The 125,192-nt window shown below is 35.3% G+C and overlaps 18 protein-coding genes, 1 long non-coding RNA gene, 1 other non-coding gene and 6 pseudogenes across 47 annotated transcripts; 10 read left to right on the forward strand and 16 right to left on the reverse strand.

Moving 5' to 3' along the window:
- Positions 1-611: 611 nt before the first annotated feature.
- Positions 612-4,412, reverse strand: LOC104760846 (alpha-dioxygenase 1-like). The gene is made up of 10 exons (XM_010483820.3): positions 4,216-4,412; positions 3,643-3,906; positions 3,366-3,515; positions 3,157-3,290; positions 2,338-2,554; positions 2,037-2,182; positions 1,720-1,947; positions 1,436-1,638; positions 1,090-1,333; positions 612-986 (listed from the first exon to the last, which is right to left on the reverse strand). Exons 1-10 carry the CDS (start codon positions 4,321-4,323, stop codon positions 761-763), a joined length of 1,920 nt encoding a protein of 639 aa, XP_010482122.1. The 5' UTR covers positions 4,324-4,412; the 3' UTR covers positions 612-760.
- Positions 4,413-9,123: 4,711 nt separating this feature from the next.
- LOC147922790 (zinc finger BED domain-containing protein RICESLEEPER 2-like) lies at positions 9,124-10,800 on the reverse strand. The gene is made up of 3 exons (XM_087497785.1): positions 10,584-10,800; positions 9,902-9,997; positions 9,124-9,824 (listed from the first exon to the last, which is right to left on the reverse strand). The coding sequence occupies exons 1-3, from the start codon at positions 10,798-10,800 to the stop codon at positions 9,124-9,126; spliced, it is 1,014 nt and encodes a 337-aa protein (XP_087353911.1).
- Positions 10,801-12,923: 2,123 nt separating this feature from the next.
- On the reverse strand, positions 12,924-13,753 carry LOC104760847 (uncharacterized). The gene has a single exon (XM_010483821.3). It carries the CDS (start codon positions 13,615-13,617, stop codon positions 13,084-13,086), a length of 534 nt encoding a protein of 177 aa, XP_010482123.1. The 5' UTR covers positions 13,618-13,753; the 3' UTR covers positions 12,924-13,083.
- LOC104760848 (agamous-like MADS-box protein AGL80 pseudogene) lies at positions 12,924-15,540 on the reverse strand (annotated as a pseudogene). Its single transcript, XR_015589285.1, has 2 exons — positions 14,631-15,540; positions 12,924-14,252 (listed from the first exon to the last, which is right to left on the reverse strand). The product of XR_015589285.1 is annotated as an agamous-like MADS-box protein AGL80 pseudogene (transcript).
- A 951-nt stretch (positions 15,541-16,491) lies between these two features.
- Positions 16,492-16,563, reverse strand: TRNAK-UUU (transfer RNA lysine (anticodon UUU)). The gene has a single exon. It is a non-coding gene; the product is annotated as a tRNA-Lys (tRNA).
- Positions 16,564-18,390: 1,827 nt separating this feature from the next.
- LOC104760849 (uncharacterized) lies at positions 18,391-20,399 on the reverse strand. The gene is made up of 6 exons (XM_010483822.2): positions 19,912-20,399; positions 19,599-19,666; positions 19,241-19,479; positions 19,038-19,112; positions 18,868-18,930; positions 18,391-18,677 (listed from the first exon to the last, which is right to left on the reverse strand). The coding sequence occupies exons 1-6, from the start codon at positions 20,022-20,024 to the stop codon at positions 18,630-18,632; spliced, it is 606 nt and encodes a 201-aa protein (XP_010482124.1). The 5' UTR covers positions 20,025-20,399; the 3' UTR covers positions 18,391-18,629.
- An 826-nt stretch (positions 20,400-21,225) lies between these two features.
- LOC147922791 (uncharacterized) lies at positions 21,226-23,811 on the forward strand. Of its 3 annotated transcripts, none has more exons than XR_015589502.1 (3): positions 21,226-22,083; positions 22,419-22,534; positions 23,451-23,811. It is a non-coding gene; the product is annotated as an uncharacterized LOC147922791 (long non-coding RNA). The 3 variants fall into 3 exon arrangements; XR_015589503.1 differs by lacking the exon at positions 23,451-23,811 and adding an exon at positions 22,763-23,376; XR_015589501.1 differs by lacking the exon at positions 23,451-23,811 and having other exon boundaries at positions 22,419-23,376.
- Positions 23,812-23,858: 47 nt separating this feature from the next.
- Positions 23,859-25,148, forward strand: LOC147922792 (uncharacterized; annotated as a pseudogene).
- A 3,565-nt stretch (positions 25,149-28,713) lies between these two features.
- Positions 28,714-29,239, reverse strand: LOC104760850 (putative small ubiquitin-related modifier 4). The gene is made up of 3 exons (XM_010483823.1): positions 29,132-29,239; positions 28,897-29,049; positions 28,714-28,803 (listed from the first exon to the last, which is right to left on the reverse strand). Exons 1-3 carry the CDS (start codon positions 29,237-29,239, stop codon positions 28,714-28,716), a joined length of 351 nt encoding a protein of 116 aa, XP_010482125.1.
- Positions 29,240-30,778: 1,539 nt separating this feature from the next.
- On the reverse strand, positions 30,779-32,869 carry LOC104760851 (uncharacterized). Of its 5 annotated transcripts, none has more exons than XR_015588467.1 (10): positions 32,640-32,781; positions 32,427-32,522; positions 32,267-32,343; positions 32,102-32,184; positions 31,950-32,010; positions 31,812-31,879; positions 31,649-31,725; positions 31,474-31,560; positions 31,298-31,381; positions 30,779-31,214 (listed from the first exon to the last, which is right to left on the reverse strand). XR_015588467.1 is itself a non-coding variant. In XM_010483825.2 (10 exons), the coding sequence occupies exons 1-10, from the start codon at positions 32,653-32,655 to the stop codon at positions 30,888-30,890; spliced, it is 984 nt and encodes a 327-aa protein (XP_010482127.1). In that variant the 5' UTR covers positions 32,656-32,869; the 3' UTR covers positions 30,779-30,887. The 5 variants fall into 5 exon arrangements, 4 of the variants coding, with proteins under 4 accessions (XP_010482127.1, XP_010482129.1, XP_087354259.1 ...); XM_010483825.2 differs by having other exon boundaries at positions 31,649-31,733; positions 32,640-32,869; XM_010483827.2 differs by having other exon boundaries at positions 31,649-31,715.
- Positions 32,870-34,725: 1,856 nt separating this feature from the next.
- On the forward strand, positions 34,726-37,128 carry LOC104760852 (small ubiquitin-related modifier 1-like). Of its 2 annotated transcripts, none has more exons than XM_010483829.3 (4): positions 34,726-34,900; positions 36,296-36,480; positions 36,572-36,721; positions 36,864-37,128. In XM_010483829.3, exons 2-4 carry the CDS (start codon positions 36,334-36,336, stop codon positions 36,915-36,917), a joined length of 351 nt encoding a protein of 116 aa, XP_010482131.1. In that variant the 5' UTR covers positions 34,726-34,900; positions 36,296-36,333; the 3' UTR covers positions 36,918-37,128. The 2 variants fall into 2 exon arrangements, with proteins under 2 accessions (XP_010482131.1, XP_010482132.1); XM_010483830.3 differs by having other exon boundaries at positions 34,771-34,900; positions 36,296-36,462.
- A 5,754-nt stretch (positions 37,129-42,882) lies between these two features.
- LOC104760853 (protein XRI1) lies at positions 42,883-46,258 on the forward strand. Of its 13 annotated transcripts, none has more exons than XM_010483832.2 (11): positions 42,986-43,286; positions 43,459-43,524; positions 44,114-44,169; positions 44,252-44,374; positions 44,461-44,597; positions 44,996-45,059; positions 45,142-45,244; positions 45,335-45,372; positions 45,455-45,538; positions 45,643-45,933; positions 46,018-46,258. In XM_010483832.2, exons 2-10 carry the CDS (start codon positions 43,502-43,504, stop codon positions 45,915-45,917), a joined length of 903 nt encoding a protein of 300 aa, XP_010482134.2. In that variant the 5' UTR covers positions 42,986-43,286; positions 43,459-43,501; the 3' UTR covers positions 45,918-45,933; positions 46,018-46,258. The 13 variants fall into 13 exon arrangements, with proteins under 13 accessions (XP_087355895.1, XP_010482136.2, XP_010482134.2 ...); XM_087499767.1 differs by having other exon boundaries at positions 45,646-45,933; XM_087499768.1 differs by having other exon boundaries at positions 45,145-45,244.
- Positions 46,259-47,998: 1,740 nt separating this feature from the next.
- LOC104760855 (pentatricopeptide repeat-containing protein At5g48730, chloroplastic) lies at positions 47,999-50,269 on the forward strand. Its single transcript, XM_010483838.3, has 3 exons — positions 47,999-48,499; positions 48,750-49,156; positions 49,386-50,269. Exons 1-3 carry the CDS (start codon positions 48,086-48,088, stop codon positions 50,098-50,100), a joined length of 1,536 nt encoding a protein of 511 aa, XP_010482140.1. The 5' UTR covers positions 47,999-48,085; the 3' UTR covers positions 50,101-50,269.
- On the reverse strand, positions 50,094-54,575 carry LOC104763241 (putative LRR receptor-like serine/threonine-protein kinase At5g48740). Of its 2 annotated transcripts, XM_087500086.1 has the most exons (17): positions 54,201-54,461; positions 54,032-54,118; positions 53,578-53,877; positions 53,039-53,490; positions 52,850-52,967; positions 52,698-52,766; positions 52,543-52,611; positions 52,396-52,464; positions 52,243-52,314; positions 52,092-52,160; positions 51,782-52,011; positions 51,497-51,702; positions 51,257-51,383; positions 51,089-51,157; positions 50,811-51,000; positions 50,593-50,725; positions 50,174-50,503 (listed from the first exon to the last, which is right to left on the reverse strand). In XM_087500086.1, the coding sequence occupies exons 3-17, from the start codon at positions 53,826-53,828 to the stop codon at positions 50,285-50,287; spliced, it is 2,343 nt and encodes a 780-aa protein (XP_087356212.1). In that variant the 5' UTR covers positions 53,829-53,877; positions 54,032-54,118; positions 54,201-54,461; the 3' UTR covers positions 50,174-50,284. The 2 variants fall into 2 exon arrangements, with proteins under 2 accessions (XP_087356211.1, XP_087356212.1); XM_087500085.1 differs by having other exon boundaries at positions 50,094-50,503; positions 53,578-54,118; positions 54,201-54,575.
- A 640-nt stretch (positions 54,576-55,215) lies between these two features.
- LOC104763243 (cytochrome b561 and DOMON domain-containing protein At5g48750 pseudogene) lies at positions 55,216-56,412 on the reverse strand (annotated as a pseudogene).
- A 1,629-nt stretch (positions 56,413-58,041) lies between these two features.
- Positions 58,042-59,927, forward strand: LOC147922793 (uncharacterized; annotated as a pseudogene).
- Positions 59,928-60,104: 177 nt separating this feature from the next.
- Positions 60,105-60,748, forward strand: LOC147922794 (uncharacterized). Its single transcript, XM_087497786.1, has 2 exons — positions 60,105-60,201; positions 60,294-60,748. Exons 1-2 carry the CDS (start codon positions 60,105-60,107, stop codon positions 60,746-60,748), a joined length of 552 nt encoding a protein of 183 aa, XP_087353912.1.
- Positions 60,749-66,454: 5,706 nt separating this feature from the next.
- On the forward strand, positions 66,455-72,334 carry LOC104763244 (uncharacterized). Of its 4 annotated transcripts, none has more exons than XM_087497425.1 (4): positions 66,455-66,544; positions 66,681-67,079; positions 67,333-71,633; positions 72,281-72,334. In XM_087497425.1, exon 3 carries the CDS (start codon positions 67,467-67,469, stop codon positions 68,637-68,639), a length of 1,173 nt encoding a protein of 390 aa, XP_087353551.1. In that variant the 5' UTR covers positions 66,455-66,544; positions 66,681-67,079; positions 67,333-67,466; the 3' UTR covers positions 68,640-71,633; positions 72,281-72,334. The 4 variants fall into 4 exon arrangements, with proteins under 4 accessions (XP_087353551.1, XP_087353552.1, XP_087353549.1 ...); XM_087497426.1 differs by having other exon boundaries at positions 66,724-67,079; XM_087497423.1 differs by having other exon boundaries at positions 66,681-71,633.
- A 978-nt stretch (positions 72,335-73,312) lies between these two features.
- Positions 73,313-77,759, reverse strand: LOC104760856 (disease resistance protein RML1B-like). Of its 2 annotated transcripts, XR_763041.3 has the most exons (5): positions 77,137-77,759; positions 75,978-77,073; positions 75,574-75,870; positions 74,054-75,469; positions 73,313-73,431 (listed from the first exon to the last, which is right to left on the reverse strand). XR_763041.3 is itself a non-coding variant. In XM_010483841.3 (4 exons), exons 1-4 carry the CDS (start codon positions 77,610-77,612, stop codon positions 74,105-74,107), a joined length of 3,234 nt encoding a protein of 1,077 aa, XP_010482143.1. In that variant the 5' UTR covers positions 77,613-77,759; the 3' UTR covers positions 73,858-74,104. The 2 variants fall into 2 exon arrangements, 1 of the variants encoding a protein (XP_010482143.1); XM_010483841.3 differs by lacking the exon at positions 73,313-73,431 and having other exon boundaries at positions 73,858-75,469.
- Positions 77,760-79,787: 2,028 nt separating this feature from the next.
- LOC147922795 (uncharacterized) lies at positions 79,788-80,790 on the reverse strand. The gene is made up of 3 exons (XM_087497787.1): positions 80,768-80,790; positions 80,420-80,685; positions 79,788-80,230 (listed from the first exon to the last, which is right to left on the reverse strand). Exons 1-3 carry the CDS (start codon positions 80,788-80,790, stop codon positions 79,788-79,790), a joined length of 732 nt encoding a protein of 243 aa, XP_087353913.1.
- A 6,240-nt stretch (positions 80,791-87,030) lies between these two features.
- Positions 87,031-88,734, reverse strand: LOC104760857 (large ribosomal subunit protein uL13w). The gene is made up of 4 exons (XM_010483842.3): positions 88,322-88,734; positions 88,003-88,119; positions 87,820-87,907; positions 87,031-87,319 (listed from the first exon to the last, which is right to left on the reverse strand). Exons 1-4 carry the CDS (start codon positions 88,591-88,593, stop codon positions 87,176-87,178), a joined length of 621 nt encoding a protein of 206 aa, XP_010482144.1. The 5' UTR covers positions 88,594-88,734; the 3' UTR covers positions 87,031-87,175.
- A 126-nt stretch (positions 88,735-88,860) lies between these two features.
- Positions 88,861-91,330, reverse strand: LOC104760858 (protein LPA3). 2 transcript variants are annotated; one of them, XM_087498787.1, is made up of 9 exons: positions 91,059-91,330; positions 90,542-90,691; positions 90,183-90,230; positions 90,058-90,097; positions 89,846-89,946; positions 89,554-89,746; positions 89,370-89,468; positions 89,167-89,284; positions 88,861-89,078 (listed from the first exon to the last, which is right to left on the reverse strand). In XM_087498787.1, exons 1-9 carry the CDS (start codon positions 91,140-91,142, stop codon positions 88,958-88,960), a joined length of 954 nt encoding a protein of 317 aa, XP_087354913.1. In that variant the 5' UTR covers positions 91,143-91,330; the 3' UTR covers positions 88,861-88,957. The 2 variants fall into 2 exon arrangements, with proteins under 2 accessions (XP_087354913.1, XP_087354912.1); XM_087498786.1 differs by having other exon boundaries at positions 88,861-89,067; positions 91,059-91,323.
- Positions 91,331-103,633: 12,303 nt separating this feature from the next.
- LOC147922796 (uncharacterized) lies at positions 103,634-105,196 on the forward strand (annotated as a pseudogene).
- A 6,783-nt stretch (positions 105,197-111,979) lies between these two features.
- LOC147922797 (BTB/POZ domain-containing protein At5g48800-like) lies at positions 111,980-114,300 on the forward strand (annotated as a pseudogene). Its single transcript, XR_015588620.1, has 4 exons — positions 111,980-112,229; positions 112,377-112,443; positions 112,532-113,504; positions 113,575-114,300. The product of XR_015588620.1 is annotated as a BTB/POZ domain-containing protein At5g48800-like (transcript).
- Positions 114,240-115,457, reverse strand: LOC104760860 (cytochrome B5). The gene is made up of 3 exons (XM_010483845.2): positions 115,193-115,457; positions 114,782-114,848; positions 114,240-114,692 (listed from the first exon to the last, which is right to left on the reverse strand). The coding sequence occupies exons 1-3, from the start codon at positions 115,277-115,279 to the stop codon at positions 114,424-114,426; spliced, it is 423 nt and encodes a 140-aa protein (XP_010482147.2). The 5' UTR covers positions 115,280-115,457; the 3' UTR covers positions 114,240-114,423.
- A 1,752-nt stretch (positions 115,458-117,209) lies between these two features.
- Positions 117,210-119,228, reverse strand: LOC104760861 (cyclin-dependent kinase inhibitor 3-like). The gene is made up of 3 exons (XM_010483846.3): positions 118,688-119,228; positions 117,571-117,765; positions 117,210-117,495 (listed from the first exon to the last, which is right to left on the reverse strand). The coding sequence occupies exons 1-3, from the start codon at positions 119,089-119,091 to the stop codon at positions 117,426-117,428; spliced, it is 669 nt and encodes a 222-aa protein (XP_010482148.1). The 5' UTR covers positions 119,092-119,228; the 3' UTR covers positions 117,210-117,425.
- Between the last annotated feature and the right edge of the window lie 5,964 nt (positions 119,229-125,192).

Genomic DNA, 125,192 nt, shown 5'->3' on the forward strand with positions numbered 1-125,192 from the left:
AATTTTAATTATATATATATATATATATATATATTAAAAAGTTAAACTAATTGACTTAAATAATACCATTCCACCATCTTACTTAAATTTGATTCTGCTTGTGACCGTGAAAATCAAGATTCAAATACAGAAATTAAACCCAAAAATTGAAACTCATAAATTTAATTTAATGTTGGTATAGTTCCGAGATGAAACCAACCACAAACTAATATATGGTGGTTATAGATTCTTGTAGACTGCATGTGTTTCTGATTGAAGAAGGAAGGAAGAAAATGTTGATGGTTTGTTTTTTGGTTTTATGGGCCTGTAGTTAATTAACCAGGTCCAAACTACAAATGAGTTTAGTTAATTAGATCCAAACTAAAAAATACAGGTGTCAGAAATATAGTAAGCCAAGTGTCATCTCTTTAGCCAAAATTGAGAAAAACCTTCTTATAAGATATGGCTAAACTTCAAGCTCGAGTTTTCTGCATCGTGTTCATTGCTGAAAAAATTCGATTTTTGTTTTTATGTCAATTGGTATGATATCTAGTTATGAACGCTATAGCAAATAAATATGCCTATAAACATGACCGGCAGGGGTCCGAATCTAGTTATATAACAAAACAGGGTTACAAACAACTTATTCTTATATGAATATTTATTTATATAGTACATGATTAATATCAATAGCTTACACAATGACAGAGCTCAAACAACCAACAAATACCAATTAAAAAAAAAAAAAGAATTCAAAGTGCATAGATCACACTAAAATGATTTAAGAGGGAATTCGGAGATAGAGAGGGATTGGATTTTTGGTAACTGGTGGAGAATCCCATACTGAAAATGCGCTTTCGGAATTCATCCATTTATCGGTCATTTCGGGATAATGACGATCAAACACATCCTTGAGACTCTCTGTAGTATTCACCCATTCAAGTCCCTTCTTCGTATAAATCGTTTCATTGAATTCGCTTGTGAAAAATCTATCCGCTTCTAATCGCCTAACATGTGTTTAATAAATTAGTATTAGATTAAGCTCTACTATTCTACTACATATTTTCCTATAAATTTTTGTTTAAAATTTAAAACAACCAAATAACATACCTTGAGGCCATGATGAGGAAAATATAAAAAGCAGTCTCACTGATAGCGAAGCCTTTGATTTTCTTCTCTGCCATAAGTCCAACTAGAAGATCAAGCTCCTCTATATCACCACCATACACATCATCCAGCACTTCAATCGCTTCCACATCATCCGTTAGATCTTCCCACTTGGCTATTGGAATCATAAACATAGCCCTCCTAAAATCGTTGTACCGTGCCACATTCCTCTCCCTGTCCCGGTAGACTAATATAATCGACCAACCCAAATTATTCACGTGATAATCCACTATCAAAACCACTATGGTAAAACACACAAAAATGAACGGTTCAGATCAGATTGACTTACTCTCTAAAGCAGCTAAGTCGACATGGTCTGGACGTTCTTGGCCGTTGGGGTCTTGGGGAACAATATCTCTTAACCACGTTGGATAGTTCATCAGTTCAAGTGCTCCACTTGCTTGGTGGCCCATTGAGACCATTAGCTTAGTGAATCCAATCTGAGACATGTTTTGTTCTCCTTTACGACCAATCAAAGTTTCCATATAAATCCTGAATCCAAAAGGGAATCTTTGATTTGCAAGTTTCTAAATAGGAGAGCTATAAATATTTAAAAAAAAGGTAGAGTTATACTCTTCCATCAACGGTAGTGATTTATTAGTTCCGGGTACAACATCAATGTCACGCATCTGGAGTTGATCAGGTAAGAGAGAGTGCATTCGGTACACGCTAGTGAACTCTTCGGTTAGAGAATATGGGACACCATGATTTTGCGGTTTTTTCATACCCACGAGACCTCCCAAGATCGAACTGCCAGCATGTCCGAAAGAATCTTTAAACTTTTTTCCTAGTAGTCCGTACCTAAAAATTCACATTAATATTAAAAGTGTTAGTAGATTGCAACATGGGTAACAATGTGATTATATCGATCGAAAAAATGTGTTATGTACCAATTTGCGCGCATTCCAGCTAGTAAAGTGTCGGTTTTGAGAAGCTGGGTTGTCCAATCTATGGTGTGAATCTTGGCTATTACTGCTGAGGTTACTAGCCTCGCGTAGCGGTACAAATCTTCGTCTTCCAAATCACTATCCTCATCCTATAATATTTGAATAGAGTTTAAAATTGAATTGATTTTTATATAATCTGTTCTGAATCTCAAAATCCGTATGAAAAAAAATTGTTATAACTAATAAGTGTGAAAAAATCGTAATTTACATTTTAGAAAAGAAAAAAAAAATACAGATATTGAACCTTGAGGGCGTCGCATACGGCGTTGTGTTCTTTGATGAAGAGAGCTTGCAAGGCGGAGACGCCGACCCAGCTGTTACGAATGTCACCAGAGATGGCTAAACCGTCTTCGTCATGGAGAAGGAGACCGGTGTCCTCTGATATCTTAAGTTTACCATCTTTGTAACTTCTTACTCTCTCCATTGTTTTTGAGTTGCTTCCATAGAGGACGCTCGAATCCCTAATTTATTAATTATTCTTTGAGTTATATATATATACAATATAGTCATCATATATATAGTATTATGGGAATAATGTATGGTTTCTATGCATGGATATGTGTCTACGTCCATATATGTCTAATGTTCTATACATATCATGCTAAGGTTGCGTGTTTAATTAGTCACACGAGACGCTTAACCAGATGTGAAATAAAAAACCAAACCAATTATTTTAAGAAATAAACAGTTGGTATGTGTTTCTGAAACCAAACGAAGTCAAACAGAAAAAAAAAAAAAAAAAAAAAAAAAAAAACACTACGTACGTACTTTTATTCTGATGATTTCTTTTTATTCAAAATGAGTCAAAGTTTAGAAATTAGAACCAACCGAAACCCAAAAAAAAAGTCAATTCAATTTTATAAACCAACTAATTCCCCAAAATTAATTGAATTTTTCAATTTAAAGTCTAAACGGAGCCCAAAAAATGTCTGGGCATGTAGCAAATAAAAATGGATCGTATATGTAAATTTTAATGATTTAATTTATATGTTACATGTTTTTTTTTTTGAGAAAGGGTTTATAATTTATATAAATTGTGTTAGAAAAGTATTAGTGGTATTACCACCAAGGTGTACGGATATTTTGCGAACCGGTCTTGATTTCGAAGAAACCGGTAGGGACTTCCTTTGTCTTGAAGAACCTAAAGGACTTTAAAGGACACTGGTTCGCTACTTCTTTTGGAGCCACGAGCTCGATCTATGTTACCAATAAATAATTGTCTCGTTATATAAGTGTGTAAATAGGATCAAATTGAATAAATAATTCACGAACCTGGTGAGTATCTTCAAGATGATCGATCCAATCATGGATCATAAACTGAATCCAAGAAGCTGCAATCATATTGAATTGTTTTCCTGTATCGATATACTTTCTCCTTTCTAATAGTTTTGTCGCCACCACCATAGGATCTGGCCTCAATAACTTGAACAATAACAACAACAAAAAATCTTACAATTTACTACTAATGAAATTAATAAAATTATTATTGCGTCAAAACTATCTTTTTTTACTGTACACACATATATACATGTAAAAAGGAAAATTTTACCTTTGTTTTCTGATCGACCGGAGGACAATTTCTTCCGAAGAAGCTATTTTGACTGCCGACGCCTTCATTAAACGGATCATTGAATTTTCCGTCAGCAGTCCGGTACGGATAATTAGCAGGATCAAACCGGGTTCCAACCGGAGTTTGACCGACGTTGAGAAGATTGTATTCTTGGTGAAGATGCCTACGTATTTCAAGATAGGCTAAACCCAAGAAAACCGGAAGCTTGTGCCATGGAACCATCTTATCCACTCCATGCACGATCTGCACCATGTAAACATCGCATCAACAATTTTTCCCAATACTTCAAAACAAATACTTGTATGTAAACCATCCAAACTTAATGTGTCACTAGGAAATAATCGTGAAATTACCTTACATAAAAAACCTCGAATTACCGAAAGCAACAACAACAAAACAAAAAAAAAGAATAGTAATAATAATTTTGCGTGATAATTAAAAAAAAATTATTTATAACAATTTAAATTCATTCAATTCCATTTTTTTTTGTTTTTTTTTTTGTGTGGATGTGATTCTACGTGCAGTATATGTTAAAGTTGAGTTACAGCTTACAAGAAGTAGGAAACGATCGAGGAGGGACATTCTTGAATAAATCTCACGGAAGTCTTCGTGGATAAATTTAAACAAAATAGAAGAGATTAGAGAAATTATTACTTTCATCCTTTAAAACGTAACAAGAAAAATGTTAAATAGAGTTGTAAGAATGTAAAGCAAAACAGAAGAGATTAGAGAAGTGATTACTTTCATCCTTGGTGTTGATCAATTGTCTATTTATAAGCATAAACCATGAGACAGAAGAATATTCAAATGCATACACTAATTAAAAATCAAAATTAAGTTTATTTTTTTGTCCTACTGTATTCTTTGTCCTATCATCATTATTTTATTGTTATTATGATTTTAATAATGTGACTCATTAACTGACGTTTTTGAAATTCTCCTCATAATAGGTGCTCGAGAGAAGGGGCGAATGCAAATTGTAGAGGCCTTAATACGAAAACTCACAGCATGGACTTAATACGAATATGTGCGATATGTTGGTCACTTGATCGGTTGATCTAAAACTAACAATATCGTTCTAGTAACAGAGTCGAAATGGACTTGCAGAATCTATCAACTACATTGTTGTGAACTAGATTCAAAATATAATATAACCCGCTCCTTTAACCGTAAACAAGAATAAGCCTAGTCCCATATCACTGTTGGACCTAGCTCGACTAGGCTCGTAGCATTCTTCTTTATTTATTGTGTCGGTTCATTTTAACCCACACTGCAGGTTCTTAGTTGGGTATAGTATATTTAGCTAAACAAAATCAAAGTTTAATCAAAAGGTTGCCATTCAAAATAATGATCCATTAAAATAAATTTTATACACCCATCATGATCATGCCGGTAGGTGTTGGGATATATTATTTATTATTTTGTTTTTCGGTAGAGAAAATAGAAAAGAAAACGTCCGAATCTTTGATTCTCAGATATATAATATATAATTTTGTACACGTTTGTTTTTATAATATATATAGACGAACCAAATGTCAAAATGTCTTGAATTAAATGTTAAAACAATACCATTCCTGCTAATATCCGTGCATGCTACTCAAAATTAATAGTATAAAATGTAAACTTTATACATTTCAACGTCACAAAGATTTGTTGACAAAATAAAAAAGAATATCTTTTTTACTGTTTCGGTAGCTTAAGTTGAACGACTTAACAGGTTGAGAATTCAGAATTCCATATTTAGAAGTTTATGATTTATTGATTTCATAATAACAAAAGTCATACAAGTAAACTCTTCGATTGTGTGTGTGTTTTTCGATCAATATTTTATCGACAAGTATGGCGTCTATTTAAAAATTATATTTAAGAAAACTTCAAAATCACATGAAGGGGTGCCAAAACGAAAGGGTAGTGCTAAACTGGCCACATACCTGAAAATAATTTCTCGCATATACTTCGGTTCCAGCTCCTACATATATATGAGAGATAATGTTCAATTATGATATTTCGTTTCAAATAATAGAGTTTTTATGAATGGAAACCAAATTATACGTGGTGGATTTGATCCATTTTAAAAATAATACACGTTGTAACTGGATTTGATTCATTTAAAAAATAATATACGTTGTAACTGGAATTAATCTAATAAAAAGACAAATAATTACAATTTGTAGGAAATCTGTCTTGTATATATGAGCTGCCCTAAGTTGACATATACTCCATATAATACTACTATATATTGATTTATCTTGCATACTTTGATTTGCGACCTTACTCTATTATTTTTTCATTTTTAATGGATTACTGAAAATAAATGTAATATTTTTTGCAAGTTTTAATCGTTTTTTTTTTCAAGCAAATATAAGCTAAAAATTAGATTGTATCAGCAAACAACAATTATTTAGATGTTTGTTAATATCTTGAAGGTAACTAAGGTCTTCAAATAAAATGTCTGGTTCCCTTTTTGAGTTAAACTCGCTTCTTCAGATTAAGTTGTAATGACTTATCTATTTGAGTTCATTTGTAAGAACACACGTTGTATTTTATTTGCATGAGTAAGAAACACACGTTCGTTTCAGCTAACGCATCTTCATTCGACTAATATATGAAAATTTGTAAAAACAAAAAAATCATCCACGGGTTACGGTGCTAGGCGGGGTTACGGTGCTAGGGGGTGACTAGAAACAACATCAAGGAATGGGTGAAAGTGCTTTATGATGTGAGCGAGTGATTTCTTGTACCCATACTATTACTATAGATTCCTTTCAAAAGTTATACCTTTTCTAAATTCATAGGATAAGCACGATCAAATCAACTAGAAGAAAGAGCGCATCAGAAAAGAAGAAAAAAAAAAACAGAAAATTTCACCAAAATAAGAACGGTGGTTTGGTACATCAAGAATTCTATAAAAGGCCAAGGAGGATGCTGAACAAGCGATCCCATAAAAAGCAGAACAAGACGAGTCCTGGTAACCAACCATTCTTACACGACTTTTCCTAATCCAAATCATATTAACCTAATCATGATGTTACACTAATTCTCACACGCTTTGCCCTCATCCAAATCCTATGAACCTCTAAATCCTGATGCTACACACTTGTTTGAAATGTTAATAAGATGTTGAACATATAAAATGTAATTAAGATGTTACTTTGTTTTCAAACAAGTTATATAAATTCACCAAAGGAAAGACGTCCTATTTTCCCTTCGAAACTATCATATCGTACTGGATCCACATCGAACTTTTACCTCTTTCTAGAGCTGCCTCGAACTTAAGTGGTCCACCTATTTCTACCTGAATCCATACTTTTATTGCTATTTTTCTTTTGGAATAAAACTTCTCATCTAATTCTCCATAAATATGGTTTATTTTCCCTTTGGATTAAAACTTCTCGTCTAATTCTCCATAAATATGGTTTGTACGGTTTACAATTGTTTTAATATTTGCTTAACCAACAAATAAATCCTATTAACCGAATTAAACCTTATTTCAACCTGATTTTAAAATTAAACCCATCAAACCGGATGAAGAAAGCAGAAAATTTAATTAAAAAAACAGAAAATAAAGCTTAAAAATAATTGAGATTGGGACCTTTGCGTTATGCCTCATTAATCTCTCGTCACGCCAAGATAGTCTTATCCTTTGGATTTTGAATTGAGGGTTTCAATTGTGTGGGTTATTATTAGATAGAAGAAGATTGGGGAAAAACTTGTAGGTCTTGTGGTAATGATGTGATTTTAGCATAAAGTTTGCTGTTTAACTGTTTTGAGAAGAAGATGGGATCTGGGCGGAGCAAATCATGTCATGGCTAGTCTGTGGTGAGAGGAGATGATGATAACAACGTGGCTCAACCTCCTCCGTCATCTTCTAGTGGTGGTGAAGCGGAGAAGATCAAAGAGTCTTTTGTGGTATTCACTCTTCTTGTCTTGCTTCATCTTCTACTTTTCACGACAGTGACGATGATAATAATGATGACCAGGTCTGGTTTTTGTTTTGTTTCTAATGTAATTTCAATTGTTTTATGAAATTAGGTCAAAATCCTGAGTCTTGATTTCTTCAGGTGTGTAATGGATGGATGATGAATAGTCATGGAAGTGACTCACGGCGTAGAATGGAATCAAGGAATCAAAGAGATGATTCAGATTGCTATGAGAATGGACAGATGAGAAGAAATCTGAAAACTTGCCCAGAAAAAAAAAATCTGAAGAGGAAAGACGTGCGTAACATCCTTGTTAGATTATCCATAGATTATCAAATCTCAATTGAAATGATTTTGGTTAATTACAATTAGCCCTGGGCATTCGGGTACTCGAACCTGATCGGGTTCGGGTTTTCGGATTTACACATATAGAACCTGATCGGGTATTATATACTATCGCGTCGGATTCGGATCGGGTTCCTTCGGGTTTGGGTTTAGTTCGGGTATACTCGAAACCCGAAGAACCCAATCGGATTGTCCAAAACCCGATCAAAACCCGATCAAGCTTAAACACTTAACCTGAAATTTAAGCACTTAAATTCAATGTCAAATGTTCAAAGCAAAAGTAATAAGAAATTCAAGTCTTCCAAAATATTCAACAAACAATTGAGAAGTTCAAGTATTCGAAAATAAAGAGAAAATCAACTTGAAATCTTCCAAAACAGCTTCTTTCATTCTTTGGTTCACTTCTCTTTTGCATTTTCCCTTTTGTGATGTGAATAACTTAAGGTCCTTCTGAATCAGTTTCATACTTTGAAAAAAAAATAATTACAAGCACTGAGAGATAAGTTTATATTAACACCAAAAACTTTTAGATAGTAAGCATTAAACAAGATAAGAAACAAACCTCTTTCAAGCTCATCCTCAAACTCAAAGTCAGCAAGAATCTGTGCATTTGTAAGCATTGTATCTTCAAACTTGAGGTCTTGTTTGAGCCATTGTTCTGTACATATCAAAATCTCAACCATATAGTGTGTGAGACAACTTCTATATGGGTTGATTACCCTTCCACTAGTGCTAAAAGCACTTTCAGAAGCAACTAAAGACACCTGCATAGCAAATAAATCCCTAGCCATCTGAGATAAAATAGGATACTTGCCACTATTGAATTTCCTCCAAGAGAGTACATCATACTCAATTTCCATCATCAAATCATGATTCTCATCTTCTTCCCTGAGATAAGTATCCAATTCATTTGTGTTTCTAACTCCAATCTCTTAAGCAGTGTATCATACTTATGGTCCACTGGGTTGTAGCCATCAAACTCATCCTCCATCGAATCAAATACTCGGTCTGTTTGTCTCTCTTGTGTATTCTGAGTTGAGGACTGAGACTGAGAAAGTTCCTCATTTGTTGCTGTGTTGGATCTTGTAGAATACTCTTTATACATATCACGAACGATATTCACCACCGAATCATACAATGTCTTAGCTTTTACACTCCCTTCCCCATATAGCTCCTCAAAACACAAATTTGCATATTACATCTTCTTTCTCGGATCGAAGACACTGACAATAACTAACATCTTGTTGATGTTATGCAGGCCATCCCAATACTTGTCGAATTTGTCAAACATCTTCTCTGCATTTACTTTCACTTCACTATCAACATTATTACAAAGAAACCGAAGCTTCACAGCTATGTTAACTATCTCACCATAACACTTAAATGCATTCATAGTAGTAGAGGCGGATACAACCAATGTCGCATGATAGAAGACATTTAGAAACTTCACTAACCTTTCAACTTTACGCCAATCATTTTTCTGAGGAGGTCCAATCCTTTTCACTCCATTTTCAGTCTCTAAAAAATGATCATTATACAACTTATCTTCAAACTCCATCCTATCAAATGCTCTTTTGAACTTTATTGCCCTAGTCAACATCAAAAATGTCGAACTCCATCTAGTGCAGACATCTAATGGAAAACTTCCCTTTGAAAACCTACCAGAATCGACTCTCAACTGAAACGACTTCCTCCGATTTGGACCCGCTCTAACATATGAGATTGCATTGCGGATTGCAGCCACACTTGAATCAACTTCAGTCATACCGTCCTTCACTATCAAGTTATTGATATGCCCAGCACATCTCAAATGCATAAAGTCCCCATCAAGAACCAAAGAATCTTTACTAACTAAAGAGAAAGCAGACTGAAACTTACTCGAAGCACTAGTATTAGCTGTTGCATTATCAACAGTAATAGTAAACAACCTTTCTATTGGCGACATTTCAGCAGTGTATTGGCGATTGTTGTACCTCTGTGATCTTCAACATGCTTGAATCCTATAATTAGCTTCTTTAGACGCCAATTCTTATCAATGTAGTGTGCAGTTATAACCATATAACTTGAACCTGTGAATAAAAAAAACATTGATAAGTATCTTCACTAATTGAGTAAAAACAATGATGAGAATATTGAAATTTTGATTTAAAAAACTGTACCGGTTATAGAGGAATCCCATATATCAGTTCTCAATGAGACTCTTTGCTTGGTAGTGAGAAACCATTTTTTAAGAGTAGTTTTCCTCTCAGCAAACATCTTTACTACATCTATTCATGTTGTCCTTCTTGAATGCGGCTTGGATAGGTTTACCTAAGTAGAAAAAATCAATTAGAATCATGTATATTAAAACAAGTCGCAAAATAAAATAGAAGCATCACCTTGTTGCAAAAGTGTTTAAGTGCCATTCCTTCTACAAATGACAATGGTAACTCTCCTATTACCACCATTTCATTCAATGCTTCTCTAAAAATATGCTCAGGCACTTTTCCAGACTGGAAAATCCCATCTTTATTAATAACTTGTTGACCTTCACTAGGATTTTGACATTCTTCCCATGCTTTGTATGCCTTTCCGATTTTTTAGATGATTCCACAAAGTTTTTGTCCCTGATTTTTGTTGGACAACTCAACTCCTTTCCACAATAGTTGCAGTTACCTTTGTCACGGTTGTCCTTCAATCTTGTGAAGTGTTGCCACACATTTGATCTTGGGTTGAGAATCTTTGGAGACTTAGACTCAGGTTGCTCAGACTCGGAACCGCTGTTGCGTGTTTGTTTCTTTTTCCCCCTTCGGTTAGACTCAGGTGTTAAAAACTCTTCTTCTTCGTGTATATCTCTCTCTTCATCATCAAAAATTGGAGATGATGAGCCCATCTGCACATTCAAACCAAAACGCATCATCAATAACAATCATCATCAAGCACGGCTTGGCCAAAATCAAGCATTGCATCTTAAAAGACAAATCAAAACCAAATTGTAATCAATCAAAACCAAATTGCTTAAATAACAGTCAAGAAAACAGTTTCTCCATTTAAAAGAATAAGCGTAATAGACAAATCAAAACCAAATTATAATCAATCAAAACCGAAACTAATAGACTCAAGAGCCCCACTGTTCTTAGTAAGAACTTCTTACCATCAATATACAGAAACTAAGTTTGTAAGTTGTAACATCCGCATTTAAAAATTTTACAAAACCAAATGACAAACACTTCACCATCACGCCCTGGGCAAACAACAAGAACAGAGTAAGAAGACAAACCTTCGATTTCCTCCGTGAAGTTTCAGAAGGAGGAGAAGATGCGACAACTCGACTTGGTGTTTCTTCCAATTTGAATAATTGGGGATGATCTCTATTTTAAATAATTGGAGATGAGAAACCGAACAGACTCTTAGAAAAAAGAGGAAGAATCAAACTTAGGGATTTAGGTATATACATAATGTAATGTATGTATATATGTTCGGGTTTGGGGTTTTCTTTCGGGTATCGGGTAAAACCCGATCGGATATCCAAACCTTAAATGTATTACACTCGATCGGGTATTAGACACTACCCGAACCCTCTACTTCGGGTTCGGGTTCGGGTTTCGGGTTCAAGGTAATATGCCTAGGGCTAATTACAATGATTTTCCAATGTACTTTTGTAGTTTTGAAATCAAAATTCACAAAATATTTGTTTTTTTTAGTTTGAAGAACCGAGTGAAGAAAAATATGGTGGACATATTTTTACGGGTTGGGTCAAATTTTTAATGTTTATCTAGTTTAAAAAATTGGTTTCATACTGGATTTGTGCGTTGGTTTGTTTTGTAAACCGTTTAAACCAAAAAAAATAGAGAAATAACCATAGAAGTATTGATTCGGGTAGAAATAGGTGGCCACTTAAGTTCGAAGGAGCTCTAGAAAGAGGCCAAAGTTCGATGTGGATCCAGTACGATATTATAGTTCCAAGGGGAAAATACGACGTCTAAAAAACAAGTTATATAGATTATTTACTATTACTCTTTTCATGCCAATAGCAATATGATATCTTACTTTACATTTATTCCATTTATACAAATGTCAACCATATATATATATATATACATATATACTGTGTAGATAGATAGATGCGACAACGTCAAATCTATATAGTTCATGTGCTATATTTGTTTCATTTTAAATCAGAACTACAAGTTCAAGTGCTTTAGGTTGCCCTCGCCGTTCGGTTTACCATCACTTTATTGAAAACCCTAGATTTAGATGAATTTAAGATGGGTTAATTATTAGTATAATTTGGTGTGGGCTCACTCTCACAGACCATCACCACCACAACAATGCAGTAAAGGTTTTAAAAAAATATTATTTTAATTATATCTAAATATTTATTATCTTTAATAACAATAACTACTAAAAAATTGACAGTTGTGGAGAAACATTGAAAAACTTTACTTGAAACGATTCACTTTTTTCTCCCGTCTTTCTTATTATTAATTTATGTGAACAACTCTGGTGATTAGCATTTACAATGGGAAATGCCCTCATAGTTTTATTAGGTTTGGTCTTTTTAATTTTGTTAATTTGGTTATTGTTATTAGGTTTTGCCTTATAAATAACTTGAAAAGAAAAAAAACAAATAAACCGAATTAGAAAAATTTGGTGTACTCAAAGCATAAATTTTAGCTAAGAACCAATCCAAACAAACCAATTTCCGAACTAACCCAAACCAAATCATGCTATATTTGATAACCGAATTTCTCTAAAACTGAATAATCCGATTTAAACAACTCGATTAGTATAAATAATTTAGGTAACACAAAACGATTTAAAAAATGACAACCTCAATCTCGAGATGGGTGGGGGCTTGTAGCTCAGAGGATTAGAGTCAAAACGTCCACGACTACTAGTTTCTTGTTTTTTAAGAACAAAAACAAGAAACAACGTTCACAATATTTTCCTTGCTAATTTGTTGTAGAATTACTTAGAAAGAGGCTATTTTCTTTTAAATACACACATAGCTAATGACATTAAATATATATTTTTTTATTATTAAAAAAAAAGGTGCAAGATAGATTTTAATTTTATGTCCAACGAGTGCCCTCTCTCGTCCTTCTCTCACGCACACACGCACTTGAGTCGACCCACGTAAGACTGACTACAATAAAGTCGAGGCGCGTGACATTCACTTGCAAAACGGCGGCGCGTCCTTATCGCTATCTAAATCGATAGAGTATTTAGTAGAGACCGGCAAGGAAGGCGCGGCGAACCTCATCGAGTAATCTCGGTACGGAAACTCGTCGTCGAACTGTCCGGTTTGTTTCCCGTCATCGAAATTTAACGAGTAGCTCAAGGGATCGTACCCGAATTTACCGTGATGATTATGGTTTCCAGCGCACCCGCCACCACCACCGCTGTTTCCTCCTCCTCCTACGCCGCAGCAGCGGTTGCGTCCGAATCGGCGGATAAAAGTCTTCAACCTAGGACCAGCGACGAGCTCAGACCACTCTCTCATCTTCCGCCACCCTCGAATCCACCATCGTCGTTTGTCAGGCTCCACGGTCCTGATCCGTTGCCACCACAAAGATCCGCCGTGATTCGATGGCTTGGATGAGGCGAGGCATGGCATAAGGAAACAACAGCCTCTCTTCGCGAACAGTGCTTCATGCATATCGTCGGTGGCGCCCATTTCAGAGATCGGCGACGATTGAGGTCTCATTCTCAGTGGCTTGATTCAGATCTCTCTCTCTCTCTCTCTCTGCCTCCTCAGATCTTTGTTCCTCTTCTCATAGCCTAAACCCTAATTTTTCTCCCTCTCTCTTTCTCGGTTTCTCCAATCAACGCGTCTCTTTTGAGCTGGAACTAAAAAACAGAGCAGCAGACGCCGTAACCGCCAAATACTGGTTCTCATTTAACCGGATATAACCGGGAATTTCAGTGATACATATAACCGGAATTAAATTGGTCCGGTTCTCCCTTGCCCTAAATTGGTTCGGTTAGCAAACTTCTAATAGTATAATAGTATTCCTGGGACAGATTCATTGCATGTGAATGTTCTAACCAAATTCACCTAATCTTTTTTTTTTTTTTTTTCCTTTCTCTTCGCAGAAAATGATAATAGTAAGTAGGAGAATATCTTAACTTTAGTGGGATCGCCTACTAGGCTATTATTGACCCATGATTGTTGATAATTTTATTCACCGTTGAATTATCACCTTCAAATTCCATCGAACAATAGCAAAACGCCCAAGTTGATTGAATGGCCCAGATTAGAGCAGTACATTCTGCCTCCTCTATTGTTGCTCGGCCTTGATATGTGCCCATTCCTCCATCAAGGAAGTGCTGTTAGAGTTCCTGATTAGCAAAACTAAACATTAAAATTTAATAGAAACCTTAATTTTAATAAACACCAAAAATTTACTAGACAATTTATATAAAAACACATATATGGCAAAAAAAAAACACACATAACAAACAAAGAAATGACACAATAAAATAAGAATATCAAAATTCTTTAACATCCAAAGACTTAACATATCATTGTGAAAAAAAAAATTAAGAACATATATTGTAGTGCAATTTATAACAATAAGAAAAAAAAAACTAAATATAGTTTTGCTTATAAAAAATTTAAAATTCTTATTCTTGAAATTATCGTAGTACTAGATTCAACAAAATCCTAATGAAACCATAGATTAATGGTATTATTTGGATAAGTAATAGGGATTGTACTGCTTGAGTTGGCGGCAACGAGAGCGGTGGACAACTTGCCATTGATTTGATGTTAGTTCTCTTCTTGATGGTGGTGGATGTGGTTGTGGTTATGGCAGTTGTCATCCATGAATGGAAACTTCATGGGTTCTGATGGATACCTCATTTGCTCATGGTTCATTGTTTCCGTAAACCATTGTTGTTGGTTTTGATTGTTATTATGATCAAATTTAAATTCAGATTTTGAAGGGGCTGATAAACTCCAATTTGTGGAGCTGTTGGGCGAAAAAATTGTTGCTGCTGAATAGGATTTATCAAAGTTGTGATTGCCGCGGACGAAGAACCCACCTCATAAGTTGTAGCAGTTGGAGTGTTTGTAGCCACCGAATCCACCATCAGTCTACTCTCTTCAGAAGTAACCGCCACAGTAGAAGAAGATTCGCCAATTTCCATACCCGAATTTTGCAAAATTTCGACCCTGCGATTAACATCTTTAAGATATTGCTCAATTAAATAACCCAAATCATTAAGATCTAGAATATTTAGATGAAACATTCCCATGTTTCCAATCAAACATTGGAACATAACTTCAGTCATCTCGAGCTCCCTATTGTCTTTTTGTTGTCTCCTCAAATTCTCGATTGCTTTTGCTATCTTTTGCTTGAGAAAAGCCTCTTGATCTACCATCTTCTTTTGCTGGTCCATCTCTGGGAGTGTCCTAAATTCAGAAATTATCCTTTGCACACCAGAATTTGATGGCCACACTTCAGGAGTGGTATCGTATGGACTAAAGAAGATCGCACATGCAGTGATGCCACAAAAAGTGGAGAGTTCGTTTACTTTCTTCATCAAACCTTTTTTTTTTTTTTTAAATTGTTTTTCTCGAAAAATCATTTAAAAAATAAGCAAGTTTCACTTTCTTTCTCGTCATTATAAAGTATTTTTCTCTCTTTGTTTTTCTTTTCTTTCTTGTTTGTGTGTTTGCTTTGAGGTTGTTAATGTGTAGACTGTAGTATTATATAGTAATGAAGAGGTATAAAATTTTTCTTTTAATACGAAACAATTAATTTTAGATTATAGGTAGACAAAAAAAAATCTACTTGTAATAAAGTTGTGTTACATAGGATATCTTTCTTTTATTAGAAAAAAAAATGAACGTCCAAATCAGCCTTAATGCATGAACATTATCAAAAAAAAAAAAACTTTAATGTATTCAAGATACATGTGAAAATTGTTTTCCATTTATACGTGAACTACCACCTAATGGTTTGACAGGTGAAAAAGTATAGTCCAAAAACTGTTAGAAGATGATTATTATATTAAACATATGTGAGAATTATAATATCAAAACGATAAAATATGATAAACAATTTAAGCTAACAAATTTAGTTTTTTTTAAATATATATATATATATTAACAAACTAAGTTTGTAACCACAAAAACCATGAAATCTCAAAATCCAGTAATGTAATTAAACCAAGATCATATTGATACAATTACTTAAAACATATAATCAAATCTATGTGATAATTACTAAGATTTGGTATATGATAAGCAAGTCAAAGATTTGAACAAAAAAAAGTAATTCAAAGATTCGTTTTTGTGATTATTTTCTTCTTCGATAGATTTTTGTAATTAGTTTCTTTATTAGACAATGAATATGGTTTATTGACTTGTGAATTAATCATGCATGAACTAAGAGATAATTCTGGAAAAAAATGTTTCATATATATAATAATTATGTTAAAATTTACAATAATCATTGTGAAGACATTTACAATATATTTATTTCATAAACTAACATTTTGAGTGTTAGGACGATGTTAAAACGAATGAGTAACAACAGCCAGCAATTATTAGTCTGAAGCATAAAAAGAAAATCGCCGTCTGTGGGGATCGAACCCACGGCCACGTGGTTAAAAGCCACGCGCTCTACCACTGAGCTAAGACGGCTGATGTTCGTTACTGTTAATAATAATTATATAATGAAGTTTTATTTTATTCATACTTCACACAATCTTAATACTATTAAAAAAGAAGTACAAAATAGAAAATATCCAAAATATTGTTAGTATTTACGAAATTTGCCACTCAATTTTGACAAAAGGAATCATTTAATTGAAATCGAGAAGGTTAGTGTAGGAATATCAAATTTTCAATTAAATCAACCAGATAATCATAATTAGATCCGCATGTTTTTGTGTTGGGTCTTTAATTGGATCTATGGTTATTCGGTTTGGTTTGTAACATCATTCGGTTTAACTCAATTTGGTGGTGAAAGATTTGATCAATATATAACTGGAACCAGTGTTCAAATATTTGGCCAAATCCATAGCGCTAATTCAATCTATAATTGGAACCAATGATCTTTTTGGTCAGTTGCGTGCTAATTCGGTGTTACCCAACTGGATTATACCATTTATTAGATACAATAATCGTTTGAATGATGATAAATAAAAAGAGAAAAATGAAATTGCAGAAAATTGAGAGAGGGTCGGGAGGAAGAGAAAGATATAAAGGGGAGAGAAAAAAAAATTATTATAATTAATAAAAAAAAAATATTTACCAGCTGTTGTGATGGAGAATATTAGAAAATTTTAAAAAGGGAAATCGAAAGCGGGTTAGTTAAATAATAGTTGCCAAGTGACACAGTTAGCTAAATCGCCTAACGAAATTAAAGAACCAAATTGAAATAAAGGAGACCTACCCAAGTAGAAATTAGAAATGAACAATTGTATAATTACAAAAAAATAAATTATTTTGTTTGTATAATATTTTTAGGTTTATTTACAAATAGAATACAGAGATAAATATACTTTTTGTCTTGCAAAATTATTTCAACTCATTCTTTAAATTAGTTTCAAAAAATAGATTTCAAATAAATCTAAAATAAATTATAGTCCCATAATTAAAAATCTCAAAAAAATTAAAGTAATTTAAAATATTGGGGGGGGGGGGGGCATGTAATAGAGTAGGTTATAAATATTGGGGGGGATTCATGAAATAAATCCTGAAGTTCACACTTATTTACATGCATGCAATTGGCAATAAATATTTTTAATTTTAATTTATTAAATGAAATTTAAAACCAAGATTTTGTGCAAAAAAAATTCCTAAAATATCTCCTTAATCAATCAACGACTAATTACAATATCTCGTTAAATATTGTTTTGTACAATTCTTAAGTATTTCCTAAAATATCTCTTTAATTCATTACAATATTAAATGCTAACAATAAAAATGTATGTGCAATCCCAAATTAATCTTTACGTCAATACATATTTGTCCATTATATCTGCAAAAAAAAGAAAGAAATAAAAAAGAATTGTAATATTTAATAACTTATTTCTGAATCATATGTAAACAATTCTAAAATAAGATATTTTGAAGATAATGTATACTTGATTAGCAAGATTTTTAGTACTATTTTTTTTTGCATTTTTGTTATTTAGATTTTGAAAAACGTGCATGTTGTACATTAGTCATATATATAGTTAATCTATTAAAAACTATTTTTTTATTTTACTTTCAAAAATATAATTTTGCGGTTGGTTAAAACCTACTTAAGAATTAAGACATGTTTAGTTGCTTGCTACGAAATCTGTCCTGAAAAGCCTTCAATGTAAATTGGTAGATTCAATCATTCTCTTTGAAAATTGAGGATCTACGAAATCTGTTCTACCAAATTCACTTTCAGATTACGTCTATCATTCGTGATTTTAGCAAAATTTGGTTTATGATCTGTGTTTGTGTCTAGCTTCCAGTCACTTCCCAGGGTGATTTATCAAATGAAAATAACAAATTTTGTTGTCTCCTTTGCTTCTACAAGGTTCATCAAGAGAATCAAGATTGTTCTTCTTGTCTCACTCTCTATGTTAAAAGGTTACAACCGTTTAATCTCAAAACTCTCAACTACTTTTTGTCTCTCGAGATACAGATGAGAAAAAAAAGAGTCAAATGCAGCATCTTTCTGACACCATCCCAGATGTATCATCATGCACCTAAAGCTCGAAGCTGGACTATCCACGTTTAGATCCCAAAGCAAGAAGTATCTTCTTCCTAGGTCCCTGAAAAAGAACACACCATTGTAAAGACTAAAGATTACAGAGAAGATGAATCGAATCATGTTGATGACTAATGATAGATGCATTATCTTATTATGACTGGAACTAAACTGAGGCAATGATTATTCTATGGTATACAGTTAACAAGCCATGATAAAGATAAATCATGTGGAAGCTTATCAAGGATTTTTACCATTGGTATGAGCAGAGCTTTGAGGTCATCATCTGTCATATGCATTAGAGCATCCATATCAACCTGGAATAAGATGGAAATCAATAAGACTCCTTGTAATACATCTATAGATGGCATCAATAAGAGAACTCACAAATTAATCTAAACAGTAAGTAAATACATTCACATACTTCTTCCACTTGAAATGAGGTGGAATATTTCTCGAGACCCAATGATTCCAGGAAGCTATCAACCGATGCATCATTCTGAACCAAAAACATAACAAACTGAGAGCTAGTTCTTGAAAAACATCCCTTAAGTCGCAAAGCAAAGCTATACGGTATAATAATACTTTTAAGGAACTAAATTTGGAGAGGATGAAGTATTATATAACCTGCTGTGATTTCTTCTTGGTTGCTCCGTTCGGAGCCGTTCTAGTCTCAGATTTGGTTGCACCTGAAACCTTACTTATGACAGGTCTAGCAGCCTGCCTTCTAGATTGTGGATTCACAGTCCCAGAGAGCTTATTCCGTAGATCCCCAACGCTCAAACTAAAAGCTCGTCCACCACTTTGCAAGCCATGATGTTTCTTTCGAAGCTTCAAACGGAGATCTTTAGGGTCAATTCTGCGATCTTAGCAAGATCAATGCAACAGAGTCAACAAACAACCAAAACAGATATAATATATCAATGATCAAAAAAAAACTTTAACTTTAAGCAAGCAAAGACAAGTGAGCAGCTTAACAACATACTTGAAAGCTGAGGCTCGTCGTAGCCTTCGAAAAGATCATGCTCCCACTTATCATCATCCGCCCTTCCTCTGAAACAAACAACATTCATCAGACTTTGTTTCCAACTAATACAGAAGGAGACATCATCATCCCAATTCCCAAATCACCTAAACATACAGAGCTAAAATCTATGAACCGTTTGAATTTGTTTAAGGATTAGCAACGCAACTTGACTTAATGAGCAAAATCAAAGAACCAAAACCCAAAGAGGAGATTCAAAAGAAGCAAGTTAAGATTTTTACTAAAGGGAGAGTGAGAGATTAATAGAACGAACCTCTTCCTCGTGACTTGTGTGACGCGAGAAGAGATGTGAGCGGAACCGCCATTGAGACGGTTCTTTAACGTTTTGCTGATTCCAGTATCAGCTTCCACTCGATCACAGTACATATCGAACAGGAGGAAAAAAAAAAAAAAAAAAAACAATGGATTCCAACCTAAACCCTAAATCAGGAAAATCAAAGTGAATCAAGAGTGAGAAGAACGAAATAGAACTTCAGCATCAAGTTACAAAACCCTAATTCTGAATCCGGAAATTACAAGACACAAGAGGTGAAATCTCGAACTCGAACGGACCAAAAAAAAAAAAAAAAAACGATGTGTGTTGTTTAGTTCGACGCAGGGTTTCACAATTTGCAGTGTATCAGACACAACCGGGGCGATTCGGGTCTACCCATTAAATACAATCTGGTCAAATCGGGTGAGTCCCGGGTCAGATAGTTAATAATAATTTTTTTTTCCACAATTTTTTTTATAATAGTTTGCATTTTCTTAAATACTCACTCTATCTCTTAAAAATCAATGTAGAGGGCTTTTTAACACAAATTAAGAATCAATGATTATTAACTTTAATACATTATTATTTTTTTCTAAAAAAGTATTGTGTAATTATAAACCAATGGCAATTCAGTTTTTAAATTTTCTTAATGATTATTTCTTAAAGTTTACAAAAATTTAATATTAATTAATTAAAAGTTGTAGAAAATCAATCTTTGTAGAATATGAAAAAAATCACAAAACATCAATTTTTAAGGAACATAATGAGTAGTACGTATTAGATTAATCACCAAAAATAATATTAAGAATATCGAAAATAAAATAAAACAAGATAATAAAGAGCAAAATGTTAAATTCAGATCGACTTAAGAAATGCACAAAAGCGTCATTTTGACACATTTCACACAAATTAAGAAAATAATGAATTATACATGTTTGCCCCTATTTAATAATTGTTTAATAAATTAAATTCAATAAGATGAGCTTTGGGTTTAGGGGTAAATTAAGAAATTTAGCATAAAATACATTAAAATGCATTAAAAGTTTCTCTAAAATGATACTCTTTGTTAAACAGAAACAGTATGAAACTTGAAAAGCTTACCTTGTGTTCACCAATATATAATTATTTACCAAATATCATAAAATTTATTGTTTATATAAAACTTTCTCTTAACTATTTCTCTAAAGTTATACATACAAATGGTTATAACAATAAAAACTTCAGAGAATTACATTTAATGATTTTGTAAATATTTTTTTTATGAAAACTGTTGATGGCTCTAATGAGAAGTAAAGTTATAAATACAATGTCATTAGTGGTTTTTAGGAAGTTTAATTGGGATAAATACAATGTCATATTTCCCCCTCAATTGTTTCTGTGTAATATCTTCTTCTTCTCTTCATGAGTTTAATTCGATGATGCATCTCTCTGCTCTGCTCTTGATACTAAGAGCAATCCCATTGCACAATCTCTTGGGATGTCTCTGATTTTTTTAGTAATAGAAACAAAAAAAAAAAGAAAAGTTTTAATTCTAATTTTTGAGAGATTTGTGTCTCTGCAGTGATCCTTTGAGAGTAGCAGAGACCCGACATGTGTATAATTTGTATTGGTTGAGTTTTGTTTTTTTGTTTTTTATTATTCAGTTTTATCTTCTCTTCGTTTTCTTTCTTTCTCTCGACAATATCGAAACGAGAGAAACACAAAAGAACATCACGACAATAGCTCTCGCATCGTCCTCTTCTTCTTCCGATCGATTCGATCTCGCCTCGTCGTCCTCTAAACCGATCTCGCCTCGTCGCCTTTAGAAGACGAAACCCTCGAAGAAATCGAAGAGACACGCGGCCGAAGAGGAGGAGGAGGAGCAGTCTCCTAAGAAAGCGAAGGAGAGCAAGAAGAAGAAACACAAGAGATCGATATCATCAGATGAATCCGAAGAAGAGGAGGAGCAATCATCTCCTAAGAAATCGAAGGAGAGCAAGAAGAAGAAACACAAGAGATTGATATCATTTGATGAATCCGAAGAAGAAGAAGAAGAAGAGCCAGAGACTACTCATCAAATCGTCGATACGAAGCCTGTTGTTACAACAAAGAAGGAGTCGGATTCGGATTTTTAGAAGGTTTTGAGCTCCCCTCTGCTTCCAGATCTGCTTCTGCAGTCTCTCTCTCTCTCAGGTTCCATTTCCTCCTCTTCTCTTCTTCTCCCGTATAGTATACAAAAGGGTCTTTTCTATTAGAATCTAACTGTTTTGTCTTTTGGGGTTTTATCAAAGCACTTAGCTTTAAAAAAGCGAAATGGTCAAAAATTGATGTCATCAAAATCAATTCTTTTCTGAGTAGGATTAGATTAGCCATACAAGCGAAATGGTTCCAACTTTGTTAATCTGTTCTCTATTCACTATGCTTTATACTCTTGATCCAGGTTTAGCTTGATTAGAACTTGTGAATGCTATAGCCACTCATGAATGTGAGCAACTGTAACCTTGGCTTCTATGGTTTCTCCAATGTAGGCAAGAAGTGGAACGACAGCAATCAGTCCAAGGCACAAGTGGAAGCGGGTATGCTGCACAAGCACGAGGCAACGATGAGAAGGGAAAGAGCATTAGCTTATGCATTCACACATCAGGTTTGATCATAACCGACTCATATATTGGATTTGGTTTAATGCTTATGACCATAGTCTTGTTTTTTTAAAGTAGAATCCGATTGATTTATTGCTTGGTAGTTAAGCATTTAGTAAATGTTTGGTAGTTGTAACACTTAAACACTAAAAACATTTGTAGAAATAAAAAAGGTAGTCTTTTAGAATAAAAACAGTTGTAACACTTAAACTAGAAGGGAGTCTTGTTTGTAGAATTAAAAGGTCTCTCTAGAGCATGCTTGGAGGCTTCTTCGTCATGAGCAGAAGTGGTGTTCTTCGAATGCTTTGAGAGGACCTGAAAACACCAAACGAACAAAGGTTGATGTTAGTGGCACATATTCCTCCAGTTCAAATACAACTTCTCGTCTCGAGGAAGAAGCTATTGAACGCCCTCCAGGTGTTAAGGCATCCAAAAGGAAAACAAAAAACAATGGTGGTGGTATAGAAACTGAGGGTAATTCTCTACAAAAGTTAGAGAAGGCGTGGGAGATCAGAGAGAGAGAAATAGCTGCGAGAGAACGAATTTCCAAGCAACGACTTCTAGCGAGTCTAGTCAACAAAACTGATCTGTCCGAGGCTGAAATCAATCTGAGAAAGAAGCTAATTGATGAGATGTTAGGATAGTTTGAGTCTTGTATCAATGTTAAGTGGTTATGTTCTGTTATCAATGCTAAGTTGTTCTGTTCTTGTTTCGTTTTGACGGGATGTCTAGTGGTTCCGTTCTTGTTTTGTTTTAATCAATGTTAAGTGGTTATGTTCTGTTATCAATGCTAAGTTGTTCTGTTCTTGTTTCGTTTTAATCAATGTTAAGTGGTTATGTTCTGTTATCAATGCTAAGTTGTTCTGTTCTTGTTTCGTTCTAACCAATGTTAAGTGGTTATGTTCTGTTGTTTGTTGATAGGTTCTTATCTCATGTGTTGGTTCTGATCTCACGTCGGCACAAGAGAACAACAAGTTTCTGGTCTTGGTTCTGATCTTCCCGTGACTTTCTCCTTGTGATCTCAAGTCGGCACAAGAGAACAAAAAGTCTCTGGTCTTGGTTTTTTGTGTTTTTCTTTCACCACAACAAGAGAACAACGCACGTGAACAACAAGAGAACAACGCCCGTGAACAACAAGAGAACAACACCCGTGAACTTTTTTGTGTTTTTCTTTCCCCACTTGATGTTCAGAAAACTTGTATATATAGCAAACTTGTATATCGGCTACTTCCCAACTCTCTTGTAAACTCATATTCCTTGTGTTTTATTCACTCTTAAAAAATCTCTCATCCCAACTTTCTCTTAAAAAATCTCTCATTTCTTATTATCATGTCTTCCCCAGATTTAGATGATGAATATGATGAATTTTTTGATGAACATTTTGGCAATCTATTCCAAGATTGCCTAGATGATTATGGCAATGATCAACAACCAACTACTTCAAGGCGGCCAAGAGTTTATATTGATAGACAACACGAAGAAGGGCATATTCAATTATGGAATGATTATTTCAGCAAAAATGCTACGTTCTCTGCTGGTAGTTTCCGTCGTCGTTTTCGAATGAACAAATCATTGTTCATTCGTATTGTTGAAGCACTATCCAATGAAGTATCATATTTCCAACAAAGAAGAGATGCTACGGGAAGGTTGGGTCTGTCTGGATTACAAAAGTGTACAGCAGCCATTCGTATTTTGGCATATGGGTGTGCATCTGATGCGGTTGACGAGTACCTCCGCCTCGCAGATAGAACCGCAATGCAATGCTTGGAAAATTTTGTGGAGGGAATTATATATTTGTTTCAAGATACGTACCTAAGAAGACCTACATCAGAGGATCTCCAACGATTACTCAATTTAGGAGAGGACCGCGGATTTCCCGGGATGATCGGAAGCATTGATTGTATGCATTGAGAATGGAAGAATTGTCCAACAGCTTGGAAAGGACAGTATTCTCGTGGATCTGGAAAACCTACAATCGTTTTAGAGGCTGTGGCATCGCAAGATCTCTGGATTTGGCATGCATTTTTTGGTCCTCCAGGTACTTTAAATGATATCAATGTTCTTGACCGTTCACTAGTTTTTTATGACATCTTAGAAAGTCGAGCTCCGAGAGTAGATTACTATGTCAACGGACGACATTACAATATGGCTTACTACCTCACTGATGGTATATATCCGAGATGGGCAACATTCATCCAATCAATTTCACTTTCACAAGACCCGAAAGCATCATTATTTGCAAGGTGTCAAGAAGCTGCCCGAAAAGATGTCGAACGTGCTTTTGGAATCTTGCAAGCTCGTTTTGCGATTGTTAAAAATCCTGCACTTTTTTTGGATAAGGCAAAAATAGGAAAGATAATGCGAGCATGTATCATATTGCACAATATGATAGTAGAAGATGAACGAGATGGATACAGCCTGTACAATACAGCAGAATTCCATCAACGAGAAGGAAGCCGGACTTCACGTGTCGATTTAACATATTCTACAGATAGGATTAACAACCTCGACGAAGTGATTGGTGCTTGGAATCAAGTTCGTGATACAACGCAACATCGACGGCTTAAAGCTGATTTGGTTGAACATATCTGGCAAAAATTTGGCACAACTCGATATTAGACCGATGCTAATTATGTTATTCATAATGCTTTCATATGTTTCTATCATTATATGTTTTTTTTTAAATTGTATTCAGTTTTAAATTTGTGGTTTTTTTAGAATTGTAATATATGTTTTAAAGTTTTTAATGTAATATATTTGTTTTTTTTAGTAAATGTATTCTACTACTAGTTTTTATTTTCTTAATATTGCATAAATTATATAACTAACATGACATTATAAAATATACTTTAAACATTTTTTTAATAAAAAAAGTTAGACACCCAAAGATGACTAATGGGAGGACAAAAGTTAAAAGGAAGGATGTGAAGAAATTTGTATTATCTTTAGTATTATTAAAAGATATAGACACTCAAATGAGTATGTGTATTGGGTTTGGTCTAACAACGGTTTTCATCAGGATTAAATTGGAACAACCTTTACCCTGTTCATGGACCTATAGAATATGATTGAGCCAGCCGCTCATCCATCTCCACCTGCTCAAGCCACTCATCCGGATAATTCAAAACCGGTAAGACTTGGGACCAATTAGTATTCCGTGCTGATTAATGATATTTCTTGTTGATTAACTCTTTTATAGACTAAACTAGAAATTAGTTAGTAAACTGAGTTGTTAACAAATGGCCTTGTTTTTTTTTACTAGCTTTAAAGTTGGTTTTGGTTTTTGTTTGGGGAAAATTGGTTAGTAAACTGAGTTGTGAATGAAATTTAACTCGGTTTAGCTATTTTGTCATGTACATGTCTGTTAAGTCGTATGTTTGATTCTACCAATCTTTAAAAGACAATGTTTTATTTGACATCAATTTAATATATCATGTATTTTTGTTCCAATCAAAAAGGTATTGGGTATTAAACGTCCAAATAAAAATAAGTTAGAGTTTTTTTTGGAAATTTTCCCTTTTTGTTTGTTTGGGTTAAAAAAAATTATCATTCAAGACTTTAAATTTTTTGATTCTTTAGAATTTAAGAAAACTAAATTTGATTGATTTTTCTCCAAGTTTCAAATAGAATTTAACATAAAAATATGGATTATGTTCGAATGAGATCATAAAAGGTAGGAATTACTTCTTCAAGTTTTTTTTTAATTTTCGATTAAATTCCTTACAAAATGACATTATTATCAAAACCATATAATATTAAATAACACTGTCATTTTAATAAAATTTAAAAATCAGTCAATTGAATAATACTGTAATTTATTAGAATCTTCAAAATACAAAATTGTATAACACTAGATTTGTATATTTTTTTGATTTTTTCATATTCTATTAGATTCTTCCGTTCAATTTTTTTTTTGTCAAAATACTTGATTTCATTCACTTAATTTCAAATACCAAGAAGGGATACAGAGATCCAAAGTACACAACATAAGCAAACAGAGGCATTCCCCAATGCCAAACAAAGATAAATAAACATAGATTACATCGACCATTAATCCAAGAGAGCTTTGAGTCACCTGCTAGGAAGCAAATAGCACATGAGAGATCAAGTATGTCGATAACTTTTCCAAGAGGAGCTCATTGGAAGGTGAAGTGGTCCCTGTCAAACAATGACTAGGAGACGTTGAAATTGTCGTCATGGCTAAGCGTCTCACCAGCGTGAGGGGAGCTACTTGAGGTTGTACAAGGGCCATAACAGGGAACTTCATATGTTTGGGAGAAAAAGAACTCATCAAAGAAGCTATTAGAGGGATGCGCCAAGGATAAGTGACAGACCGTAACATAACATGTGGAGTCTCTCTCACATAAGAGCCATGGCTATGGAGATTAAGGCTTCCACACAAAGTTTGTAGCCGGAAAGACACAGACAATTGATATATCAAATATAATGGCGAATGGTGAGAGTTGGTTGCTAAAGGTAATAGGAGGACAAAGCAAATAAGATTGATGACATTTGGGTGATGGCTGAAGTCGCAAGCTAGTATTGACAAAGGGTGACTATTAGCTAAGGATCTACCAGAGATATAGTCAAGCTGTTGACAATAGGATTTCAGAACTGAATCGCTACATAACTTCATAGCCAAGGGAGCAAATATTATTACCACATACATAGCAGAGGGGTCTGACTAACTGATTGAACAAACCTAGCAGTCTAAACGGTGTATTCCTCGAGAGGAGTCTTCGGCCTAAGAGGATACACTCGGGATACAGACCTTGATACGATACAGATTCTTCCGTTCAATAAACCCCTAAAAACAACGAGTTTGATGTTTTAGTGGAATGCCTTTATTTTCAACGAAATAATACTTAACTTTTTCTTTTTTTTTTTGCTTTTTTTTTTTAATTTTATTTTAGACACTATAAAACCAAAACTCTAAAAACTAACAACCAGTTAAAAATCTGGTCATTCATAGCCTTAGTTATTGGTGCTATTTTGCATTTGACTACAAGATACTTGAACTGTATTTCAAAAAAAAAAACATTTATATATTTGAGTTTAACCTTTCTACATACAATTATTTGTCACAGTTTTCTTGAGATTGGAAAACTCTTTGATTTAAGTAGATTATGATTGAGACGACCAAAAAAAAAAAGTAGATTACGATTTACGACTGATCACAGCAAAAACATAATCTTTGAAAACAGTTTTATTGATGAACCTTACTAGAAGAAAAATAAGGTCCTTGTTCTTGTTTGATAGTTAACCTTACAAAAACTAAGTTTGTTAGTTCCCAATGTAATGAAGAGTATTTTACAAATTTGTTTCTCGAAATCTTAAATACTCTTTGGAGGTGCAAGAAAATTTAAGCATTGAGCTAATTTTATTACTAAGAAGAAAATAGATCTTGTCGATTCAGTTCGGCTTTGGCCATCTTTGTTCAAGTCCTAGGACCCTTCTCTCTTCCTTGTAATTCATTCTGTTTTCAGCCAAGTCACGGCTCGTTTATTAAAAGAGATTCTTCGTATTAGCCTTAAAGACCACCCTCAACTTATTTGCTACATTCATACATCAACACTTGTGGTTTCGTTTTAATGATCTTAAACATTCTCTCATCTCCTCTGCTTTTGAGACTAGGCTTGACCTCAACATTGATATCTACTGTTAGAATATTCTTCAAGGGAAATATCCACGCTGCAGGGCCATCGTGAATCCCTTATCTTGGACTTCGAGCTCTTTCGCAATCCACGATTAACCTCAACTACTTCAGTTTCTTTACAAAGATGGTCCCACAAAACAACAGAACATTGATCTGATCTGATATAATATTAAAACAGAGAAGGAACTAAACTATCAACAGTTGCTGCTGCCATATTCTAAAGATCTCAAGTATTTCTTGAACTCCCAGTGATGAAAGAAGACACAAATGGTTTTAATGGTCATTGTGTAGTATGTTGCAGCATTTAAAATTGATTAGATTCTTTATCTACTACTGTAACACATACAACATCTTTCTATTGTTACTTCCGTTTCCCCAATGTTTGCAACACTTTTATTCTATTCAAAACTTGTAACTGAAGCAACAGCGTTTTTATTTCTTTCTTGCATGTAACAATGAACCATTTATTGATATATATATATATATGTGGATTTAGAAATCTGAATCTGGGTATTATTACATAAATACTCAAACTCTAAATATTATAGAAGACGATGGACCAAAACCACTTTCTTGATACAACATTGCGTCAATTTCATCTCCATCCTTAAGCTCCAGCTAACCAAAAAAAAACACAGTGAAAAAAACGAATCAATTACAACTGACATACGGATCTTATATATTATAAGAAACTCAAATGATAATACATACGTCATCCGGAGTATGGTACTCCCGAATTCTCGAGCCATCCAATAGAAAGCGAAATGTGTTCCACTCGACACCTCTCATATCGCTGTAATATTGCATCAACTTAATCAACTTAGTCTTCCTTCTCACCTTGAACACTCTAACCTCTTCCTCGTCCTATATCCAAACATGCTATTAGTTAGGTTAATGTAGAAGTAGAATATGTATAGCAACAATCAAATCTTACATGAAATCTTACCTGACCCTTCACGTTCAAAGTAACATGAGCTGACTCCGATGCAACATTACGCTTTGCCCCTTCCTTCTTCACCTTCCTCCTTTCATAAACTTTGGTCGTCGTTGACATTTTCTCTAATCAAATCTTTCAATTTCTCAAGAAGTGAAAACATAAAAATGAACCATTGTATATATATAATTTTTTTTTTTACAAGAACCATTGTATATATATACATGAAGTTTTGGTAAAAAAATGATCATGGAAAATGAACATTGGGAATAGCAATATTATGAATTAGTCATACATTGTTTACCGATGAGTGTATTTCTATCATTAAATGAATTATGGAATAGTGTCTCTTCTCTTTTCATCTTCCATTCAAAAAAAAAAAATGAAAATAAGAGACACTACTCCACAATTCAATTAATTGTGGAAATATATTCATCAGAGACACTACTCCACAATTCAATTAATTGTAGAAATATATTCATCAGTAAAAAAAGGTATGACTGATTCATAACATTGTTATTTCCAATGTTAATTTTCGACTATATCATTCTTTTAACCAAAACTTCATTAACTAACTATTTAGGATGAATGCCCAAATTAATACCTTCAAAGCACATTGAGTGATTATAAATAGGGAGTAGAGATGTTAAGTGTTAACAAGTAAAACCTCCTCCCTATTTATACCTACCCCATTTATGTGTAAATTCATTAACCCCATTTAAGGTCTTTGACCCATTTAATATTTCCTTTTGTTATAAACTGTAGATTATGTAGTATCATATAAGTTATAACCAATAAATATTTATTTGATTATCTAATATGTATTGAGTATTAGTAAATTTTTAATAAACTTAACTGACATATTTTTAATAAATTTTTAATAATTTTTAATATGTATTGAGTATTAGTAAATTTCCTTTTCCTGTGTTTTGTCCTCACTTGCACAGTTCCGACAATCACTTCCCGAAAGGTCACCCATCCTGAGACTACTACAGCTCAAGCACGCTTAACTCTGGAGTTCTTTCAAGACTCTTGACCGAAAAGATAAGTGCACTTTGGTGACATAGGTGACCAAATCAATTCTTTTTAAACCTCTCCGCATGTCCCTGAAACCGAGATGTCACAATTCACCCCACTAACAGAATCGCAACGTCCTCGTTACGCACCAAGACCGTCACCCCTGACAGTGTGAGCGCACTCGACTCCACACTCGTCTGGGTTTGGCTCTAATACCACTTGTAACGGCCCGACCGTCACCTCTCAGTGGTCCCCATGTCCAATCCTAGTCCATGGGCCTCATGTCCTCTCACTAGGCCCGTGAGCCCATCAATATCCGACGGCCGATTTGCCGGGAGGTTTGAAAGACTTGTTACTGTCCCTACATAATCACCACATGATCTTTCCCTGTGTTTTGTCATCACTCGTACAGTTCCGACAATCACTTCCCGGAAGGTCACCCATCCTGAGATTACTCCAACTCAATCACGCTTAGGTTTGGAGTTCTCTCATGACCCTTGACCAAAAAGATAAGTGCATTTTGGTGACATAGGTGTCCAAATCAATTCTTTAAACTTCTCCGCATGTCTGTGAAACCGGTGAGGTTTTTTTGGCGTTGTTCATTTTTGGCTATATTGATCTGGATACACTTTTTGTCCTTAATAGTAGCCAACATAACACTTTTTGAGATTTAACTTGCAAAATATACACTTTGATATTTGTCTTATATTATGTGTTATAGATGGAACATAAGAATTCATGAAGATAAACTTTATTGTTCACGGTCTTCAGCTTCCGTGGAGAGAAGACCGAAGAAGGGATTGGTAATTGCAGCGTTCAGTTGAAATGCTGCGTCTCGAAGCCGGTTGATGTCTACATCACGATACGGTAGAGAAAAGAACTCAGATCCATCCTGTCTCTTGAATCCACAAAGCTCCAAGAACTCAATACCTTCGCTATATCTCCCAACTCTCTCATGGAACAAGTTGTTCGTGAGACGGATTCTTCTATATTTTTCTTCACCTGGCTTATTAGCTGCGTTCCTCACAACTGTCATAAGCGTTTCAAATGTCTTCCTCGTGATTCTTGGATCTTCATCCTATGACAACAAACAAACAAGATTTCATTAGCTTCCTAGTTTTTTTTTTTTTTTTTTTTTTTTTTAAAAAAAACGTTTCTTACTTTGTGGTTTCGTCTTAATGACCTTAAGCATTCCCTCATCTCCTCTGCTTTCGAGGCTGGGCTTGGCGGCGACATTACTACCCTCTGTAGTTGTAATGTTGTTGTAAAAGTTACGGCCCATTAATTCTTCGTAGTTTTAAGGGTAACAAAAAATAATAGATGATGAAGCTTTGTACCTTAGTATTAAGTGGAGAAACATGAGTTGATGATGTCGAAGCAGATTCTGTTTCAGTTGGTAATCCAAGCCTCCGCTTTCTCTTCAGCTATACACAAACATTTAGTCCCAAAATATTTTGGTAGAGATCATCAGTTTTCAATTTGAGTGTACAATAAGATATCAAGATTCATCACCTTGTCTTCATTAACTTTAACCATAATTTTCTCCCTTGCTTTTTTCTCCTCATCTTTCTCAGCTTTCCTGATCAAAGCTATATTCCTGTTTTTTTTAAAATTTCCAACATTGTTTTATTTAATTCAAAGGGACAATGTGAGAAACAAACTCTCTTCCTCATACCGTCTTCTTTCGTTTTCTTCCGCAATTCTCTTTGTTTCCATCATCTCTTTCCCTGCTCTTATCCTTTCCTGGAGGAGAGTTAGAGCTATAAGTCTTCTTCATGAGGATAGTGTATGATGCAAGCTAATTCCTTCATACCTTTTCTCTTTCTCTTTCACGTTTAGTGTCTTCTTCTTCTCTTAGTTTATGAGCTTGTTCCCTAAGAATATATAAACAATGAAGTCATTTGTCCTTATAAAGAATAAAGTTAAAGAAATATGCATATATGTTCAAATGAGAGACTTACTTACATTAGTTCTTTAGCTCTTGCCTGAGAAGTTTCTGTAGTATCATCATATGGATTTGGTGACTCAATCTCAATGTTAAATTCCATCTACAAGAATGTACACCTTTTTCAAAAGTTTCGTATGGAATCTATGAAAAAAAGAAAAGAAGATGAATATAATTATACATACCAAAGGCATTTTTTCAAACTGTGAATCATTCTCATGGTCTATGATCCAGTTCACAGCTTCTTCAAGACTAGAGTTACCTAAAGATGAATAGAGAGACAAAATATGGGTGATCCATGACATGATTCTAGGAATGTTTTGAAGAGGTTTTTACAACATATACCAGAGTGATGCAGAGCCCAGGCTGCTCGAGCCATCGAGAATCCCATATCTTCCAGCTCCTTCAGCAATCCACGATTAACCTCAACTGCATCAGTTTCTGTTTTACCAACAAGAACATCAAGAACAGCTTACAAAAACAAAGATGGTCCAACAAAAAAAACAGAACAATGATCGATCTTATATTATTGAAACAAAGAAGATACTATATTATCACCAATATGTGATGCCATATTTCAAAGATATCAAGTATTTCTTGATGTGAAAGCAGACGATGCAAGAATGGTTTTAATGGTGTGTTGCAATATTGAAAATTGGTTAGATTCTTTAACTAATTATGTGACTCTTTTGTTACTTCCGTTTTCTCAAAGTTTGCAACTCTTTTATTCTATTCAAAACTTGTAAAAGAAGCAACAAAGCTTTTGTTCCTTTCTTGCATGTAACATTGAACCATATACTGTGTATATGTGAATTTAAAAATCTAAATATGTGTATTATTACATTCACACCATACACACTCAACCTCTAAACAAACAACAATGAAAAAAGTAAAAGATAATTTTTGACTGACTTATCTTAACATATTGTAAGGATCTTTAAGTTTGAATGATAAATGTATTTAACTCATCAGGTGTATGATACTCTCGAATGTAGAACTGCAGTTGACCGCTTCTTTGATATAAAAATCATTTCCACGTGAGTTCTAACTCTCTTATTAGTTATTATACAGTTTTAATTATTATATTAGAAGTAAAAAGAAGAACTAAATTACTTCAATGTTTAAATTTGAAAATTATTTATTTCTTTTGTTATTATTCTGAAGATGAGGTGAGGTGACTAAGGAATCCTCCTTATTCAGATGGTGAGATGTTCCAGCTGCACTAGGAATTCCTCCTTATGTTCCTAGTGTTCCTCAGTTTCCCCCACCTTCTCCAACAAAGGTTCCTCCCATGGAATAAATATCCAGATATGGTGGATATATGGATCCGTCTAAGGGCTACCATGGAGGATTTGTTGCAGTCGATGAACCAAATGTTTGTTCAAAATGCGGCGTTCCAGCAAACTGATCAAAGGTCAATTAAAACGTAATGTGTTCTCTACGACAATCAAATGATATATCGTTGTAACACTTTAGGATTGTACCCACATATACTAAGCAATCCATTATGAGATAATGAAGAATAAGTAAAGCTAATACAAAGAGACGTTGTAAATTATTGTGACTAACAAAGACCGTAAATGGATGCAAGTAATTGTATTTAGTAAGTAAAAGACATTAGGAACCAGGAATTGTCAGTGAATTATGATAACAAATGCATACATTAGCAGAGAATGTGTTAAACATCGTTCTCGAACTCAAATCATGAATGTAAAGCTAATTAATTCTTGCAGCGTTAACAATCTACGTAATGGATATTTCTAGACCCTAAACTGATCTCGTTTGAATTCAGCAAATTAACTAAGCATTAACAAGTTCAAGTTTGATTTTTTCAAAAAGAGCCTTACCTTAAAGTCTTGGTTGTTAAGGATCATGTTACTCACCTATGTTCATTTCAAGAAACTCAACAACATTGTTGATGTCTAGATTAATCAATTTAAGTTTTTTTTTTCAAACTGACATTTCTGGTTCGAAACACCAAAAGAAAACCCGAAATTGACAATTTAATTTCCGCATTAGTTACGAGTTAATTGCCTAGTTTCCTTTCATATCACATGTAAAAGATATAAAATTAATTAATTTAAATTTCACAAGTTATACCTTAAAGTACAAGAATCTTGCATCCACCCAAAGGCTGATCTAGAAACTAATTTTAGCTCAAGCAAAAATATTGAACTATAGCAAAATATTAAATAGTTATAAAATAAAATTCCCCGACCAAAAATGTTAGAAAACATATCATGAAATATGAACTTCCACTGAAACCAAAATAAAATAAAAGTGAAAAGAATTTTTTCCATATTTTTATCAATTTATAGCTCATCAGGATGATAAAAGAAAAAAAAAAATCAAAAATATGAAACATCTTACTTACATAAAAAAAATAAAAGAAAGAGAAATTTTAAAAAATTAATGTATTTTCAATTTTTTTTTATCTATATTTTTAAAATTAGAATTGGTGAACTAAAGTTTATATTCATATTATATCCTTAGTTTTGTGATTGGGGACATTTTTCTAAAATAGAACTCATATTTCGAATTAAAAACTATGGGTTTGAAGTCAAAACCCTCTAATCTTGAAAGAGACTTTCTTTAGGTTTATTCCCAAATCATATAAATACACTCTTTCTTCCTCGTATTCTCCGTCATGATAAAATCTTCTTCTTTTATATCTACAAGCGGAGGTATTCTTCTACCTCGTTTCCTCCGACGGAATAGTTCTTATTAGTCGTTAATTTCCTTCTTCACTACCTAAACAATTGATTCTTCTTTCTTTTTCTTTTTCACTTTGTTATTATCCTCATCTTCTCACTGTTAAGGTACTAGCTCACTCTCTCTAATTCCCTATTGTGGATAATATATTTACATTAATAATAATGCTATAAGTGATTATTCATTGAAACTTTGTGATGTGAGTATTCGCAATTCATCTTCTTAGTTAATTATTCTAAAACATCTTTTGTAAACTCTTTTTCTCTGGATTGAGCTACCAATCTTGGAGTTATTTTCTAATTAATGTTCGGTTAACAATCAAAAATTAACCAAGATATCTTCTTCGCTAATTTATTTCGACTAAAAGTGAGTTAGATTTCTTCTTTAATATACTTGTTTGCGTTGTGCACTTATATTAGTTTGGGTTAAAACTCTCTATTTCGCTGATTTAATTTTGATGATTTGGATTTTGAGTTGTATTACACGATTGGAGACTTGGAGTTAAAAATATGATTAATTTTGTATGTAAGATGCAATATTGACCCTGCTTGGAGACTTGTTATGTTACGTTCGTTTGACAATTTTTTTTTTGATTTAGAATTTATTAACTTATCAAATTATATGGATCTACACTATCATTTTTAAGAAATGAATTAACAGAATTTAAAAAATAATAAATTACTTAATAATTTACTTATTTTTCTATCAAAATGAATAGTTTAGATACATTTACAAAAAACTAAACTCGTTATGAACAGAGAACCATAAATTGGTTGAAGTATTTAATCTTAAAATTACCTAATCTTTGAAACAATGTTTTGAAACTCGGATCGGACCGGCCGGTCGAACCGGTTTAACCGTGAACCGGAAGGTATTCCGGTCCGGATTACACTTCAAACCCAGACAATAAATTAACCGGAGAAAACCGGGAAAACTCAGCTAACTGGTGGTTGACCCGGCGGTTGGCACATTGTTTGAGTTAAAACCAATGACTAATTGGTAATTCTTAATCTTTGACTAATGACTAATCCAGCTCTCGGTTTGAGTTATATAGTGAAGCAATCACGTACTTCTTCCACAATACAATTGATGTGGGACAAAATGAATGTAGTTTTTTTTCTATTTCTTCCGTCACCATTTTTTTAATTTGTTCATTTAACATTTTTTATTATTAGGAATTTAAGATCATAAGGTTTAGAAATTTATAATTAATATTCAAAGATTAATTTACTATGATAAGATATGAAAACTTTTGTTTTGATATTCATAAAACCAAGATATAATACATATATATATATTTTTATATATGATTACATATAATGAAATTGAGTGAATTATTGACCCGCGGTTGGACCGGGTCGACCCGATGACCCGGTGATCCAGAAGGTGTTCCGGTTTATTTTCCGGGTCGGGTTTAAAAACATTGCTTTAAAATAAAGGGTAACATAACTCTAATGAAGAATAACATGCAAAACCAACCTCACATTAATTCCTTTTATAAGGTAGAGGAGAATCTGGAGAAAGTGAATTCTCGGTTTAGATGATCGATTTTCTTATTGGTTTAGACCGGTATGTCGGGGTGCCAATTCCCGCACCAACAGACGGCAACTGCAGCAACAACAATGAAGGAGGAGTACCCGATCACGAAGAGAACAAAATCGTACTCCAAGTAAGATTTAATTGTCAGGTTAGCAAAATAAGAAACTGTTTTAGTGTTGTTTATTTTCAAGGGTACAAGAATTTTTGATATTATGAGACTGAAAGTAGTAAAATCTCAGGATGATAGTGTGAGACACTTCAAGATGAAAAGAACCATGAGGTTTAAAAAACTCATGAAAAGCTACTGTGAGCTTCAAAATCTTGATTTCTACAACATCGTCTTCTTCTGCTATGCTCGTCGTCTCAATCCTGAACAAACACCTGATGAGGTAATTTGATGTGAATGTTGTTTTCATGTTTCTTGGTCTAAAGATAAAATCATGATTTTTTTTTTTTTTTTATTTTGTCGTCTAGATAAAATCATGATTTGTGACCTATAATGTGATCTAATCGTTTGATATACTGATGCAGCTTGATATGGAAGATGGAGATGAAATCGAAGCATTTATTGGTTGGCCGATGTAGCGAGGACTTGATTCGTAACATTATTGTTACCATCATATGTGAATGTGTTTTATTTCTATTACTAGTTTTGTATGGATCGTTGGTGGTTGAACTCATAATTGATCATGTGTTTTTTGTGTCAGTTGATCATTGACATAGTGGTATCTGTGGAGTTTGGGAAGAGAATTTAGACGAAGATTATTGTCTTTCCAAGAGATCTTTTTGATGATCATAAGGTTGTTATGTAGTATGTTATGCATGATCTAATCTAAGCGCACTTATCTTAGCAAGACTGAATATTATACATGATAATAACATAATTCTTTTCAGTTTGATGTGTGTAAAATATAATTGATATTTGCATACACAAGAAAAAACTCAGCATATTGGTACTTTCAAAGAATCTATATGTTAGAAAATTTGAAACCCTTAAATTGCAAGAATCTTGCCTCCACTAGTCGGAAGCCTCTCTACCTATATATTATTTGTTTTCCATTTTAAAAAGTCTTCGTTGTTTGGAAGCGTCAGTCAGCTACACTAGAATTGTTGTCAAAATTGTATCCCTAGCACTTGTAAAAATTTGGGTCCATATATTCCCTAGATCGGCTTAAAGACTATATGCGCCTAATATAAAAATACACATAGGATTTGAATGGTAGATTGGAAAGGAAAAATAAAGGTTGATTGGTAGAATGGAATTAAGGTGCAACTGGTACAGCTCCTGCAACTAGGAAGTACAACTAGGGGATATCTGGTACAATTAGGAGGCTGGTAGGTACAACTAGATGTTTAATTTTCTTTTAAAAATTGTTATAGGCGTATTTTCATCCTTTCATTAAAGAAGGGGTAATGCAGAAATGAATTTTTGGTATAGGGGCACTAGAGAATTAAATCCATTTTTTTATGTCCAGATTTATTATTTATTAAAATTACGAGAAGTGTTACATAGACAATTTTACCATGAGCAATTCTTTTTAACCCTGTTAGAGTCACCAAAAACAATAGTTTCTTCTCCATATTCTTTTTAGACACCTTGAATAATCCATGATCGACGACACTTTCGTTTGTACGTATAATCATGAAGAACAACTCTAATTGTACATCATTGGAGATTTCATGTAAACTTGACTTCATTAATCTGCATAATTGTTAATATATTGCATTTTTTCGGACTTGAATCCCTAGAAGCATCAATTAACTTTTAGTTAACCATTGGCCAAGGGGTTCCACAAATTTGATATTTGTTTATACAAGATACTAGGATCGGACCCGCGCTACAGTGCGGAGAAATATTTATCGATATGGTATAATTTAATATAAAGATGTCGGAGTATTGAAAACAAAACAAAAAATTAAAAAAACTGCAATTCCTAAAAATTATACATTTACAGTGTGTGTTTCGACAGACCTACTTGCAAAAAAATACATTTGTTGAAATATCAAATCTAACCTTCTCTAACATATGATTGTGAATTTGACAAACCACATAACTCTGACAAAAATCATGACAGCAGACTGAGTAATACCAAGAGGAATATTTATTGACATATAGTGGGTACTTACATATATTCTAACATTGTTTGGAGTTAAGTATGAAAATATATAATACAGACAAACAAAGAAAAATACGATCCATCGCACATACATATTTTTTTCATGTATAGTATTGGTACATTAACTTTGACATTGGGGTTAATTGTTTTTTTTTGTCTTCGTATACTATATATTTTAGAAAGGATTAAACATAATGAATATTATATTCAAAAATTCTAACTAACCAATTCAGATTAAACAAAATGAATGAGAAAATGTCATTTCTATATTACTAACATATTAGAAAGTGAGAATTAGAGCTTACATATGATTCGGTCAAAACCACCAACTTTGTAATTTGTCACTCTTGTATAAGTAGAGTATTGCTTCCAACAATGAACGATTTTCACCTGAATTTTCTAGGTTTGTTTGAAAGGTTTGATAGCATTGAGGCTTGTGAAACCATCATTACCATCCATATTTTTGTTACAATTTTGCAAATAAAGTTTAGTGGGAAAATGAGAATGATATGAGAGTGGCACAACCGACTGTAAGTTTAGGGTTTTGAAGATTACACACGTTTGTTAAAATCACATTTAGTTAGTATCTCTTTTGTGTATATATAGGTATTACCCAAATTAAAATGATTTAAACAACATTCCAAATTTAAATAGAATAATATATAAATAACAAATTAACAACACTCCCATAAATTTTGTAAACTACTGATTTTTCATAAAATATAAAATATTCAAGATCCCTATGATTATGTAATACTTGGATTTTTATGGTTTGACATTTCCACAATTCATTACATTGGATAAACTTCTCTGATTTTTTTCCAAACTGAATTTGAAAATACAACAAACCAAAAAAACAGTATATATGAGCCTATATTCCTTTTTTATTAATTTTCTTTATAAAGATATGATATTGATTAGGAATTTTTGGTTGGAATGTTTATTTTTTATGGCAACTAATTAAGTTACGGTTTCTGCACATAAATGGTATTTCTATAATTAAAATTTCCGAAATAATTTGTTTGCTATTATAATTAAAATCCTCCATGAGTGTTAACTCTAATATAACACTAATTTTGTTAGTTTCCTAAGTTACATGCACCAAAAATATTTTGGCAGTTACTATTGTTTTGTTTTGGAAAATTTGTTTAAGTTTCATTTAATATTTAGTACATACGATTTAATAAATATATGACCGAATAACCCATTTATAATTTTCGGATATTTCGCACCCGAATCCAAATACCTTGATTTCGGGTTTGTTTTTTTACTTGACCCGACCCGATAATAGTTTTGTACTTCTCTTTTACTAATATGGAGATGTCACATAAATATTAACATAATTAAAAAAAAATCAATTGAGGATAGTAGACTTTTAAAGTTTTTAAAAAATACTAGGTAACAACTCGCACTATGTGCGGAATAAAGCGATTTTAAAAAAATTATTATAAGTAAAATCATTATTCTAGAACCAATATTTGTTTGTGTTAAACAATATGTAACTAAAGTTTTTTATTTATTTATTCAAAGCTGCGTTTCTCGTGTAAAAAATATGTTTCACCCGTGAAATCTTTAAAGGTGTAAGAGAAAATATTGATAAAATGTTACTATTTATTGCAACATTTCTTTTGTGTGGTTTAAAAATCAAATTCATATCTTTTATGTTTTATTTTATAATCATAACAATTTTGCATGTTTCTTATGTAACCATAACAACATATACTAAATTACTCGGTAGTTTAATTATTTAATTTTATTATATGTTAGTAACAATCGGATTCTAAACTAAATTTTCTGAATATAATATAATTTATTGATTTACTATTTTTGATTAGGCTATTTAAATATTTTGAGTTAGTCGGTTTGTTAATATTTTCTATAAATAACGGATTATTACCAAAAAAAACCATTATGAAAAAATTAATGAAATTTCAAAATCAACGTATTCATGTAAGAATACATTTCACCCGTGAATTATGTGAACATGGTAAAGAAAATATTTATAAAATGTTACAATTTATGGAAATATATATATTTTTTGTGTGCTTTAAAAATCAAATTTTTATATTTATGGTTAATCGAATAACTATAACAATTTTTCATAATCTAAAAATCATTCATTTTAAATATATTATGACTTTTTTTGGATACTAAGTTTATTTATAATGATAAGGGTTATTGTCTCATTCCTTTTTAATAGCACATAGATTAATGTACAATTAAAACATATATTCCTATTCAATTATCAATATTTCTATTTTTTAATGAATAATCACACTAAATGTTGAGATTAATTAGTTTACATAGTTAGATATATATAAATAATCACACATCATGATATCCCCTAATTTGTTGTCATTTTTATATTTATTTATGAATATATATAAATCTATATTTATTGGGAATTAAGTTTCCTTTAATGAGTTGAAGATAATTCAGGGGTAATAGATTTCTTTTTATAATCAATTATAATAACTATTGAAAGCTTGTTATTTAAATTATTATGGTTATAATACTAACAAAAGTTATATATGATTTTGTTAATAAGTTATATATTCTTTATTTTTTTTAACTTTATATGTTTTTATAGCCTTTTTAGAATATTTTACTTATATAAAATATTGATTTCTTAAAAATAATATAACTTTGACTTGTATATTTGTAAGTAAATTTTAGTGAAATTTTGACTTAAAATAGTATGTAATATTTAATTAGTTTTAATATGTGATATTTAAATTTGTGTGAGAATTGATGACAAATCTTATTATTATTCATTTAATTGTTTTTAATATATATATATATATATAATGGCATGTTAATGTAATTAAGTAGAAAATTTAAGGGTTTTTTGCTAAATGTGTCTCGAGCTCTCTGGCGGTGACACATCAACTTTTTCAAGAAAGTGCTTCTCTATTAATATATAGGGGATATTTATAATATAAAAAATAGATACATTGAAAAATCCGTAAATGAACTTAAAACATGAGTCTATTGATTTTTTTATTTGAAAAATAAAATAGACGTTATATTTTGTTTTTTTTTCTCTACTTAACATTATGAATTTTAACAATTTTATTTATTGTTCATCAAAAGGAAATAGACGTTATATTTTTTTTAACTATGTTTTTATGTTTGTTATATTGTGGTAAGTGAGATTTTTCTAAGTAATGGCGGTTAGATGAAAATTTTCAACAAAGTATTGGTGGATAAATGATTTTAGCTTCCCGCTTGGTGATTTTTTTTGTTAGCGTTTTAGTGCTATGATATAGTAACCAAAATAAAAATTTATCTTTCATAGCATTTACGAAAACTGCTATCAATATCCATATTTCTTTTAGTGATAATTGTTAATAATTCATATTATGTGGGATTTGAATCCCAGACCTTTAGTGTATAAGCATTACTTAATCCTTGGTTAACCATTGAGCTAAAAGGGTGGACTTCCACAAATTAAGTATTTGTTTATAGAAAAGATTTGTCACATAAGCAATAAATTAAATCGAAATTACTTTTTTTTTTCTTAACTTAGTTTATAACACATTGGATACTATTCAAACAATTAAGGTTTTCAGATTTTAGTTAAATAAATTGATATAGTGGGAAATAATCCAAGGACATGGAACTGATTAAAAACACATAATATTTTTTAAAAGAGAGAAAAAGAGTTATATTTCTACCAACTATATAATAAAGAAGAATCACTATATTTAGTGATAACATAATAAATAAATAAAATCAAACTGAGGATAGTAGACTTTTAACGTTTAAAATATATAATTATAATGTAAAATATTTACATTGAAAAATCCGCAAATGAACTTAAAACGTGAGTCTATTGACTTTTATATTTAAAAGATAAAATAGACATTATATTTTGTTTTTTTTTCTCGAATTAAAACATTATGAAATTTTAACGTTTTTAGTTATTGTTCATCAAAATTTATTATTTTATTTATTGCGCTTTTAATATTTTTGTTAACGTATAAATTATTTAAAAACTAATTCTATCACAATTATATCAAGAACAAAAATAAAATTGTTTTAAAAAGAAAAAGAAACAACCTTTTTCCTGTTTATTCCACTATCTGTTTTAAAAAAAAGTTGAATATTAATTTTTTAGCTAACTTTGTTTTTTTTTTACTAATATACACATTTGAAGAATAACATAAAGTTGGAAATGAATCATAACACATTTTCCCCCATTTATATGTGCCTTAAGTGACTAACAACTGACTCAGAAAAATCAGAATTGATCTAACCTAACTATACATATATTTATGATGTGTTATCAAAACGAAGCAGTAAATACAGAGTCAAATTAAAAAAAAAAAAAAACAGTAATTAAGTGAAATTAAAATCTAAAAAGTGAATATTGAAATATCCAAAAAAAAAAAAAGAGATTCATATACACAATGAAGAAAAATAAAGTTGATGATGATGATGATTACTTGATTAGTAGTAGTAAGTAAAGTAAGTAGTTAATAATAATAATAATTGCAAAAAACAAATTAAGTAAAGAAAAATCGCGAGAAAAGAGGAAAGCACGACGACGACATTGAAACTAGAAACCAGAAAGCGTGCTTCGCAATGGTCTCTTCTTTTTCTTCTCTCAAACAGATTATTAATAACCCAAAAAAAAATAAAAAAAAGCTTCCCTTGCAATTCTCTCTCCTCATAAATAGAGAGACGCAGAGAGAAAGAGAGAGAGACTAGTACTATAAATATTGACCAGCGTGTCCTAGAGAGAGAAACTCGCCGCTATTAAGAATACTTTTTTATTTTTTTTTTTGCTTCTGGGTTCTAAGCACTAAGCACATATCTCGAGTCGAGCACACAGGTCAGTGATTAAAAAAAAAAAACTGCTTTTTTTTTTTTATATATATATAAAAATGGTTCTGGGTCTTTGGAGCGTGCATGTTTTTTTTTTTTTTTTTTTTTTTTTGTTCGTAGTGTTGATTTTTTTTTTTTTTTTTTTTTTGTGTGCTTTCATTTTTCTGGGCAACGGCTAGTTACTACTTCGGAGAAGTTGCAAGGAGTTGAAGAAGAAGATCGATGGATTACGGAGACGACGATCGGTAGATTTCATCTCGATTTGTTTTTTTTTTTTTTTTGATTTTGATGTGTTTTTTTTTTATTTTTTTGTTCTCGTTTAGTTTTGTGTTTGTGTGATTTGGTTGGTTTCGCATTCTTCGATTTTTTGTGTTTTGTTAGTCTGATTCGAGTGTTCGCTTATGTGGGTTTTGACTGCAATCGCTTAGATTTGGTTCTGATTTGTTGGGTTTGATTTGATTTCTGGGTTTAATGCGGATGATGAAATGTTGGATTTTTTTTCATCTTAATTGTGAGTTAAGAAATGTTTTTTTTTGTTTTGTGGAGTTTTCTTAATGAAAATATTGGGGTCATTTATTAATCGTTTCATCAATCATTTCGGATTTGTTACTCTTTAAGATGACTCAAATCATAAGCCCCTTTTCTTTTGGGGTCAGAAATGGTGTTTTATGTTTGGTTCTTGAGTCAGGATTCAGGTTGGGATGTTGTGATTGAGCTTGATGTTTGCAATGTACTACTCTATTTGCATAGTTTGAGTTGATTGAAAGATATTTCCAGCTTCCAAGTTGATTAGATTGATTAGTAAACAGTTGTCTCTAAACATGTAATTTGCAGTAGCACCTCATGGAATTGGCAAGAGAACTATAATCACCAACCACAGTCTCATTTCTGTAAGTTTTTTTCCTTACATCAAGTAACTCTTTACAGCACTGTGACAAGTATGATTGAGTTGTTCTCTTTTTTTAACTACAGCTGATGTGCCTGATTGCACGATGACTGAAGTCACATTAAACCAAGAAGATCACTCGTACATGTTTGATGATGAAACCACTCCTGTGAAGGCGTGTAGCGACTTGGGTTATCATGTCACAACAGGTTGTGCTTACTTTTTTTTCATGTCATCAGTTAGATTTCTGATGTCTAGTTAATGACGGTTTCTAACAAAATGTGTCTGGCTTCAGATGAAACCAACAGGAAACTGGAAGTGCATAGTGAGACACGTTCTGCTCTAAAGCGGCGTCGGATGTTACAATTTGAAGACCAACCTGAAACATCCCTTTTCAGCAGTGAGAGTTTCTCTGCAATCTTAAAATCAAGCGTGAGTACACAAACCCCATATCTCTTCTTTAGCTATGCACCAAATGCCCACAGTCCAGAGATGCATTGCAGATATGTTCTTGATATCCAAACTCATTGCTCACTTGTTAGGATGCAGACCTAGGATTGAAAGATCATTGTTTTTCACACTGCATACATGCTGCAATGTGGATGCATGTTCATTTCATACGTTTGCAAATGATATCTCTTTGGTTTCATAGAATTTTTTCTTTTGCTCCTAGAACAAATTCAAGCTTCTTGGTATCTGACTGCCTTATTCAATTGTTATGTACCTACTGTGGCAAGTTATTTTAGAAACAGTGGATAGCTTAGGAGGTTGTATGAGGTTCTGATACTTTCTTTAATGTTCTGATCGATGTCTCTCCTATGCATGTTCAGGCTAGAGATGATACATTTGATGAGCTTTTACCCGAAGGGTCTCAGCTTATAGAAGGGTTTTCAGGTTGGGATCTCTTATAATTTCCCCAAGTTAATCTGGCCAATGCATTTATCATTCAAACAATAATTCATTGTCTCTTTTTCAGAAGACGCCTCTGCCTCAAGCTTCGAGGGAATTGATCTGTATGCTGAAGAGTGGTACGCTGAATGCTTAAATGATGCTGAGACTCCAACCCTACCTGATGGCTTGTATGTTTCGACCTTCTTTTTTTTTGCTTATGTTATGTTTAGTAGCACCATTTGCTTAATTAATTGATAACAATTTTTGTTCTATCTCAGAAACTTTGGTTCACCTGATGTCCAAGTAGATATTTCAGGTCAAATTTCTTTGCTTTGGTCTGTCCCATAGCTGGCTTTAGCTCTGGCTTTTCTTGCTAACATCCCTGTGTTTTGTTGCAGAGTATCTAAATGTGCCACCAGAAACAGAAACCCGGGAAGTTCAGCGGCCTGTTACTCGTTCTTCTCCAAATGTTATCTTTAAAGGTAAAATATACAATGATTTAGTCATAAATTGGTCTCATAGTTACACACTAAGTTCGCGACAAAATGAGGAAACAAAACATAATTAAAATGTTAATTGGTAATAGCAGGTAGGAAATCTTTTTCAAGGCCGGTTTCAAAGCTACCATCTTCTATCATCTATCCATTTGCATTCATCAAACCATGTGGGGTTCACGGTGGTATGACTCTCAAGGACATCAACCAGAAAATCCGAAATCCACCATCAAAACCAAAGGAAGACAAAGAAGAGCCTGTAGTGATCCAAACTTCTGCATTCTCTGGGAAACCTGTTGTAGGGAAGACTAAAATCCGCACCGAAGGAGGAAAAGGAAGCATCACGATAATGAGGACGAGAGGCTAAGCTAAGCTGAGCCAAAGTAAGTAGTAATAAGCTGATAGGAAGTATTTTAAGGTTTGAAATTCACTGCTGAAAACTTTTAAACTTTTTGCCTTATTCTCAGAGGCCCTTAAATCCTTTTTGTCGGATATAGTTCCAGTCAAGGGCCTTTATCGGTACAGCGGCTAAATACTCTTCAAGATCTTATTATGAATCATGTTCTATTTTCTTTTGGTATCTGTGTAGTAAGAAAGAGAACTTAAAATCTGTTAGCCATGTGGTAGGATAATTTTTGTTTGTATAAAGTCTCTGGATCTTATTGTTACCTGAACTGAAAATGAAAGCCAAAAACCTCTGTTATGTCTCTGGTTGGACTGCTATATAGGACAAGTAAAAGAAGCAAATCTTTTTATCCATTAGTTTGTTCTGATTTGCCGTGAGGTCGATCTCGTAGAAGGGAAGTTGTTTCCATTCGTCTGGCTTTGGTTGACTAGGGAACTTCTCTCCTAGATCTCAGGTCGCTTCCTCCTATTCCAGTAGGCATTAGTATTAAAAAAGTATTCAATATTTGGATGCAACCTCCAAGTAATACAAATATTAATATCAGATGCGAAAAAGACTGGAATTTGGAAGACAATATGGGGGAAACTAATAATAATTGGAAGACAATATTATCAATGCAAATAATGAAATATTATTATTAACCGTTGATGTATTTCCTAAGCATAATAAGGATCATAAGGTATATACTTAAAACTTTCTATAAGTTGATCTGGTGATGATTACAGTTTTTCTTTTTCATTTTAGGGTTCAATTAGTATTCTCGTTTCAGCAATTGCAAAGCAGTTAACGGGCCTTTTTAATGGTTGTAAAATATATAGTTAACAAGAGGTTAAATAATATTTGGCGAAAGAGATGCATCAGTTGATTTAAAACGAGCGGTTAAATAATATTTATGAATGGTAAAAATATTCTTTTTATAAATAACACATGATTTTAATATTCTTTGTAATTCAAGATTGAATAATAACAAAGTTTTCAAAACTTATAAACTCTTTAAAAATCACAAAACTAAGGCTGTGAATAGTACGCTCCGGACCGGACTAAAGTCGGACTATTCCACAGTTAATTGACCATTCACCATTCCATACTAGTATGCACTTTTCCAGTAAAACTCTATACTAGTCCGCAATTGAAAAATAAACTGCATAATGTGTGAATTGTACTATTGGTCCGATTTTTTCAGTTTACTCCTTAAAACCTTCATACCAACAATAAAATTTGGGTAAAAACGTGCTCTAAACTAGTTGAATCCAAATATTTTCATCTCATTGGTTGAACTTGTGTTTCTTTGTACTTTACAAAAATGTGTATATATATACATTCACAAATTTTAAAATTCACAGCAAAAAATCATATTCCCAAAAACAAAAAATAAATCTATAGAGAACTCTCTTATCTTATCATTGAAGCTCTTCAATCTTAGAAAACTATTTTGAATCAACCATTTATCTCATCTCAAATTCATAAGTTTTATTTTCTCACCTCATTTTCTTTTTAGTTTAGTTTATAGTAGATACTTGAGAATTTTACTAGTTTATAGTTTTAGTAGTTTTAAATCATGTGCATTATTTAAATAAATATACACATAACTCAAATATACATCTACCTTTATTTGAAAATATGGCTGAACAAGATGAGGTCGAGAGAGAAGATAGACCATATATGGCAAACATAAGAGAAAATATTGCTAATATGTTATGGGATAATCGAAATAATAGATTTTGATTTGTAATTTTTAAAAATATTTTGTAACAATTATTAGTTAATTATGATTAAAATATTATTAAAATTGTTTTTAATCTTTTGTACACACCACTCTGTACTATAGTCTGATTTTTACCATTCATAATCGTATGGTGTTATGCATACTATTGTATGGTGTTGTGTATACTAATTTTTACTTCATACTACAGTTCATTTTATTCCATACTAAAATGTTAGTACGCACTATGTAGTATGGAGTGTATGGAGTGAAAGCCTAAATAACACCCTCTTAATTTTTCTTATATCGCAAAGGATCTCCTTTTAGTTACTTTGGGCCTGGCCCAACAAAATTTAATAAACCTTTCCATTTTTCTTTATCTCTCAGTAAATGTCTGATCCTTAAAATTTCTGAGGATAGTTTTCAAATGGTTTCGCTCTCTACCTCCACTCCACACGCGCCACCACTCCCGACGGCGTTTAACTGCCGACCGACGGAGAGAATGATCATAGTACGATGCATCTCCATCTCCCCACGCGAGCCGAATCATACAATTTCTTCAGATAATAGCAACAATAGTTCCTCCTCGTCGCTTAGAGATACGAGGCAAAGCAAATGGCTGATGAATACGGAGGACGCGAATGAGAGAGATTCTAAGCAGAGTAAAGAGGATACAAACACGAAGATGGCTTCGAGGAAGGCTATATCGATTATACTACGAAGAGAAGCTACAAAGGCTGTAATGGAGAAGAAGAAAGGATCTAAGAAGCTTCTTCCAAGGACTGTTCTTGAGTCTCTTCACGAAAGAATCACAGCTCTCCGATGGGAATCTGCTCTTCAGGTTTGATTTCTTCTTCTCCGAAACTATCTCGTCCTTTAATTTTGGTATTGATAGTGAATCTGATGGACTAATTGAGTAATTTGGCTATGTTTGGTTATAGATTTTGTTGATAAGCTGATAATTTCAGATTATGGTTATAGTAGCTTCAGATTGTATATTGATTAGCTGTTAAGGATGATTACTTAATGGTTTTAGATTGAGTGTTGAGTTTGTGTGCGTTAATCATAAGATAATGTTGGTGTATATGTAGGTGTTTGAACTACTGCGTGAACAGCTATGGTACAAACCAAACGTTGGCATATATGTAAAGCTGATTGTGATGCTTGGAAAATGCAAACAGCCGGAGAAGGCTCATGAACTATTTCAGGCAATGATTAATGAAGGTTGTGTGGTGAATCATGAAGTGTATACTGCACTTTTATCTGCGTATAGTAGGAGTGGACGATTTGATGCTGCGTTTACTCTTCTGGAACGTATGAAAAGTAGTCATAACTGTCAGCCGGATGTGCACACGTATTCCATCCTTATTAAGTCGTTTCTTCAGGTTTTTGCGTTTGATAAGGTTCAGGATTTGATTTCTGATATGAGAAGACAGGGTATTAGACCCAATACAATCACATATAATACCCTCATCGATGCATATGGGAAAGCAAAAATGTACGTAGCACCCTTTCCTTTCGAATTTTCATTAGTTTATATCAATTTGTACTCACTCCATCTCATCTGATGTTTCATGGTTGCAAACATTTTGACTTATGCGAAAAAAGGAGTGTTTAAACATGTTGGGATGGAGTGAATACTTGAATTTAACCATTATATGGTTTCAGTTATCATGTTTTAGTTCAAAGCATCCATGAACTGAGATATTTTCTTTTGTTTTTGGAAGGTTTGTGGAGATGGAATCAACACTTATCCAAATGCTTGGGGAGGAAGATTGCAAGCCTGATTCTTGGACCATGAACTCAACTCTTAGAGCCTTTGGGGGAAATGGACAAATAGAAATGATGGAGAACTGTTATGAGAAGTTTCAGAGATCTGGGATTGAACCCAACATCAGAACCTTCAATATACTCCTTGATTCGTATGGAAAATCAGGAAATTATAAGAAGATGAGTGCTGTGATGGAATACATGCAGAAGTATCAGTATTCATGGACCATAGTCACCTACAATGTGGTCATTGATGCGTTTGGGAGGGCAGGAGACTTAAAACAAATGGAGTACTTATTTAGACTAATGCAATCGGAGAGAATTAAACCAAGCTGTGTTACACTATGTTCTCTTGTTCGTGCCTATGGACGAGCTGGTAAAGCTGATAAAATTGGGGGAGTCTTGCGTTTCATTGAGAACTCAGACATAAGGTTAGACCTCGTGTTCTTTAACTGTCTGGTAGATGCCTATGGGAGGCTGGAAAAGTTAGCAGAGATGAAAGGAGTTCTCGAACTCATGGAGAAGAAGGGATTTAAACCTGATAAAGTTACATACAGGACAATGGTTAAGGCGTATAGAATTAGTGGCATGACTACCCATGTAAAAGAGCTTCATGGTGTTGTTGACTCTGTTGGTGAAGCCCAAGTTGTGTTGAAGAAGCCGGATTTCTAGCGAGGAATAGAGCTCAATTTTCTGGTATATATATGTCTAGTATCCATATCCTTGTTCTAGTGATAGAGGGTAGTTAGTATGAGAGTAAATCCATTTTGAGTTGGCTTACAAAACTTTGTAACACAAACAACAAACAAAAATTTGTAACAAGTATGTTTTTTTTACTCTTGTTTGTGGTGCGTTATCAGTATGTATGTGCTGAAGCAGCTAGATACGAGAGTTGAAGACTGTACGCTTCTTTCAGTTTTGTCAAAACTTCTGCAATAGACGGTCTGCCAGATGCATCTCTCTCCACACATCTTATAGCAATCGAAGCAGCTTTTCTCATGCTCGCTGGATCAAATGTATCCTTCAAGATATCATCCACAATCTCAAATGCTCCTGCTTGTAAGTTTGGCCTAGCCTGCATTTTTCAGTGTTTTGATCTTATAACTACACTGCGTTCTTAAAAACTGGGAGATGAGAAAACAAAGACAATCATGTTTCTCTCACCCATAAGACCAAGTTAAAAGAATCTGGTGATCCTGAGTGACTTAAGGGTTCTCTTCCACAGATGAGCTCCAACAGGACCACACCAAAGCTGTATACATCACTTTTCTCTGTCAGCTGCAGGGTGGAGTAATATCTGGAATGACAAAGTGTGATTACTGATAAGCTAATTAAGCTGTTAATACATTAAGAATGCGGAGAGAAGTTGCAGTAGATTTTACTCAGGGTCAAGGTAGCCTGCAGTGCCTTTAACAACAGTAGTAACATGAGATGCATCTGCTTTTGTAAATTGTTTTGACAGGCCAAAGTCTGAAACTTTTGCGTTCATATCCTTGTCCAGAAGTATGTTACTGCTCTTTACATCCCGATGTATAATTCTCGGCTCACTTCCATTGTGCAGGTAATCCAATCCTTCATGAAGAAGACAAAGATGTTACTATCCGCCAGGAGGAATTGTGTTCTAGTATGATGATACCAATTACAGATGTTGAAGATGTACCTTTTGCAGCATCAACTGCAACTTTTAGTCTTGAAACCCAGTTCATTGACAGCCTTTTGCTACGTGGACCTGCTGAACCAAGATAGCACAAAAAGCTATATGTTTGTGAGTAAGATGACGTTGATAAAGGACAATGAGTTTTTGCTAGATACTTGAGGATTTTCATACCGTATAGATGATCAGCTAATGATCCACCAGACAGATACTCATACACCAGTATCTGCCTTTTTGGTTCGTAGCAGAAGCCCTCAAAGGATACTAGATTTTGGTGGCGGATCTGTGACAAAAGATGCACCTAGAAGGTTGACAATACAAAGGGAGACTTTTAGATATCAGCACTCTTATCACTTGATTAATGCATCATTAAGATATGGCCAGTAATTAATGAGGACATTGTGGGCGCTTAACCTCATTGATGAAAGAATCAGCTCCAAGTTGAGTTCTATCAAATCGCACTTTGACCGCTACTTGTTTTCCATCTGGTAGTTTTCCACGGTATACAGCTCCAAAACTTCCACGACCAATTACTTCCTTGAAGTTCCTAGTAGCTGACTTGATCTCTTTGTGAGAAAAGATTCTTGAAGTGTTCCAGTTCTGCATCTTCAGTTGTGCTCCTGATACAGATTTTGGTATACTGTAAGAATCATAAAGCGAAAACCTTGTGGGGGCAAAGAGAAAGCATTCTTCACATACTGGTTATCTCTCTTTCTTTGTTTCTCTGTCTCCTCGTGCAGATCGACATCAAAACAAAGACGAGGAAGGTGGCAAACAAAGCTCCACCAGAAACTCCAAGCAAGATCGCTATACGGTTCTGCTTCCTGTGTTTCTTATTGGTAGGGATAGTGACTTGTGGTGTGTCAATTGTTGAAGACACATTGTTGCATGATAGTGAAGAGAACGAAAGGCATGGATTTCCCGTTGTCCTGATAAAACAGAATTTCAGTCATGCCATGAACACTTGAGCAGAATATTGTTAGCAAATGCCGAGACAGAAACTGTATACCTGACTTCCAGACCCGTCCGGTTAAGAGACTGTGGCAAGGGGCCTACTAAGTTGTTGTTTTCTAAATTCCTGAGAAGAAGTAACAAAAAGATTATTCTTTGTGTGAAAATGGTTATGTACAAGCTACTTCTTGATCTTAATGTTTACTTACAGGAGACGAAGTTTCTCCAGCTTTCCTAATGTTTCAGGAACTGATCCTTGTAAGCTGTTGTTTTGCAGGTCCCTTCAAGAAATGGAGAAATACTTTAAAATTTCCAAAAAGAAACAACGTATATCCAGAAAATCTCAGTATAATATCACTTACAAAACTTCAAGGTTGGCCAGATCTTCCAGTTCAGAGCCAAAAGATTTCAACTGATTGAAGCTCAAATTCCTAGTTATACCGTCAGAAGCTTTTTAATACTACAGGAGACCTAAAAAAATACGTTAATGTTATATGGATGAGTATTACAGTTTCTGGAGATGCTGGAGGCTGCCTACATTCTGTATTGCTCCAGTAAGTGATGTATTATGCAAGTCGCTGCAGGAGAGAAGTGGAGCACACTCAAGATAACACACATGTATACATGAGAAGCTAAAAAAGTGGTTGAGGAATTGCTAACTTACAGTGTCTTGAGATCGAGCAAGTCTCCAAATGTGGGACTAATGGACCTCAGGTTGATTTGTGAAAGAAACCTGGACAGCCAGAATAAGAAAAATATGAGCTGAGATCAAGAAATGTTGAAAGCTATAGGTATGACAAGAATCTTTTGTTTTACAATGATGTAACGAGGTTTCCTTCACATTCTATGTGGTTCCAAGGAAGCGGAGTACATGGGTCATCTTGCCATTCAAGGTCTTGCCCGGTAAATTGCTCTATGACTTTAAGTGCTGAAACTGCAAAGATAACTTAAAACATGAACTTTAGCTCTGGTGGAGTTTGCTCTATCCAGGAAAAATCAACAGACCTGTGGTAGAAGAAGCTTCAGGAGGGATTTGGAGTATTTGATACACCTCAAGAGCGTTCACCTGAGGATTGAACTTTATTTTGCCGAGGGTGATGTTTAACGTACTGATTTTGTATTGCGTAAAGTACAAAGTACCAGCTTCCGAACTGGTCACTGTGTAATCAGATTGTTTGACTTCACCATTGATCATTACACTAAAAGAAGGGGAGAGTGAAAGTATCCCAGAAAAGTAGAGGATAATGTAGTAGTCCCCTGGTGTACGTAGAGAAAGCATATACGAGAGACTGTCTTTGCGAGCAAGAATTCTTGCAGTCTGAAGAACAGAAGCTGGCGGATTCTCAGTAATGTTGAAGGAAGTCTGTTTTGTGAGTCTACTGAAACTCGAAGAGGCGTGAGACGGTGCAAAACTTTGATCTGGATCCCATATTCGATCAAACGGATCTAAAGGGTACCTGCCATTCAACAAAATTCACAAAGAAAGTTCAACAAACCACACCAAAGAAGGAAAGTGATCAAGTTCAGAGGCTGAGAATTCATACCGGATAGTCCCATTTGTGTATCCGCTATTGATTCGGTAACTCCTCCTGAGAATTACATTGGGTGAACCTTCCAGGCTGTTTCTGTAAGCACCAAAAGAAAGTGGCCGTACTTCTAGAGAAGAGATAACCGGAATGCCTCTCCCTTTAATCGCAAGCAAACAAAGCAAAAGAGAATCATTGTTGACCGGCCAAACCAACTCTTCAATCCAAGGATCATTGGTTCTAAGATCAACAGTAGTAGTGATTCTCATTCCAAGAGAGACATGAAATGCTGGAGGACTGTTCTGGCTATCATAGTTTCTGTAGACGAATATAGCCCGAATCAGAACCGAGGACAAGTCCTTTTTTGTCACAGGTACCTTATAACATTGGCGATCATGAGTATCCGGGAAGAGTCTAATGGGAACACTGAAAGTAGAATTCTTGTCGATGTACGTAACCATGCTAGTGTTACCCGTTTGAATATAGTCGTTGTCTGAAACCCAGGAGATGTTATAAGCCGCAGTGTAACTTGAGCCGCCGCAGGACAAACTTAAGAAACCTGTTTCATTACAAAGATTCAATCAAACAGTTGAAAGCAAAGGAATAAAAAGAGTGTGAGAAAAAGTCTAGGATCTGCATACCATCTGGATTGGAGAAACCAAACACCCAAAAGCCACTGAACAAGATCAAATCGACCCAAAAGAGCATCATCTAGTTCCCTGATTGAAATCTGAAGAACATATGTTAATTAATTGTTCTTTCGTTTTCTTGTATGGTGTATGAATTAACTCTTTAAATACATGAAGATGCGAATGGTGATGACTCGTAGGTACTTTACTCAGTGGTCATAATTTTACTAACAGTCTGTGTCGACTTAATAATCTAATTAACAATTTAACTACAGTGAATGTTGTTTTAGACTTTAGTCTTCCTTACATACAATAGAATGAGATAGTGTCAAATATGTTGACTGATATTTTGGTTGCTCAATTATAAAGAATGATCATGAGAATTATGCTTCAGAGAGAATCTTCAAATGCAATGATATAACATAACGTTTTGCTTGGCTTCAACACTAATCCTCAATGCATCCTCCTTAAGCTTTCTTTCTCATAAAGCAAAACCATTTTGGACAAAATAAAATAAAATAGAAAACCTTTTTGGACAAATTGTTTATATACTAAAGTCTCCCAGAATTTGGAAACATATAAATACTAGCAAATTAATTAATGCCTTAGAAAGCATAACAATTTTCATTACGTCAAAGTCATTTGAAAATCATCTCTAATTGATTTCTGTTGGACTTTATCGTCTTAATTAAGGTTTGAACCCTCTCCTACAGGCTACGACATACTAACACATTTTATATGCTCAGTTTGGCCTATTTACAAAACTTCGAATTCTTCTATCGAAAGTTTTTAGTATATTTTTTTTAGAAAAAAACTCCGAAGTCTTTTACAACTAAACGCAAAGAATGATGACACAAAAGTCATAGCAATGTAAAATCCCATTAACAATATTTAAAAAAAAAAAAAATCATTTTTGTTTATTTAACAAAAGAACTGTCATTCTGAAATAAATCTTCTACAAGTAAAAATGGAAAATAGTCATAACAATGTAAAGACAGAGCATACGAATGCTTGAAAACCTTAAAAACTAGACATCAATGGATGGAGTTTGAATAGCTTCTAGGTCTTCGGATTTCTTGCACCACAAATCACCCCATCTAGTTTTAAATTGCAGAATCTCCATCACGACCGCAAACAATCCAATGACACCAATGATGATACTGTAGGCAATCTTCCATGAGCTTCCAGGTTGCAAGAGGGCTAATCCCTTGTAGATGTTATAGATGCTTAAAATAATCACTATATAACCCATAGTGTGATGATACCAATTCCAGTATTTCCTATATTTATGATCCTTGTCCGGTCTTGCTTTGAGCGCAAGTATCTGAAGAAATCATAGAGCAAACAGAAGTATCCCTATCATTGTATGTGGCGTAGATCTCATTCCAGTGTGCTTGGCCATATAGATTGCAGTTCCTAATCCTCCCAATAAACCGACGACATAACCTGTAGTTTGGAAAATGATGTGAACGTAAAACCACATGGGATCGAGTCCTTTGTAGGTCCTCATGTACCTTGCAGCCATTGCTCCAATAGGCATAAAAATCCCCCAACAGACCGCGTTCACCAGTCCATGGATTCTTTTGACAAGAAACATGTTTCCATTCACTGATTTTGTGGCTGTGACTCGTCCGGACAGCAAATCCAAAGTAGCCATGGATTTGAGATGATTTCCACTCATGGCGTGCATCCCAAGTCTATCACCTTCCTTCAGCGGGCCGTCTTGCCATAGATGATTATCGACGGTTGTGTTAGAAGGCAACACCATAGTGGCGAATATAGTCATCTCTCCATTGAGAAACTCAGCGGCTAGTTGTGTAACACGGAAGCTGAGAGGACCTTCTTGAAGCATAGTTGAATAGTCCTTGATTGAGGAAGTATAAGCGCGCATAAAACCAGACGTGGAGTTACGGTAAGCCAAGAGAGTTTGAGCACCTAACATGCCTTTTCTCGTAGGGTTTATCCCCCAAGCAATCCAACTGGAACTCTCGATGTTGGTGTGACGATATGCAACTTCAAGCACTCCGGTTTTTGGAACATAACTGAAGTGTAGAAACGAATCTAACACCGGAAGGTCAATGCAAGAACGGAAGTGTTTTCCGTTTTTAAAGATGTGAGAGTCACATCTAGCCTGAACTCCATCGGTTGTTGCTCTAGTGAAGTATGGAGCGAGCACGAACAGAAAGCACAAAACCACAAATATGGTTCTTGAAGACAAAGACATGATGATGATTGCGTTTTTATTCGGAGATCGCACACGTAGATTAAATCTTCCTGAGTCAAGAGTCTAGTTTTGCTTTCGAAGAAAGATTTATGAATTCCTCGAGTTGCATGAGTTGTCTATTTATATAGCCTTTTCGTACAATTCCAACTCCAACTGTAGTTGGGAATCGTTTTTTTTTCCTTCGGCAACATAATTTCATATTTGTGGCCGACATATTTTCCAATTATTCTGCGAAGTTATATAGTAGGTTAACTAGAATTTATTAGGATTCTTTTAAATTTATAAAGATTTACTCTTAATATATATAATTAATTTGGATACTATAAAAATTTAGAAAGAGTTTTTAAATCTGTAATAGATATTTCGCATTATATCGTATGATTATTTATTTTTTCAAAGTTACGTACAGGATCCGATGATTATTATTTTAACATTTTTTCAAAGCACACCAAAACATATCTCTTTAGCTACATGATTGTAAAACCTTTTCATCTAGAACTCCAATTTTGATAGTTTTTTTTTTTTTTGCACTTACAATGTCTTTTTAGTTTTTTTTGATATTATTTTTCCAAATTTTTGTATTTTTTATCATTTACTGTAATTACGAGTTATTGGCTTAAAAGCCAAAAGAAAACTCAAAACCAAGTAATTCCAAATTAAACCAAGTCATATATGTAGATATGAGCCTACTTTGTTAAATAAATCTCTTTTACTGAATAACCTGACGGATTTGAAATGAATCCAGTCCAAAACTTAGATGAGAAATTAGTTTTACTTTTAATATTATATACAGTGTTACAAAATAATTACTTTTAAAAGAAAAAAAGACCATATAAATTTAACAAAATATATAAATTTAACAAAATATTTCCGTTCAGATTACTATCTAGTATCAAATATAATTCCTTACCAGATTTCATAATTTAAACTCTGAAGATCTGGATGGAGAGGATTCACTCTTCAGCGTCAAGTTCTGTGGGATGATCACATATTGAAATCTCAAAAACTTTATAATTTCTCCAAAGAAGATATAAGATCGATTATTAAGGCCCTAACAGAACTGATTAAGTCTCTCTACTGATTGATTTGGTCCATCCCTCTTTCTGTATCGGACTACGTAGTTGGGCTAAGTAATTCAGGCAAGTTAATATTTTTCTTCTTGCAATTTCAATATAACCAAACGATTACATATATATATATATATATATATATAAACTAGAAATACTATAATTAGTGCCTATCTGGTAAAATGCGAGGCCCAATACAGAAAAAAAATAAGGATTTTTTTAAAAAAATAATAAGATACTAAAAGCTGATATTTGTTTTGCTAACTATATGGGCTGTCAAAATATTTTATATATTAACTTCTAAAATTTTGGGATATTTTTGCTAATTATGGAGACCTTTTTCTAATTTTAAAACCTATTTTATTAATTATGGGATATTTTTTCAAAATATGGGACCTTTTAAATAATTTTGGACTTTTTGGGAGCCTCTTATTGGACATTTTTCAAATTAGGAAGCATTTTTACTAATTTTGGGAGTTTTGAAGCCTTATTAGTTTTAAAAAAAACCTTCAAAATGGGATTCAAAATTTTGAGGCCCAATACGAATGTTTCATTAGAATTGATGAAGGGTTGGGTCTGACTATAATTAATCACAATTAACGAACAAAAAATACACAATTAAGTGAAAAGAAATTATAAAAAGGCAAAAACGTATATTGATCTCATATATTCCCAACTAAATAAAATCAAATTAAATGGATATATTGGACACCCGCCACAATCATTTTAGCTAGTAACGTTGACAATTAATTTTCATAGTAATTATAATTCTATTAATTGTAATTCTTTTCATTTTAAGATTAGGGTTTCGCCACACTCTTCGTTTCTCACAGTAAATGGAGGGCGATTTTAGGGTTTCGCACACAGAGGACCAGGATGCTACTATGGCGGATGTTGGGGGAGGGGGAAGCCTCCGGGTGACCCTCCGGACAAGTTTATGTCGTGGGTGCAGAAGGTAAAAGGTAGTGGTGGCGGTGGGATCCTTTCCCCGGATGAAGTGTTGGATGATGACTTTGTTACGGAGAGGGTGAGTTTGTCGTTCCCACATGGGGAGGATGGGGAACCGGTGGTAACAATTGAGGAGGAAGTGTTAACGACCATGAACGGCTTATGGCAAAGGTGTATGATCGTGAAGGTGCTTGGTCGCAACGTCTCGGTTTCAATGTTGAGTAGGAGGCTAAGGGAGTTGTGGAAGCCGGTCGGAGTGATGTCAGTGATGGATCTGCCTCGCCAGTTCTTTCTGATTCGTTTTGAATCGGAGGAGGAGTCCATGGTGGCTTTGACTGGCGGCCCATGGAAGGTGTTTCGCAGCTATCTTATGGTGCAAGGATGGACTCCATCTTTTGATCCTATACGTGATGAGATTGTTACGACTCCGGTTTGGATTTGATTGTCAAATATTCCAGTCAACTTTTATCATAAGTATATCCTAATGGCCATCGCAAAAGGGTTGGGGAAACCGATTAAGGCGGATGTGACGACCCTGAACTGTGAGCGGGGTTGTTTTGCGAGGGTGTGTGTAGAAGTAAACCTGAAGAAACCCCTAAAGGGGACAGTGATGATTAATGGGGAAAGGTATTTTGTTATGTATGAAGGCCTAACCAATATCTGTTCTCGTTGTGGTCTATACGGCCATCTGGTGCACTCGTGTCCTCAAAATAAACCTGCTCAAGTGGAGGTAACTCAACCACTGCAGGTCCCTGTGGGGACGGAACCGGCTCGTACTGCTGTTGCTGATGAGGGTTTTACGGTGGTACAGTCGAGGAGACGGAGAGCGGTGTCTCCGGTGGCGCCAATGGTGTTTGCGGTGGGTGGTTCTGGTAGTGAGCAAGGGATTAATCGCGGTGGACCAGTTAAGGAAACAAGATCTCGGATTATTTCGTTGGCTAATAGTTTTGGAAGGTTAGAGGCGGATTTGGTATCCCGTGAGTTAAGGGATTCTGATATGAATGATGTTAATAAGGAAAATAGAGTTCCTCAAAATCTAGTTCCTCAAAATCTAGAGATGCGGGAGAAGAGTCTTGCACAAGGTAAGACCGTATCGCAGGCTCGAGTGGTGGTAAAGCCTAAAAATGGGAACAAGGAGGGCCTTAAGGAGAGAAGAGTTGGGGGTTCGAAGGCCCATGAAAATAATATGATTAGGCTTAAACAAACAAAGGTAACTAAGCCCACCCCGGTTTGATTTTCGGCCCAATTCGTGTGGAATTGTAATTGTCCTCGAATGGCAAGAGACTCAGAGTCGAGAAGGAGAGCTGGGGGAGATCGGGTGGTGCCGTCGCAATGGGGTGTGAGATTGGTCCGGACGGCGGTGGTATGGATCCGTGGAATACGATGATCCCTGAAGTTTTGGACTCTGGGCAACCTAGTGTAGGTGGTCAACCTGATGATCGGCGAGTCATGGCTGATGACCCAGGTGGGAGTTTGTGTCCGGTTGACGAGACCCAATGAGGTTCTCCCCCGTTTGTTCTGATTTTTGTTAAATCAAGATCAATGATTAATCTACTGCTACGGAATTGCCGGGGGGCGAATAAACCTAATTTCCGGAGATCGATTAGATACATTGTAAAGAAGTGGAGCACTGATGTTCTGGCGATTTTTAAGACACATGCCGGCGGTGATAGGGCGATGCAGATTTGTCGAGGACTGGGGTTCGAGTTCTCGTTTCGGGTGGACGTGGTTGGTCAAAGTGGAGGGCTGTGGTTACTTTGGCAAGCTGGGATTGGTGAGATGGAGGTATTGGAAGCTTCTGACCAATTCATTTTGCGAAGCTAGTGAATGAGGGAGAGCCCTTAAACTTTATTGTGGTGTATGCAGTACCCACAGTTAGTCAGCGTAGTGGGTTGTGGGATCGGCTGACTGAGGTTTTGTCGGGTGTGGTTGGTCCTCCTGTTGTGGGTGGGGACTACAATACCATTTTCCGTCTGGATGAGAGAGCTGGAGGTAACGGTCGTCTCTCTTCTGATTCTCTTGCTTTCGGGGATTGGATAAATGACTCCTCTTTAATTGATATGGGATTCCGGGGTAACAAATTTACCAGGCAAAGAGGACGAGTTGAGAGTACTTTGGTTGCGAAACGTTTGGATAGGGTCCTCTGTTGTGCTCAAACGAGGTTACAGTGGCAAGATGCTAGGGTGACTCACCTTCCTTTCTTATCTTCAGATCATGCCCCTATATATGTGCAGTTTGCTCCTGAGATTAGCATGGATCCTAAGCGGAGGCCTTTTAGGTTTGAGGCTGCATGGACTAAACATGAGGCTAAAGGTTTTTGACTTAGTTCTGGAGCAAGAGGAGATGCTCTGGTTTCAAAAATCAAGAGAGAAGTGGATCAATTTTGGGGATAGAAATACTTCCTATTTTCACACTTCTACAGTTATACGTAGATGAAGGAACCGGATAGAGATGTTGAAAAACGAAGAAGGAGGATGGATTACGGATACTCAGGAGTTGGAGTCTTTGGCGGTGAATTATTATACACGGTTATATTCTCTGCAAGATGTTGATGCGGTGGTAGAGAAACTTCCTAGTAGTGGTTTCATGTCGCTATCGGAAGCTGATCATGCTCTATTGAATAGGCCATTCTTGCCTGCAGACATCGAAGGGGCGATTCGAGGTATGGGGAGCTTTAAAGCTCCAGGACCAGATGGCTATCAGCCAATCTTTTATAAGCATGGTTGGGATGTGGTGGGTGAATCAGTAGTCAGATTTGTGCTGGATTTTTTTTGCTTTAGGGACTCTTCCTCAAGAGACAAATGATGCATTGCTGGTTTTAATAGCAAAGGTTGCCAAACCTGAAATGATCACACAATTTCGACCTATCAGTTTGGGTAATGTGTTATTCAAGACTATTACTAAAACAATGTGGAGCGGTTGAAGGGGGTTATGTCAAAATTGGTGGGTCCTGCGCAGGTCAGTTTTATTCCTGGGAGACTAAGCACGGATAATATTGTTGTGGTTCAAGAAGCAGTGCACTCAATGAAGCAGAAGAAGGGGAGAAAGGGGTGGATGCTTCTAAAACTAGACCTGGAAAAAGCTTATGATAGGATCCGTTGGGACTTCTTGGATGATACTCTTGTCGCTGCGGGTTTGTCTGAGGTTTGGATTCGCTGGATCATGACTTGTGTTTCGGGTCCAACAATGAATCTTCTCTGGAATGGAGAGAAGACAGAACCATTTAAACCTCTGCGGGGTATGAGAAAGGGAGACCCACTGTCACCCTTTCTGTTTGTCCTATGCATGGAAAGATTATGTCATCTGATTGATAGGGCGGTGGTGAACAAACGATGGAAACCAATTTCCCTTTCACGAGGAGGCCCTCAGCTTTCATACATATGTTTCGCTGACGACTTGATTCTATTTGCTGAAGCGTCAGTAGCTCAAATCTGGGTTCTACGAAGTGTTTTGGAACAGTTTTGTGGTGCCTCTGGACAAAAAGTTAGTTTGGAGAAGTCAAAAATTTTCTTTCTAACAATGTGTCAAGAGAGTTGGGGAAGCTGATTAGTGAAGAGAGTGAGATTAAGAGCACTAAAGACTTGGGGAAGTATTTGGGAATGCTTGTCCTACAGAAGCGGTTGAATAAGGAGACCTTTGGAGAAGTTTTAGAGAGGGTCTCGTCGAGGTTGGGAGGGTGGAAAAGCCATACTCTAAGCTTGGCTGGGTGTTTGACACTCACGAAAGCGGTGCTTTCTTCCATTCTGGTTCATTCAATGAGTACGATTATGCTTCCTAAAGCCACTTTGGCTAGTCTGGATAAAATATCTCGCACTTTCCTATGGGGTGGTACGGGAGGACGAAGGAGACAACATTTGGTTTCTTGGAAGAAAGTTTGTATGCCTAAAGGGGATGGGGGTTTAGGTATTAGGGCTTCGAAGGACATGAATAAAGCTCTATTCGCTAAAGTGGGGTGGAGGCTTCTACATGATAAACAGAGTCTCTGGGGGAGAGTTTTAAGAAGTAAGTATAAGGTCGGGGAGGTGAATAATCCTGACTGGCTGAAGGTGAAGTCAAACTGGTCCTCTACATGGAGAAGCATTGGTACAGGCCTACAGGAAGTGGTGTGTAAAGGTCAAAGTTAGGTGTTGGGAGATGGTCAACGAGTCAAGTTCTGGACTGACAGATGGTTTTCACATTCACCTCTAGTGGAGTTGGCGACAAGGGATGTACCCGCGGAGGCGGTTCATGAGAAAGCTTGTGACTTGTGGAAAGTTGGTGTAGGATGGGACCTTGATAAGATATTACCTTATGTTTCTTCAGATACGAGGTTGGAGTTGGCAGCTTTTGTTCATGTTAATGATACATATAATGAGGATCAGATTTCGTGGGGTGAAAAAATGGATGGGAGGTTCTCGGTTAAATCCGCATATGCTTTGTTAACCAGAAATATGTCTCCAAGCCCAAATATGGCAGAGTTCTTTAGCAGGATTTGGGGTGTGAAAGTGCCAGAAATAATAAGAGTTTTCCTCTGGCTTGTTGGGAATCAAGCTATTATGACGAATGTGGAAAGGCATAGGAGACACTTGTGTGAGTCAGCTATTTGTACTGTTTGTAAGGGTGGGATGGAGACTTGTTTACACATTCTCCGCGATTCTGACAATGTCGGGTGTATGGGAAAGGTTGGTCCCGGTGCGTATGCGCCAAGTTTTCTTTCAAGGGCATCTTCTGGATTGGGTCTATGCTAATCTCTCAGACGATGTCATACTTGATGCAGTCCCTTGGTCTACACTGTTTGCAGTTGCAGTTTGGTGGGGGTGGAAATGGAGATGTGGAAACGTCTTTGGGGTGAGATGTAAATGCAGGGATCGAGTGAAGTTCATCAAGGACTTAGCTACGGAACTGACAGTTTTGAATGCTAACAGAGAGGACATGGTCATTCCACGACCTCGAGTAGAACGTATGATTGGCTGGAGAAGCCCGAGTTCTGGCTGGATGAAGCTCAATACGGATGGTGCGTCAAGAGGGAATCCTGGTCTGGCCACGGCTGGGGGTGTGTTGAGAGATGGTGGTGGTCAATGGTGTGGAGGTTTTGTTTTGAATATAGGTCGATGTTCGGCATCTATGGCGGAGCTATAAGGTGTATATTACGGCTTATACATTGCCTGGGAGAAACAGGTTTCTTGTCTCGAGGTGGAGGTAGACTCAGAGTTGGTGGTGGGTTTTCTTAACAAGGGGGTCGGTGACACTCATCCCTTGTCATTGCTGGTATGCTTGTGTCATGGCTTTATGCAGAAGGACTGGTCAGTCCGTGTTACTCATATTTACCGGGAAGCTAATCGTCTCGCCGATGGTTTGGCTAACCATGCTTTTTCATTACCTTTGGGTTTTCTTTTTTTGGAGTCTGTTCCATCTGAGGTTCAGTCGATTTTTAGGGAGGATGAGCTGGGTTTCCGCTATCCATGCCAAGTTCTTGTATAATTTTTAAGTTTGAATAATATTCTGGGAGGTTTCCTCCCAGTCCCCTACCAAAAAAAAAAATCCTATATTATTATTTTATATACCCTTTCAAATAAAAATAGTAATCCTTTAATTTTAGAATTATAATAATTTATCAAACAATTTTCTTTTTATTCATCTATTTTATATATTTTCAAAAAAAAAAATACAGTCCTTTTATGTTCAGGACTTAATTATATCTAAACAAAATTAATCTAAGCTATAAATAAAATATCAATTTCATACTGAACGCTCTTTAAAATATAAACATATATGTGAGTAAAATACCATAAATCCAAATCGAAGTAAAAAATATACTAAAACCATCAATAAGAAATTAGATTTTAATTTGGATAACAATATTTATAAACCAAAAATCTGAGAAAAACTGAAATATAAAAGAGATGTTATTATAAATACTCTTTTGTATATAACCTTTTCAAAAATATATATTTTCAAGCTATTTTCAATTTGCCTTCTTTTATTTTAGTGACTATTTTACCCCTATTTGAAAAATATTAAAGTCAACAAAATGAATATTTGAATTTTTCACGCCAAGAAAAATTCTAGTTAAAACAATTTTGACAAAATTCCCCCCCCCCCAAAAAAAATTCCGACAAAAATTTTCCCACCAAATTTTTTTTATGCAAATCGTGATCCTGAAATTTAAAAAAATTACAAGCTTTTTTAAAAAGGTTTTATGAATAATTTACAAGGGATTTTAAAAGATTTACAAGAATTTCTAAAGGTTATCAAAAGGATTTACTATGAGTTTTAAATATTTCCAAGGACTTTTAAAGAATTTAACAAATATTTTAAAATGATTTCAAAGAATGTTTAAAGGATTTATAAGAGGTTTTAAAGGTTTTACAAGGATTTACAAGGGTTATAAAGGGTTTACAAGAGTTTTTAAAGGGTTTTAAAATGATTTACAATGATTTTAAGAGATTTACAATAGTTTTTAAAGGTTTTACAAAGTTTTTAAGAGATTCTTAAAGGATTTACAAAGGATTTTTAAAGCTTCACAAAGATTTTTAAGGACTTGCGGAAAACTTTGTCAGAAATTGTTTTTGGCAGGAAAATATTTGCGGAAAAATATTTGGCTGGAATTTTTACTTTTATATGATGGACTCTCTGACAGTAAGCCACTCAGTGGAGCTCAAGATTCACGTTTTATACATATAAGAGAGTATATTTGAAAATGAGCAACAAAAGAGAAGATATTTTTGCAAAAAAATACACTTAAAAAGGGTATTTTTGTAAATGGTCTAATATTAAAACAAAACCAGACATAGTTTTGTGATTTTTTAATATGGTGAGAACTGAGAAGTCCGGAATGAAACTGAACTGAACCTACAGATTCCGGAATGACCTTAAATGGAACTAAAGAAATAAAAATCAGAACAAAGTCCTATACAACACCTAAGTAAATTTGTGCAATAAACCATATATTGAGATTTATTTGAGTTCAGTAATAATTTAATTTATTATGAACGATGTCAAATATATATATAAACTGATTCAGGTATATGTTTACAAAATTGAGTATGATTTACTTGTTTGTTTAAAATATTTAAATTATGTTTACTTTGCTAGCTTTTCATGATCTTTAAAATTGTATAACACTATAATCAACATGGTTGCAGTTCCTTTATGTGAAAGGGTTAAAAAAGAAAGGTATTCTTTTGGGTATAATATGGCAATTTAAGTCGATCGCAAGTAGGAACATTAATACTATCATATAGATGGTACTACCACTCCGGTAGATGTTTGCTTTACATAATAAGAAAATATATATATATCAATTAATGAAAACAAGAAGAAAAGAGATCATTATGTCGTCAAGATGTAGCCACCAAGCCATGAATCCATGACCACTGACCTAATATGTCGGATCAAACGCTAATCACCATGGCAGACTCTAGAGAAGTTGATAATGATCTCTCATCTTTGTTCTTCTTCTCCGTCTCTTTCTCATGCAAATCAGCAGACAAAAACAACCAATCTACTCTGTATGGAGCATCATCATCGTCGTCCTTTGACTTCAGTAACCCGTTAACCACGCTACTTAGTTCACTGTCATTATTCGGCTCTAGGTATGACGAAACCTCCTCCCCGTCGTCGTCTTCATCAATGAAGAAGATTGCATCAGTAGAAGGTACTGATCGCAAAGACTTGAATGCCTTCTTATAGTGACTTGAACAATGCTCGGAGATCAAGGCGAGTCCAATCTGAGACTCATGAGTCGTCATGTTCCTCTACCAATTAATGATTCAAGGATGAACGGATGAGACGAGAGACTCTGTCTTGTTGATATAGTATTTGGGAGACTATGCGCACGTGATTAAAGGATAAGATGTAGAGTGTGTGTGGCGCGTGAAAAAGGAATAAAAAGTGTATGTTGGCGGCTTGTGCAGATGACGGTTTAAGGATGTCAACATCACAGAAAGCAATAAGAGGGCGTTAACGGTGTTTGTCGGGCGTTTGTCTGGGTTGTTAGCCGACGTTAGCATCCTATATGAGCACTTGTTAGCTCCTCATTTATTTTTATGCAAAGATAAACTTGTTGAATTTTCTAGAGCTTTCTAGGTTATCGCTTCCTCATCGTTTGCTGGAGATATCTCTCGAGACTCTTGTAGGTAGGATGATGATGCTGCGTTTCTAAGAGAACATTGTTTCATTTGTTATTTTCCGATTTCTATCAATAAAGTACTTTGTTCATTTACTCCGTTTTCCATTTCTCACTTCTCTGTTTTACGTTAACATTGGTATCAGAGCTAAGCTTTCCTTTGAAATGATGGTTGGAACTCGATCTCAGAAAAATAGAGAGGAGGACGGTTCATCGGAGGAAGTTTCTGAAGCAGTGATGGTGGACAAAGCTCCGATGGTGCAGATCCTTAACCGTACAGAAGCGTTGGAGCTGACATGTTCGACATGATTAAGATGATTCCGAAACAAACCGTGTACAACAACGAGCACAAGAATAACGGGAAGGGACTGATGGCTGTGTCAGCAACGCCAGGCTCATTTGCGGGGTTCTCTGAACAACAATGTGGTGGATCTGCAGGTTATGTTGAGCAACATCGAAGATGTGGATCCGGGGGTAGTGAGCAACATCGAAGTGGTGGATCCGGGGGAAATGGTCACTATCATGGTGTCACAAGGCTTGGTAAGGTAGACTTTCCTCGCTTTGATGGTGAACGAGTTACGGAATGGTTGGGTAAGGTAGAAGATTTTTTCTTGTTAGATGGAACCCCTTGTGAGTCTAAGGCTAGGATGGCTTCTATGCATTTTGATAGCCATGCCCCTACTTGGCATCACTCTGTGGTTCAAAAACCTTTTGGTAGGAGCGTTTTGAATGATTGGGGCTCTTATAAGCTCCTGTTAAAAGAACGTTTTGAAGATGTGATGGATGATCCGATTGCAGATCTTAAGAAGTTGCAGGAAACGGATGGAATAGTAGATTACCATCAGAAGTTTGAGTTGATCAAGACTAGAGTTTCACTCTCTGAAGAATACTTGGTGAGTGCTTACTAGGCAGGACTCAGATTGGACACTCAAATGCACATACGCATGTTTCAACCTCAGTCGGTGAGACAGTGTTTGGTGTTGGGCCGCTTGTACGAGAAGGCTCATCCACATTACAAGGGAAGTACTGGAGGAGGGTACCAGTCAAAGACATCCTACAACGGTTCAACCTCGAGGAATCAGGCAGTCACCAGGAAAGAGAGCGTATCTGAAACACCTAAGCAAGGATTTCAAGCTCCGGCTAACAGAAAGTTTTTATCTCAGGAGGAAATGAGTGAAAGAAGGGCTAAGGGGTTGTGTTTCATCTGTGATGAGAAATACACACCTGATCATTATTTGAAACATAAGAAGTCGCAGGTATTCATGATTGAGGTAGAGGATGATGAGGAGGAAGGAAGTGAGGACAACAGTCAAGCTGTTGTGGAGGAGGAAAAGGACACTCCTCGAGTGTCAATCAGTGCAGTGTCAAGGGTATCGGACTATAGAACTATGAAGGTCAAAGGATTTCATAAGAAACAGGTGCTATTTATTCTTTTGGATTCAGGCTCGACTCACAATTTTATGGATCCTAGTACTGCAAAAATGTTAGGAGTTAATGTGCAATCTGCTGGAGTTACTCGAGTGTCTGTTGCGGATGGAAGCAAACTAGGTGTGCAAGGTCGTGTTCAGCAGTTTCAGTGGTCATTCCAAGGTACTCCGTTTCAAGATGACTTTATGTTGATTCCTTTGGGGGGTTGTGACATGGTTCTCGGAGTACAATGGTTGGCACTGTTAGGAGACATTACATGGAATTTACAAAAGCTGGAGATGGGGTTCTGGTGGAAGAGTCAGAAGATACTATTACATGGAATCAAACAAGGAGCAGTTCGCACAATGAAGGCAACAAAATTCAACAAACACCAGGAAGACACGGTACAAATTTCAATGATTTGTGCTCAACAAGTGGTGCAGCAGGAAGACGCCATGTTGTGTGCTGTGGAGCTGAGCCAGCGAGTAAATGCAGAGAACTCTGCAATACTGCAGTTACAAAAAGACTACTCATATATTTTTGAGGAACCTACCACACTCCCTCCTTTCCGAAACGGGCACAATCACAAAATCACACTCAAAGCAAGTGCTGATCCCGTGAACCAGCGTCCATACCGATATGCTACTTATCAGAAGGATGAGATAGAAAAGATAGTAAAGGAGTTGCTAACTACATGAACAATCAGGGTTAGCTCAAGTCCATTCTCATCTCCGGTGGTCTTAGTCAAGAAGAAAGACGGTAGCTGGCGGTTGTGTGTAGACTACAGAGGCTTAAATGGACTCACCATCAAAAAACGGTTCCCAACTCCTTTGATAGAAGATTTGCTTGATGAGTTAGGAGGATCAACGATCTTCTCCAAGATAGACTTACGAGCTGGCTATCATCAAGTGAGGATGGAACCAGAAGATATACACCTTCAAGACCCACAGTGGGCATTTCGAGTACTTGGTAATGCCATTCGGCTTAACCAACGCTCCAGCAACATTTCAAAGCTTGATGAACGCAGTGTTCAATGAGTTCTTACGCAAGTTTGTGCTTGTCTTCTTTGATGATATTTTGGTGTATAGTTCCACCATCGATGATCACATAAGTCATCTCCAACTTGTCTTCCAAACAATGCGACAACACAAGCTGTTTGCTAAAGGAAGCAAGTGTGATTTTGCAACAGATCGATTTGAGTATTTGGGGCATTATATTGCTGCTGGTGGGGTATCTACAGACCCTGCCAAGGTCAACGCTGTTGCAGACTGGCCAACTCCTTCCAATGTGAAGCAGTTGCGCGGGTTTTTGGGTTTAGCTGGGTACTATCGGCGTTTCGTCAAGAACTTTGGTACTATTGCAAGACCCTTAACCATTCTTACCAAGAAGGATTCTTTTCTTTGGTCTGAAGAGGCTACAGAAGCTTTTGCCAACTTAAAAAGTGCATTGTGCCAAGCTCCGGTATTAGCTTTTCCAATGTTTGACAAGTCCTTTGTGGTGGAAACAGACGCATGTACCACTTGAATAGGGGCTGTTCTAATGCAGGACGGTCACCCACTAGCGTTTATTAGTCGCTATTTGAAAGGAAGACAACTGAACTTATCCATTTATGAGAAAGAATTACTTGCTGTGGTATTTGCATTGCAGAAATGGCGCCATTACCTGTTGCCTAACCACTTTGTGATAAAGACCGATCAACGCAGCTTGAAGTACTTGTTGGAACAACGCTTGAACACGCCTATTCAGCAACAGTGGTTGCCTAAGCTCCTTGAGTTTGACTACGAAATTCAATATAGACAGGGAAAAGATAATGTGGCTGCAGATGCGTTGTCTCGCGTAGAGGGAGCAGAAGTATTGCATTTAGCAATGTCTGTGTTGGAATGTGATCTCCTTAAAGACATACAGGCGAGTTACAATCACGATACCGAGTTGAGCAAGCTAATTGCAGAGTTGCAGGTTAAACCTACGGCGAAGAAACATTACTCTTGGGTACAGTCGGTGTTACGGAGGAAAGACAAGATTGTGGTACCAAAAGTCGTGGCTCTGCGTAATACAATCTTACAATGGATACACTGTTCAGGGGCAGGAGGACATTCGGGATGTGATGCTACTTACAAAAAAGTGAAGGGGTTATTCTTTTGGAAGGGAATGTCAGTGGATATTCAAGCATATATACGAAGTTGCGCAGTTTGTCAGCAGTGTAAGTACGACACCTCTGCCTATCCAGGGTTGCTTCAACCTTTGCCAATTCCAGACACTATATGGACTGACCTCTCCATGGACTTCGACGGACTACCTGTTTCCAATGGCAAGACAGTTATCTTTGTGGTGGTCGACAGGCTGACTAAAGCAGCTCACTTTATGGCACTAGCTCATCCCTACACAGCAATGACAGTGGCACAGGCATTTATGGACAATGTTTTCAAGCTTCATGGTTGTCCCAAGTTCATTGTAAGTGACAGAGACACAGTTTTCCTTAGCACATTCTGGCAAGAATTGTTCTCTTTACAGGGAACAGAGTTGAAGTTCTCAAGCGCTTACCACCCACAAACCGATGGACAGACTGAAGTGATCAATCGCTGCTTGGAGACATATTTTCGGTGATGTGCAGTGATTGGCCCAATTTATGGGCTAATTGGCTTCCTTTGGCTGAATTTTGGTATAATACGAGTTTTCACACTGCAACTCAGCTTAGTCCTTATGAAGCGGTATACGGACAAGCTCCACCAGTTCATTTACCATACCTCCCAGGAGAGTCTAAGGTGGCCGTGGTTGCACGCAGCTTACAGGAAATGGAAGATATGCTACTAGTCTTGAAGTTCCATCTCTTACGTGCTCAACACCGAATGAAGCAGTATGCAGATATGCATCGTTCTGAACGAAACTTCGAGATTGGTGACTCTGTGTTTGTCAAGCTCCAACCATATCGTCAAGGATCAGTGGTCGTGCGGTCTAACCAGAAGCTGGCACCTAAGTACTATGGACCGTACAAGATTGTAGAACGTTGTGGTCCAGTTGCTTACAAGCTTCTTTTACCTGACAGTTCACTCATCCACCCAGTTTTTCATGTGTCCCAACTCAAGGCAGTAGTAGGTAACGTTCTCACAACTTCACAACTTCCTTCTGTGGTGTCTGATGTACTTGTCAAGGAACCAGTGAAAGTGTTGGCTCGTCAAATGGTCAAGCGTCAAGGAAGAGCTGCTACCAAGGTACTGGTTCAATGGACTAACGAGACAGAGGAGGAGGCTACATGGGAGTTCCTCTATGATTTGCAGCGTAAGTTCCCAACCTTTGAACCTTGTGGGCAAGGTTCTTCGATGGGGGAGCTTTGATATAGTATTTGGGAGACTATGCGCACGTGATTAAAGGATAAGATGTAGAGTGTGTGTGGCGCGTGAAAAAGGAATAAAAAGTGTACGTTGGCGGCTTGTGCAGATGACGGTTTAAGGATGTCAACATCACAGAAAGCAATAAGAGGGCGTTAACGGTGTTTGTCGGGCGTTTGTCTGGGTTGTTAGCCGACGTTAGCATCCTATATGAGCACTTGTTAGCTCCTCATTTATTTTTATGCAAAGATAAACTTGTTGAATTTTCTAGAGCTTTCTAGGTTATCGCTTCCTCATCGTTTGCTGGAGATATCTCTCGAGACTCTTGTAGGTAGGATGATGATGCTGCGTTTCTAAGAGAACATTGTTTCATTTAGGGCTGGGCAAAATAACCGATAACCAAATAACTGACCGAAACCGAACCGAAAAAAACCAAACCGAACCGAACCGAAATTCTTCAAATACCCGAATGGTTAGTAAAAATCTATATCCAAACTAACTGAAACCGAACCGAACCGAACCGACAATTAAATGGTTAACCGAAATATCCGAAAACCTAGAAGATATCAAATATTATATACTTAATATTATGCAAAACTATAAAATAAACTTAAAATATAAATTATTTCTAGATTCAAAACAATTAAATATTTTAAATAATCAATATATGTAAATGTTATTATTTTGAATTTACAAAGTTAAATACTATTTTGTAAAATTGAATCCATATTTTTCCCTTTTTTGTATTTTTGTTATTGTATATTTGGTTAATTTTGGTTATATTCGGTTAGTTTTGGTTATATTTGGTTTATTTGGTTAATGTTAATATAATTTATGTTAGTTATGGTTATTTATTTAAATAACCAAACCGAAACCGAACCGAAAGAAACCGAACCGAACCGAACCGAAATTTCAAAAATATCCAAATGGTTACTATATTACTATATCCAAAATAACCGAAACCGAATACAACCGAACCGAAACCGAATGGTTAACCGAATGCCCATGCCTAGTTTCATTTGTTATTTTCCGATTTCTATCAATAAAGTACTCTGTTTATTTACTCTGTTTTCCATTTCTCACTTCTCTGTTTTACGTTAACACTTGTTAATTTTGGCTTTGGTAGTGTAGTATATATAGACTAGAGCGACAAGGGTTTCACTTTTCAGTTTTCATATATAAAAAAAAGAAAAAAGGAAAAAAAAAATTGTTTTTCTCATATAAGGAAAAAAGGGAACTACGTATAAAAATGGTAAATAATAAAATATATGTACATGTACTTACGAATAACAATTATTGAGACTATAGTATGACTTTAAAATTAAATCTAGCATGTAGTTATATATATTTTGACTACTTATCAGCGTTTATTCTTATTTAACACTAATAAAGTTTTTTTTAAAAATACTGATAAATTTAATACTAAAAGGAATAGGAAAAACCTAATTTTGAGTTGAGGTTTTTTTGTATCATAAAGTATGATATATATAAGACTTTTAAACTCTGGAAACTTCATCATCATGCCTTCGTCGTCTTCGAGAACTGTTTTTGTGATTTTGTGTTTACTCTATCTGCTGGCTCCGTGCTTTACTAGATCAACAAGCGATGGAGTTCACCTAGATGCAACTCTCACAACTTTAACAACGACAAAAACTTCCGTTCTTGTATTGACCTTCCAGTGTTAGACTCGTTGTTAATTACACTTATGTTATGGATCGCTTGGGCGATAAATCAAACAAGCAAAGGCATGTTAGGTGCTCAAACTCTCTTGGCTTACCGTAACTCTACAGCCGGTTTTATGTGCCCCTACACTTCCTCAGTCACGGGCTACTCAAGGGCTGCAGAATTTTAATGAAACAGTTGGTAATCAAGACCTGGATTTTTCACGTGGGCAAACCTTTGCTGGACCAGATTAGTGAAGGTTAGATCAAGAAGCTCTCGCCGAGCAATTATAGTGTCCCTAATGTTCCTTTTAATTTGACTGAAGGCGTTTAGAAACCATCGATGAGACGTTGTTACAGATAGAATCATAGAAGTATGAGAAATATCAAATAATGTTTGTTATATTTACTCATAGTTCATATTTACACACAGAATTCACGCACATGAGTAAATATCATGGATATGCTCAGAACCACCAAAGCCAGGCCTGATGCGCTGCTACCTGCAGAATCAAAAGATTCAACCCTTCAGACACCACCCTAAGTAATAGATTACATGTACGCAGTTGTGTGAAGGCAACAACCGGAATCAGAGAACATAATGGCTGACGTTGATGAAATTTTTAAAATTTGCAATATGCAAGAAAGTAACAGAAATGTCAAAATATGAAACCAAACTCATGTAAATCAGATGTGTAGAGAATAATAAACAGATGTACGGATAATATTTAGTAAGTTACGAGCAGATCAGTTAAATGAAAACTAGGTGCTCAATTAGATTTTCACAGATTTAAAGTTCAGCTAAAGTGAAATAAAACACACAAAAAAAAAATCATCAGATAGTAATCAAACCAAAGTGGCTATAGCTGAAGTACTTTTTAGCATACAAAAAGTTAGTGAGTAAACAGACTGAATCTCCTAAGACGGCGTTTGTTCTTGCTAACTCTGTAGTCAGGCATATCAAGATTCGAACAAGGAAACAAATACTGTGTAAGTAATGGAACAGTACCAAGTGACTCTTAATACATCCAGATACGTAAATATAGATACCGAATGATATTTGTTGTTCTCTGTTCTAATTAATTGGAAACAAACATATCCAATGAGACGGAGGAAGAAATCTACCATAATATCAAAGAGATGGATGGTGCTTCCTTGCTCCTAGCATGTATTCTACTATCTTCCTGAGACAAATCTTCTGATGGTTCTCACAATACTAGAAAGATCGCAGCAAAGCATGAGTAGACTCCAACAATTTATGTACTTTCTGCGTTTAATATTCACAGAGTTCGAGTCGCACACATATCTACGACTACGAGGAGCAGGGACATGGACATCACTCTCATCTTCAGATGAATCACTGGATTCAATCTCATGAGTGACACTATGAAGACGATATCCAACCACTTGGTTATTTAATCTTGATTTATTGCTCCCTTCAGTGCTTTGCTTGGTCCAAATCTGAGCACCACATTCAATAACGTCAAAGTCATGGAATATGCTGCTGAATTCGAACACTATCTCTCTGCAGAATCCAGGGTACTTAATATGATCTTCAAGGAAGTCAGAGTAAAATATAAACAGGTGTTCCGTTCGAAATCCAGGAAAAGCGTAAACATAGACCTCATGAATGGGAAGGAATAAGTCCCCTTCGCCTGTGGTACGACACAATAGTTTGGAAATGCTACTTTCTTTTGTCTGATGGTTAGGTGAAACAACGAGGCAGATTTTAAATCTTGAGAAAGCAGAAAGAAGATTGATAACATCAGGAAGAATGGTCAAAGAACTTCCTTTAGCTCGGTAATGGAACGCTGCTGGGACTTCACTCCCAAGTAAGAGAGCCGACCCATGAAGAGATGATTGTTGGATTTTTTTTGTTTCCGGTTGTTGGCCCAATTTGAAGCAGTTGTCGAAACTGAGCAGCGCATTTGGAGTGTATAAAGGACAAAATACTGTCTCCAGTGATTCACAATCCTCTGCACGTAGGAATGTGTGTGAACCAGGGAGCTTTGGCATTGATTCAAGTGATCTACAGCTTTGATGAATAAGGTGCTGTAACCCATGAAGAGCTTTGATGGAATCTGGAATCCTTGCAATATCAGTATATTTCAGGGCTAGTTCGGTTACACTCGTGTGGTGATGTGTAATTTCCTTGAGCATTCCACTTTTCTTAGTAGAAGAAGACCTTAGACCAGACCACAGCGTAACTGATGCAGGTACATCTTCTAACTCTGTGTTTGATACATCTACTTTTTTTATGTGCGTTGAGATAACTAGAATGTTTCTCAATTTTGAGAATCCTCTCATGAAGACGTATTCAAGGGATGCCAAGCTCAAGTGAGCTGGAATGACTTTTTGGTTGCAGGTACTCAACCAGAACTTCTGTACTTTATGAAGTTGTGAACATGAGGATGGAATCTCTACCAAACTCACGCAAATACCCAGCTTCAATGTCTCAAGATTTATAGCTTTTGAAAGATCTGGGAGAACTTTTAGATGGTAGGACGCTGACAAATCCAGCTTCTTGAGACTTGTAAGAGGCTAATATATAGAACAACAAAGCAGACAAGACAATATCATATAACATGCAGAGAAAAGTACTTGGTCATAGATTCAATGTAAAAAATAGAAATAGAGAAACCAACCTGGGTTCCATCCCAGAGCTTCTCGACCTGGCTATACTTCATATCCAGTTCAACAAGATATTCTGGATGAAATGTTGGAGGAAGACACTTGCTTGGGTATGCCTCCCAGTGTAGTAACCTTAAGCGATGGGGAAACTCCATCGCCACTGGTATATGCATTCTATCATTCCCATCATATCTTCTTTTGTAAACTTTGAGGAAACGAAGATTAGGCATTCTTGTAAGCGCTCTCTTGCTTATAAACACTTCTTTGGTATTTGACGTATCAAACCATATGCCAGAGACAACTCCCGTACCCTAAACCAAATTTCCAATAAGAGGATTTATTTCTCTTTGCCTACTAACTTTATCAATGTGTTATATCTAACGAATATAACACATAGAAAGAAAGAAAAAGAACTTACTGTATCATTTTCAAGGACATGACAAATCTCATGAGCATCAATTAAGATTTGTCTTTCCCAAGGCTTTTGTCTCTGAATGGCTTTACGACCCACTTGTTGTAGTAGTCTGTGCATCACTATCTCCCCATTTCCAGTAATACTTATTAAGGATCTATTGACTAGGATCTTCAAACCGGTTTTTACATCCACATTACTGTCAACGAACATGTCTTTCACCAATTCACCATCGTTATAGTTGAAGAAAACTGCAATATGGAGAAATAATATTTGCTCATTCTCATCTAAGCTATCATATCCGATCTTAAGTACTCTCTCGATATCTCGATCAAGGCTAATTTCTAGCCTATGCAGTATAACTTCCCATTCATCTTCATCCTTTCCGCGTAAAGATGAACTCATGACACGGAGACCTAATGGAAGGTAGCTGCAAAGCTCTGTTACTCTTTTTGCAAGCTTTTCAAAACCATCAGATGGAGTGCTCTGTCTAAAAGTATATCTACTAAATATATTAAGAGCTTCTTCTCTAGATGGAAACCCCACATGGTATGTAATGTCGATACCATGCTGGACCAAAATTTCTTGATCTTCCGTGGTTACAACAACCCTGCTTCCAGGACCAAACCAGTTAGTTTCATCAGCCAAAGCCTCCAACTGCTTAAGATCGTCCACATCATCAAGAACGATAAGGACTTTCATATCGCATAGCCTGTCCTGTATAACACCTAAATGACCTATCCTCATTTCATTGTGGTTCAAAATCTTTGAAAGAAGGTGTTCCTGTAAACGCAACTTCAAACCATAATCATCAAGACCACTATGATAGCTTCCCCTAAGATTCTCCACAAAGCAAGTAAGTTGAAACCTATTGGAGATCAGACTTTGCAAAGCTCTAGCAATTGTAGTCTTACCAATACCTGCAGGACCATAGATTCCAACAATCTTAACTCCATCATTATCCAAATCTAGCAAAGACTTCATTTCCAACAAATGAGGTTCAAGTCCAACCATGCCATCGAAATCATTAGACGGTGTAGTAGCAACTAGTTTGTCTGATACATCTCTCGCAATCTTCTCAATCATCTTCGCTTCGTTTTCCCTGACAAAAGAGAAAAGATTCAAATAGTTTCCATCAAAAATAGCAAATTATAGCAAATGTTACCATTTAAGCAAGTGTTCCCCAGCTATGTTTCCCACAACTTTCAAAGCTTGGCTCCATCTTCGTCTCTCTTCCTCTGTTCTACGAGCACAAGTTTGATTGAACATGCTCCCAAATTCTCCGGTTTGGTTCCGAACATGAGACGGATCAACGCCGTAAAAGACCGTCATCACTATTTGTCCTATATCTTCTTTGCATTTCAAAATCTCCAACAATTCATCCAAGCACCATGCCGAAGAAGCGTAATTCTTGGAGAGCACGACTATAGAGATCCTTGATTCTCTAATCGCTTTTGTTAGAGAAGGAGCTATGGTTTGGCTTCTCTCGATTTCTTGATCGTTGAACATGGAAATGCCATTGTAGCTAAACTGTTTACTTAAATGACTGAGGAATAGTTTACGCACGTCTGGTCCGTGGAAGCTCGTGAAAACTCGGTATCTCCAGTTTTGAGGCGACGAAGAAGGAGAAGAAGAAGCCATGAGAGTGAATTTGTGACTTGAGAGTTGTTCAAAAGTCCTCTGGTTTCAGATTTGTTGTGGTTGGGAGAAGTCATAATAATAGTGGTTCGTACTCGTCTTCTCTCACTCTTGAGCTTGTTGACTTTTTAAATTCTTTTAACTCAAAAACTAATTAAAGAAAGTGAAAACAACATGTGGTTCATTTACTCTGGCAAACAAAAATATAAAGAACTTGATTAGTTTACTCTTCTTCTTTAGAATAGCTAGACCCTACTCCGTGCGGATTTAAACATATTATATGCTAGCGACTGGGCAAAAAATAAAATGCCTCTTAATCTATTAAAAAACTTACTGATTTTATTTTTGAGTCTCTTTCGTTTATATAATTTTTTTGTTGTATCATTTCTAGCTTACAAATTTATTTTTGTCTCTTTAACTTATAAATTTTGTTTTAGTGCCTACTTTTTTTTTTAATATATATATCCATTTAATATATGTATCCGGGGCGGTCACTGTCCACCCCTAGTTAAGTCGACACTGCCCTACTACTACTGCAAAACTTAAATAATAGTTAGGTTTTTTTATCATACAGAATATAAGATTTGTGTGTGTTTACAGCTGTCAAATATTGCGTAATACTAAAAATGGATTAGTAGTGAAAGTCTTTTTTTAATTAGTTTCCTATAAATTACCTGTTCATCCCAATAAAAAAAAATCATTTGAAAATGATTTAAAACCATCCTACAATGCAGCCATGTTTCCTCTTATAACCCCCAATATTTGAAATGGGTTAGAAACCTTTTTTATTATTGAATACAGTTGCAAATTATTATTATTTTTTTTTTGAATAAAATGTAAAATTTATTCGAAAAAACTGTTTACATCTCATAATGCACCAAGTGTTTTAAATGTTTTAAGTGTGTGATCTTAACATTGCTAAACTATAAGGCAAAAAAAAAATTTGGCTAAAACTGTATAAACAGGAGCTTTTTATCTTGAGCCTAGCCAGAGAGCCATACATCCTTGGTAGCGACCGCCGGATGGAATTGAGAGGAGCCTGTTTCGAATTTGTCTGTCAAGGTGCTTGGTGAGCAAAGTCGGCATATCATGAACCAAACTAAGATGTTATGAACACAAAATTTAGAACTAATCTTATTCATAAAAAAGTTGAAATATCATGAACCAAACTAAGATGTTATGAACACAAAATTTAGATTACAAACTTGAATTTATATAAAAAAAAAATTCTATATTCGAAATTGAAACCTCAATCTTTCAAACATAAATTAATTAGGATTGTAATTATGCAATTACAATTTTTTTTGTGTGTCTCGTGCTATACTATCTTTGACTAAGTAATTAGGATTATGATTACAGAGAACTACAATAACAAAAGTTAACTCTAAAGTGTAAGAATACATAGAGAGAATCGAGAATTCGAGAATCGAGACACATTGGGAGGATTATTGGGAGGTTAACAAAAGTTAACTATAAAGTGTCATGTAGGTTGTCCTAGTTATAAGCATTCGTGTGGTTTTACGTTCACATCATTTTCCAAACTACAGGTTATGTCGTCGGTTTATTGGGAGGATTAGGAACTACAATCTATATGGCCAAGCACACTGGAATGAGATCTACGCCACATACAGTGATAGGGATACTTCTGTTTGCTCTAGGATTTCTTCATCAAAGCAAGACCGGACAAGGATCATAAATATAGGAAATACTGGAATTGGTATCATCACACTATGGGTTATATAGTGATTATTTTAAGCATCTATAACACCTACAAGGGATTAGCCATCTTGCAACCTGGAAGCTCATGGAAGATTGCCTACAGTACCATCATTGGTGTCATTGGATTGTTTGCAGTTGTGATGGAGATTCTGCAATTTAAAACTAGATGGGGTGATTTGTGGTGCAAAAAATTCGAAGACCTAGACGCTGATCAAAGTGCTTCCATTGATGTCTAGTCATGTAGGTTGTCCTTGTTATAAGCATTTGTGTATTTTGTCCTTACATTGCTAAGACTAGCTAGTTTGTCATTCTTTTTTTTTTTTTTGAATGAATGCTAAATTTTATTCAAATAAAAAAAGGACCTTTGTACAATAGTTGCGTCCGTGTGTTTGAGAAGATTCAAAGAATTGAAAGAAGCATCAGAATAAATAAAGAATCAGGCTCTAAACGATAGAAAATCTAAGGACGTGTCTGGAACCAAAGGTGCAGTCCATCCGTGAGTTTGTCAGGGCGGAGGCGACATATGGAAAGAATCTTGTTGCGGATCAAACGGTCCAGAGTCTTAACAAGGTGAGTCCCTGCATTAGGGGGATCGCCATGGTGACGCTTGTTCCGTTCACACCAGATAGCATGAACTGTAGCTTGAAAAACCAACCGAAGAATGTAGCAGGGGGTCCCAGTGAAAGTGGAACTGGATAGAAGGGAGAGGATCTGTGGAAATGAAGTCGTGTAATGGTGGCGAAGAAGTTTCCTTGTTAAAACTGCCCATACCCGAGAAGAATAAGGACAAGAGAAGAAAAGATGCTCCACCGTTTCAACTGGTGCTTGGCAAAAAACACAAGAGAAGGATATGCCTCTGCCCCACACAGCCATGCGATCGCCTGTTGTGAGCCTTTTCCGCACTGCAAGCCAAAGAATGAAAGAAAATTTAGGAACAGCATCAGAAAACCAGATGGCCTTGGCCCAGGGCACCGGAGGTTGAGATTGGCGGAGCTGCAACCAAGTTTATGATGTAGAAAAACAAGGGAGGAAGTTGCCATTGGAGTGCCTCCAAAAAGCCACATCTCCCTCTATGGAAGTGCCTCTATTACGGAGGGTGCCAATTTCTTCTTCTATGGCATTCAAAACAGCTGCCCTGTGTTGACGACGACGGCGGTGAGAAGCAAGGACGGAGGCAACATTAGCCGAGGAGGGAATCCCAAGGGCAATAAAACCACAGTTACCAACGACATCAAATAACTGACCCATGGTACACCAATGATCATACCAGAAGGAAGTTTGAAGTCCACTCTTAACCTCAATGGATAGGAAACCTTTGGCCTGGGATCGATATTTCAGCAATTTCTTCCACATCCAACTACCAAGAGTACGAACTATCAAACAGTAGTTTTTAACTGAATAATCCAATTAGAATTGTTCGACAATCGGCTAAATTTTACATTGCTAAGAATAGTTTTGTCATTGTTTTCGATAGGCCTGGGCATTCGGGTATCCGATCGGATTCGGGTTCGGATATTCGGGTTTTCAGATTTTCGGATGTAGAGATATAAAACCCGATCAAGTATTTTCTAATATCGGGTCGGATTCAGATCGGATGTCTTCGTGTTCGGGTAATTTCGGGTTACCCGAAGTCATAAAAAAAAATAATAATAATAATTCCGTCTTGAAAAAAAAAAAAAATACTTTCTATCTTCCTCTTCTTGTCTCTTTCTTCTTCTTCATCTCTCTTTTTCAACAAAAAAACCCTAGATTTGTTTATCCATGGCCAATACTTCAAAAATTAAATCCTTCAAATTCTCTACCAAATCTAATATTTATAGCAAATTATATGATATGATTCATATTTATCTTCCAACCTCATTCACTCTTCAAACCCCACAAACTTTTTTTTTTTTTTGTAGATTTACATGTTTCTACTAAAATTGATCTGGGTAATAAAAACAATAAAACAATTATGGGTTCTGTTGATTAAGAAAGAAAAAAATAAATCAATTTTAGATTACATAATTATATATATATATATATATATATATATATATATATATATATATATATATAAATAATTAACGTTTTCATACTATGACATAAAACTAAGGTGGCAAAATAGTTTTTGATAAACTTGTAAATGCCTAAGGTATTGGGTTTAAACCTGGAACTTGGTAATTCACCTTGTGTTGTATTGTGTTGATTCAATAGTATATATACAAGTGTATTAGGTTTACATAGGGACATAATTGGAATATTACAGTATTCATATTCTATCACTCCCCCGCAGTCGAAGCCGGATTGTTCATGACGCCGAGACTGGACTTGAACTCCATGAATAGAGGTGTGTGAAGACCCTTTGTGAAGATGTCTGCATATTGGCTTGACGAAGGTATGTGTAGAACACGGATGTGACCGAGAGCTATCCGCTCACGTACAAAGTGGATATCGATCTCCACATGCTTCATACGTTGATGTTGCACCGGGTTGGAGGAGAGGTAGACAGCGCTGACATTGTCGCCGTAGACAAGTGTGGCAGTGGTGAGGGGACAATGAAGCTCAAGGAGTAAGTTGCATAGCCACACCGTTTCAGCAACCACATTGGCCACACCTCTATACTCTGCTTCGGCACTTGATCTTGAAACTGTGTGTTGCCGTTTGGAAGACCATGAGATGAGATTGTCACCATGAAAAATGCAGTAGCCAGAGGTGGAGCGTCGCGTCGAGGGACAACCCGCCCAGTCAGCATCGGTGTAAGCCGTTAACGAGGAGGTTTTCGTTGACGTGAGCTGCAAGCCATGCTGAAGTGTGCCTTTAACATACCGAATGATGCGTTTGAGTGCAGTAAAGTGTGAGTCTCGTGGATCATGCATATACAAGCACACCTGCTGAACAGCATATGCAATGTCTAGGCGAGTGAAAGTGAGGTATTGAAGAGCACCTGCTAAGCTGCGATAGAGTGTAGGATCAGAGAAGGCAGGACTGTCAGCAGAGGAGAGTTTTGTGCGAGGATCTGCCGGTGTTGTACATGGGTTGCACTTGTCCATGTTGGCCCGTAAGATTATATCCGATGCAAATTGTCGTTGGTCAAGGAAGAGACCCGCAGAGTTCCGCTTGATGGAAATACCAAGGAAATACTTTGCCAGACCAAGGTCGGTCATGGTGAACTCACTGTGGAGAGAAGCAATGATGGCATCGCGGAGAGCGGTGGACGACGCGGTGAGCAAGATATCATCAACATATAGAAGGAGATACGCCCTGCCTTGGGAGGTGTTGTAAGTGAAAAGAGAGGAATCACATTTGCTCTGCTTGAAACCAACTCGACAAGCATATGATGCAAACCGTTGATTCCACATTCGCGGTGCTTGTTTGAGTCCATAAATGGATTTGTGAAGCAGGCAAACGTGGTCTGGCTTGGACGAATCTCGAAACCCCGGTGGTTGGTGCATGTACACAGTTTCATCAAGTTCACCATTTAAGAAGGCATTTTTGACGTCCAATTGATGAATGGACCAATTGCGGGAGAGAGCAAGGTCGAGGACCATGCGGATCATTGCTGATTTTACTACCGGACTAAACGTTTCATCACAGTCAATACCAACCTCTTGAGACTTACCATTAGCCACCAAACGTGCCTTGTAGCGAGTGAGGTTTCCATCTTCATCATGTTTGTGTGTAAATACCCACATAGAACGAACAATATTAACTAATTTGGGACGGGGAACCAAAGACCAAGTTCGATTTTTAATTTGAGCACCATATTCCTCATCCATTGCACCATGCCAGTTAGGATCTTCTAGAGCTTTGAGGTGAGAAGAAGGTATAGGAGAGATTTTTTGAGTGAGAAGCGATAGAGGCTGGCGTGGTTTGGTAATACCACTTTTGCTACGGGTTACCATTTTATGGGCAGGAGGTGGAACCACAACAGGAACTGGTGGCGGAGGGTCAGTGTTTGTTGGTTGCAGCACCGGTGTCGGAGCCGGAGGTTGTGATGGTGTTTGACGGAGTAAGGGAGAGACAGGAGGTAGTGGATCAATATTGGTAAGAGGTAGTGGAGGTGGAGCGAGAGTGTGAAACGGGAAAGTGGATTCGTCAAATGTGACATGACGAGAGATGATGATTTTTCTAGTGGTAAGAGACAGCGATACCCACGGTGCGAGGAAGGAAAACCCAGAAAGACACATGCGATTGATCTCGCCGCTAGTTTGTGTGGGGTGGTAGCTAAGAGGTTTGGATAGCACAAACATCCGAAAACACGAAGATGGTCGTAAGAGACTGGTTGTTGGTAGAGTTTTGTAAATGGTATCTCATTATGAATGGCTTGAGATGGAAGAATGTTGAAGAGATGAGTGGCCATGTTCAAAGCTTCTACCCAATAAGATGTGGGCATGTGTGCTTGAAACAGGAGAGAACGTACAAAATTGTTTAAAGTACGTAGAGTGCGTTCGGCTTTCCCATTTTGCTGTGATGTGTGGGGACAAGAGAAACGTGAGGTGATGCCGTGTGAGGCAAGGTGAGCAAGAAAAAGCCGATTGTTGTACTCCCCACCATTATCACATTGGAGGGCCTTTATTGTACGACCAAATTGATTATTGACATAGGCCGAGAAGTGTAAGAAAGAGGAAAACACTTCAGATTTTCGTTTAAGAGGATATACCCAAACAAAATGACTATAATGATCTAGAAAAACAACATAGTATTTGATCCCACTGATGCTGGAAACTGGAGAGGTCCAGACATCAGAATGAATTACTTGAAATGGTTCAGAAATAATTGAAATAGAATTATCAAATGGAAGTCTTAACGTGTTTCCCAAGTTGACAAGCATGACAAAGAGAAGAATCTGGTTTTGAGCAATTTATTAAACCATTAGAAATAAGAGAATTGAAAACGGAGTTTCCCGGGTGGCCGAGACGACGGTGCCACACGGTGGAGTTGATAGAGGAAGACAAGAACGTTTGAGGAGAGGAAAGAGGTGGAGTGGACGAGTTGTTGATGGAGTATATGGAGCCCGAGCTGTCACATCGGAGAAGAGGAGTCCGTGTGCTCAAGTCCTTAACAAGAAAACCAAAGGGATCAAATTCAATGGAAACCCAATTATCGGTGGTAAACTGACGAACAGAGACAAGGTTTTTAATGATAGAGGGGCAAACAAGGACATTGTTAAGGTGGAGATGTCTAGTCTTAGAAGGAAGATAAAGGTAGCCTATGAAGGTGGTGGGAAGAGAAGATCCATTACCAACAGTGACCGAGGGAATGGTACTCGAATTAAAAACTGAACGTAAAGTACCTGGTTCCGACGTGATGTGTGCTGTGGCGCCGGTATCCATATACCAATTGGAATCCTGCGGGTTCTGCAGCGTCATGGTGCCGAAGGCTTGAGCAATGTTTGGTGGAATTGCAGTTGGCATCAGAGGTCCAGTTGGCACCGAGGAAGGATACGCCCCGAGAATACCATTGTTGTGAGGCAGAGTAGTGGAAACATGATACGCCATTGGAGATGGACGCCACTGTTGTGGAGGCCACGGTTGCTGGTGGGGTGGAGCTGGCCAGTACGATGGTTGTTACGGCATCCATGAGTTGTTAATGTTGTGGTGATTGTTGTGTCGACCACGTCCACGGTAACCATTGTTGCGACCACGACCACGACCACGTCCTCTGTTTTGATGTCCATGGTTGGTTTGAGGAGGAAAGTGTTGCGGAGATGAATTGCGATTGTTGGTCGCATGAGATGACGGAGGCGTTGATGGACCTGCGTCGGTGTACAGCAGATGAGGTGTAGAGGTACCAAGAGGAGCAGAAGTTACCTGTTTGGAGGGTTTGTTGAGACGCTCTTCCTCCAGAAGCAGCATAGATCGAGCAGCACCAAACGAGGGGAATGGTGACTTGTGTTTGATGACATTGAATGTTATCAAATTTGTCAGAAAGCCCATTCAGCATATGTATCACCAACGAGCGCTCAGTGATAGGAGAGTCGACATTAGCAAGCAAATCAGATATTGACTTGAGTTTTTGACAATAGTCATGAACAGAGAGATCACCAATCGTGAAGGATCGCAGCTCGTTCTCTAGTTGAATTGCTCGGTCCTCCTTATTATCACGGAACAGGTTTTCGATAGTGACCCAAAGCTCACGAGCAGTGCAACGCGATTTGAGGACCGTGTCGAGAAGAGAAGGAGAGATCGTTCCATAGATCCACATTTTGACCAGACCGTCACGCTCTTTCCAGGCCGTGTCTTGAGGAGTTGCAGGCACCGAGGTTCCATCGAGATGACCAGAAACACTGAAGCTGAGACAGTGAGTCTCAAATAGTTCACGCCACGCATCATAGTTCATCTTCTGCATATCAAGGACCAAGGGAATGTAAGACTTGATGTGTGTCACACCAAAAGCTTTCTCTGCCGGTTGAGCCATTGATAAGGTGAACAAGAAACAAGAGGAGAGTGACGAGAATTGAAGAAGAGACAAAGACGAGAAACAGAGCGTAGGAGCAGAGGAAAGGAGGGAGGCGGCAGTTTAAAAAATAGGGTTTTGTTTTTTAGGGTGGCTCTGATACCATGTAACTTGGTAATTCACCTTGTGTTGTATTGTATTGATTCAAGAGTATATATACAAGTGTATTAGGTTTACATAGGGACATAATTGGAATATTACAGTATTCATATTCTATCAAAACCTACTTAGATGCATTTTTGTATTTATTTGGGGTTAGTTCGGATATCCGAATTTCAAAGGAACTAAATCCGATTGGGTATTTAGTACTATCAGAATCCGAACCAAACTGCCTATTTCAGTTCGGATTCGGTTAAAATGCCTAGGCCTAGTTTTCGAATTACGTCTCAATAAAAAGTTTTCAACATAAAACTTATAGCGAAGAAAATTAAAGGATTTTCCATAGACCAAAGGGATGGGCATTCGGGTAACCCGTTTGGGTTCGGGTATTATCCATTCGGATTCGGTTAAACGGGTTTAGAAAAATAGAATCCATTGGGTATTTTTAGATATATGGGTTCGGTTTGGTTTGGGTACTATCGGGTACAGGTCGGTTTGGGTTACAAATTTTAGAACCCGATTAGTACCTGAACTACCGGGTACCCGAAAAAATATAATTAAATTTAAATAAATTTAGTTAAATTTTGACTTATATAACAAAATATTTTAGATATTTTGATTATTTTTGATATTTAGGTATAAAACTAAATGAAATATTCAAAATTATGATTATAATTTTGGGATAATTGCATTATATTAATGATAAATATTATAAATATGTTTATATGTTCGGGTTTAATGGGTACCCAAACAGGTATCGGGTATTACTCGACCCTAACCCGAACCCACGGGTATTAGAAAATAGAATCTAATAGGGTTTTATAGGTAAACCCGTACCCAACCCGAACCCGGTTTTTCGGGTCGGGTTCTGGGTTGGGTATTCGGGTACGGTTTTTATCCCCAGGCCTAGACCAAACTGAGCTACCATATAACAATGGATTTATGTCAAGCCCAATAAAACTAGTTTAAGGACTTTTGTCGAAGAGATAAAAAGATTAAAGACTTGAGAATCTAGATAAGTTTTATGTCGGAGGCAAGTATTTTTATTTTTCAAATTCTGGGAGAGAATTTGTTAGAAATCATGCGTACGTAGGAGAGATAATCAGAAGAATGGGTCTTGATTTTGTAGTTTCTATAAGAAAGACTTCATGTTGTAACTTAGGGATTTTGCCACGCGATATATAGATAAATAGAACCCAAGAACGAAAATGTTTAGGAGTACAAATTCCGATACAAGAGACCTAAGTAAAATAGTAAAAAAGTAATTGGGTCGGCTCAAAACATGCAAACACAAACTACTACTGATAAGCTCAGTACTTAACTGGTGCAAGAACATCGAGCTGAGCTCCAAGCTTCTCTTCGGCAACTTTCTCAGCTTTGACTCTAAGTTTGTTAAGTTGCTTCTTTCGCTCGTAAACAGCTTGAGACCTCTCCTTCCTCTTCGTCTCCAGCTCCTGTTTATCAGAGATATCAAAACACCATTAATTACACACAAAACCTCATAGCTAAACATCTTTCCTTCTTTCTACTTGAACAAGACTAGACACATTCTAGTAGCTAAATATATTTCTTTCCATCATTACAAAACCTCACATCAACCAGTACAAGCGATCAAAGTGGTCAAGGAGCAATCGAGACAAGAAGGCTAAAGAACTTCTATCTACCACTTCTTTATGAACAAGAACTAGACGCATTTTCTTTCTCTCTCTGATTACGAAAGCTCACACCAACAAGAACAAGGGATTGAAGTGGTTCAAGAGCAATAGAGACGAGAATCTATTGATCTTTCTCTCCATCTAATCACTTCTTTCTCTGAACAAAACTAGAAACGCACATTATAGTAGCTAAAACTATCTTTCTTCTCATCATTACGAATGCTCAAATAAACTAGTGGCCATTCGAAGTGGGTTATGAAGCAATGGAGACAAGAAGACAACAACAGTAAACCACATACCTTGATGGTGTCGTAATGATTCCACCCAACTTCAGAAGAAAGACGACCCAATAGACAGTAGTTGTGACCAGCTTGAAGCCTCAAGACCCTGAAGAAGAACAAGTACAATGCTTACAACGTCAGAAGTATTAACTTAAGAAACCGAAAGAGGAAAACAAAAAGGGTAAGGTAAAAGGAACAAACTTGAGAGCATCAGGGATGACCATCCTCTTGACCTTGTCATAAGGAGTAGGAACGCCTTCAAATACCTTCAAACGTGCAAGTGCAGCAGCTCCACGCTTCGTTTTGTGTGGAATCATACTACAAAATCACATAACACATAACAACTATAAATCATCACTTCAAATGTATTGAAACTGAATCACAAAAAAAATCATTTGATTCTAAAATAGCCACTTAATCAACACCAGAGAGATTTCAATTAAGAGGCAAAGAGAGTGTGAACTCAAAATCTAATTGAAGAGAGAGAGAGAGAGAGAGAGAGAGAGATTGATGAACGAACCCGCGAACGGTACGCCAGAAGATTTTGGAAGGAGCACGGAAGTGAATAGGACCATGGGAAGGTTTAGTGTTCATACGTTTGCGAAGAAACCTCATGTACTTCATTTTCTGGCGAACGAGTCCACCGGAGAGACAAATCTCTTCGCACCGGACAATGACGACCTTCTGTCCATTGAGAAGCTCTTTGGCGGTGATCGAAGCCAAACGGCCAAGCATGTGGTGGCGCGCGTCGACAACAACGCGCTTCGCACATATCCCTGATCCTGACACCATTTTCGTCTATGTTGTTGAGAGCTTGAGCGGCTGGGTGAGAGGAAAAAAAAAGTAGAGATAGAGTTTTTTCCTCTCACGAAATTATATTCGACGAGAGTTTTTTTACTAACTAGGGCTTTTAGGGGCATTGTCGTCAATTACCTAAGTTGTTCATTTTTTAAAATGGGCCTTATCAAATAGATGCTGTTTAGCCCAGTGTATAATAGGCCCATATATGTTACCACAAATGGTTGGTCATCTGATTTTTTTAGCTTCAGAGATAGGAAATTGCTTATAATTTCTTCTTTCTTTTTTTCTTCTTGTTCATAAATTTTTTAACATGTAGCTACAAGTGAATAAATGAAGAAGTTTCATTACAAGAATCTCAAGCAGAGGTAAGAATGTCGAGGGCAACTTCCTTGAGAGACGGCATGGATTCTTGTTGATGAACACATACGTATTTGTTCCTTGTTCTCCTCAGTACTTGCCATGGACCTGGATAACATCTAACCGATTCAAAACACAAAACGGGTTCAGCTAAAGATCAAGAAACATGAGAAGATTAATTTGCAGGGTTCTTTTTAAAACAGACACCTGAAAAGAACACCTCCTTTCTGTCCCTTGAAGTTGTGGATGTAGTACACTGTTTCCATCTTTGGAAGGAGTGTTTGGGTAAGTGCAGCCAGTTTCGGGTAAAAGAACTTTGGATAGTCTTTTGTTTTGTCATTTTTTTTTAAGGGAAACAAGAGTCTATCTCTACTTTGTTTCATTGATGAGAGGAAAAAAAAAAAGGATACATCCCGATCTTATGCGGTCGAGTTCTCCATTGAAGATGATTAGTTTTCGGTCAGTGTTCACAACAGCTTCCTTGTAGAGCTCTTCCACTACGAGCATCTCTGAGTGGAAAACAAAGGAGTGAGTCAGAATGTGGATATTGTTAACAGGATGATGATGATGATAAAGGGGTTTTCAGGGAGTTACCGTTGACGTTAAAATATGGGTATCCAACAAGGAACAGTTGGTCTTCTGACTTCACTCGATCCACCATTTTTACTCTCTCAAAGAAACCAAAGTCCTCAAAAAGAGAGGGTTTTGTTAGATAGTCCAACTTAAAGTAAGTTCCTCCAAAGACAGTCTTTTGAGCAAATTTGACTTCGTTTGCTTCCGGGAAGAACTGAAGTCAAATCATGTCAAGCAAGCTATTTTAAAAAAGACTTTGATAGACGTTAAAGCTATCATTATTTTGGATAACAAAAAAAAGTGTATTACATACAATTCTAGTGGTTCGAGCCTTCTCAGGAGGTAATAGGCGGTCACAAAACTCGCGTATCATATTTATACTTTCTGTCATTTCTGTAGCTCCTTCACCATCACCTAACACACACAATTGAAACAGAACATTAAACAATGTTGCTAAGATAACAAAAGCCAAAAAAAGAAAGTCTTCACTGAATTAAATTACATAAGGTGAAAAAGGATTATAACCTGGCACAGATGCTAGACCAGATGTTGGGAACTCAATTTCCTGTAAAAGGGTTCCCTTTGGATCACGACAAATAACTGTGTTTCGTAGCCTAGATCCATTTTAAAACAACCATTGCAAAACTCACCATTAACTGTTTCTCATCCTTCATAGCCAATTCAACTGCTTCTTTAGCCTATATTTTTTAAAGCAAAATCATCACCCAATTATAGTTTTGCTTTACTACCAATGTTGCATAAGAAACCTGAAATCTATAATCCTCTCTACCACAACACTAATGACTTCAGAAGGGAAACTATACAATGAAGTTACACATCAGTTTAAAGTAGTAATACGTTAACTCAATATTGCTCTAATGACTTCAGAAGGGAAACTATACAATGAAGTTGAACATCAGTCTCTAATGATACATAACTCAATACTGCTAGCTGGTTTAAGACCCATAAAGATTAGAAAAAAATCGGTAAAGCAAAATGAAAAGCTTACTTGGTTAATGAGCTCGACGTAATCACGAGGAAAAGGTACATTCTCCACAGATGTGTTATACCCTCCAGAAACAGAACAAACTCTAAACTTGAGATTCCTATTCGTCTTGGTGGCATCATTGTTCTTCCAATGTAGACTACACAAAACATTCTACAAAACCCAAAGGGGAAACACAGTCAACTGATTTAAAAAAAGAACACATCATAGTGAATGGGTCAATTCTGTTGCTGTAAAAACAAGAAATGCATGATTATAACAACAGATACAACACTAATCAAAAAAACATAAAACTTCACTGGTTTAGATAATTATTACAAGTCTAAACAATCTAGAGACCGAACCAAAGCAAATGGAGCATTATAATCAAAGGCTCAAAGCTAATTAGGATTTTATGGGACTAAAGATAGCCTAAACAGAGAACCGGAGAGAGGTAAGTAGTTGAAGACTGATTCAATCAATACTGATTAGTGATTACTGAAGATAAGAAATTATGAGGAAGGAACCTTAACTGATGTACCTTTGAGTTAGAGACCAGAGTTCCGGTTAGATAAGCCGGTGAGACTGTGGTTGCGATGGAGAAGGACGGTGACATTAGGACCATAGAAATTAAACTATTTTTTTTTTTTTTTTTTTTTTTTGTAATGGTTCAGAATTTTGTGGAGTTGGGAGTATTATTTTTAGCCAAAATATTTGTGGAAGGCAAAATCTTTGTAATGTATAATATTAATTGAGAATATTCAGAAAATAACTAAAGAAAATTGTTAAATTATATAGAGTGAATTATGAGACATTTTTTTATTATGAATCAGAGTTATTCTTCTATGTATTTTAAATTTACATATGTATATCAAATTAATAATATTCAAACATATCTTACACTTACCTTTTTTGTGCAACCAAAAAATAAAAACAGTTTACAAATCTATTTTAATATAAGATGCCTTGAGATTAAAAATAATTGCTTTTAGACAATGAATCAATTGAAAATATTTTATTTTATGGTTGAAAATTGGTAATGATGCCTTCGGTTAGATTAAAGACTTGATACTTTTGGGTTTTAACTTAGTCTGAAAGACAATTCATAATTTTATTAATGTATTATCTTTAACTTTTTTTGTCAAAAATGTATTATCTTTAACTATTATTTTCTAATGATATCAAGTAATATATCTTGATAAATGTTTTATTAAAAACGAAATTATCCTTTTAGTAGTGTAATAGATTTCTAGAAGCCAAAACCTAAAAATACTAGCTCATAAATTTTTTTGCACTATATATATATACTAGATGAGGGCCGCGTTATTACGCGGATAAAAATTTGAAAAAAATATTAAGAATAAATAAGTAGTAATGTAAATGTATTTAGATTTTATCATGTAACATTTTAATATTGAATATAAAAACCTCTCATATTTCATTTTAATACTCTCTCAGTTCTATTATATAAGAGTTTTTAAGGCTTTTTTTGCTCTATTTTATAATATTTTCTCAAATTTATATGTATAATTTTTAGTAATATAACAATTTATGACTATTTGAACTATGCAGTATATTTTTCTGTTGGTTGAAGTTTTATAAATGACATAATATTTGTGCTTTTACCCAAAAACTCTTATAGGACAAGGAGTACCATTTAAATATCTATACCATCATAATAAACCATATTTTAAGTTTAATTACATATTTCATCTTAATGCATAGAACTAAATATTTTATATCAAACATAATTAATACATCAAATAAAATCTATATCTAGTAAGAATGGATAATACAAATAAAAATTAACAAAATGTAAATCGCAAAAAAAACTGAATCAACATTTTTAAGATATATTTGTTATGTTGTTATCTCATAAGTACTAATTTTACCTCATGTCTTAATCAATTTTACATGAGTAAAATTTATAAAATAAAAACATATATAAAGATATAAAGACATTCTCATCAAATAACTGAAGATTCATTCCTATAAATTATAATTTATTTTGAATTATCTTATGTTTTGACATATGCCTTACAAAAATACATGTGTTGAAATTATAAAATCAAACATTAGAAACTTACTAATATTCTTAAATTATTTTTTAAAAAATGAATACATATTAATATTTGAAATTTTTTTATTCTAAAATAAATTTCATTGTTAGAGATTCAGTTTAGTAATCATATTTAACTATCTATTTCATTGTAAAACCATAATTCACTTCTTCATGAATTAGAGTAAAATTTTTAATAACAAAAATAATATGCGCATCATATGAGATAATATGTATATTAGTTAGTATTTTAACTTTAACAATAAAATTAATCAAAAAAAATCAGTTAACATCCACAAAATTTTTGGAATCCAAAAATATCCTAAATATTGTTATTCTATATGTCATAATTTCTTAAGTAATATTTTGTCAATTTTCATCAATTAACCAAAAATTCATTCCTAAAACTCATTTTTCTATTTTTTCCATGTTTCTCATATTACTACATGCATTAAAATCTTTAAAATAAAACATGCAAAACTATACTAATACACATCATGTATTGAATTTTTTTTTAAATTCATTATTCTTTCAAGGTTTTGTGTACTTACTTACAATAAAAAATTACATATTATCTCATAAGATTTATATTATCTCATACAATAAAAATTTATATTACAACGATAAATACAATTTATATCTGACTAAAATTATGTTAAATAACTTATGTTATTCTTTTTAACATTGTTATTCATTATTTATTGATTAATATACATGCTTAATAAATTAAGTTTTGCTTAGACATGACAAATTTTATTGAGAACACACATCTTATTATATAAAGCTTGATGTCAAAGGTATTCATTAACAAGATCGTGACATCAAGCTTTATATAATATATATATATATATATATATATATATATATATATATATATATATATATTTCCAATTTTCAAAAATCTGTTCTGCTTAAAGAAAATAATTCGAACTTGTCGACTTTAATTGGACTAGACCAGTCCACCTGAGAGCTTGGGAAAATGAGACCGGTCCACCTGAGAGCTTCATAGGATTAAAATTTCAATATTCATGTGTTTGCATTGCCACATTGGATGCTTGTTTGGTATGTATGTTCAACACAAACACACACACAAGAAGAAAAGGACTTCTATAGGAAAAGGAGACCAAAGCAATTAATGATGACAATCAAAGAGTTAAATGCACGAAGCAATCACGTCGCGTGCAACCATGCATATTATGAATGCCTTCATAAAGGATCTCCTTTCGTTTCATGTTTATTGTCTCTCTTTTTTTTTTCATGTATTTTTTTTGTTAAAGTTTGGTATTGACAAGATATTTGAATATACGAACTTTCTAATCGTGAAATAACCATCCGGATCCATTGTACACATGAAGATATCTAGATAATGGATCTCGAAAAGAAAAAAAGATAAAACAATGTAATTCAAAAAACAAAAACAAAACATAAGTGTTGTATAAACTTTTATTTTTAAAAAATTTAATATTAAATTACATTCAAAAAGAAAATAAACTTTTTTACATTGCCAAAGAAAAACGCTTCTTAAATAATTGTATCACCATTTCGAAAAAAGAAACGATTTAATAAAATCTGGTGGGAAACCAAATTTGAATGGTATCATCATCTCCATTCCCGATTGTGCTGAGCCGCCGGCTATGAACATCTTTGTCGATAAATTTGACAACCTTCTCCACCGTAGAAGGTTGCTTTCCATGACGCATGCCATTCTTCTCCCTCCAAATAGAATGTAATGTATTCTGAAAAGTACAGCTAATGAGAAACCTTGTTGCCTTGTCGAACTCATTACCTCCAAGCAATGCAACAATCTCTCGCTAGTCACAGTGTATTTGTTCAAGAGAAGCCCCCTTGCTAGCTCCCACACCTTACGTGAAAAACATTGAAAGAACAGATGTTCACTAGTTTCCATGGGATGGTTACAAAAAGTGCAGCTCGGGTTAACATTTGAAGTCCATTTTTGCATCTTGTTTCCTTTTGAAAGTCTGTTTTTAACCACCAACCAAGTGATAAAAGTAAATTTCCGAGTAGCATAGGGGAACCAGATCGCTTTGTAATCATCCATGAATGGTTTAGCAACCTGAATGAGTGACCAAGTATCCTTAAGACCATCTCCAATGAATTTTCCTATTTTTATCTCTAAAATAGAGAAACTCTATAATAGAGTTGAGTTTTACTCCAACTCACCTCTATTCTCACCTATAAAATAGAGATTGCTATTTTTTCCTCTATATATAGAGAAACTCTATTTTTTTTCCTCTATATTAGCAATCTCTATTTTAGAAGTGCGAATAGAGGTGTGTAGGAACAAATTTGCCTCTAAAATAAATATTGTTATATTTTTCTCTATATATAGAGGCAAATAAAGAGAGAGGTTGGAGATGCTCTTAGTCGTAAACCTTCTGCAATAGGCATTATTCCTCTCTTTTCATAGGACAACATCTCGCTCCCATGCAATCCTCAACATCTTGTACTTTTGTATCTCCTCCTCCATTTGAAGTTGTTTTAACAACTATTTATTTTTTTTGTTGTCTTAAAAAGTTTTTCTATTGGAACATATTTATCAAAATCATACTATCATAGCATATATACATGAGCTTTGGGTTAATGATAAATTATGAAATTTAATTATTACACGTTAAAAATGTAGAATGATATTTTTTTGTTAAACAATAAAAATTTCTAGAATACCACTCGTTTTAAAACAAAAGGAGTATTTTTTTTTCAAAAATACCAAAACATATTTGGAAAATTTTAATATATGTATATCTATGTTTAAAAAAAATTATATGTTAAATTGGATTTGCGTCTGTTTCAGATATCTAACTTTTTAATTTCAAGCAAACACGCTAAAAACCTAATAACCTAATAATCACCCATACTCTAAAAACCCTAGATCTACAGCCGCCACCGCCTGAGATCTGTTTGCCTCTCCGCCGCCCGAGGCTTTTGCCGGCGGTGTGAGAGGGCTCTGCTATTCTTCTTTTGCTTTGTTTTCCAGTTGTAGTAGTAGGGTGACTCGCTCTCTTTTCCTCTCCGGCCGTGCTGAGGAGTAGCCCAACTGTTGCATCGAGGCGGTGCGGCGGATGACGCTACGGAGAGAGATCTTGGCTTCCTTTCCTCTTCGGGAGAATGGTGGTAGTTCGAAGCTGCTCCGGACGGCCTTCTATGCAGCTTCAGGGGGTCGGATCTGGGTATTTGGGTCTCGCCCTCCTGCTACCCCTATCCTTTCTGCCGGAGATCCTAGCTGATCTGGGGTTTACGGTTGACTTGGGTCTTAGAGTCTACCGGTTGTTGGGGAGGTTTCTGTGTGTGTCGGTGGCCGAGATTTGAGGACATCCTCAAAGCCGGCGTTCTTGAGAGCTTGGTCAATCTTATGGTTTCATTCCAGCTAAGAAGCGAGGCAACAAGGCAGATGCGATGTGGCCAATCCGGAAATGCACCGTGAGGTGAATGATAACATCATTATTTTACCCATTTTACCTATAGTTTTAGTATGATTTCAAGGCTTTAATGTCTATTATCAAGTATTTTAGGTTTCAAGAAGGGTTTACAAGTTTTATAGGAAAAAGGACTAAAAGACAAGGAAAATACGTTTCAGGACAGATTCAGAGCTTTACAGTACGGGAAACTTTTGAAGAACTTTCAGAACTCATATTTTGATGTACTTGGTTTCTGTGGAAATCTGGAAGAGTCATCTTTCTTCTCGAAGTGGAATCAAGTCAATCCGTTCACGCATCAGGAAGTTAGGCCTGATTTACCGAGACGTGTTATAAACCAACGAGAAGATAAGTTTGAAGCCAAGTGGACTTTAATGACGGCCCAATTAGCAACCTTCACGGCGACTCGGCCCGGAGGATTCACGACGGTCCAGAACCTTCTTCAGCCGCCCCTTGTCCTGCACTCAAGAAGAAAAGACGTTTATACCCTTACAAAACCCTAAACCTAGACAAAACCCTATAAATACTTTTCTAAGCCCAAGGGTTTAGTGTGTGCATTCACCTGCCTCCAAAGAGCCGACGACCAGAAGAACAGCCACGAACAGCAGCCCTCTCTCGTCCATCTCTTGAAGCTTTGAAGTTCACCAAACTCTTTCTCTTTTTCTTGTTCGTTTGATACAGTAGTTTTCATAAGGAAAAGTCTTTACATCTTGTACTTGATTCTAAGAAGTAATCTCTAAAACATTTTTCTCGATTTATTCTTTTATGTTTATGAATTAACTAAACCTTGCTTTGATGATTCCATGCTAGAGTAGTTTTCTAGTTGGCTTTAAAGGGATAATCAAAGGGGAGGGGGGGAGATAATCTTAGTTTAGGTGGCAATTTTTAGGATTTGTTAGATTTATATTCTAGTTTATTTTATTCTTTAATTCTAAGTCTTTGCTTAATGCTTTAAGTTAGCCTCATGAACTAACTATGATCTATAGTGTGTGTGCTTTGCCAAAAGCTTGCATGTGTGCTTTACCTAGCTTAGATGTGTGAGGAGTCATAGGAAGCACATACCCCTTACCTATGGAATCTCATGGATTAGAATCGAACCTGTTTTAAATGCTTTGATCTATGCGTTGTTGCCTGACACAGTTGAGTAACAGAGTATAGTGATCTTAGACGGTTAGCTTGTGAACTATAAGTTAACGGTTCATTCGTGTTTCGTAGTCCAAGTTTTAGATAAACAAACTAATCCTAAACTTTTCTAGATAGATAAATCATCAAACCCTTGCGATTTGCCTTGATGCCCAACGCTTGTTTTATTATTTTTACTTGCTTTTTATTTACGTTTATTGCTTACTTACGACCGTGACAACCAAAACCCCCATTTTATTGAGTCTTAGCCTTACATCTCTTCTGACGGATTCTCTAAACAACAACTCTCTCTCTGTGGGATCGATCCTTAAATACTACTACCGATTAGTTGTACACTTGCAGCAGTTGTGTGGTCTTTTAAGGTAAAAGATTTTGAAGCAAAATTTCACACGCATCAATGAAGATATGATAATTTGTGTTCCAATCTCTTATCTTTAGGCGATTAGCATTTTGTTTACTGCGTGGTTAGTTCGGAGAAGCCTCTGTTCATGCTGGTTTTGCTTCGCGTCTCTTGGTCTGGTCAGTCGGATGTATTGTCCGTTTTAGGCTTAGGACCGGAACAATGAAAGTCGGAGAAACCAAGCTTCTGATGTTGCGCCTCTGGGTGTTGATGCTATTGGGACAAGTTCTACACGCCGATCATGAGGTTCTAATAGCTTAGAATTACTTTGTTCATCAGTATAGGATTTGGTCTTCTCTGAGTTAGTAGTTGTTTTCGTGTCATAGGGTCAATTTAGGTGGTTTAAGAGATGATTTTACTCCGAGTCGTGGTGTGTTATCTATCTCGTTGTGGTTAAAAAATGCAATGTTTCTCGGTTAGGTAGCGTTGGATCTGCCTTGTGATTCAGGGTGATACTAAATCGACCCATTGCATTTGGTCCAAGTATATGGAGGTGAATGTTATGTACCTTTCATTTGGTTGTATTGCTTTAGATAATGAATAGTTCACGTTCACCCAAAAAAAAAACTTTTTAATTTCAAACTTTACCTGAATTGAAACTCCGAATACCCAATATCCAAATCAAACCAAATCAAAATGCAGATGTTGGATGTCCTTTGCTTATATTGTTTGATAATTATCTTTCATTAGTTGACCTTTGCATTTCCCCTTTTGTTTTCTTTGCAAGACATTCTTTGTATTTATCTTTTCTGTTTCTTCTTCTTTTCTTTTTTTTCTTTTTTTTTTTGAGCAAAATGTCTATGGGAAACTTGGACTTACATCATGATTCCGAAATTAGAAGGTAAATCTATGAAGAAAAAGTTACACCATTCCGTTTCAATATCTAAACCAAAGAACATCACACATCCACATACCTACCTACCAGTGGTCCACTCATGTTGCTTATGGCCTTATGATAATCATTTTCTTTCACATTTCCATCATCTCCAGGAGGAAACAAGAATTCCCACAATTTCGGTTGTTGATATATCTTGAACAGATTTTATACTTTTAAAGTTTTAACTTATATGAAAACGTTGAAACATGACTTTCAACTTTATAATATAAACCTAAAAAATCATGAAAAAGTAACTTAATTCCATAACACATTTAAATTCATGAGAATGGTAACAGAAGTAAAAAAATACGGGACTGTATTTTGCTGAAGTAAAACCCACACGGACTGTTACCAACTTATCATTAAGTTAATTTTTCTTTATGTTCTAACGAACTCTTAAAAACAATATTTTTTTAGAAGAAGGCTTCGATTGTTTGTTTACATTTACAAATTACAATGTGTTTTTGTACGGGAGGAGAAAGAGTTTTGGACCCGGTCAGTGTAAGTGATTTATGCTCAATTTTGATGTTTAGCTAATTAGAAGCAATCATAGAAGGGATTCAAAAATAACACACATAGAACAAAACACAACATTGGATATTGGTAGTGCCGACTTGCCAAAATAAAAAATAAACGAGTGAGTGGACTGAAGAAAGATCTGACTTGGTCGACTAGCCCATTTTATTGTGTTAAAGATAGATACTAAAAAAAAGACGATGCTTTTGTTTGTACCTAAAAGCCCTAATCAAAATTGAAAGGTAATAATGGAGGTGGAGAAGACATAATTTCACATAATCATCTCCACATCCTCAGCTTTTGATATTATTAATTACATTTTTTATAATTAATCTTCTTTAGACCCACCCATCATCCAATATATTTTATTTTAAAAATTCATTAAGTTTTGCTTTTGTTTTTGTTTTTCTGAGAAGTGAATTCTCTATTTCCTTGTTTCTATTGTAACTTTCAAGTTTCAACATTACCATAAGAAAACTTGTGATTTATTCAAAAGAAATTTATAAGATTGGTAGCCCACAAACTGAAGGAGAAGAGTTTGACTTTTTTTCCAACTTATTAATCTATTTTTACACTAAAACAAATATTTCAAATATTTTTTTAATTATAAGTTTTTATAGTGACCCTCTATTTATTAAAATTACAAATTTAACCCAAATATAATATTTAAGGTATAAATAATAATTTATCATATTATTTTTAGGGGCATTTTTTAAAATACCTATTCATGTTGTCTATTTTCAAAAATACTCCTTTATAATATATAAAATGACTAAATTCTAAATCCTAAACTCCAAATACTAAATTTTATCTCCTTAAAACTATATCCTAAATGTAAAACAAAGAACCTGAACCTTAAAAAAAAATTAATTTAACATATTATAGTTGTGTAAAAGAGGACAAAAATGAAAAATGTTCAAAAAATGTATTTTTGAAAAATGATATCTCAAAAGGGGCATTCTAACAAATTATCTTAGTTTTATTTCAATTTTCTTATACAACAAAATTACAAACACAATATTCATTAATTGGGCTATTGTCAAAATAGACATTTATTTGGTAAAAAATTCAAAATAGGCATTTCTTTCCATGCTTTTATTTTTAGGCTTTTTTTAACATACAAAGACAAAACTATCCTTCAATCTATCTCTTATTTGCTTTCTTTACTCCCGACCAAAAGCAGGAAACGATCTCCGGCAACGTCTCTGGCACCACCATTGCGTTGCTTCGATGAACTCAATGATTTTAATTAATTTCGTTTGAATAAAAATAACTAAACCCTAGGGATATAATGTTTAGTGAACCCAAGGATTTGAATAATAAACTTAGTCGAATCAAAAAACATTCATATCTAAACCAAATTTGAAAATTACATATTTGCAAATTGACAAATTTTGGAGAAATTGTGAAAGGAACTGTCGGCATTCGGTCCAAACGAAGCTATTAAAGCGTTTAAGGGCAATCTACCATCATCGTCGTTCATTAAGGCGAAGTTCACCATCGTCGTTGCCACTGTTCATTAGGACGTTGCTCACCGTTTGTCGTTGCCACCGTTCATTAAGGCGGAGTTCAGCACTATCATTGCCGCTGTTCATTAGGACAGAGCTCACCATTGTAGTTGTCGCGGTTCATAAATCAAGACTTGAGATTTAATCATTGTTAATCTTAAGTACTATCCTCTTTTTGTATTTCTCACCACCACACAACCATCATCATCACTGGATCTCATCACCATCATCATCTCATTTACAGTAATGTCAAACTAGTCGAATTTAATAGAATTTAGAGATGAAAGTGGAGCGGAGTTTGAGATAATCTAGTCGAATTAATTTATTAATAAAATTTATTAGTAAATTAATTTATTAGTAAACTAGATAGAATTTAGAGATGAAAGTGGAATGGAGTTTGATATAATCTAGTCGAATTAATTTATTAATAAAATTTGTTATTATTAGAGCATCTCCATTGGTAAATATTAAGTGAGCTTCTCAAAATATTATATTTTAATCATCTTTATATAGAATTATTATTTATTTAAATAATAAATCAGAAAAAAAAAATATAACCAGTTAGAATTAGCCATGTGTCTAGAACAGTTTTTCAAGGTTTTTCAAATGAGAATTTTTAAAAATCTTCTCACTTACTTTTTTGTTACTTTTTATTTTTTAATTGGTGAAAATTTACACTACAAGAAAACAGTCGATTTGCAACTACTTTGCGAGTAATTTGCTAGACACACGAGGGTACATGCAATTCCCTCGCAAAATTTGCGACAGCAAAATCCCTCGCAAATTTGCGAGGGAGTTAATACAGTTTTGCGAGTCCGCGAATATTCCTTGCAAAAACCTTGCAACTCCTTCGCAACATTGCGACGGATTAGCGATGACGTATTCCGTAGCAAATTTGCGAGGGATTTTAAGGGACGATGATGTCGGCAACCACGTTTTCCTCGAGTGTAACTGTATTGTCGGCAAAACAGTAAAAGCTTCCCAAATCCCTTGCAAGAAAATAAAATTTTTATATATCCCTCGCAAATCCCTTGCAAATTTCCCTAGCAAATCCATAGCAGGTATTTTTAGTAAGCCTATAAATAGCAAGTTCATGATCCATTGAAACCACAACACAAAACACTTCCAACAAAAACACTTACTACCCAAAATAATCTTGTGAAAGAAAAAAAGGCTACACAAAAAAAAAGCCTAAAAACTTTTAAATTCCATAATAATGTTTGGAAAGGGGTAGCATGAGATATACACATTGCGACGGTGGATGTGCAATCACAGAGATCCGAAGACCGGTGATGTGATGAAAGAGTTTTGTGATGGGTTGCGCGCTTTCATGTACCAGGCGACAAACCAAGAATTTGCTCGTACAAACGGTACGATATTTTGTCCTTGTCCTAAGTGCTTCAACGATAATTATTTGAAATTTAATCTAGTGAAGAAGAATCTTTATAATAGAGGATTTATGCCAAATTACTATGTATGGTTTCGTCATGGAGAGGGTTGTAGCAGTAATGTTGGAAGTAGTAGTATGAATTATGATGTTGATCAACCTAGTAATTATGGGCATCAAGAATCTGATCAATTTGGTTTCTATGGGTATAATGAGGAAAATAGATTTCATGATATGGTTAATGATGCATTTCATGAAACTACTGCTGCATTTCTTGAGAATAATACAGAAGAACCCAACGTAGATGCACAACGTTTTTATGCTATGTTAGATGATGCAAATCAACCTATCTACGATGGATGTAGAGAAGAGCATTCTAAGTTATCATTGGCATCTAGGATGATGACAACTAAAGCTGATAATAACTTAAGTGAGAATTGCATGGATTCTTGGGCTGAACTCATTAAAGAGTATTTGCCAGCTGATAATGTCTCGGCTGAGAACTACTATGAAATACAAAAGTTGGTTGTGAGTCTTGGATTACCATCTGAAATGATTGATGTGTGCGTTGACTATTGCATGATTTTTTGGAAAGATGATGCTAAGTTGCAGGAATGTCGGTTTTGCGGGAAGCCGAGATATCAGCCTACTCAAGGAAGGACGCGAGTACCATATAAACGTATGTGGTACTTGCCTGTTGCTGATAGATTGAAACGTCTATACCAATCAAAACGGACTGCAACGGAAATGAGATGGCATGCAGAACATTCTACTCAAGAAAGAGAAATTACACACCCATCTGATGCAAAGGCGTGGAAACATTTTCAATCGGTATATCCTGACTTTGCTCAAGAGTGTAGGAATGTTTATCTTGGGTTGTGTACAGATGGTTTTAGTCCATTTGGTATGTCAGGGAGACAGTTATATTTATGGCCTGTTATACTGACGCCATACAATCTTCCTCCAGATATGTGTATGCAAAGCGAATTTCTGTTCTTGAGTATTTTGGTAAAAGGTCTAGATATCTTCTTGCAACCTCTAATTCATGAGCTGAAGCAATTGTGGTATGAAGGTATTCAGACGTTCGATTCGTTCCGAAAACAGAATTTCAATATGCGGGTAGTGCTAATGTGGACGATTAGTGACTTCCTTGTACGGAATGTTATCTGGGTGGACAACACACGGAAGATTATCATGTCCTTATTGTATGGATCGTCCCGATTGTCATCGTCGGTTTCTTCCCTCGCATCATATGTACCGGAAGAACAAGAAGTTGTTTAGAAAGAACAAGGTTGTGCGTGTTCCTCCACCAACTTATGTCTCTGGAAACGATTTGTTTGAGCAGATTGATTACTATGGCGCTCAAGAAACATGTAAACGTGGGGGTAACTATCACACACCAGCAAATATGCCAGATGGATATGGAAGCGCTCACAATTGGCACAAGCAGAGTATTTTTTGGGAGCTTCCATATTGGAAAGATCTTCTATTGCGGCACAACCTTGACATGATGCACATCGAGAAAAAAAATTTCGATAATTTCATCATTACACTTCTGAATGTATAGGGTAAAACAAAAGATAGCAGGAGATCTTGGTTGGATTTTGCGGAAATATGCAGAAGGATCGATTTACATCTAACAAGAGATGGGAAATTACCATTACCCCAATTTTGATTGTCAGCAGAGGCTAAGAAGGTGTTGTTCGAGTGGGTTAAATCTGAAGTGAAGTTTCCAGATGGATTTGTCTCAAAATTTTCAAGATGTGTAGAGCAAGGCCAAAAAATTTCACGTATGAAGAGCCACGATTGTCATGTCTTCATGCAACGGCTACTACCTTTTGTATTTCTTGAGCTCTTGCCAACACACGTTCATGAAGCTATTGCAGGTATATAAGTATATAATGATATATATATATATATATATATATATATATATATATATATATATATATATATATATATATATATATATTTATTTATTTATATATTGATATATATATATATATATATTTATTTATTTATATATTGATATATATATATATATATATATATATTTATTTATTTATATATTGATATATATACTTATTATATTAATTCACCCATGAATTGGTTTGTAGGTATAGGAGTTTTTTCCGGGACTTATGCACTAGAACATTGACCAGTGATGGCATAGAGCAGTTACGAGATAATATTCCATTGTTAATTTGTAACGTGGAGAAAATCTTTCCCCCTGTTTTTTTTGACGTGATGGAACATCTTCCAATCCATCTACCACATGAAGCTGATCTTGGTGGGCCAGTGCAATTTCGCTGGATGTATCATTTTGAGCGGTTTATGAAATCTCTTAAAGGAAAGGCCAAAAATCTTGCTAGAGTTGAGGGGTCGATAGTCGCCGGGAGTTTAACCGAGAAAACGTCTCACTTCACATCATACTATTTTAGCCCCACCTTGAGAACAAAGAAAACACGTACTCGACGATATGATGACGGAGGCGTTGCACCTACATATAATGTTCCTGATGTTCCAGATATCTTTGCTCAGATAGGAAGATTTGCTGGAAAGTTAAAGGAAGTTTGGTGGGAAATCATAGCTATTGTCGAGCAACTCACAATTACATCTTGAGGAATTTAGATTATGTTCAACCTTTTGAAAGATATTCTTTTTTATAGACTAAAATTAATTCTATTTTCTAAGATAGCGAACTAATAAATCTCTATCTTTTTAGACTTTTTGATATGCAGATTCGTGAAGCATATCCTAATTTAGAAGAATTTGACTATGAGACTTACAAAGAGCGGGATTTCGATTATGAGACTTACAAGCTGGTGATAGCGATTTCTACGGCGTTTTGCAACAAATATTAGAAGTTGATTATCCAAGCCTTTTGAACCTGAGATGCATACTTTTCAGGTGTCACTGGTACGATCCATCTGCCCGAGGCGTACGAGTAAATAATTGGGAAGTTGTCGATGTGAATGCAAACAGATCATACCCCAAATTTGATCCTTTCATCCTAGCATCACAAGCACAACAAGTGAACTTTCTGCCCTATCCTCGTTTAAGGTCAAGACGTGAAATGTGGTTATCAGTCATTAAAGTTAATCCTCGAGGCCGTATAATCGGGTTAGTTGATAATCAAGTCGTGTTGCAACAAGAAAGAGTCGGTGAAATTTCCATTCCAAACATGTCAACAGAAGATGTTATCCACATTGATCCACAAAACAGGCAAATTGAAGATGTTGATGATGTTTCTGAAGAAGAGGGTGAATTAGACGAATTCGAAGAGTCTGATGATGAAGAAGATTCTAATGATGATAATGTAATTTCTAGTAGTTCAGAAAATGAATCTGATTGACCAATTGTAGTTTTTGTTGTTTAAAAAAAAAATAGATATTTGCGAGGGATTTGCGTTGGAATTGCGAGGGATGCTTTCATGGTCTCGCATGGTGGTCGTAAGTCCCTCACAAAAAGCCTATACCCTAAACATTATTTGCAAGGGATTTACGACTTTATCCTAACCCTAAACATTTAAATATTGTGAGGGATTTACGAGTGCTTTGCTAGGTCTTCGTGAGTGACTTGCGAGGGAATAACTGCTAGTTCTCAAAAATACGTCATTACTCCCTCGCAAAGCTTATACCCTAAACTTGGATGACATCTTCTATTGATATGTTTGCAATAGAAATTTGATGCTCAAACCCTAAGATTTTGCACTAGATGCTTAAACCCTAAGCTTACACCCTAAACCCTAAAGTATGTTGATGATGTATTTGAAAAAGAGCTTGAATAGAAGAATTTGAAGTGTCTGATGATGGAGGAGAATTTAATGATAATAAAGTAATTTCTAATAGTTAAGAAGATGAATCTGACTGCGCAATTGTGGTTTTTCTTGTTTTTTCAAAAAGGATTTATCAATTTGCGAGGGATTTGCATTCGAATAGCGAGGGAATGCTTGAAATGTCTCGCAAAGTCATGGTTAAGCCCTCGCAAAACCTATACATTAAATGTACTTTGCGAGGGACTAACGACCACAACCTAAACCCCCAAACATTTAAATATTGCAAGGGATTTGCGAGAAATCCTAGTTAATCCCTCGCAAAGTCGAAAACCCTAAAACTAAAAGGACGACTCGATAATGCGAGGGATTTGCGAGGAACCCTAGGTAATCCCTCACAAAATTGTAAACCCTACACACAACTAGACTCTAGCTTATCCCTCACAATATTTAATATGTTGCGAGGGATTTGCGAGTTGTCCTAGTTAATTCCTCGCAAATCATAAACCCTAAACACCAGTAGTCTAGCTAATCCCTCGCAATATTTAATAAGTGCGACAGATTTGCGAGGGTTCATAGGTAATTCCTCGCAAATTTTGCGAGAGATTTGCGAGGTTACAAAATGTTTATATATACAAACGCAATCGATTTTGAGCGAAGCTCAAACCATCCGCCAAAAAAACCTAATCTTCTTCTTCCTTCTCTAACCAAACCATCTTCTCCCTCTTCCGATCTGGTTCTTTCTTCTCCGACCAAACCATTTTCTCCCTCTTCCGATATGGTTCTTCCTCCTCCGACCAAACCATCTTCTTCCTCTTCCGATCTGGTTCTTTCTCCTCCGATCAAACCATCTTCTTCCTCTTTCGATCTAGTTCTTCCTCCGATCAAACACTAGTCTTCTTCCTCTTCCGATCTGCTTTTCTCTTCTTCCGATCTTATTCAATCGCATTTTGAAAGGTATAAACCCTAATCTCGTTTTGTTTTCGTTGTTGATTTCGTTTTTTATAAAACCTAATCTCGTTTTGTTTTCGTTTCGTATTTGATTTTGATTTCGTTTTGTATAAACCCTAATCTCCTTTTAATTGGGTTTTGATTTCGTTTTGTATAAACCCTAATTTAATTTTTGTTTTTATTTGATTTTGATTTTGTTATGTATAAACCCTAATTTGGTTTTAATTTCGATTTTGATTCCGATTTTGATCTATGCATGTTACTAATTACTAATTGGGATTTTGATTTTCTTTTCTTATAGATGTTTGGAGGCAACGATTACACAAGATTTCTGTCGGATCAAGGTTTAGCCTCTCCCAGTGCTTCTAATCGTCGCGGTCCCTCCGGTTCTCACAATAATCGTCGTGCAACCTCGCAACCCCTGCCTGTGACGCCTCCTTCTAATAATATGCCTTCACCATCTCTTTCGTATGGTGGCACTGAGCCGAATCCTGACATTCCTGCATCTCAACCTGCGCATTCCTCCTCTACAGTCATGTTCCAACGTCTCAACTAAACTAGATCCTGGATGATCTGGTTTAACTAAACTAGATCCTCGCCGACCTTTTGGAACTTTGTGGTAAATTTTTTAATGTTTTTAATTTGTAATATAATTAAAAATTTGTATTTCCTTGGATTCTAAAATATGTATTTCTTTTGAAGGTTTGACCAAGACTCCTGTGTTGCGGCTACTGTTTGAAGCATATTTGAAAGAGATTTCACAGAGCCCCATGCCAATTGGACACAGACGCCGAATGCAGTAGTAGACCGGTTGTATGAAACGTTTGCGGTAAGTTCAGTCTCTTTGTTTGCTATTTACAATATGTTTTCTATGCCGTTATTAAATATAGAGTAATCCTTTCTTTTTTGCAAGTAAATATACAACTGGGACCGTAGCATAAACGATAGAGTGAGGCAAGAGTTTGAGGGCAAGTTGAAGGACAGGATGTGTGATCAAGTGTCACGGTGGAAGTCAAAGTGGAAGTTTAAAGGTGATGAGGCAAAGCCACGATGGATTGATCCTCAAGTATGGGCTGGTCTTGTTCGGTAATGGCTTGATCCAAAATCAGAAATCAAGAGCAACAACAGTCGGAATGCTCGCTATCATGATCCGGAGGGCACCGGAATATACAAGCACCGTTCAGGCCAAACGTCGTTTAAAGCCCGTGCTCGAAAGCATGTAAGTTCTTTAAGTTTTTTTTTTTCTTTTCTTATAATTATGCCTTCTGAACTCTTTTATTTGGTAACTAATCAATGTTTTTTTTTTTTCAAGTCTCAGATCACTGGTGAGCTAATTCCGGATTTCCTACGAATCCTATAAGACACTCATCGAAAACCGGATGGCTCATTTACTGATTGAATCTGAGATATGTACAGGGGATAATGGAGAGAGTTCTGCTTCTAGTGGGGTGCCCATTCATATCAAAACCAAATTTACACTGAGGTAAGTTACAAATTTGTAGTTTTGTTGGTTTTAAATACTAGATGGTTGAACTGTGTTGTTAAGTTTACTAATGATTGTATTTCTAATGATTTTGTGATATCTTGCGATTGTTTTGTTTGAAATGTTGAACTGTTATCATTGTTTTGACTGTTGGTTGAACTGTTGCCATTGTTTTGGTTGTGATAATTTGTGAATCTTGTGTATGTGATATCTTTGATGGTTTTGTATGTTATAACTTGTGATTCTTTTGTATGTCATTCCCCCACCAATTGTTTTGTGTTATCTTGTTTTCTGATATCTTCTATTGTTTTGAATGTGATAACTTGCGATTTTGTTTGTTGTTATGTTGTTAGGTTGCTCCGAAGAAGAAAAACAGGATTTTTGGAGTTGATTCTCTACAGTTTGAAGCGTCCTCTTCCAGTAGCGGTCCACCACATCTGTCTGCAGCCAATGATCCGGTTATATTGTCTCAGAAACTTGTTGCAGCTGAGGAGTGTATCCAAACCCAGGCAATTCAAATCCAAGAAAGTTCTCAAAGAATGCATAGCTATGATGCATACTTCGACTACCTCGCGGAAAAAGATCCTGAGTTTGCTGCCAAGTTCCGGAACCCGACCAATGAACAAGCGACAAACCCAGCTTCCACCAACCCGAAGGGCACCAACCCAGATGGCAACACCGGTGAAATGGTAGCAGCTGGTAGCCAAACTGGGACCAGAAACGTGACATCTCTCTCTCAATCCTTTTAAAACCTTTTTGATCTATGTTCTGATATCCCCTGTGCGGGACAAACTAAAACACAACATCTTTTTGTCATATTTATGTTTTATATTATTTAGAATTTTATTTCTCGATTTCAATTCTGTTTTTTTTTTTTTAGAATTTTATTTCTCGATTTTAAATTCACACCAAAATATCAAACAATGATTTATATTGAATATCAATTCTGATAGTTTATTTAATTTATTTACAACAATTTGCGAGGGATGAACTATGACAAAATTGCAACGTATTTGCTAGAGACAGAATCCCTCGCAAATTGTGTGACGTTTGCGAAAAAAGTAATCTCTCGCAATCTGCGTTACATCCGTGAGGAAGGTAGACCCTCGCAAATTGCGTGTCGTTTGCGAGGAAACATTTCCCTCGTAATGTGCGTGAGATTTGCGAGGAAGAATATTCTTCGCAAAATTTGTGAGGGAATTGCAATGTTCACCAATTTGCGAGACGCGATTTGCGAGGAACTGGTGTGTCTCGCAAATCCCTTGCTAATGTCTATTTGCGAGGGAGTTGCAATGTATTTTTCCATCGCAAATCGACTATTTTCTTGTAGTGTTAGTCGAGAAATCCTCGATGCACATCACCTTATGTTTTGGTCAAACTAAACAAACTACTACACTATTTATATACATTTTTCAATGGAAAAATCTATCTTTAGAAGTTTCCATTACGTCGGTATATGTATGGACAATTGGACATACATCGACTTATTAAGTACGTGAACGTGAATGAAGTAACGTTGAACGTGATTCGGGCCCTACTTGGTTCAAGCAAATAACAACTAATCGACATCACACGCAAAACGCAACACAACCCCCAGCTAACAAACTCTACAATTTGTCTGATCTCAAATAAATATATCGTTACTATTTTAGATGGCCGAGTGTAACTTTAATAGTAAGGCATTTTTCATAAAATTAAATTAATGAATCTGTCCAACTTATTTGTACGTAGCCTAATGGTAGTTGGAGCCTAAGGGGCTAAGGGACTATTCGAATTTTATATACAAACTAAAATCATATGTATTTTGAAAAGTATAAGCTGTGTGTGACTGTATGTATTGTCGGGTGGTTGTATTGTAATTTGTAAAGTCCTTGCAAAGTAAGTCGAATAAGATCTCTCTATTCGGATAACTTTAAAATACAATAGAATAAGTTTTCTCTGTCATTTCTGGAATTAGTAGAAACTCGGACGGCTTAAGTTGGTTGACGTACGTTGAGCCAAACTCTAGTTATGTATCTTTCGCTCAATGCTGATCCAGATCATTCAAGGTTATCAAAAGAAATATTTCTTTACGATTTATGATCATTTAAGAAGAGTTTTATGACTTTAACTTTATGTTGATATAAATAAATAAGGGGTGATTCATTATTTGTATCCACCATCTTGACCATTCCTATCTTTTAGAAAGGGGGCACCATGACATAACCAGAAAAAAGTCATATCGACTCGACTAACCAAGAATTTTTTTTTGGGTTCGCTCTCCAATGCCCGAATGCCGAATCCATCCATCACAAGTTCCCTGAGTTCACAACCGTCGAAAAAATTCCAACCGTATAATAGAATTCTAAAACCCATCCCCAACATATATATACCATAAACAAATGTAAAATGATAAAGTAGAACTAGTGTGTGTTTGGAAAGGGGATTCTATGCTTTCTACCCCTAAGAGCTAAGACAAAAAAATACAAAGATTATAAAAAATGATGACAAAGAGACAAAAGCAAACCAAAAAAGAAGATTTAGGATTGTAATAAAATTTCCAAAATCAACGCTCCTTTTTGTTCCCGCTTTAACTTTTCCCACTCTCAAATCATTTTACCTTTGGATTCAAGCCTCTTCACCTTTTTACTTTTTTCTTTTGTTCTCTATTTTGTTTTTTTGGTCATCTCTTATTAAATATACTAGATTTTTACACTCGGTGTGTATATAATTTTTATTATTATTTATATTTATATTTTATTTATTCGTTAAATATTGAATATTTTTCAAATAGAGAAATAACTAAATTTCTCGTTCGTTTGTGCGGATAAAATTTTACATTAATTCTTTAACCCGCAATATACTTCATGACCATTTGCTAGTTATATTTATTTTGTTTTACTTAGTGTTTGAGATTCTATTTTGATTTTTAATTATTATAATAAAAAATAAGGGATCTAAATACATAGTAAGTCATTTATACGCTATGACTAAATCACATTTTTCCTAATAATTTAATTATTTTACACAATTTAGTTAATTCAACTTAATTTTTATATGTCAAATATTCTAATATTAATAGTGTTGACAAATAATAAAATAAAGATTTAACCCGTGTTAGCACAAATTTAATAATATTTTATTAATTCTAACAAGTCCTCTTTATAATACATCTACTATATAACCATATTATATACTATTTTAAAATATTTTAATTTTACATATTCATAATATTTTAAAATTTTATTAAGTTTATATATATTAATTATAATATTTAAATAAATGTGAATCGAAGTTTTTCTTACGTTAAAAATCAAAGCTCACACGTTTTGGAAAACAAAATAAGAATCAAATTGTTGTTTTCTTTGTTTGTAAAAGATTCAGAGATAGAATATCTCCAATACACAATAGAAGGTGAGTTAAGTATATCACAGTTTCTGTGTCCATATTGATTATGCTGTATTTTTTTAGTTCATATGCTATGCAAAATATTTAGGAAACAAAATCTGAAGTATTGTTATTTTTGGAAATGTTTTAGGGTTTAAGTTTGTAAATAAATTTCTAAATAAATACAAATAAATGGATAGAAGCAAAAATGTACTTCAAAAATGTATATATAGATTAAACTTGTCCGTTTACCTTCACTAGCTAGTAATTAGTAATTACTAATTACCATTGTTAACTTCTTTAAATCTTTGATTCATTATTTTCTCCTCCCAACTTTGTAGAGAATCTTTTGTTTATCCCAAAGGAAACGGTGGCTAAATTCACGTTTGACAATGTTGATTGAAAAAGGTTTGATCTTGAAATTTCAAAAGAGGGAAAAAAGTAAAGGAGAAATATTTGGAGAGACACAAGAAGTGAGTCAAGGGTCCCAACAACACAAAGACAAAAACTTTGGATTTTGCCAAATACTATGATTAATGCTCATTCAACACTCCCATTACCATTTCCATCATCATCATCACCCTCTCTCTCTCTCTTTGGTTTTGGAAAATTGCCTGAGAAAGAAAACAAGCACTTAACTACCATCACCAAACTAATCCATCTCCATCTTCTTCTTTCTCTGGTTTCTTGAACATAATTCTCCTTCATGGACAAGCATCATCATCAGCATCTTCTGCTACAGCATCATCAACATCTCCATCATCACCAGAAACTCTCTCTTGCTAAATCTTCCCGACAAAGCTGTAGTGAATGGTATGTTCTGTCCTCTTTGTTCTTTTGATGAGTTCTGTAACTAATTGAAACACTTTTTAAGTTTCTCTGAACAAGACAACTAGTGTCTTAATTTTCTATGGCTCTGTCTCAATCTTGCTAATGATGTTCTTTCCTGTAACTTCTCAGGATCTTTCGAGACGTTCCAAGTGATATAACTATAGAAGTCAATGGAGGAAACTTTCCTCTGCATAAGGTATATTCATACTTAGAAGAACACAACCTTTGTTTCTTTCTTAAGTAAACCGTTATTGAGCCAATGTTTTGATTCTCCATTTCTCCAGTTCCCTTTAGTCTCTAGAAGTGGAAGGATCCGGAGAATAGTTGCAGAACATAGAGATTCAGATATCTCCAAAGTGGAGCTTCTTAATCTCCCAGGAGGAGCAGAGACGTTCGAACTAGCAGCCAAATTCTGTTATGGGATCAACTTCGAGATCACTTCTTCGAACGTTGCTCAGCTCTTTTGCGTCTCTGATTACCTCGAGATGACGGAAGAGTATTCCAAAGACAACTTGGCTTCAAGAACAGAGGAGTATCTTGATAGCATTGTATGCAAGAACCTTGAGATGTGTGTTCAAGTTCTAAAACAATCCGAGAATCTTCTCCCTCTTGCAGACGAACTCAATATCATAGGTAGATGCATTGATGCCATTGCCTCGAAGTGTCGTGGCGTGCGTCCAGAGAGTATAGGAGCTTCCAGAGAGTATAGGAGCTTCTTTGGTTAGTTACGCTGAGAGAGAACTGACAAAAAGATCTGAACATGAACAAACCATTGTTGAGACAATTGTGACGCTTTTGCCTGTCGAAAACCTTGTGGTTCCAATCAGTTTCCTCTTTGGGTTACTCAGAAGAGCAGTGATTCTTGATACTTCAGTTTCTTGCAGGCTTGACCTAGAGAGAAGGATCGGTTCTCAGCTCGATATGGCAACTTTAGACGATCTCTTGATCCCGTCTTTTCGTCACGCAGGAGACACTTTGTTCGACATAGACACGGTTCACAGAATCTTGGTAAATTTCTCACAGCAAGGAGGAGATGATAGTGAGGATGAAGAGTCTGTCTTTGAATGCGATAGTCCACATTCGCCTTCACAAACGGCTATGTTTAAAGTTGCAAAGCTTGTAGACAGCTATCTTGCTGAGATTGCTCCCGATGCTAACCTTGACCTTTCTAAGTTCTTGCTCATCGCGGAAGCCTTACCCCCTCATGCTCGTACTCTTCATGATGGCTTATACCGCGCCATTGATCTCTATCTTAAGGTAACTTTCTATAAGAAATATTCACTTTTCTTGTTTGTACAATATAATTATGTTAGTTTTATGCTCTCAGGCACATCAAGGGTTATCAGATTCAGACAAGAAGAAGCTGTCGAAACTTATCGACTTCCAGAAGCTCTCACAAGAGGCTGGAGCACATGCAGCACAAAACGAGCGGCTTCCACTGCAGTCCATAGTTCAAGTTCTCTATTTTGAGCAACTGAAGCTTCGAGGCTCCTTGTGCTCGTCTTACTCAGACGAAGAGCCAAAGCCAAAACAGCAGCAACAACAGTCATGGAGAATCAATAGTGGAGCTCTTAGTGCAGCAATGTCGCCCAAAGACAACTATGCCTCTCTGAGGAGAGAAAACCGGGAGCTGAAGCTCGAGTTAACAAGGTTGAGAATGAGACTCAACGACCTAGAGAAAGAACATATCTGCATGAAGAGAGATATGCAGAGGTCGCATTCACGCAAATTCATGAGCAGTTTCTCAAAGAAAATGGGAAAACTTAGCTTCTTTGGGCATAGTTCTTCAAGAGGATCAAGCTCTCCATCAAAGCAGTCTTTCAGAACAGATTCAAAGGTGATGGAGCGAACTTGCGCAAGCACAGATTAGCTCAGCTTTTATCATTTTCTCTTACCTGTTGCTGCTTTTTTTAAGTGATTGCAAAGACAACAAGACTTTGAGATCAGTGTGTGAATGAGTGAGTGAGATTTTCAATTATTGAGTTCAAGACCTTGTAAATGGATTTGATGATATTGATATAAGACAACAAAGGTAGACGACTTAAAAATCAAAGGACTCTCAGTTGATTGCGAAAGAGAATATAATGATGTCTTACAAGACAGACAGACAGAGATAGATAGACAAAGAGAGTTTTAACCCGAAGGAAGTAATCACTTATGCCCCAATTCAAATTCTTCAAGAAGAAGGAGTCTTGGTCTTAGTGTAATACCGGATGCCAAAAGCCAAGCCTAAGATAAGAAGAGGAACAAGGAACTGAAGGAGCTTAATGAAAAAATCGGAGCTCTTATCCTGAGTAGACTCAGCATTCTTGGAAGTAGGAGCAACAAACTTAGCTTTAACAGGGACAGTAGCAGTGTCAATATCACCCACATAGAACTCATCTAGCATAGCTTTTGCAGTAGAACTGTGTCCGACATCCTCAAAATCATCGGTGGCGTCTTTCCCTACCAACAACAACACATTTCTTGTAAAACATAAAAACTATCTATCAGGCTATGAGCAAAAACATGCAAGATCTGTAATGTATTGTTACCTGTAGAAGTCAAGATAACCTCATCACCACCAGGATGATCATCCAAGAACTTTGTCACATCATAAACCTATACAACCATCAAAAAACGAAACACACCCAACAAAAAAAAAAAAAAATGTAAACTTTGTGATCATAGTCACCTAATTCAACACAATCAAAGACATAAATTCAAATGGGGTTTTTCAAATTTTCCCACTTGGCTTAACCACAGATACAAGATCAAACAGAGACATGAAAGTGAGCACTAACTAGTAAACTATCACAAATTCAAATACGAATCTCGCAAAATAAGATCAGATCTAGTGATCTAAATCCAAGTTTACATATCTTTCAGAAACTCGGATCCAACGAACAAAAAGATGCAAAATCATCGGATCAGAAAAAGGATGGAGTAGAAGAAGGAAGAGAGACCTTGCCGTCGATGACGATCCAACAGTCTTTGGAGCTACTGTGCTCAGAAACCTCCGACAAGGTGAAAACTTTGCCGTCTCCGCCCATTCTCCGATGATTTGAAGAAGGTTCACAGAGAGGTGAATGATGACCTTTTTTTTTTTTTTTTTTTATTTATTTATTTTGGAATCTGATTTTGGGATCTTTCTTTCACCAACCGTCTTAAGGTAAAAAAGAGTGTTGTCATCTCATCTCATCTTAGATGGGGTCGCCAATAAATCAAACCAATGGACAATAATTAGCATTTAATTAAATAATCCGTTTTTCGCGTGTCATATATTAAAAAATTGTTACTTTGTTAGTTGTATTAAAACTATATAATGCTAAAAAAAAAAAAAAAAAAAATTAGTACGTATGTTATAGTTGCTGATGTTGGAACTCTCCAAGAGTTAGATACAAAGTGAGAGAACGTACTATTCAGTATATTTAATGGTAGGGAAATCCTTCAGTAAAAATCCCGGAATTAGATCTCAAATTGACGGGTTAGTGTGAGTTTATTATCAATGCGGTAAATAAAAATGAGATCAACAGAGTTCTTTTTTGTTGTTATTATCTGACTTTCACTTGATGTATCTTTGGTAAGAAGCGTGTGCTTTGCTTGATGGAGGTAGACTATGGAAGCTGAGCCCAAAATTAAGCTCCTACCTATGATCCATTTCGTGCAAGTTGTCAAAACGGTGTCCACGTGATATGGTTGGAATTACATGTAATGGCAGCAGAAAATTACTACACTGTATATATACGCCCCAGCAACAACTTGTAACATGTGATGTTTAATGCTTTATATCCAATAAACTAGGGGGTGGGACATTTGAACCTAACAAACCAACCAGCCTAGCCCAAACCGATTAAACATAAATTCATGCATAAACCCATGTCAAACCTATTTGTTTTAAATAATGGAGTGTCAAAAAGTATATTATGGATTGAAACCATATACATTTGTAAAACCATATTTTCAAGGGTCGAAATTCGTGGTGCTTTGTCAAATAAAACCTGTTATTCTGCGGGTTGAAATTCATATACTTTCAATGCATGCTTTGGTGGCTCACATTGCGAGGCCTATGGGTAGTGTTCAACAAGAGAAGAAGACAACTAAACATAACAAACTAAAGACATTGGTTTTGAAAGATGAAGCCACAAGTTAGAGAAGAAGAAACGAAAAGACAAAAAGGCTTTCGTAATCAGTGCTCCTGATCCTTTTTGGCTTTTTTTCAACCAAAATAGTTAAAAGAGTCAAACAAAACATTGAACAAGCTGAATTCAGATACCCCGGCCCAAGTGGTGCCATTGGTCACAGAGGTGATGATGTAAGCGAATCTATGTGTCCCAAAACATTATTTGTATAGTCAGCGAGCCCGTGATCAAACAAGAACCCGTGTACATATATATGTATGTATGTATGTATAAATAATGTTATGTATTGTAACGTTTCATGTATTCACTTTTTCACTTCAAGAGATTAAAGAAAACAAAGAACAATGATTGGTTTCTAGATAAGATGTCACAGTTTCCAATTTTTCATCCCATTGGTTTTGCCAATTTCCAAGAGACGTTAAAAAGTTAAAACAACAGAGATATTCTCAATGAACACTGTGTAACATATACATTTTTTTTGGGTCAGTTTCTGTTTAAAACTCTCTTGTACTATAATTTGGACTTTGATTTTACATTACATTACACAATATATAATGTGTACCTCAAATATTTACACACACATTCACGTGCGTCATAATTATGGTAAAGAGAAGAAAAGGGACCAATCTGGTGTAGTTGAACGAAAAGGATATGATTCAGATTTTGCACCTACCAAAATACACACGTGAACCTCCCAATTGGGTCTTACTTCTTCTGCATCTGAATCATTTTTTCTTCACTATATGCCAAGCTTTACCATTTTCACACACATCCCCATCAATCATCATTACATATAGTTTTGAATAAACATGAGAGAGACAGAGAAAGAAAAAAAGAAACATTTGAAAGAAAACAGATGAGAAAAATTCACTAGGCATCTGAGATTAGTAGTACAAATGGTGTGAGGTTTCAGGTCGGTCCCTAAGCTACTTTCAAACTTGTTCTCTAACCACATTATTACTTAAGATTACATGATTTTTCGATGTTCGGTTAGTCTGTTAATTCCATCACATTCTTACTTCACACCATATCTTTTGGAGCTGCTTCCTCTTCAACTTCATGGAATGACTTGTACCCATTCGTAGCGTCCGCTGAGGGGGACATCATTCACAATGTCGAAGTTATACCTAAACATTTTTCGAAAACACATGAGTGTTCATTCTCTTCGTAATGACACACAACAAACTAGAGAACAAACTTACTTCTCAATGAATAGCCTCTGTTGCTGCTGCTCTGCAAAGGCAAAGAACTCCTCCAGTTCACTAGTGGTTGGTATCGTGCTATCCCGGTCCCTTGTGTACTCTTTGGTTGGTGTGCGCATCGACCTTGTGCTAGACCCTGGTGTAACCATGATCTCATGATCATCAACAAAGTTACAAGGCGTGCTCTCCCTTGTGCTGCAGAAAAAAAAGAATCAGATAAGTAACTTCAATAACATTATCACCACAAAAGACACACAATCGAATCAAGAGTTGAACCAAAGCCAAACATTCAGAAGATAAAAAGAGGCTTGATTTAAGAAAACAACAAAAAAAGCTAGAGACTTTATGAGTAATATGGTCCCATCAGATATTGCTACTGCAATAAATAACAAAGATAAGGCAAAAAAAAAAAAAAAACCATTGTCAACTAGCGAGGGACAATAGCCCCAAAAAAAACAGAGTATCCTACAAAAGTATTCCCCAAGTATGTAAAAACCAATAGGCCCCATGAACATGACACCACAGTAGTTGAATTACACTTATGAGGAAAGTCTCAATTCTCATATGATCTTACATATTAAAAGCTTCTGACCCTTTATACAACAACCCACTTTTTGTAAAGAAACGAAAACCATGTTTTAAACAAAGAACTAAATCTCAGAATCATATAACTTCCAATGCCATTAGCCCATTAACAAAAGGTCTATTAACCTAATGAAATGCAAAATAACAGGGAATGTTATAAAGACGATAAATTGATAACCTCTGCAATGAGGTACAACATGGGACAGACAACAATAACTCTAAAATGTCTAACCAACCACCAAAAGAGACTCATACGGGTGAAGCAGTAATAGCAAATATCCAGTACATCACAAGAGAGTAACCAAAACCAAACCAATTAGGGTAATGTAACATAAAAGACCTATTTTTTTCCGTTGTACTAAGCAAAACCATTGATTTGAAGCAAACAACAAAAGCTTCAGAGAAACCCTTTCACATTTGAGCAAAAGTCCTATGTAAGACTTAAACTAACATTAAGACAGAACACACAAAATCGAATTGGTAAGAAGATAAAAATTAGGGCACCAAAAAAAAAGAGAGAAGACGAACGAACCTGTGTCTAGATTCAAAATCGAGGCTGTTCTCTCCACAAGAGACTTGGGCACTCACGGAATTATCAAAACATTCATCTCCGTTACAGCTCTGAGCTACAGGAACCGAGTCAACCGAGTTAACCGAGTCAACGCGAGGCTCTTTGATTCCCGATTTCTGAGCTCTCGGTCTCGGAGGCTGTTGTCTCGCTTCATTCAGCGAAGAGGGTTTCTCGAGACGGCGGCTACGGAGCTGAAGGTAACAAGAAGAGTCGTCAGGTAGAGCTGAATCGGAAGCGGAGGAGTTAAGCCGCTTCAAAGCTAGGGTTTTGGCGGCCCTGGTGCGAACACCCATAGAAGTAGGCTCGGTGACCTCCATGACGCCAATTTTGCCGGTAGTTTTGGATTTTTTCATGTATTTCCCCATTTTTGGAGTGGGAAAGCTTGAAAGCGGAAAGAGAAAATTGGGAGGGAAAAGCTTTGAGGAAGGAGAAGAAGAGGGAAAGTGAGAAAAAATGGGGAAAAAAAAGCTTTTCGAGTTTTTTTTTTTGTGTTGTGTTGTGTTGTGTTGTGTGGGGTTAAAAATATAAATAAAAGCAAAAGAGAATAAAAAATTATTATTTTTTAAATAACCCCTCAAATTAATCATTATTACTCTAATAGCGCCTCATTGTCCCGGAAAGATATAGTACACACACGACATAGCATTTGTTGGTTGTTATTTGCTGGATACTAAATTAGTAAAAGTTCTCTTGTGTAATTTGTATTTCTTGTTAAGTAATTTGCTAGATAACATTTTTATGGTGTTGCTTCTTTTTTTTTTTGGTTTCTCAAATAACACGTTCATATTATTTTTTTAAACATAACGTTATGGATTTTTGGGTTGTTTTAGTTTTGAGTTGACATAAATGCCATCACAATTTGTATGAACTGATAATTGTGATGTCAAAAAGATTTTTTTTTTTGTATGAACCGAATTTTAATTGAAACTAAACATATTGATTGAATGTTCATTCTGAGTAGAAATATTTAAAATAATAAATCTAAAATTAGTTTTGAGTTAACTTTAAAATCTTAACTAATGAAAAAATGCAGAAAGAAAAAACAACAAAAAATGAACCTATTTTCACAAAAATCGTCAAAAAGTTTAAGAAACCATTTTTAAGGGAAGGACAATTTTTGAGTTCACCCTCCCTTCTTATTCACCTCCTCTTAGTTAAGAAAACAAATTATTGATTAAGAAAACAAATTTTGTATATCACTTAATTTTAAAATTATTAATTCTAAACATTATATTATAGTTTTAAATTATAACTTCTAAACCCAAATCACTCTTTTTATAAACTGACATTAAAATATAATTTTCTTTAATTGTAAAATCTAAACCCTAGCCACTATTTTATAAACCCAAACCGACATATAATTTTGTTTAATTTTAAAATCTAAACCCTAACTACTCTTTTGTAAACCCAAACCGACATATAATTTCGTTTAATTGTAAAATCTAAACCCTAAACTCTAACCACTCTTTTGTAAACCCAAACGGACATATAATTTCTTTTAATTGTAAAATCTAAACCCTAAACTCTAACCACTCTTTTGTAAACCCAACCCGACATATAATTTTGTTTAATTGTAAGAACTATACCCTAACCATTTTTTTGTAAACCCAAACCGACATATGATTTCGTTTAATTGCAAAATCTAAACTCTAATCACTATTTTATAAATCTAAACCAACATAATTTCCTTAATTAAAAATCTATAGAATTGGTTTCCTTAACTTGTTTTGTCTTTTTATTTTAATTTTGATTTATTTTATAAATATGATATGACATAACAGTTTGTTGTATTTTGATTGGTTCATTAAGAGGGGATAAATAAGAGTAGTTCACCCCTAGGGGTGAACCCAAGAATTTTTCTTAAGGAAATATAATGTTTGATTATTTATCATTCTTAATTTTAGATTGGAATGGTTAGAGCAGTTGGAGCACAAAAATCCGTTTGTGTACAAACCTCTTACAAATATATCATGTTCAAATATATAAGTTTTATATTAATGTAACAAATGCGAACCAAAAATGAGGTTTTTGGTAGGGGTTTCGGTCGACACCATTCGCGGTTGGTCAAATCGGTTCGATTTTATTTCTCCGGTTCGCGTGATTGATTTGCCCTAGACTCGAGTTTATAAGGAGAACTCGACGTCTTCCACTTCTTTTAGCTGCTTTTTAACATCTCAGAGAGAAAGAAGAGAGAACAAAGTCTTTGTGAGAGTTCTTGAGGTTTTGGTGGATTCTCTGTTTCTATAAGGTGAGTTTTCTTCTCGAGAGTGTGGATCCAAGGCTAGGAACGGTGGGAAGCTTGTGGTGGTGCGGTTTCGTCGTTTGTTTGTGAGATCTCATTGTTTTGGCTAAGGTAAGGGCATGACCATGTCTTATCTAAGCTAAGATCTCTGTTCTTGTGATTTTGTATGTTGTGTGGTTGTTTCTTTTAGTTGTTTGTGAGTTTTTCATAGCTCCTGAGGCTTGGATTCGTTCATGGGATCGTGTGGGACAAAAAGGAGAAACTTGGAGGCGAGATTCAGAGGTTCTGCTCGAAGGAAATTGCTGCTCGGCATCGGTGTCGGTCGACACCGTTAGGGTTTCGAGAGAGTCGAGCAGGTAATTTCTGTGTCGGTCGACACCAGATGACCAGTGTCGGTCAACACCCTTCTACAGTGACCGGTTTATGTCGTGTTGCTTTGTGCATGTTCCTGGTTTGTTTTATTGTTGTTGTTTGTGGTATGAAAAATATTATTGTTTGTGTGTATAACCCAGTAGATGGAATAATTGTCTCACTAAGTTTATCTGGTAATACTTACATTTCTCTTTTGTGTTGTGGCGCAGGTAAAAGTAAAGTGTGATTGTGGGATCAATGCGATGAAGAGGAAGATGTTCAGAGGCTCGATTGTTTGCTATGTGTCTTTGTTAGAATGCTAGAGTGGAACTTAGTGGTCTAGAATGAATGTTAGGAATGTTGGTTTCATTATTGGTTATGTTCTGGATTATTGTTGGAATTGATGTTATGTTATTTCTTTGATGGTTATTGATTATTGGAGTTGAATTATTTGTTATCTGTTGTTGTTCATAATTGGGGGTATGTTGCTAGTGAATATGAGATCAATAGATATTAGGTTATTAAAAAAAAACAGATCGGGTTGTTTCAATTAATATAATGGAATACACTAATATGAACAAAAAAGAGATTTGTATAGACCAACTACGTAGTGGTTCATCCCAAAAATAGACTTGCTCTGTGAGAAATTATTGTCCATCCTAAAAAGTAAAGTGGTTCAATTCATATTAATCCGCTTTACCCGCAATATTAATTCAAAACTTGTTTTATTAATTTTCTTAATTTTATTAGATAAAAAAATCATAAAACATATTGAAAAAACCATATAAAGTTATTCACAAATATTTTTAAAACTATATCAATATACCTAGTCAAATCCATTCACATATAAGAAAAAATATTTACGTAAACAGAAAATTGTTATTAACCACAACAAAAAATATTAAATCTACGTATTTGACCATGATATGTTTTATTTTCTTTTCAAATTGACATAAATTTTATAAATATCCGAGTCAACTAACATTCACCAAAATTTGCCTTTTTTTACAATTCATTTTATATCATTATTCTTTATTTCTCTATTTAACAAAAAATTCTACCACTACTTTAACGTAATTAGATTAACATTGAACGAGCAAATATTACACACAACTTTTGAAAAAATCAGTTCTCATTTATTCATAAAAACTATTTAAAATTACAAAAACCAGAAAACTAATAGCACATAATATTTAACTGCATATCAAGAAATCACTAATTAAATGAATTCACATAAAAGAAAAAAAATAATTTTTTTGAAAAAGAAAGAATAAATATAAAACTATATATTTGAACATGATATATTTGTAAGAAAATGGTATGCATATATTTTTTAAATTTGTGTAAACTAAAATTTCAGTAAAGCCAAATTTTAGAATGTTCATATTGAATAGAAATGATATTATTTTACAAAATGAATTCTCATTTATTAATTTATAAAACATATTAATCATAAAAAAAGTATAGGAAAAAATATTGAAACCATATAAAGTTAGTAAAAGATACTTTTTAAATATATATAATGTCGTATATATATACTAGATTAGGACCAGCCCGATGTGCGGGTTTATAATTTTTAAAATAAAATTAAATTGATTAAAGAATATAACGTAAATATTTTTAGTAAGTAAATAGATACATCGAGGTGTACCCAATGTGATATTTGATGTAAAAGATGTGACTGTACGGTTGAAACTATTAATCACGTTTTATTTTGAATGTCTTCGTTCGTGTGAAGTTTGGGATTTATCTCTAACTCCGGTCTTGTCAGAGGGTTTACCATATAAGTTGGTGTACTCGAATTTGGATTTTGTTTTCTGGAGGGACGCCTTTCAACAGGGTGATCCTGATCAACTTCTTAAATTATCATGGATTTTATAGGCAATCTGGAAGGCCATAAAAAAATATCAAGGTTAAGACATAGAGGCGAATGATATAATCACTCAGACTTTGGGCGATAATTTATCTTGGAAATAGGCGCTCTCTTTTACGGCAGTCATGTCAGCTCCATCTTCGTATTCAGATGTCCAGGTGTCTTCACCTCGTTGTCAGATTGATATTTCTTGGAAAACAACCAATGTGCATTCATGATTGGGCTGGTGGTGTTGCGTTGGTGAGGAGCGAACCTTGTTGTTGGGGGTCAAGTGTCTAAAACAGAGCCCCTCCCCCTGCATTCGGAGTTAAAAACGTTGTTGTGGGCCATTGAGTGGATAGATGTTGAAGGGATCGCTTGTCAACGTTTTGAGACTGATTGTGCTGAGTTACTCACTATGGTGCAGTCTTCTGAATATTGGCCGTCCTTCTCCAACCTGCTTGATGAGTTTAACTAACTGGAGTCTTTCCCACTATTCTCCATTTCTTGGCGGATTGTCTTGCCCGTGCTTCATGTTCTCTTATCTCTGAAGTTTCATTTGTAAATCATTTCCCTCCAGTTTGGGCAGCTAACCGAGAAATTTCCTTTTAATTGTTTGATTGAAAAAAAAAACAGTAAATAGATACGTATTTAGTTAAAGAAAATAGATGTAGATGAGTTCAAAGTTATTAAAATTAAATTAAATTTAATAAAGAATATATATTTAGTTCTTTTTGTAAGTAAAAACAATATATAAAAGTAAAGAGATAAACTTTTAATTATAGAAAATAGTTTTTTTTTTTTGCTATAATACACTAATGTATATCCATTTACAAATCTACTATCTACATCACCACAAAAAATGTATCTTTACACACAAATATATTTTACTGTTAAAATATACTCTTTAGTCTTTACTACTACCAACAAATTGTCTTTATGAACACATTAAAGAATAGATTATATGTCTTTTTACTTTAACATTTGTGTACTTACAAAATCGCATATGTTAATCTTACAGACTCCTATCTTATATATTAATATAGCAGTCTTTTTGAATAAATTATTTGATTGGTGAAAAAAATATGAGACAAACTATTTTTTTTAATGTTTTTTTCAACAATATTTTTCTTTGTGTAAAAGTGAGTATTTACATTTTTTAAGAAACAGTCATTAATTGTATAATTTTCACAATCATTTTTTTTCTTATAAAAACATAATATTTTTTCTTGTAAAATTAGCAACTTAAAATTAAAATAAGTAAACAATATTATAATTTCGAATTTTATGATATATATACATATATATAGATATAATTTTTTTATAATGATTTTTCTAATTTTTAAAACTGTTTAAATATTTTAAATGAAATTAGGTTTTCTTTTCTCTATTTTACTTTTATATAAAACCTTTTTATGATAGGTTTTGAATTTTTACATTTTTATTTTTTATAATTTTAATAAATTTCAAATTAATATGTGTCAACATCTGAATGATACAATTGACACATGTCACGATATTGTTAATTAGTAATTTTGACATCAAACTTTATATAATAAGATATATCAGTTCACCAATAGTTATATACATTCACATGCAAGAGAAAAACATTTATGTGAAGAAGAAATTATTATTATAGTGTGCCCAATAATAATATTCAACTTACTTGTTTAAACATGGACTTTTGTAAAAATAATATTGAAATGCACTTTTTTCTTTCGAGTCAACTGCAATTTCACCATAAACTGCATTTAAGATTTTGGTGCATCATTGTCTTCGATTCGACAAAAGAAATATACAACCATTATTCCATATTTAAAAGTATCAATTAGATAAACGAGAGTTTTTCTTTTTCACAAAACAAGAACATCCAATAAAGCCGCTTAAAGTTTTACTCAATATAAACAACAGAGTTGTGTTTTAAAGCTCCCCCAAAAACCTACAACCAAAACTTGAAATATTAAAGAAAGCTCCCCAAAAAACCTATAACCGAAGCTTCCAGTGAAAAAGACAAACTCCCC

The sequence above is a fragment of the Camelina sativa genome, chromosome 18, assembly GCF_030686135.1.
Source record: "Camelina sativa cultivar CO46 ecotype springtype chromosome 18, ASM3068613v1".
Taxonomy (NCBI): Eukaryota; Viridiplantae; Streptophyta; class Magnoliopsida; order Brassicales; family Brassicaceae; genus Camelina; species Camelina sativa.

Coding starts and splice junctions, on each gene's coding strand:
- LOC104760846 (XM_010483820.3), bottom strand. CDS start 4,323: ATGAAAGTAATAATTTCTCTAATCTCTTCTATTTTGTTTAAATTTATC. Junction 1,948..2,036: donor GCTGGAATGCGCGCAAATTG/GTACATAACACA, acceptor GTGAATTTTTAG/GTACGGACTACTAGGAAAAA. Junction 987..1,089: donor TTCCTCATCATGGCCTCAAG/GTATGTTATTTG, acceptor AACACATGTTAG/GCGATTAGAAGCGGATAGAT.
- LOC147922790 (XM_087497785.1), bottom strand. CDS start 10,800: ATGGGCTCATCATCTCCAATTTTTGATGATGAAGAGAGAGATATACAC. Junction 9,998..10,583: donor GAAGGACAACCGTGACAAAG/GTAACTGCAACT, acceptor TTTTATTCACAG/GTTCAAGTTATATGGTTATA. Junction 9,825..9,901: donor GCATGTTGAAGATCACAGAG/GTACAACAATCG, acceptor ATAATGCAACAG/CTAATACTAGTGCTTCGAGT.
- LOC104760847 (XM_010483821.3), bottom strand. CDS start 13,617: ATGAGACCTCAATCGTCGCCGATCTCTGAAATGGGCGCCACCGACGAT.
- LOC104760849 (XM_010483822.2), bottom strand. CDS start 20,024: ATGTACTGTGATCGAGTGGAAGCTGATACTGGAATCAGCAAAACGTTA. Junction 19,113..19,240: donor CCAAGAAGAAATCACAGCAG/GTTATATAATAC, acceptor TTTTTGGTTCAG/AATGATGCATCGGTTGATAG. Junction 18,931..19,037: donor CCTCATTTCAAGTGGAAGAA/GTATGTGAATGT, acceptor ATCTTATTCCAG/GTTGATATGGATGCTCTAAT.
- LOC104760850 (XM_010483823.1), bottom strand. CDS start 29,239: ATGTCAACGACGACCAAAGTTTATGAAAGGAGGAAGGTGAAGAAGGAA. Junction 29,050..29,131: donor CTTTGAACGTGAAGGGTCAG/GTAAGATTTCAT, acceptor GTTTGGATATAG/GACGAGGAAGAGGTTAGAGT. Junction 28,804..28,896: donor AGTACCATACTCCGGATGAC/GTATGTATTATC, acceptor TTTTTTGGTTAG/CTGGAGCTTAAGGATGGAGA.
- LOC104760851 (XM_010483825.2), bottom strand. Junction 31,880..31,949: donor GTGAAAGAGAAAGAGAAAAG/GTATGAAGGAAT, acceptor ACTCTCCTCCAG/GAAAGGATAAGAGCAGGGAA. Junction 31,561..31,648: donor TTAAAGTTAATGAAGACAAG/GTGATGAATCTT, acceptor GTTTGTGTATAG/CTGAAGAGAAAGCGGAGGCT.
- LOC104760852 (XM_010483829.3), top strand. CDS start 36,334: ATGATCGATTTTCTTATTGGTTTAGACCGGTATGTCGGGGTGCCAATT. Junction 36,481..36,571: donor AAGTAAGATTTAATTGTCAG/GTTAGCAAAATA, acceptor GTAAAATCTCAG/GATGATAGTGTGAGACACTT. Junction 36,722..36,863: donor CTGAACAAACACCTGATGAG/GTAATTTGATGT, acceptor ATACTGATGCAG/CTTGATATGGAAGATGGAGA.
- LOC104760853 (XM_087499766.1), top strand. CDS start 43,502: ATGGATTACGGAGACGACGATCG. Junction 43,525..44,113: donor GATTACGGAGACGACGATCG/GTAGATTTCATC, acceptor TGTAATTTGCAG/TAGCACCTCATGGAATTGGC. Junction 45,539..45,642: donor TCCAAATGTTATCTTTAAAG/GTAAAATATACA, acceptor AATTGGTAATAG/CAGGTAGGAAATCTTTTTCA.
- LOC104760855 (XM_010483838.3), top strand. CDS start 48,086: ATGGTTTCGCTCTCTACCTCCACTCCACACGCGCCACCACTCCCGACG. Junction 48,500..48,749: donor GATGGGAATCTGCTCTTCAG/GTTTGATTTCTT, acceptor GTGTATATGTAG/GTGTTTGAACTACTGCGTGA. Junction 49,157..49,385: donor GCATATGGGAAAGCAAAAAT/GTACGTAGCACC, acceptor TGTTTTTGGAAG/GTTTGTGGAGATGGAATCAA.
- LOC104763241 (XM_087500085.1), bottom strand. CDS start 54,270: ATGATGCTCTTTTGGGTCGATTTGATCTTGTTCAGTGGCTTTTGGGTG. Junction 52,012..52,091: donor CGGACGGGTCTGGAAGTCAG/GTATACAGTTTC, acceptor CTGTTTTATCAG/GACAACGGGAAATCCATGCC. Junction 51,384..51,496: donor CTGATTCTTTCATCAATGAG/GTTAAGCGCCCA, acceptor TCAACCTTCTAG/GTGCATCTTTTGTCACAGAT.
- LOC147922794 (XM_087497786.1), top strand. CDS start 60,105: ATGCAGATTTGTCGAGGACTGGGGTTCGAGTTCTCGTTTCGGGTGGAC. Junction 60,202..60,293: donor ACTTTGGCAAGCTGGGATTG/GTGAGATGGAGG, acceptor TGGTGTATGCAG/TACCCACAGTTAGTCAGCGT.
- LOC104763244 (XM_087497423.1), top strand. CDS start 67,467: ATGCACATACGCATGTTTCAACCTCAGTCGGTGAGACAGTGTTTGGTG.
- LOC104760856 (XM_010483841.3), bottom strand. CDS start 77,612: ATGGCTTCTTCTTCTCCTTCTTCGTCGCCTCAAAACTGGAGATACCGA. Junction 77,074..77,136: donor GGGGAACACTTGCTTAAATG/GTAACATTTGCT, acceptor CTCTTTTGTCAG/GGAAAACGAAGCGAAGATGA. Junction 75,470..75,573: donor AGCTCTGGGATGGAACCCAG/GTTGGTTTCTCT, acceptor TCTATATATTAG/CCTCTTACAAGTCTCAAGAA.
- LOC147922795 (XM_087497787.1), bottom strand. CDS start 80,790: ATGACAAAACTATTCTTAGCAAT. Junction 80,686..80,767: donor ACAAAACTATTCTTAGCAAT/GTAAAATTTAGC, acceptor TACTCTTGGTAG/TTGGATGTGGAAGAAATTGC. Junction 80,231..80,419: donor AGAAGAAATTGGCACCCTCC/GTAATAGAGGCA, acceptor TTTGGCTTGCAG/TGCGGAAAAGGCTCACAACA.
- LOC104760857 (XM_010483842.3), bottom strand. CDS start 88,593: ATGGTGTCAGGATCAGGGATATGTGCGAAGCGCGTTGTTGTCGACGCG. Junction 87,908..88,002: donor GTCATCCCTGATGCTCTCAA/GTTTGTTCCTTT, acceptor GTTCTTCTTCAG/GGTCTTGAGGCTTCAAGCTG. Junction 87,320..87,819: donor ATCATTACGACACCATCAAG/GTATGTGGTTTA, acceptor TCTGATAAACAG/GAGCTGGAGACGAAGAGGAA.
- LOC104760858 (XM_087498787.1), bottom strand. CDS start 91,142: ATGGTCCTAATGTCACCGTCCTTCTCCATCGCAACCACAGTCTCACCG. Junction 90,231..90,541: donor ACGTCGAGCTCATTAACCAA/GTAAGCTTTTCA, acceptor TAAAAAATATAG/GCTAAAGAAGCAGTTGAATT. Junction 89,947..90,057: donor TGGTCTAGCATCTGTGCCAG/GTTATAATCCTT, acceptor TGTGTGTGTTAG/GTGATGGTGAAGGAGCTACA.
- LOC104760860 (XM_010483845.2), bottom strand. CDS start 115,279: ATGGGCGGAGACGGCAAAGTTTTCACCTTGTCGGAGGTTTCTGAGCAC. Junction 114,849..115,192: donor GGATCGTCATCGACGGCAAG/GTCTCTCTTCCT, acceptor ATGGTTGTATAG/GTTTATGATGTGACAAAGTT. Junction 114,693..114,781: donor GGTTATCTTGACTTCTACAG/GTAACAATACAT, acceptor TGTTGTTGGTAG/GGAAAGACGCCACCGATGAT.
- LOC104760861 (XM_010483846.3), bottom strand. CDS start 119,091: ATGGGGAAATACATGAAAAAATCCAAAACTACCGGCAAAATTGGCGTC. Junction 117,766..118,687: donor GATTTTGAATCTAGACACAG/GTTCGTTCGTCT, acceptor TTTTTTCTGCAG/CACAAGGGAGAGCACGCCTT. Junction 117,496..117,570: donor CAGAGGCTATTCATTGAGAA/GTAAGTTTGTTC, acceptor AAAAATGTTTAG/GTATAACTTCGACATTGTGA.